Source organism: Sphaeramia orbicularis, chromosome 12 (assembly GCF_902148855.1).
Source record: "Sphaeramia orbicularis chromosome 12, fSphaOr1.1, whole genome shotgun sequence".
Taxonomy (NCBI): Eukaryota; Metazoa; Chordata; class Actinopteri; order Kurtiformes; family Apogonidae; genus Sphaeramia; species Sphaeramia orbicularis.
Window position 1 is genome coordinate 20,934,381 of NC_043968.1, and position 111,247 is coordinate 21,045,627.

The 111,247-nt window shown below is 38.5% G+C and overlaps 8 protein-coding genes and 4 non-coding genes across 17 annotated transcripts in view; 2 read left to right on the forward strand and 10 right to left on the reverse strand.

Moving 5' to 3' along the window:
• Window positions 1-14,763: 14,763 nt before the first annotated feature.
• Window positions 14,764-17,605, reverse strand: nkx6.1 (NK6 homeobox 1). Its single transcript, XM_030150103.1, has 3 exons — window positions 16,525-17,605; window positions 16,115-16,287; window positions 14,764-15,594 (listed from the first exon to the last, which is right to left on the reverse strand). The coding sequence occupies exons 1-3, from the start codon at window positions 17,078-17,080 to the stop codon at window positions 15,349-15,351; spliced, it is 975 nt and encodes a 324-aa protein (XP_030005963.1). The 5' UTR covers window positions 17,081-17,605; the 3' UTR covers window positions 14,764-15,348.
• A 2,848-nt stretch (window positions 17,606-20,453) lies between these two features.
• Window positions 20,454-24,039, reverse strand: rpl17 (ribosomal protein L17). Its single transcript, XM_030150720.1, has 7 exons — window positions 23,988-24,039; window positions 23,463-23,512; window positions 23,235-23,275; window positions 22,992-23,126; window positions 22,709-22,807; window positions 20,804-20,995; window positions 20,454-20,532 (listed from the first exon to the last, which is right to left on the reverse strand). Exons 2-7 carry the CDS (start codon window positions 23,500-23,502, stop codon window positions 20,485-20,487), a joined length of 555 nt encoding a protein of 184 aa, XP_030006580.1. The 5' UTR covers window positions 23,503-23,512; window positions 23,988-24,039; the 3' UTR covers window positions 20,454-20,484.
• LOC115430907 (small nucleolar RNA SNORD58) lies at window positions 20,600-20,668 on the reverse strand. The gene has a single exon (XR_003937032.1). It is a non-coding gene; the product is annotated as a small nucleolar RNA SNORD58 (small nucleolar RNA).
• LOC115430908 (small nucleolar RNA SNORD58) lies at window positions 22,095-22,161 on the reverse strand. The gene has a single exon (XR_003937033.1). It is a non-coding gene; the product is annotated as a small nucleolar RNA SNORD58 (small nucleolar RNA).
• LOC115430906 (small nucleolar RNA SNORD58) lies at window positions 22,889-22,956 on the reverse strand. The gene has a single exon (XR_003937031.1). It is a non-coding gene; the product is annotated as a small nucleolar RNA SNORD58 (small nucleolar RNA).
• On the reverse strand, window positions 23,344-23,411 carry LOC115430909 (small nucleolar RNA SNORD58). Its single transcript, XR_003937034.1, has one exon. It is a non-coding gene; the product is annotated as a small nucleolar RNA SNORD58 (small nucleolar RNA).
• Window positions 24,040-28,229: 4,190 nt separating the features above from the next.
• Window positions 28,230-52,299, reverse strand: mfhas1 (multifunctional ROCO family signaling regulator 1). The gene is made up of 3 exons (XM_030149113.1): window positions 48,889-52,299; window positions 29,799-30,107; window positions 28,230-29,401 (listed from the first exon to the last, which is right to left on the reverse strand). Exons 1-2 carry the CDS (start codon window positions 51,878-51,880, stop codon window positions 29,977-29,979), a joined length of 3,123 nt encoding a protein of 1,040 aa, XP_030004973.1. The 5' UTR covers window positions 51,881-52,299; the 3' UTR covers window positions 28,230-29,401; window positions 29,799-29,976.
• Window positions 52,300-58,397: 6,098 nt separating this feature from the next.
• ppp1r3b (protein phosphatase 1, regulatory subunit 3B) lies at window positions 58,398-60,596 on the reverse strand. Its single transcript, XM_030148521.1, has 2 exons — window positions 60,358-60,596; window positions 58,398-59,318 (listed from the first exon to the last, which is right to left on the reverse strand). Exon 2 carries the CDS (start codon window positions 59,306-59,308, stop codon window positions 58,430-58,432), a length of 879 nt encoding a protein of 292 aa, XP_030004381.1. The 5' UTR covers window positions 59,309-59,318; window positions 60,358-60,596; the 3' UTR covers window positions 58,398-58,429.
• Window positions 60,597-64,189: 3,593 nt separating this feature from the next.
• On the forward strand, window positions 64,190-73,280 carry lmbrd2b (LMBR1 domain containing 2b). Of its 2 annotated transcripts, none has more exons than XM_030149695.1 (18): window positions 64,190-64,354; window positions 65,174-65,381; window positions 65,472-65,581; window positions 65,927-66,025; window positions 66,143-66,310; window positions 66,396-66,606; window positions 66,695-66,769; window positions 66,867-66,980; window positions 67,644-67,827; window positions 68,005-68,186; window positions 68,896-69,029; window positions 69,126-69,231; window positions 69,332-69,429; window positions 69,533-69,636; window positions 69,724-69,770; window positions 70,596-70,710; window positions 70,809-70,935; window positions 71,046-73,280. In XM_030149695.1, exons 2-18 carry the CDS (start codon window positions 65,208-65,210, stop codon window positions 71,107-71,109), a joined length of 2,112 nt encoding a protein of 703 aa, XP_030005555.1. In that variant the 5' UTR covers window positions 64,190-64,354; window positions 65,174-65,207; the 3' UTR covers window positions 71,110-73,280. The 2 variants fall into 2 exon arrangements, with proteins under 2 accessions (XP_030005555.1, XP_030005556.1); XM_030149696.1 differs by having other exon boundaries at window positions 65,192-65,381.
• Window positions 73,281-75,241: 1,961 nt separating this feature from the next.
• Window positions 75,242-80,937, forward strand: capslb (calcyphosine-like b). 3 transcript variants are annotated; one of them, XM_030150248.1, is made up of 5 exons: window positions 75,242-75,334; window positions 77,256-77,419; window positions 78,799-78,976; window positions 79,098-79,307; window positions 79,542-79,643. In XM_030150248.1, the coding sequence occupies exons 2-5, from the start codon at window positions 77,283-77,285 to the stop codon at window positions 79,641-79,643; spliced, it is 627 nt and encodes a 208-aa protein (XP_030006108.1). In that variant the 5' UTR covers window positions 75,242-75,334; window positions 77,256-77,282. The 3 variants fall into 3 exon arrangements, with proteins under 3 accessions (XP_030006108.1, XP_030006110.1, XP_030006111.1); XM_030150250.1 differs by lacking the exon at window positions 75,242-75,334 and adding an exon at window positions 80,471-80,506 and having other exon boundaries at window positions 77,283-77,419; window positions 79,542-79,650; XM_030150251.1 differs by lacking the exons at window positions 75,242-75,334; window positions 79,542-79,643 and adding an exon at window positions 80,471-80,937 and having other exon boundaries at window positions 77,283-77,419.
• A 1,216-nt stretch (window positions 80,938-82,153) lies between these two features.
• On the reverse strand, window positions 82,154-87,958 carry il7r (interleukin 7 receptor). The gene is made up of 8 exons (XM_030148309.1): window positions 87,799-87,958; window positions 86,934-87,069; window positions 86,687-86,835; window positions 84,846-84,997; window positions 84,563-84,719; window positions 84,353-84,464; window positions 84,205-84,277; window positions 82,154-84,116 (listed from the first exon to the last, which is right to left on the reverse strand). The coding sequence occupies exons 1-8, from the start codon at window positions 87,878-87,880 to the stop codon at window positions 83,715-83,717; spliced, it is 1,263 nt and encodes a 420-aa protein (XP_030004169.1). The 5' UTR covers window positions 87,881-87,958; the 3' UTR covers window positions 82,154-83,714.
• A 6,018-nt stretch (window positions 87,959-93,976) lies between these two features.
• Window positions 93,977-111,247, reverse strand: part of myo5b (myosin VB) — a 47,790-nt gene continuing 30,519 nt past the window's right edge. Inside the window, exons 15-40 of one of the 3 annotated variants that reach the window (XM_030149275.1) lie at window positions 110,068-110,202; window positions 109,889-109,986; window positions 108,871-108,957; window positions 108,082-108,193; window positions 107,559-107,770; window positions 107,266-107,422; window positions 106,662-106,901; window positions 106,281-106,517; window positions 106,010-106,103; window positions 104,853-104,998; window positions 104,266-104,385; window positions 104,018-104,152; window positions 103,163-103,228; window positions 101,959-102,198; window positions 101,143-101,240; window positions 100,095-100,172; window positions 99,532-99,730; window positions 99,343-99,436; window positions 99,119-99,265; window positions 98,516-98,667; window positions 98,342-98,431; window positions 97,979-98,129; window positions 96,595-96,889; window positions 96,337-96,511; window positions 96,169-96,249; window positions 93,977-96,044 (exon numbers count right to left, since the gene is read on the reverse strand). In XM_030149275.1, coding sequence (XP_030005135.1) covers window positions 95,892-96,044; window positions 96,169-96,249; window positions 96,337-96,511; window positions 96,595-96,889; window positions 97,979-98,129; window positions 98,342-98,431; window positions 98,516-98,667; window positions 99,119-99,265; window positions 99,343-99,436; window positions 99,532-99,730; window positions 100,095-100,172; window positions 101,143-101,240; window positions 101,959-102,198; window positions 103,163-103,228; window positions 104,018-104,152; window positions 104,266-104,385; window positions 104,853-104,998; window positions 106,010-106,103; window positions 106,281-106,517; window positions 106,662-106,901; window positions 107,266-107,422; window positions 107,559-107,770; window positions 108,082-108,193; window positions 108,871-108,957; window positions 109,889-109,986; window positions 110,068-110,202 — 3,792 coding nt within the window. In that variant the 3' untranslated portion in view covers window positions 93,977-95,891. The remainder of the gene's footprint in view (window positions 96,045-96,168; window positions 96,250-96,336; window positions 96,512-96,594; window positions 96,890-97,978; window positions 98,130-98,341; window positions 98,432-98,515; window positions 98,668-99,118; window positions 99,266-99,342; window positions 99,437-99,531; window positions 99,731-100,094; window positions 100,173-101,142; window positions 101,241-101,958; window positions 102,199-103,162; window positions 103,229-104,017; window positions 104,153-104,265; window positions 104,386-104,852; window positions 104,999-106,009; window positions 106,104-106,280; window positions 106,518-106,661; window positions 106,902-107,265; window positions 107,423-107,558; window positions 107,771-108,081; window positions 108,194-108,870; window positions 108,958-109,888; window positions 109,987-110,067; window positions 110,203-111,247) is intronic. The other 2 variants (XM_030149276.1, XM_030149277.1) reach the window with 2 other exon arrangements.

Sequence of the window (111,247 nt, forward strand, 5' to 3'; positions counted from 1 at the left end):
CTGACTTTGTGACGACACTTCATCTGATGAGGTTGGTTTGAACAATATATGCACAAAATATTGTGTAAAATATTCAGTATTGGTTATTTTAGTCTCAAAAACAAATCTACCCCTAAGCCCTAAAAATGTTGCTGTCTAAATTTCTGCTGCACTTGTTCAACAAACACAAACTACTGGAGTCGAGGATCACAACACTGGACAATTTTGACCAAGGAATGTCGCTAGAGACATTTGAGACATAACCATCGACACTATTAAATGAGACATTAATGGCTGGCAGAAATTTTTCAACAAAACAATAAATTGCTGACAAATATCCATGGTGCAAAAATGGACCCTGAATATAAATAATTTTTTTAAAGGCTCAATGATTTCCTAAGACATTGATTTTAGCAGTCGTTTAGCACTGAGTAAATAGGGATGGTTGGAAACCGTTTTTAATCAACATTTTACATTTTAACAAGTATTTCTAGCAGCAGGATAGTGTTCAATTAAGTCAAAATAGTGTTATTTGTTTTATTGTCTGGTTTGGTGTTTTACTAGTGGCAATTATACAGAATGTTGATTATTTTATCATTTTACCACAGGTGTGCTTAAATGCAAAGTAGTGCTTATGAAAGGCAATTACAAACACGTTTGCACTTTAGGTTGCAGAATATTGTATTTTGGGGATTTTTAGGGATATAGGTTGTTGAAGTGGATGGGGTTTTTTACTATAAAATGTATTTTCACTGCTTCATTTTGGGTGAAATGCCCCTTTATTATAAAGTATTGCAATGGTTGTGATGAGCTGATGTACAACTTCAAGCAGAGGTCATGATTCTAAAAGTAACTTTAACAAATAACACTCAGTGAGAGGGAAACGTATTGATATTTAAATTGGATTGTTCCTCGCGTCCGTAGCAGCTTTCATTTGGATTTCTTCGGTGACCTTGTTGTCTCCACTGGAGCCTGGCACAGCCTGATCCGACCTGCCCAGCCTGTTGTTTGGTTTATTGACTGACCGCAGACACACTGCTGCACCTCCATTGGCTTAAATGGGTTTTCATTTTTTATTGGCCAGCCTGTGACAGCGCTGTTTTGTTGATGCTCTTTACACTTTAACAGCTTAGGGTATCAAAACGTGTTTTACTAGCTCTTGTAAAAATCAAACAAAATGAAATAAAATCAAAAGTAGACGTGGAACGGGCTGGGCTCAGCAAAAACAAGCAGAGGATTTGGTGTTTATATCGTACCTATTCATCCTGGGAACGGCATCACCTTTCTCTTCCCTCCCCATCAATGCAAATATGGCTGACAGTGTCTCCCTAAAATGGCTGGTGTTAACACTGTGAAAGGCTAGTAAAAGTATCCTGCTTCAGAGTCAGGTCAGTAGTCAGCAGCAGCGATAAGGCGGTGACCTCTGATGGACGAGGTTCCACAGACCAAGTGATTCAGCCAGGAAAATGACACAGCTGAGCGTCCTCCGCCTTCCCTCCTCTGCCTCTGCACTATTTCTACTATCTGACAGACACCCTGACAATAAATAACTCTATGAAAAATGAGGAGGGAGGGAGAGCACAATAACCTGCTGAACTTGAGAACCTCTTCTCATCGATTATGGAAATCCCTCCGCCGGTGACCCAGGGTATTATGAGTCTTAAGTATTGATTAAATACGCAGAGAAAATACTTTGGCAGTTAAATCAGACTTTCATTCGATTAGCTTCCTTTGCCATCGTCCAAAATCAACCGCTATTTAAATGGATTTCATTTTTGTGTATAAGCGGTGTTGTCTGGAAATTGAATTAACTCCGGTGCAATGTTAATGTGGGGTGACCTTGGGTGGGTTGCTGGCCTTTGACCCTCGACCCCAGAGAAGCGTCTGGTCATAAGGGAAGTAAGGGGAGGTATAGAGCTCATGCACTTAAAGCCGTCTCTTTTCTTGGTCCTCCCTGATTTGGCACAGACACATCAAATTATTTGGCGTTCAGATCAATAGATTCTCTTAGGTTGACTTCATAAGTAGGTCATAAGAAGCATTTTGGATATTAGCGCTTGGCGAAATGAGGCTGGCTGGAGTTCATGCTCCTGCCACTGCCTTAAAGAACAAATCTGCACTAAAACCAAGCTCACATGTTATCTGGACAGTTCCATCAATACATGTATATACCGACAACTTTTTTAAAGATGTGATGTTAATAGCTTTACTGCTGCCGACACTGCCCATCCCAGTGTTAGCAGGTCCTCTTAACAGCTTTAAGTAATTACACTGTTCTGCTACACAATGGATAGAAGAGTTTGGATGTTTCACACCTACATGTTTTCTACATTTTTTGACTTTTCTTTATTTCAATTATCATAGAGAGCAGGGAGGCATACAAAGAAGGGCAAATCTGAACAAGTGGTAAGGACGCAGCTTTGTGTGTGGTGCATGTGAGAACCAGAGTGGCCTTTGTATGTTTTATTAAATTTTAAGGCAGTAAACCAAACACAGAAACAAGGATTGAAAATATAGCCGGTCTTTAACCCAGTCCATCCTGGTTTCTGAAACTTTCAGTGTTTCATTTTTAGCAGAAAACTCCATTTAAAGTGTGTGATATTTTGTGAAATCTAGTGATGAAGGTGCAGATTGCAACAACCTCAATATTACCCTCCCCTACAGTTGCAGTAAAACAAACAAAAGCTTTAAATCAGAAGCCATGTTGGTTTTGTTCATTCTGAGATAATAACATTGCACCCAAACATTCGTTGACAATAATGCACCTAAATTCATAATCTTTTATAAAATGAAAAAAAATAAGAAGTGAAAGTGTGGTCTGACCATCAAGCAGATCTGTTAGTCGTGTAGATATAAATATCTTGGTCTAAGGAAACAAAAACACAGTGATTGTTATTTCCCTGTGATTCTGGGCTAATGAGAACAATGATGAACATTATTTTGAATTTCTGTTATTAGATCTTGGAAAATCTGGGCCTTTTAATACCAGAGAAAGGTTCCCTTCCCTGAAAAATCTCTCCACCCTTTCTAGAGTTAAAAGTTCTTAAAATATCAAGAGTCTGGTCTTGACCAGCTCTAACTGTAAAGTGTTATGAGATAACTTTTGGTATGATTTGGTGCTATATAAATAAAATTTGACCTGATTTGATTTTGGTTTGACTTAAAAAATCACTATAATAATAAATACTTCTTTGTTGTAATTTCTGTATTTTTCGTCACTATTATATACGTTAGGAGAAGTAAAATCAAGGTTATGTGCTGAAATTATCAAATAGCGTGACTGCACAGAAAAATATTTACCTTCTCCAATGAATGGCTCTTAAATTACAGTTCTTCCTTATTCCCACAGCATATGGTGTCCTGTTAAGATGTAATAACATTTCATATGAAGGGATGTTAAGCCGTACTTCATTTTTCATCTCTGTGCGTTATATTTAATGGTGTTACCCCCAAATGCTCCAACAGTCACAGTGAAAGGCTTGACGATGGTCACATGTGTCATACGGTCCCTGTAGTGAGTGAGGCCTCTCTGTAATGGAGTGACGGGCCCGAGCAGAGACACCCCCAGAAACACATTTGGGTAATGTGACGGGGCTCTCCCTGTTTATCATGTGATGCATTCAGTGGTAGGCCGCTGGCAGCCCAGAGCAAGCACATTGTGTGCATAATTCACCAGCTGCATTTGTCAAAACAGGGATCTGTATGGAGGCTAATGATCCACACGAAATTAATGACTCCATAAAATAGAAAAATCCACCGTCCACACAAGCATGGCAGGATCCTCTGACTTTGATAAACTGTTAAATGACAGATAATCAGGAGGGAGGGGGCTCATCAGTCCCTTCAAGGCGTATCCCCACTGCACCCCAACACTGCTGAAAGGTAAGGTACGACGTCTCAATGAACTCTGGGAGCATAATTATACTGAAGACCTATGCAGTAGTTCACAGATTTATGCACTACTTTTACAAGGGAGACACAAAACAAACTACTGGTACACTATTTTTGTTCAAAATAACAAAGGTTAAAGGTTATATTATTAAATTCAATGTACAAGAAAATATTCTCTATGTAGAAATATGCAGTAGTATAATAAAGCCCAGGTATAAAACATACAAAAAAATCCAAATAAACTTACCATGCCTTGTCCATATCATGATAAATAGTGAACCATTTGGTTTTACAGCTGCTATAATCAGTAAGCGTTTTCATTAGCAAAGGATTTCATTAACTACTACTTTTAATTACTACTGTCTGGAGATGATGTTGAAGTTAACAAATGACAACAAATGGGTTAATAGCTATGTGGTTCAACTGATTTGTTGGTCATCTAACAACTTTTAAAATGTCCGTTTCTTCCCTCTGTTCCCATCAAGATGACTTAAAGAACACAGCACCAAGTGATAGACAGGTCAGGGACACAAATGACTGAATATCTGAGAAAGAAAATAAGCACAATGGGCACCTAAAGAGTCAGATGTTTCACTCAAGGGTTTGTGGAGACTAAAACAGGGCTAAAAGTTTGGTAAATACTTCAATGGGTGCCCAGAAATACACGATATGGACAAAAGTATTGGGACATTGAATTCAGGTGTTTTACTGGTAAAATGTGGATGGGGAACAAAATGATAACACTGACATGAACATTTTTATCATCAATGGGAATGTGAAACCCTTCAACCTATAATGTGTCCCATTTTTGTCCATATAATTTATGTTTCTGCAGGTAAATAAAAAAAGATCAAAGTTTCAAAGTAGGCTGAAATTCTGAAACCTTCAAAACAAGTTATCGTCCATTTACTGTTATATTTATGTACGTTTTTTAATGATATTACAGGATTCTGTTTGATGTACATTTCTGGTCCTGGGGACAAGTTTTATTAATGTGGAAACATGTGATGTCCATAAAGAACCTTGAACCTTGAACATAAGTGATTATTTGATTTGATTATATGATTCAAATGAATTTTCTGGCATCCTAAGATCAGAAAAGGATGAAATAACCATCTCTGACCACAGGTGTCACACTGTACTGTCACTAACACATTAAAATAGGTCATAATTCCCAGTAGGTTTTACATTAAGAATAACCCAGTTCATATTATTAGATATTATTTCATTAACTGTTGAAAAAATAATACTTGTGCCGGTCACTGCTCATTAAATAGATGTATCTCAGGTTTAACTTATTTTGATTGACACATACATAACAATATATAACTGTAGCTGTGGTTTCTTTTGTTGATTAATTGTGTCTTGTAAGATCATCATGGGCTGGGAATATTTTTTGGATAACACAATAATAAATTAAATCAATCATATAACACAATTTTTCTAGTTGTTGCCGATTATTAATATACACTGATGTGTGCTATCAATATCCAATATTAAAATGACTTTGAGTGGCATCAAAACATATTTACATAATGTAGTGTATTCCTCATTTTACACCCTTGCATCAGTAGCTGCACATTACATAATATACAGTAGTTGTATTAGCATTAACAAGTACAGGAATAACACTCTCCCATCCATGTCTGCTGCACATTCAACTGCCCTCATTTCCACATCATTGGATGAATTCTTCTACATTGTTTTAATTTCATTAGGGCGTAATGCAGTTTATTACCTTTTTAGTGTCCTCTTAATTTATGACACTGAACCACTCTGCGATGGCAGTATTGCCAGCCATGGAGATGGTGAGTGAGTGGTAGTGGTGGAAGGTGTCTCACCAAAGGGCCCACACCCAAATGAATGTATAATCAGGCTTTGATTTCCATGGGCAGTGCAGGTCTACTTTAGACAGCCCGAGCACTATCTATTACTTCACTGCCATTTCCTAAGTGTTTGCACCCACAGTGACCCTGCCACTTTATCTGTTGGTTTTTATTTTCAGAGTGCATGCTGTCCATATGTTACCCTAATAGTTGCTATAATTCTTGTGCAGCAGGGCTCGTGTTTTATTAGTCCTGAGTAAAAAGAGTGTAGCGAAGAATGCATTTTAATAAAACCCCTTTAGCAACACACTAATGGGCTGACACTGAGGTATTTGCATAGAGATGAATTATGCCGGGCCGACTTGACGTGACTTTTAAAATATGATTGAGGAGGTTATTATTGCTGCACTATGATACGTGTTAACAGGTTATTTTAGCGTGGCTAGTGCTAATAAAATTCAGATGAAAAGACTCGGGTGATAAGGGCAGGTTTTTTTATTGCCAGAGTCTACTGAAGGTGCTCATTTTGTCATTACTTAGCCCTGCCTCGCCTTCGCCCTCATTCCTGAGCAGGAGAAATAACAGCGAGCACCTCACAGCATTCATCCTTGAGGAAGGCCACGGCAGACTTAAGCCTCCTAATTAATCACAATAGTTTGTCTTTATTGTGAGACAGTTTAAGCCAACACTTGGGTATTGTTCAGCTTGGTTTCCCTCATAACTGTTGTCATCACAGCTTCATACAGATTCAGAAGAACGATCACAAAGAAAGAAAAAAAGAAGTACATTTGTGTGACATGTAGTGGTGGAATAACACTGTCACCTCACAGCAAGAAGGTCCCGGGTTCAATTCCAGCTGACGGTGTGGAGGAAGCGGAGACAAACAGAAACAGTGTTTCTGTGTGGAGTTTGTCTTCCCCTATTCCAGTTTCCTCCAAGCATCCAAAGATATTCACTTAACCTTTTATCAGGCAAGTGACTATTTTTGGTAATTTCCACATTACAAAACAGTGACAGCAACAGTTACAGTGAGTCAACAATCTCAGGTCCAATGTGGTCTACAGGGTCTGTAAGGTCCACCTCTGCATGAACAGTGAATGTACCTGCTTTGTTAGGTACCATGAAGTAATGGTACTAATGTAAGTGATGTTCAAAGGGATAATGTGGATGTGGACAGGGGTCTGGATCAGCACTTATGTTGGTCTAGTGGTCTAAAAGTCACGTTCTAATGTTCTAAAATACATGTTCCTTTCACCTTAGATGTGCTTTTCTTATATTTGTTGTATTTATTTCTTTTATTTTTTCATTTATTTATTTTTTGCCACTTATGGGTAAGGAACCAAATATGGTAACTTCATTAACCTTGATTTTTCTACATAATATATATATATATATATATATATATATATATATATATATTTTTTTTTTTTTTTTTTTTTTTTTTTTTTTTTTTTTTTACATATTTCACAAAAGTAATAAAGTCTTGTTATGTCCTCCAATAGTACACTAAGGTTGAAAACTGGAATTTCAGAGTATTTGTATACGTGCCCTATAAAGGGTTAATAGATTAATTGGTAAATCTAAATTGCCCATAGGTGTGAATGTGAGAGTGGTTGGTTGTTTGTGTCTATGTCAGACCTGTGATGAACGGGTGACACATCCAGGGGGAACCTTTTGCCTGAAACGAGGATAGGCTCCAGCACCCTTGCACCCCCCTCAAGGATGAATCAGTTCAGAAGATGAATGAAGGGGGAAACTTGGTTTAAATTTTACCTCACGTATTAAAGTCTGTTTCTATGTCAAAACAAATACAAAACTGAGCGAAGACACCTGGACTGGATAGTTTTAATAAGTTACAGCCTTCTTCTAATAACAAATAAACAATGAACAACCAATTTACCTGAAGCACAAATGTCACTGGTCTACAGCCTCCAGAATAAAAGCAGTACAATTTTATCAAGTTTTACTCAATGATAAATAAAAATTAAGTAAAAAATGCTGGTTGGCTGTAGTTTCCGAAATACAGTCTTGGATTAAAATATGAAATTGTGAGAATTAATGAGAGAATGGGTTTTACAGAGAAGGAATGTTTGTCAGCTCAACTTCAAAACACTGTCTGATCATTACAATACATTCACTTTATAGGTTCTTTCTAGTGGAAGATTTATAAATCTATAGTATAAATTAATATAAACTAACATATTTGTATGAATGTAACACTTTATCATCTACAATGAAAACATCAGCTAACCGGCACTTTTGTCATTTGTCTTCCAAATCATCTTATTAAAGTATATAAGATTTAGAACATTTAATCTCTGATGCAGCTCCTTCAAAAAAAAAAAAAAAAAAAAACAGTGGTTGAAGACCAGTAAATTTGGTACTTACTGTTTTATATTTCTTTCCTTCAGTAAAATTGTTGATTGATATGTGAACAACTGTCATTGTGCCTTGCTGAACTTGTTCTTCCAATTGTTTTTGTTGAGGCATTACATAGAGAATATGTTAATCACAGGGTTCTGGGACTGCTTTCATTCATGGCGTTGGTTTCCAAACAGTTTTTTACTCACAAATTCTGCTGGTAAAGACTATTCTCTGTAACAGGAGAGAAAAAGAGTTGAGGTAAGGCCTCTCTGCTTCTGTTCTTCATCTTTCTGAATGTAGAGGACTGCTGTTGCTCACCACTGTCCTCTTGTTTAAATAAACACAAAAGAACCTGCAGAAGTCAAAATAAGACTCTATATTAAAAATAAACCATGTGAGGGCATGCAAAGGCCAAGTGTCGATGTTTATAGCTTAACCACAGTGAGGCTGTCTCCTCAGTATTCAATGAGAGAGCACACATGCACAGCTTAACTCTTTTCTTCTTAAGCTCCATCACTACATCAGTTGTTGTAAGTGAATAAGTAAATAAATAAGTAAATTATTTCTAGTATACTGTTTGTGTGATTTCTGTTCATGTTGTAGACGGTTCAGAGACATCTAGTGGTGAAGCTTCAGATTACAACCAAGTGAATGTACCCCGCCTCAGCCTCCCCTTTGGCAGTAACCACTTCAAATATGAAAAACACAGAAGCCAGTGTTTCATGTGTCCATTATAGGCTCTTCATTTAATGGGATAATAACTGTGGTTTACACTCAAAAGACTTAATAAGGTAAATGATGCATTACAATCCATTTTCCATGCATTAGAATACACCTGGAGCTGGATGCAGGCCACCAGTAGACTATCCATGAGACATGTATGGAGCCACTGTGATGTCACCCATTGGTTTATGAACTGCTGAAGCCAGGAGTTCGTGCTTTGGCCATCACCCATAAGGAAACACTATCTCACTCACATGGTAAAACAGGAACAAAACATTTCTGTAACAAAATCATTTAATAGTCTTGTTATTGTGTCGACTGTCAAAGCCCTATGTATCTGAAAATCTTATTAACAGAGCAATCATATCGAAAAGGACCATGCTGCAATTATGAGAGGGTCCAAATAAAGTGAATAAAACCAGAATGAAGTGAATCCTGGAAAAACATGATTGACTAAGTCCTTTTAGAGAGAAGTTCAGTGTAGGTCTGAGTGAGCCAGAGCTTTTGGGCTAATATCTATAGCATGGGTCGGCAACCTTTGCAATCTAAAGAGTCATTTTAGGACAGAAATAGAAAAACAAAACTGTCCAAAAGATACCCTTATAGCTTTCCTCAAAGTGGTAACTCTTTAAGAAGCTCTTTAGGATTAGTTTGTACAGAATATGTGGAGAATAAATCAAAGTTTCAGTGCATTTACAGAACCACAAAGAAATTACAGAACTAAAGACAACAGTGATATTTGTCATTATTTTCATTCAAAAATCAACTGGTATGTGGAGACGTCCTTTGCAATGAAGAATACAGACGAATACCTCCAGTTTCTTAAAATTAAAAAGTAATCTACTTTTACTACAAGCTACTATTAGGCTACTATTATTATTATTATTATTATTTTTGTATTAATTTGGAGTATAGTCTACATTTTTACAACTGTATAACATTAGAATCACTTTATTAATAGCAAAATGTGTTGTTGTTGTTTTTTTTAAAGTGTTATTCATTTCCTTATGGTTTTTGACATAGCCACACTGAGCCACTGGAAAAGGGCCTAAGAGCCATTTGTGGCCCCAGAGCCACAGGTTGCCTACCCCTAATCTATAGGGTCCGCCACAGATATTACCCTTCCTGATACTCCTGCATTAGCTTCACCTTCTTGTACTCATCAGAAAATGGAAAAAAGCTGAAGTCCATTCTGGTCTACTGTAGAAATATAACAGTACAATTCTTTGGAGGTGACCCACTCAATCTGAAGATGTACACAATACATTTAATAAAACTGAAATCACATTTTAAGGTGATTTGACACTAATAACAACATGTCCATGAAAAGCATATTCCATTTCTGCTGTTAAATCCTCCTGAATTCCTCTGAGTCTTAGAAACTGAAACTATAATTGTTGTTTGATAATAATCAATGTGCTTCATATCTGATCAGCTGTGTAGTGTAAATTGCACACAGTGATGGTAATAGTCTGGAACAAAAACATTTTCAGTCTAAGCAGCAGATATAATATTTTGTGATTTGTTTGTTAAATAGGGTCATCTGCATTTGGTTTAAATCCAGAATGGATCACAAATTCCAACACAAAATCAACCATTAACTTTGATAATGTGGAAAGTTGTCCTGGAAGTGCATTTATATTAGTAACCAATTATCTTAGAAAGCTTGTGCAAGGTGCTACATGCTGTATTTATAAACCAAGAAAAAGTGAAGTGATTAATACTGGTGTGACGTTTGTTTGGATGCCTGTGCTGTTTTTCTCGACGGTCACATGGAGTCAGGTTTCCCAGATCTGTAAAACACAGCTGACAAGTTCGAAGTCATTATGAGCCATAGAGAGATTTATGAAAATAAGACAAATAGAGACTTCAAAAAAGGCTGAAAATGGTGAAGCTGTGCTGTAAGCCCCATAAACAAAAATCCTCCATCTACACTCTGCACTACATGGGATTAGGTTTTGAATATGTAGCTATTGTGTTTGCTTTAACTCGCTGTCAAGCAAGGACACCTGTTCATAAGCCACTACAGGAGGAGCTGCTCTGACACAGGAGAGGTGAAACATCATTAAAGGAGATTATCTCAGAATAAATACTTGAATGAGGTTGCCACCCAGGCTCAGCCTTACACAGTGCTATGGGACCTGCTGATAACACGGCTCAAGATTATATCTCATCCATCAGATCCACTTTCATAAGTATGCACTCAAACACCAAGCCAGCAGGTGAGGTCTTCCTCTGGAGGAGCACCTGCTTTAAAATCCCATACACTGTGGGATTCAGTTAATGATTGGCATAAGTTGTCATTAACTTGCTCAAGCAGACAGAGCAATTAACATTGACTTTATTTCCATACCCTATGGGCCAGTGATTATTGCACTCAGTGAGCAGCGTAATGCCACAGGAATGAATTACATTCTCTTAGAAGTCTGTGCATTCAAAGCAGAGACTCACACAATGTTTCCACTCAACCATGAATATGTGGTAAAAGGGAAGAAACGATAGTGGCACCACAGCAGCATGTGAGGAGGAGGCTGCTGCTGTGTGGCCCGCTAGCTTTTCATAATGGGGGATCCCAAGGCGCTCCTTATCAGAAGACTCCAAGCGGGGTTAGAAAGAGATAAGGCCACAGGCAAATGTGAGCTACAATTCATTGCTGTGGGAGCTGCAGCCCCCGTGACACATGTCCTTGTGTGTAATCTCTTGTAGTACATGGTCAACTGAGAGCCTGTCAATGGGCTCTTTATAAAGATCGGCTAACGCTAACACATTAGTCACACCGGCAAACAGGCCAAGATTTAGTGGGGAGTCAACAGGTAGGGCTGGTGGGTGAAATGCTGCAGTCAGGTTCAATTGTTCCTCTGTCTTTATTTAACACAGCAGTCACTAGCAGACAGCTGAAACATACAACATACAGCCAAGAGCCACAAAAGAGGTGCTGTTAGACAGATAAAAGATGGCTGAAAAAGTAGAAACAGAGGTGTACAAACATAGGAGACTCCTATGGAAAACATCAACAACAGGTAGCATGAAATAACCCAGGAAATCTATTTATTCTGTCGATGAAATAATTCTGGGTTTGCTCAAAATTTGCTGATCTAAATAAAAGAAAAATTTGAAGAAATAAAAATGAAGTAAATACATGAGAATACAGAAGTATCTGAATATAAATCTACTTTTGGATCGACTGTATGATTGTTCTATACTGGTATGGAATAAGTAAAAGAAAATGCAAGGATTTAAATGTATTATTTGGTCTTTAGTGTTTGATATACAAATATAATACAGTCAATTAATTAATTAAATACTGGAGTAGTTTATTAAAGTAGCAGTTAAATTATTTTAATGATATTAGGTCTAATCTAAATAATGTGACAAAATATATAAGAAAAATGTTGGAAAGGTCAGGACATTTCTGAGTCTGAAATCCTTCAAATGTAACAATTGGAATATTTTTGATAATTTGTATATAATATTACTCCAAAGTTTTGGAAAAATCAAGAGCTCTGAATCAAATATGCTATTTTGGGACATTTTACCAAAACAACTTATTTGTCAGGATGATAACTGATAGAAGAAAAGTCCATGTTTGTGTTGAAGGGGGAAATACTCTGAGCAGATGTCCATCAAGTCCACCAGCATCACTGATCTCATGCACCAGCATCAGGCCAATTGATCCAGGCTGTGATGAACATATCAGTCTCCCACCTCCAAACCTCAGCAAGATATCACTTCTGTTCCCTGACTGCCCCTGTCCTCATCCGCCAGCTGCAGACAATAGATCAAGAAGGACGGTGCCAGAAATTTCCAGAAAGCAGTGGCTGGCTGGCAGGACAGCAGAATCGCTGGGTGTTGTGAGAACGCAGGCAATCTGGCTGGCAGAGCAAGTCAGTCAACAGATGCTGCAGTCGGTCCCTGAGGGCCAGAGCCCATGTTCACTACACCTGGAACACATAAAAGCAATGTTCACCCACACCTGGAGTCAACAGAAACCTTGTTATCTCCACCTGGAGCTCACACACACAGCGATGGCACTTTGGAACTGCAATATTTCCTTAAATGCACTGTAGAAAAAAAGATGCAATTGCTAGAAAAATTACAAATGAAGGTTAAAGTAGATACAAGATGTGTGTGGTGTTCATGTTTTCAGAGGAAGTGTGTTTAATTTATTGTTCAGTGGAGCCAGTCTGCTCAGGCTGATATTAAACAGACGAAGTATTAAAGAGAAAATAGAAATGTATCCGCAGCAGTTGGAATGACAAGCGCCATATTCACTGGACTGACCCCAGTGACAGAGGGAGATACACTTATCACTGCCAATAACACGGCCTCACCTCAGCAGCCCATTATACAGGCTGCAGTGGATGTGAACACAACATCATCCATTCTACAGGAATGGAGAGGCCACATTATTATTAGCAGCATGTTTACCATCTCATTCATGATGGTCAGCTGTGTGACACTGGCTCTCATGAAGCTCTGAGGGTTTTAACAATCCTCTAAGTGTATGAGCTTCATAAACACAGCTTCATCTGAGGGTGGACATGAAGCCACGGAGAAATTACATTTGGGACAGAAAATGACTGAAAATGTTTTTCTAATGGGCTATGAGACAAAAAAAAAAAAAAAAAAGAAACTCTTATCCGCAAATTGGTCTGGTATTAATTAAATTAAGCTTGAGGACTTAATTCTAAATTAAATGGCAATTAAATAAGCTAATTAAAAATAATTAATAATGTAAAATATACAAATTAAAATGAGAGATCAAGTTTTTTTCTTGGTTTGAAAAATTGTTTATAACCTTTAAATGAATTAATATGACTTAAGAAATAAAATTCAACGACTCAAGTTGTTAGTCTTATGAACAGATGATCGAAGATATTTTCTTTCTACTGATCTGAAAATTAGCCTTAATATTCTGCGCGGCTCCATGTCCATTTTCACGTCCGCCGTTAACACAGGTCATGAACCTGTTTTAGGGCCTTTTTTTGAGCGCAAAATTTTTTGGCACATATCTGTTAGTTGCGAACCCCCCCCCCCCACACACACACACACACACACACACACACACACACACACAGTGTAAGATTAGACACCTAACAGGCAGGAGCATGAGCACTTCCAACGTATTACATCTGGATCCACATGTAATAAATTAAATATGACAGAAGTGGCTGCAAATCGGTTCACTGCTTTTCAATTTAGAGAAGACGAGCAATGATGAAAGCGTGGAGCTTCAGGCGCTCAGACTGGAAAACCTGCAGCGAGTTAGTCCTGCACAAAACTGGCTTCTACACAAGGCTCGGCGGGATTCTCCTGGAAAATGTAGCAATTCTGGAATTTTACAATGTTTCATAATTTAATCACAGATAGCCTTAGTCTTAATCATGTATAAAAATGGTTTAATTTATTTTCTGATGTAATCACACTTATTTCAGAATAAAACGTGCAAAACGTGTAGCGCAAACGTAAAAACGCACCAATAATAATAATAATAATAATAATAATAATAATAATAATAATAATTCTGGCAAAAATAGGCTATTATTAAATATAAAGCAATTACATTTTCATTAGATTTAATCATCAAATTAGAGCCGATATAAATTGCAGGTTACAACCCTTATTAATAATAATAATTTAAAAAAAACAAACAAACAAACAAAAAAAACCATTTCTATAACTATGTATCAACACTCTTGAAGGATCCTAATTATCTGATCATATCCGAAGACAACAAGCAAGCATTTGAGTTTTTATTAAATAAAAGTGCATTACATTAACCTGCGATACACAACTGTGCAGGATTCAGTCACTGTTACCAACTTAAACCATATAAATAAAAGAAAAGTGTGAGCGGAAATATTTTGGATTCATTTCGGAGAAACAATCAAGTGTATTACAAATGCACAAATCTGTCACAACCAGTTTTGTATGTACAGGTGGTGCGTTCAATGTCTCCTTTGAATTTTTTTTCTCTCCATTTTTTTAGATTGGTGCATGAAGAGGCCTTCACTGACCCAATGAGAATGTGGTGATTTCTATAAGAAGGCGTTAAAAGAAATGCATAGGCCTTTTTTAACCACACAAACATTATGGCCCAGCGTTGAAGGTCACTGTGAAATGTGTTGTAAGTAATTACAAAACGAAAGAAAAAAAAAAAGAAAAAAAAAAAAAACAGCTCTGATGACTGTTGAACTGGAAGAGTCAGCAGTGCGGTCTGTACAAAACACTTTTTACACATAAATTATTCACAGCAGTATAATTTCTATTGGATACAACTCACGCTTCTATTTACAAGTAAGTACCATCTTCTCGGTGAAACGTCATTAAAATTGCAGAGTCCGTATTTTGGCCATAAAATTGTTTATCCTATTTCATCTCCTCCTAACTTTGTCAGGACAGGTGTCTTCTCCATCATCGTGCAAAAAAGTACAACTAACAGAAAAAAAAAGGTCAATTTGGAGGAAAAAGCGTAGAATGTGATCACAAAATGCGCACGACTCCGAGAGTTCGTTTATTTCATGTCCCATAAAAATAATAATAATTATTATAATAGAATAAAAAATTATGAGCTGTCATTTTCTGACGTGTGGATTAACAGAGAGGAGCTCGGTTTGTGTTTTTTCAGCAGCTGTGTGATTTTCTCGTCGTCTGAATTAGGGTCCAAAGGTCTGTTATAGTCATCGTCTTCTTCTTCATTGTCCGACGTCCCCTTCAGCCTCTCGGTTTCTGAGTCCTGTTTCTTTTTTGCGGTGGCCATCTCCGCTGCGTGCTTTTTCCTCCATTTAGTCCTCCTGTTCTGAAACCACACCTGAAAAACACATACAATACAAATGTTGATTTTTCATGCTGTGTCTTTAAGTCTCCTTCATCGTCTTTAAGTTAGACAGGCTTTAGTCAAAGAAAAAAAGTCATCGTTTTTATTTTATGCTTCAGAAATAAAGATTGAGCTTTTTAAAATATAAAAAAAATATTTTAGTCTTTTGTGTTTTAATAACAAAATGTGTTCTCTAAATTTCATGCTTTTAGTAGCCTAGAGCAAACTTCTAATGGTAGCTGTTCCATGATGATTTGCATAAAAATGGCATTTTATTTCAATTTGGACAAAATAAAACATGACAAAAACTACACCAATAATGCATGAAAATACTGCTTCACATAAGAAAAAAACAATGACAGCAAAACAGTGCGTAAAGCCAAAATGAAGCTTCATTTTGTTTTTTTGTTCAAGCAGTTAAAATAAAAATAACAATAATAATAATTATAATAAATGGTTGGAATTATTATTTTTTTCAGTGCAGATGAAATGATCATATTTGTATGATTCCTACCTTTACTTGGCTCTCTGTCATTCCCAAAGAGTAAGCCAGCCGTGCTCTCTCCGGCCCTGCCAGATATTTAGTCTGTTCAAAAGTCTTTTCCAGCGCAAAAATCTGTTGTCCAGAAAACGTGGGCCGTGTGTGTTTTCTTTTCCCATCTTTGTCCAGTAACACGGAATTCTGATCTGAAATATAAAAGAATAAACCCCATGAATAATGCACACTGGAATAGTCTATTTAAAGGCAATTTATTTGGAAATATTCCATTATTTCGGTAGTATTTTATTAATTTTTGTACTATAATTCTAATTATCTTATTTATTCCTACAGATGAATTAAAGTGGCTTTTATTTTATTTATTTTATTCATTGTTTTTTGGTTTTGTTTTGTTTTTTTGTTTGTTTTCCACACGTCACACTTACGGGGTGAACACGCAAATCTGGCGTCTCTCCAGTGCGGACTCTGCATGACTCCGGGCCAAAAGATCGGCGTCCTGCCCGGGAGATCCGCCAGGGGCTTCGGGTACCGGGCCACCGCCACCGCCGCCGCGCTGGGGCTGAAGTAAAGTCCGGGAGGCGGCGGCGGGCTGAGGCTGCTGAACCGGGGCAGTCCTGACAAGATCCCCGCCGAGGAAGAGGCGGCGGCCACGGCGACTGTGGCTCCCACGGAAGCCGCCGTGGGCCGGTTGAGGATGTCATTTATTCCGTGTGGGGTGGCGGAGGTGCACTGCTGAGGGGAACCGAGCCCCGAAGACAGTCCCGTGGAGGTTTTGATCCCCGGGGAGGACACGGCCATGCCCCCCGGGTTTGGAGAGGTGGTGGCCGGTGAGGTAGATGAGGTCGGGCCGGTGGAGGAGAGGGGGTAGGCCGGGTACAGGGGGGTCTTCATCTCGGTCATGCTGTGCAGAGCTGCCAGAGGAGGGGTGCTGAGGAGGAAGGCGCTCTGTCGGGACCCGTCCATCTGACCCACGGCTAACATAACCAACAGTCAATGTGCGGCGGGGACTGGTCTGAAGGGTCCGGCTGGTGTGCGCCTTGTGGAGCGGCGGTTCTGTGCGTCTTTGGAGGGTGGCCTTACGCACGGAACAGCGACAAATCCACTCTGCTCTCTGAGTCACATTAAATGTCCATCGCAGGCTGAATTTGTCAGAAAAATCCCACTTTGAGAACCAGCACAAAGCACCAAAAATAAGTGTGTTCCACCGCCGGAGTGTGGGTTCCCACGCAGGTTTCCCAGATTCAGCTCCACTTCACACAAGTCTGACTCAAACCGGACGATAAAAAGACACTTTCTCTGTTGTGTTCAAGGAGTTCTTTGAGATAATAAAACATTATCATCTGTTTCCAGTGTCTATTAGCCTACCTCAAAAGTCCAAACTTTGAGAGGGGAAAGCGGAGAGCAGAGGGTGTTTCTGTCCGGATTGGGTGACCTGGCAGTGACGTAAGCATCTGGATTTCGGAGGGCTTCCTCATTGGCTCCACATCACAGCTCTGATTTGCTGGATGCTCCACTATCAGACGACAAATAAGCGATAGCAATCTGTTTCAGATTAAATGGAGTTGTGTAGTAAAAGAAAGATCTGCATTTAAAAGTCAGCAGGGAAACATAATGTTGTTTTGATAATACGCAGATACATTTAGATAAAACTGAAACTTAGTTTCTTTTTTTTAATAGAGGTAAATATTTTCCTTTTCGACTCATTTTCATTTTTATTAAATACATTTTAATTTATATTTTATTCTCAAGCGTCTCGATTAATTTAGGCTCATTCATTAAAAAAGTGAAACCATGCTTTAGTCAGTGTCAGGATTAAACCTGATTTCTTTGCTCTGCATTTTGAGGACGCAGGTGTTGTGTTCTTAAAGCTGGTTTGGAGACAGGAAACACGCACTCAGTCCGCTATTCTGACAATTTAGGATATATACGACACTTATTAAAATTAATCTTCATTTAAAAAAAAAAAAGTTAACATATTTATTAATTTAATTGTGTTTTTAGCCCTATATAAAACGCATTAAAAGAGGCTTTTAATAAACCTGAAGTCACGGTGACTCATTAATAAAACAGAAAACATGGACGACTGCAGACAGTGTTGCCTTCACTGACTTTCTATTAATAACTAACATGAACAGGCCTGACCCGGTAAATGAAAAATTAACATTTTACTCTTTAATTGTAAATACTGTAACGACACAACACTCTAAAATGAGCTGGATGTTGGGCCTTTTAGTACTGACATGAAATAACACAACAAACCAACACCAAAAAGTGATGCTCTTTGAATAAGATTTTGACAGGTCGTGAATGCGTCACTAATTGATTTAGTTACATATAAACTGTGTGTGAACAACAGAAATAAATACAAGGGATTACACGGACAAAAATACAGTATGTAATAAAGGAACCTTTAGGTTACAGATTATTTTATATTATACACAGGATATAAGTAGTTCTAATTATGTGGAGATGATGTGGTCCAGGACAGGGTCCGCCGTCCTGGACCAACAGGGTGCACTGAGCTCTCAGGGTTTTGATAAAGTGGTGATGCCTTCAGATGTCTGTTAACACCTTAAAACATCCACATAGAAGTCACTGCAGGACACACAAACATAATGAGCCTTAAGGTCACGACAGAGAGTTTATATGTTATTTATTAAAGATTGGCAAAGTATTTTAATATTGACTGAATATCTCATAAATTAGACAAACTTTTCGCTGTTATTAAACTATTCTTCAAATGTTTAGAAATATTACATTACTTTAATTACATATTCTGATCAGTTATAAAATTACAAGTTCTTGTTTTTTGTTTTGTTTTTTTATTATAACTTGTCCGTTGTTTTGGGGTGCGTATTTGTTCCTCTGACAGGACCCTCCAAGGACCCACAATGCAACTGATCATTTCTATCAAGTGTCTAACGTTGGCTTCACCAGGAAAAAATAAAGATGAATGAGTTGAATCTTTAGAGCCATGTGTCAGCAGCCTGGTTTGTAGTATGGGTAGAGGTCTACATGTGCACCTGTACAGTCTAAACCAAACCCACAGGATCTGTTCAAGTCTGAGCCAGTGTCTGCTGTTCATCAAACACAGCGCACGGCCGCCCTCTGGTGACCAGATAGGAAACAGCAAGATGTTCACTCTGCAGATACTTACAGTTCAGACATCTGATTAACAACACATACTAACTTTCCTTTTTTATCCTATTTGTACATGTGAGCCTTTATTTTGTCACATGGCAGTGATATAACAGTTATGATGAAGTGTTAAATCCATATTCCTGGTAGGATTAGTTGGATACTAATTTTTTTCCATTATTCCCTAACCTGCAGACAGAAAATAAGGGCAATTTTTTTTTTTTTCAAATTCAGGTACATTTAATGTTTGGCTATAAAACACCCAGGAGTTCTTGGTGTAAATTATCTCCAACATTCATTAGATTCACTTTAACTTGAGGATGTTTTCCAACAGTTGTAAAACCTAAATGTACTTGTATCACCGTATTGTCGATTGCTCATCCGACAGCACTGCCTTGAAGGGACTACCAGTTGTCGTATTACTATTGTTACACATTTTCACTTCACTCAGAATAACACCTTTATAAGTACAAAGGATTAAATAAGCAGATACTTTTCTTCAGGAAAAACTAATACAATAACCTCCACAAAATGTAACATACTTACATCCCATACACTATACAGTGATTTACTGTAATAGTATGACTTTCTTCGTTACTATGAACAGTGTTGTACATAGTGTGTATTGTTTTATTTCTATCAAATCACATTTAACTGTTAGATTCAAAACCAGATCAAAGGTTTCGTCTGTTAGGTTTCTGCAGCACCCCAGTGTGTATAAGTTTTATTTTCAGGGAATAAATTAGTTTTGACAGTTCACAAAATTTTAAACTGGGCTGTTATCAATAGGCACAAATGCATTCTTAAGTACTGTAATAAATTTAAATAATACAGACAATTTGAGGTCACATAAGACAGCCGTGGCAGGTTATAAAAAGGTTCTTGTCTAAGTCTGACAGGAAAGTCCTGCCATTTATTGTGCATTTGATACAAAACCAGTTTTGTCTACAGTCAACAATCCCATTTAAAACATGCTGTCTCTGGTTTATCCTGTAGAAACCAGACTATTAGTTCATTTCCTGTCCATCACTTATATCATTTCTTGATAAGTGTTTGTGTATGACCATGTCACATGTAAGAAGTGCCTCTTAACCATGTTGTCATACCTGTGACCAGTACTTTCTCACATTAACACCTTTCTGCTGTGATCAAATCTCTTCTGAACACACTCAACACTGAACACGTCAACACTTAAAATAAAGACACAAAGCACTTCATTGATAAGAAGTTTGGAATTTTATTCTTATTTACTCCCGTGCCATGAGCTTCTGCTTCTTCAGCTTCTTCTGTGAAACCTGTGGAACAAACACTTGGTCATTAATACAGTCATTTACAGAATAGTAAGGTGATATTCAAGCCTAAGTTGCTCAGTATATTCATGGTTTGTTTTCATGGGTTATCCAAAGGTGTCCTAAGAAGTCATCATTGCAACTGTATGAACAAAAAGAAAATCATGCAGGACCACAACCAGCAATCTATGGATAACTTTATCAAACAGCTCCGGAAGTCATTCACAGATTGATGGCATCAGTGAGTCCAGACTAACATGAACAGACATCTCTGTACCTTTTTCTTCTGGGCCACCTCCTCTTCTGGTTTGGGGACGATCTGCTCCTTCTCCGTGAGGATCATCTCGATGTGGCAGGGGGAGCTCATGTAGGGGTTGATGCGACCATGGGCGCGGTAGGTGCGTCTCCTCATCTTGGGGGCCTTGTTGACCTGGATGTGCTCGATGACCAGAGAGTCCACATCCAGACCCTGTACAGGAGCAGACATCCAAGATGAGCCAAAAGCCTGTCATGATGCAAACTCAACTTTCCCACATCGGTCCTCAAGCTGTCGTTGGTGATAACCAGAATATTAACCAGAAAACCTCAAACTGAACTTCTGCACTTTTTGTAAAGTCGGCATTTGCATCTGGTCTAACTGTTCCTTTTTCATGACTGGAGCCAGTCACAGCAAACTGCACAGTTCACAGATAACTTAGCACTATCATTACTTCAGTTTGTGTATGATGAACATATTCAGCACGTCTGAAGTTGGTGAGTTTGACACTTAAGAGATACATTAATCAGCACCAGTAACAAACGCACACGCCCTCAGTAGTATTGTGATCCAACAGAGTTTGGGGTCACTTAGTTTGACATTTATTTTTAGATGTTAATTAGTTGCTTTGAGTCATGGGCCACAGTGAGAGATTTAAATACCCAAAACACTACTTTGACTTCGGTGTTCAGTTCAATTATCCCGTTTCTGAAGAGTCAAAAACTGTCTTCTCAAGTAGAGCTGGGACAAATTGGCCAAAAAAATGTGAATCCCTTTTTCCCCCAGCAGACAGTTTTAATCACATGTTCTGGCTGTAAGAACTGAAGGCAAAACATGATTTAAAATACGCTATTAATACTGTATGAGGGAACAAGAGCATTCACAATATATTACAGGCAAAAAGCTGCATTTAAAATGAGTTCAGCAAGAAAGGCCAATTCAGGTATTTTTCAGAAAGCAAAACCTTGATCACATCAATTCCATATACTGCCCGGTCTCCAGTCAATTAAATTTCCTCTCTGGGGATGATGTTGGCTGATTAACTATTGGCTCTGTCGCTATAACTAACAATTGTTACAAAACCCTTTTAAAAATACATCAGTCAATCCTCTAAGCTCATCCAATTGTACAGCATCATTCGAAACATGTTCTTCATAACCATCACAAAGCAGATAATTACCAAACTGCATCAAACACATGACAGTCATGCACAATCCAGAGTTAAATGACCAAAAACATCCATTCTATTTCTTAGTAAAGTCAACAGTAAAGTCTTTCAATGATGAAAATGTAATTCAGTTTATGGTGTCAGATTGCTCAGATTCATTTAGTTCTTTTCATGGTTCATACAAAGGTGTCCTAAATGGTCATCATTGCAATCTTTGTGAAGTACAAACACATCTGTGACAGTCAACATGAGACATTAGGACCAGATGAAGTATGTAAACACTAAATGTCTGTTTTGCGAAAGTACAAACTATTTATGTGTTTAATCAACAAGGCAATCGCTGTAACTTTAAAAGTCTGATGGCATGTTAACATCCATCTTAAAATGAGCCTGGTTTAGTAACTTGAAACCCTCTGCCATATTTTCTTATCCTGCTGAAATCTGCAAATTATAATGCAGGACCACTGAGGGTACAGACCAACAGTGACATGGTTGCAACAGGCAACATATTTATTACCTGTAACCACTCACAAATTTTCACAAGGACTTGTTTCCTTGTGGCACCAACATCGAGCTTCCTCGACCCTTATTTCCTTTACCTTTCTTCTTCTTCTAAACATAGTATTTAAGAGTTAAATGGGCACAAGATCCACCCTATATACACAATTAAACACTAATGGCAATTAAACTCCAACTCAACCGCAAACTGCTCGTACTAGTGAACCAGATGAATACAACCAGAGGGACCTTGAACATACCTTCAGCTCAGCATTGCTCTCAGCATTCTTGAGCATGTGGAGAAGGAACTCAGCACTCTTCTTTGGCCAACGTCCCTGTGTCCAGCCAAACTGTTTGGCCTGGAAATGACAACATCTATTAAAGACTGATCAAGGAAATTAGTAGCGTATTATAATCTTCAAATTAAATCATTCACAGATGCTGCTCAGACTTAAATGGTTAGTTTCATCTTTAATCCAAAGGTGTCCTAAGATAGTCATCACTGCAGCTTTAGTCAAACTGAATTCTCTGGTCAGAACTCACCTGAGCACATCTTCCAACACCACCGTTGTAGCGACGGAAAGGGACACACTGGTGCTTGACAATCACATCCCTTAGGTACTTGTTAGCTTTACGGATGTGCATGCCCTTGATGGCCTGGGCTGTCTCACGGGTGTTCTGAAGTGGGAAATAAGGATCACAACTCAAGTAGGAGTACACCAGGCATGGCCGCTCATAACGTCGACCTCAAATGTGTTTTAGTCATGGAGATATTCGTAATTTTACCTTGAAATGAACACGGAGGTTGGAGCCCCTCGACTTGCATGCTAGGGAGAATAACAGATATTTAACCACAGAGTAGATCTCTACATGTATTTAACGTTATGAAAATTTCGTGGCTCAGTAAATTTGCAGATTTTTTCATGTGAAATCCAAAGGTGTCCTAAGATGTCATCACAGCAACCACACAATGTGCTAAACTTTTCCCGACCAATACGAACGTGTTTTACTCACATTTAGTCGGGTTCTCGGGGTCAAGTGAGTAGCGGACCATTTTCAGATATCTGTAAGATGAGAAGAATGTATTAATCACTGTCGACAGTCACGGCTCCTCATGAGGAGTCTGCTTTGCTGCTAGCTTAATGTTAGCTTAACGCCATACTAGCCAAGGCTACCGCAGCCACTAAATACACAATACATTAACATTATTTGAAGATAAAATTAAACGCGTTCTACTGGTGACGTGTAGTAATATAGAACACAGGGTCTGCAGTTAATCGTGATTCATTAGTTTTTGCTCATTTTCATGTTTTGACGTAGCAAACATGGCTGAACGCTAATGTGATAGCTACTCAGCCGTCTTCACCACAAATACCGCAAAAAAGTCTAGTCTTATTGGCCCCATACGCCAACATATGACTCCATCTCAAGTTTTGTAAAGGAGTTGACGAAATACAACGGGTTTAGATGCAGGATGGAGAAGATTTAATACAGATTAAATGAGTATTCTGCTCTTCATATGTGAAAATGTCCTCCTACCTCTGAGGCCGCGGAAGGAAGAGGAAGTACCAGGGCCGGTGCTCCTCTTCTTCTGCTGTTGGTGAACTTTACCGCCCCCTGCCGGAGCGGAGGGGGATGGTCATTACAGGAGGCACTGCAGTGTGTGGCATTCAACAGCAGAGGGCAGTGTTTCACAGCCTGTTTATTTGTCATCTGGAAATCTGTTCATTTGTAAACTTTTAAAAAAAGTTAAAGTTTAACCCTTAAAGACTTAGAATTTGTTTTTTCCCCCCCATCTTAACCATTTATTATTTTACTGTGATCTATATTTTGTATTTTTAATTGAAAATCAGGTATTTTCCTACATTTATTGTACTCATCATGTATATGTTATTTAAAACACAGAGTTAATTCAATTGTTATAATGTCAACACAAGAAAACTGAAGAAAAAGTGACTTTTTCTGCAAAATATAGTGCACAGCACACACATGGATTTTTATTGCTGAATCAGAGTTTCCATGTTCACCAGTACAGAGCCTCTGAACGTCCAAATTAGTTCCTTCTGATGTTGCTAAAAAGTTTTTAAAAAGCATTTTAGCATAATTATTGAAATATATTGATAGAATTAGAGGTTGATAGGAGTAGAGGTTTGGTTTCTGGTAGCCGTTCAGGGTTAATTTGGCTGGTGAACAACTGACTATTACGATTCTTCTTTGCATGTGGATAATGTATTGTATATTGTATATAAATATCTAGGCCCATGCACATATATTTTGCTCCTCATGTTCCCTCATTGGACAGATAGCATACACTCACCTGGCATGAATCAGTTTTAATTGACAATAAATGTAATTAGCAGCTGATTTTTGATTATTTTTTGTGGTCCAAAGGATAATTGTTCCATTTGTGGTGGGAGTGACTGTTGTTAATTATATTATATCGACTCATGGAGAAGGTGGGAAAATGCATTGCCACAAAACTAAAAGTTTTCTGTGTAGGTTCTCATTTGCCCAGGTCATCATTCATCTTAGTAGTTCTTCTTGGTTCAACTGGACTAGAGCTAAACTAGTCCAGTTGAACCGAGAACTACCAAGAAACACAAACCTAAAAATAAGATCTGTTTTTATGAGATCATGAATGTTGACTTTTTAGAGATACATGGTTATCACAAGATAGTGAGGCTGGAAATATGATGATCCTACAGAATATTTTTTCTTTCTTTTTTATTGAGCTTATGAAAAAGGTGAATTTTCACACAGGGGATCAATAATAGGGTTCATCTGCATCTGCATCTGTATCTGTATGATGCATTGCTGTAGATTACACAAACCAACAGGATATAAAGTAGTTAAAATGAGCTCAGGCTTAAACATCTACAGCTAATGTTGCAGTAATATGAATCAAAAAATAATATCATGTAGTAAAACACTACATGATATTATTTTTGCTTTTCCCATATTGGACTTTTTCTGATATTGCATACATAATTTGACTTGTGGTGTTTTGATTGCAGAACTTTTATGGAAGTATTCAGGAGTTGCACTTTTACACAAGTGCAGGATGTAAATATTACATCCACCATTGCATTTTATCATCATATGTGTACACACACTGGCCACTTTATTGGGTAGACCTCACTGGCACCAGGTATACCTAAAAAAGTGGACGGAGAATGCATATTCCTCTGCTGTAGCCCAACTGCTTGATTGTTCAGTGTGTTGTGTGTTCAGAGATGTTCTCCTGCATATCTTGGGTGTAACAAGCGGTTGTTAGACTTACTGTTGCCTTTCTATCAGCTTCAACTACTCTAGTTATTCTTCTCTGACCTCCTGCATCAACAAGGTATTTTCACTCAGAGAACTATCGCTCACTAAATATTTTCTCTTTTTCAGAACATTTTCTGTTGTGTGTGAAAATCTCAGATCAGCCTGTCTGGAACCAACAACCATTTCACATTCAAAGTCATTTAACCCATAAAGACTCAGTGCTACTTTTGTGACAGTTCTTAAATATTTTTTTTCTGTGTTTTTGACTTTTCTTAAGTGATTTATCTGAATTTATTCTAATATTATGTTCAGTATTTTTGCATTCTTAAGTGAAAATCAGGTATTTTCCTGTGTTTCATTTACTGATTATGATTGAAGTCCATAAAAGCTCACATTAAAGTTAAGAGTTATATCAAAAACAAAAAACAAAAGGAAGACAATGTGACTTTTTCAGTAAAGCATACCAACAAGTGTCTCCACCCACTGTCATTTATCAAACTTCATGGGTTGTACTGGTGAATCAATGTTGTAGAAGATGACGACGGTGTTTCCACGTTCACTACGGAGCCTCTGAATGTCCTTATCGGTCATATCTGATGACCATGAAAAGATGACAAACTGCATTTTACACCAATTATTTACATGTATTGATAGGATTAGTGGATCAACAGGTATTAAACTTTTTATGTCAATAAATGATTTTGGTCGCCAGTGTATGTTTGGGTCTTTATGGGTTAAATCACCTTTCTTTTACATTCTGATGCTTGGTTTGGACTCCTGCAGATCATTTTGACCATGTCTACATAACTAAATGCTTTGCCTTGGTGCCATGTGATCACCCTATCAGATATTTGCATCGATGTGCAGTTGAACAGACAACACTAATAAAGTAACCAGTGAGGGATGGACTCTTCCAAGATTTTCAGTGCTTCTGTCCATTGAGTGTGAGGGTTCCTGAAGACTGTGATGTGTATGAGAATAAAGTAAATCATATGCCACAGTCTATTATTATTATTATTATTATTATTATGGACCGATGTGTTTAACAGTGCTCTGTACCACAGTTAAAACCTTAAACCAGGGAGTTCTAGTAATTCCTTCCTTACTTTACAAACTGTAGAGTCAATGTCAAGGAACACTGAAGCTGTTCTGGAGTCAAATCATATTCAGTCAAATCACATGATACCTTATTGTCTTTATTTGTCATCCATCTGCATACTCCATTATATAGAAACCTATTTATATTGTTGTTATTGAAACATACTGGTCATTTTTATGATCTAGGATGAGTTCTCCATAACATCATGTGTTTCTCCTTCATTCTCCCTTATTTATTGATATCATTTTTAACCCATAAAGATCTAAATAGCCACTGAAGACCAAAACTGACAACTGATCTAAACTGTTTAATACCTGTTGATCCACTAAACCAATCAGTACATGTAATAATTGGTGTAAATGCAGTTTTTCATCTTGTCATGGTCATCAGATATGACCCATTTGGGTGTTCAGAGGCTCTGTAATTACCATGGAAACACTGTCATCTTCTACAACATTGATTTACCAGTAAAACCCATGGAGTTGGATCAATGGCAGTAGATGGACACACTGGGTTTATGTTCAGTTAATGTTAGATTTTTACTGATAGAGTCACTTTTTCTGCAGTTTTCTTTGCTTTTGATATAATACCCTTTGAATTTATTCTGAGTTTTAATGAACATCTACATGATCAGTGAGTTAAAAACAGGAAAATACCTTAATTACACTAAAAATAACTCAAACTAAAGAGGATAATGTTACAATAAATTGCAATAAATCCCTTAAGAAAAGTTAAATATAGAGAAAAATTAATTTGTGAACTGCCACAAAAGTAGCACTGGGTCTTTATGGGTTAAATAAGCTGACCTTTCTCTGTATCATGAGTTTGCTTGTTGTTTCCACAGTTATGTATTAGATTATGTCGGTCACACACAAGATGTACTCATGATCAAAAATCTGAGTTGTACTGTGTTCCACAGAATCCATTTTCCTCACTCATTGCATTGACTTCACTGTGTCCTTTGGCCTCAGGAGCATCCTCACATGGGATGATGAATTCCTGTTTGTATTCACATTTTATCTGTGATGAGTGACTAATCATATGATCATCCCTTGAGTATGTAGATAAAAGTTGATGAAACTTCAACCTACTCTTCTGCAGATGTGATTAGTTTTCATTTTCATTTTCCATTATTGTTCGCAGTTTCCTTTTTCCCATACTAGGCTCCTGCGTCATTGTTTACTTATTATGTTGAAATTACACATCCTGAAGGCTATAAACCAACATTGTCTCCCAGTGAAACAAGTTCTCACAGTTTATTCTCTGAGTATAAACAATTTGATAAACTGTCAAATAATGTCCCCAAATACATGTCGTCTAACGGATACATGTACCATTAGATAACCTGTAACTTATGACTTCTACTTGAGAAATCTAAACATTTGTAATGATTGAATAAATAACAGACACAGCGGTGGTACTAAAGCCAGTAAATTGGTTTATTTGTATTTGGTATTTCATGTTGTACGGTGAGATGTTCCAACCAGCTACATATAAAACTGTCTGTGCACTCTCACATTGGCCAGGTGAGTCATGCACAGCATTGCACTGTAAATAATGTCAAAGCTAGAGTAGTGACATCCTGTGTCAACATACAAAAATAAAGATATTATTTACATGAGAAGGACACAACTCCCTCAGTATGTTTATGTAGTTCAGTATGTTCTCTACCAGTGGAAAAAAACAGACCACAGATATATCACCTGACACTCGAGGAAGTCCTTTCTCTTTCCATTTACACATACTCATCACATCCAATTTATTTATATTAAGTGACCATTTTTGGACAAATTCAAGACAACCCTTGAATACTTAACAGAGGATGAACTTACATCCTACACGTGGTTTAGGTCAGAGGAGTCCATGTAGATAAATATCTGTACAAATCCAACTGACCACACCTTGGCATAACAGGTATTCCACTGACTTTACATCGCCGTCACTGCACATCATTTCATGCTAAATAATCTGTACAGGGAGGAGTGGAGTGGTAGATTCTGTCAGGTTAGTGTTGATCCCACAATGGTGGATATGTAGACATAAATAACAGACACCATCTCATATTCCTCCCATAACAATCCATTTCATTTTGCCTGAAAAAGTAGGCAGACAGAGATATTTACACATTTAATAACCACCATCAGCATGTATCCATGCTGTCCTGCTCTCAGTGTCATGCTGCACAGAAAAAAAGAAAAATTGCATCAAAAGTGTAAAACATTAGAATATTGCAGTCCAGTAAAAATCTTCTCCCCTGATCAGAGTCCTTTGTGTGTCTCTGGAAGGCTTAGCAAAATTTGGCCTAACGTTTGCAAGTTCCTCTATTAAAATATCTTTTAGTGAACACTTCCTGTCAATGTCCAATATTAGATGGGCCAGACTGTGAGTGCATGTCAGCAGATATTTATGAAGAAGTGTTGAGAATCTTGCAAACCATAGGCCGAAAATAGACAAGGAGGACACATCACAGCCTCGCTGGACTTGGTGCTACTGTCTGGAAGTATACAGCTGATGTTTGTGCTAATCCAAGCTCCTTAAATACTGTTCACATCAATATGCTGAGACATCACAGGAAGGGCAGAACGGCCTGCAATAGAAAGAAACACTGAATTATTAGAGAAGAAAATGCATGAATGTGAACAACTGAGTCTATCTTTGGAAGACTTCAACTTCTTTGTCAGTGTTGTTTTTTTTTTCTATTTAGACACTCTCTACATATTTCCTACATATTGTATTAATTAGAGAAAGCGCTTTATGGTGTAAACTCATAATGGGACCATGCTGGTATAGTATGCTTCACTGACTAAGCAAGAAATCTATTGAGAACTTCATGTTCTGGTTGAAATTATTCATCCGTGGTAATGCAGCAGGGAAAAGAGGCAGACTCATGATGTTCAGCAGACATATGTGAGAGAATAATAATGACTGGAGATGTATAAATTATTAAATAATGTCTATGAAAAAAATGACTGCAGCACACGTACATATCCGACATCGATCCACTCCGCCACTTTCCACTGGAGGTCAAAATGATGCTGTATAAGGACAGGAAGCAGGCTACAGGTGTCACAGAGATGTGGGAGGCATAGATGAGTGGGTCCAACGTGGAGCTGGCCTGGGGGATGCAGTCAGAGGAACGAGGCCAGCGGTGGAGCCCCGGGGTCATTTCAGACCGGGGCTAACCACGGTGGGTGTCGGAGGGTACACGAGCGCTACGTTCACCCGCTCTGTGCCGTTCTTTGGACAGATGATCTCGGTGAGGCCCTCGGGTCGCGGCTGGCTGAGCAGCTCACCTGGAAGACGAGACAAAAAGGAACAGTTTGTCAAAATCCACACTAGAGGGTTTGTTATTTAACCACTAGATGGCAGTTGGACTGTGCTCTGACTTCAAACTGCAGATTACAGTTGACCCAGCAGGGGGCATGAGTTGATATATTTGGATTAAGATTTCAGCTTCTGCTCACTGTTGGTGCACAGAACAGTTGAGGGACGGTGTGAGTTATAACTAGTAACTCAGGCCTAGAACAGGAGCAGATTGTACTGTACCAGCCATGAGGTAAAAGGAGGACATGTATTATTTTCATTTGGCTCTGGATATGAGATTATGTTTGTGTCAAAACTCTTCTCGTATCATTAACTTTATTGGTATATGTGCCATTATCTCAGCAAATTTGTCCTCTCAACATCCCTAATCTGTGCAAACACTTGAAAAACATACTATCATGTCTATTTCTACAATAATGTATTAAATTACTAAATAATTTACTTAGTTATAATGTACTTAATAATGCATGAGTTCCCACCTGAGGCAAAATCATCATAATTTCAGTTTCAGAGAGGTTGTTGGTGTGCATTTATGTAGGTAATAGCAAAAATATATGGATTTACAAAACAAAGGGCATTTTAATTGGCTTTACAAATGAAATAATTTGCCGTTTTCTACAGAATATAACATTTCTGCGACCAACCGAGGCTGCGTATGTTCCAAGTGCACACATTAAGAATTTGTTCTGCCACAAAAAGGACATGCTGTGGAGTCAAAACAGTGCCTGGATGCCAAGTACTGTAGCGTGACAGGCGACTGTTTGTGTCAGTTCAGTTCATGATGGTATTTCTAGTTTCCTGTGTTGACTGTCTGCCTTTGTAACTTTTCTTACATCCCTAACAGGACACTGTTTTCAGTGTGGATATAAATGAATAAAATACAAGAGGATACGTGTAGCAGTACATGTAAATACAGTATGTGTGTGAGTACATCTCCACATTCAAGGACACTTCCTGTGTAAGTATACACAGACAGGCTAATCCGTCACATGCTTTTCCTCCTGCACAGGAAAACAAACGTGTAAGCAGGCAGCCATCTGCAGGACTAACAATGAATATCTTGTGTTCTAAAACACAAATGGCCTATTTTCTTTATTGGTGGACACTTCACATCAAATAATGAAGTCTAAAGCTGCATCTTAATGCCATGAACATGCACTCAGTGAACACAATAACCCACCATTCTTACTATGCTACTGATCAAGGCCTTTTTTTACATCAGGAAAAAACTAGATCAACTTCAGGAAGTTATTGCAGGTGCACTGAGGCTCAGGAAAAAGAGTGGACGCATAAATGGTCGTGTGCAGTTTTCTCATTTGTCCTGTCTTCACACAGGCTCATGGCAGGAAACACCAGGCCTAAAAATACTCATCACTGGCAGGGTTTCTAATAAGCTCTACTTAGATGTTTGCTTGTGGCCGGAAAGCTTGTTGTTGTGCAGACAGCTATAAATTCAGGCACACAAGGGGGTCCTGCAGCACTGCTTACAATGTGATTACTGCCCATCTGTCTGCACTACTGCCTCACCCCTGTCAGGAATAAAACTGGGCCTACTGCATCACTCCAACAACTCACACTAGTTTACGCGTTTCCTGGAGACCGTGGCTCTTAAACAATGCATGGAAATAACTGGATCATGTGTTCTCTGTGCATTTGTATTCAGCACAGTCACATGAAGACCATACTCACTAAAGACAAACCTTTTCATTATGTTACAGCGCTTGGATTATACACAATTTAATACCTCTTTTCAGGGCATCTAGAGCTCAATAATGCTCTAAGTCCAATGGCAGCAGAATCTGATCTGGATTTACCTCAGAGACAGATTGACCTGCTTTTGTTATCCATATCTTGACCTGTAAGAACAACATTATTCCAACTTAATTCTGCATCCCAGAAAACTCAGTTGGCAGGACATCATACTGTACAGTACAGATCCTCTCATTCTCAGTCATTAGCTACTTTGCACACATGTAACAATAACAGTGAATCAAATAATTAGACGCCAAATCAGGTGATGTAAGGTTTGAGCGACTGTAAAATTCTAACCCTCAAAGGTTACTTGTGCCAGCAGTCCATGGTGACCTGCCATATTATGTGCAGATCAGTGCACAATCTGTTATATCAGGCAAATCTCAGCTTAACAGAAATCTAATTTAGGCATAATGGAGTATAGTAATATGTCACTGAGAGAATAACCTGACCTGATATACACAAAGAAAATAATTTAACTATTACATGTCATTAAGGAAGTAGAAAATGGCAGCTAAGGTGACTACTACTCACAGAGAAAATATAGTCCGACTTCCACAGAGCATTACAGCATCCAAAGCTTTCTTTAAAATGCTAAAAAAGCAAAGATAAACCCTTTGTGATCTGTCTACCCAAAGCAAAGCTAATATTTAGCTGGTAAACATAAGCAGTTAAAGGGTTACAAGTTTTCTTAGAAGTTTATAGTGGAAAAAAAAACAGAGGGAGTGAAAATAAGGCACTATTTGGCCAAGTCACAATAACATGCAGCTAGAAAAAAATAGAAATTAAAGCACTTAACACTCATTCCACACATGTTGAACAATAATATCTTACATCTGAGTTTGTTCAAGGTGTCTAAATGGCAGTAAGATATGTCTGGGTATATACTCCCTGATTTGCTTCCTGCTGAACTAATAAGATTAGTACAGTATGATGTAGCTGATGGCATAAACCACATCACAGATTTAGCAGCAGCTGAGTGCCTGCTTTTGGTTCGACAGCATTAGCCATTATACACCTTGTGTTTAGCGGCACTTAAACTATTAGACGTATTGATTTTATTCTACTCTCTCGACCAGTGTGGAGCTGTTTGGCCGACTGGACTGAAGCCAGTTGAAGGCTACAGTGAGAGTGCAGTCGGATTAGCCATGTTTAAATCTTACTGAACACTGGCTTTTGCATCTGTCACTACTTTTATCAGTATGTTTTATCAGGAAATGAGGTGTTTCCCATTACTGGAAGTAGATGAGCAGTCATATAGTCACAGCATTAGGTCAAAGCTAATAGCTCCTCCCCTCGCACTGACTGAAAGGAGTCACACACTAACCCAGAAACTGAGGTGGTGGTGGTGGTGGTGTGGAGAATGGGTGTGTGAAGGGGGATGGGGGGGGGGGTGTCTGGTCCCTGACATCAAGACTGAGGAATGTGCAGATCTCATCCCACCCCCCCCACCCCCCCTCCTCAAACATCACCAGCAGGTAGAGGAATCATTTACATTCCTGTTCTGCTTGGCCTGTTTCCCTGTGAACTTTTCCATTTCAGTTCTCTCACTCACATTGCCCAGAATGCCTTTCACTCTGCCATAAAAGGAAAGCGCCACTTCTCTTTGAATAAAATAACTTTTCCTGTCTCCAGGAAACTCCCAGTGGGATGTTGGATGTTTGGAAAAACAGTGAAGGGAAGGAGCCTAGCTGAGCTGTCAAGGTCTGCTCCATTCAGAAGCTGTTTCCAAAGGCCTCGCTCATACGATTTCATTTCCTCTTCTGTTATAAGCCTCAAATCTGAGCAGTGTGGGCAGGAAGAACTTAAGGACTTTAAGGATTTGAGGCAAAAGGTAACAGGGCCAATAGGGAATTCTGTTTCAAAATAATGGTTTGAGGATGAGAACGCAGGGAAAAAATGTGAAAAGTCATAAGCACCCTTCCTATTATTTATTGTAATTTAAGAATTAAATACACTACTATTGAATTGTTTATCTTGCAAGAAGGAACTAGTCCTACTTGTTCTTGTGCCACATTTAGTATTCAAATATTTATCTTCAGGTTTGAACAGAAATAATTCCCCTTTGAAGAAGCTGCACATTAAACTTTAAAGCTGCGAAAAACAAGAGGAACAAAATCTGTTAACTGTCTCACAACTTTCTCTGCCCTCTGCCCTTATTACAGTGACAAAGCATTGAGTGTGCTCACCCCAGGCTCCGATCCCACAGAGATGCCAACTAGCCGCGTCTGCCAAGTCATTCTTACTCCATATTGATGAGGGTGGAGCTATAACAACAGCGGAGCCTGTCTCTCCTTTCACTGATGGCTTTCTGAGCCAAGAAGAGGATATGCTCATCATATGCACTGACACTGCCTGTCCGAGTCATAATGAGCTACACCACCAACCAGGTAAGGATGAGGACGGACAGAGAACAAAGAACTGTAAATGGATGGAAATCAGTTTATGTCACAGAGAAATGATTTCAGGGAAAACCGGTGTAATCCACCTCAGCTGTCCTGTGCTGTGGTGAGTGTCCCAGTGAAAGCTCCACCCAGACAACCGGCTGCTCCCTGCGCTCATGTGGGATCTGATTAATACTACACTCAACTGAATTACCAGAAACACACCAGAGAATCTTAGGGGAAAAACACAACTATAGTGTGAACAATTCTGGATAATTTTGAGAGGAGAAATGAGGAAATGACCCTTTATGTTTTTTCTCACATCCTCTTAACTTTAGTTTCAATTTTAATACTGGCTGAAATTATATGAATACAGTGCTTATTATTATCTGGCAATATAAGCATCCAACAGGCTCATGTGGCTTCAGATTTCACTCTTATTGATAGCAATAATGTGTTTATGCATCTTTTCGCCTCACTGGTGACATAAAACCAATCCTCATTGTTTGATTCATGGAAGGTGTTGGGTCAAAGAGTGAAAGGTTTAACACAGCTCAGTGCTTTTCCCCTTGAAAAGGACTAGAATTGGATGGAAATCTTCAAAACAGGACAATTTTTTTTTTAAATAAAGAGAGCCAAAAAGAAACTGTAGGCTTTGTTTGTTCACGCTGTTTGATTATAATTTAAGGAAGGACTAAAATCTATATTTCTGTAATATGTTTGTGTTTTCAGTAGGGGCTGAAGAACCTCTTAATTCATAATCTCCCACCTTTTCTAAACCCACACTAAACACTATGCCCAACATGAGATTTGAATCAAATACTATCAGCTAAAAAGACTATGCACATGGACAGCCAACTGGACTGAAGAAATAGTGTGAAACATCCACTCCCATTTGCCCAAGCTAATTAGATATTAGAGCTACAATTTTTGTGTAGTACTCCATCAGGATGACAGGCAGGACACAGCCTGGCACATCCACACCAACAGTCTGCCTGGGAACAAGGAAAGGACGCTCACATCTATACACAAGCTGCACAACCGGAGAGCCAAGCAGAGACTGTCTACCATTCCCACCGGACATGTCCAAATCAAATTTGCATACATAATCTCAAACCCTCTTTCACAAGCACACTGCGTACTGCGGATCGTAGCATCAAGGTCCTCTGCATTAATCTTGCTCAGAAACAAGCACAGTTAAATACTGAAATATCATCCAGTTTTTGTGTACTGAAGAATGCTGTTGCGTTTGAGAAGAATGTAATAGTGTTATCTTCAGATTATTACTAGTTAGTCTCACAAAGCCAGAACTACCTCTACAGTTAAGTGTTCCAATGCTGCAGATGGGTCTGGCACCATCCACTATTACTTGTTTAGCTTTAACTTGTCTTAGTCAATGCTGAGCACAGGATCCAGCATCAGTGACTTTGGAAAGAATGGCCAGGAGGGAAGTTGTTTTGGTGCAACATGTACATATGAGGAAGTGTGTTGTGGTATTAAAATGATCAAATCCTTTACAGAAGAAAAGGTACCATAAAAAAAAAAAAAACTTGGCATTTTCAGTGTGTTATTGCAGCTCAGAGGTTGGAGTTGTTGTAGATTGCTAGAGAGAGCAGACTACAACCACAAACCGAGTTCAACGACTAGTTAAACTGGGGTCATTTAGGGTCTCATCTGTCAACTGTCTTTACACCATCCACCAGATGTGAGTCCTCATTCTGTCTGACCTTTCAGAGACAGAAACCAGAGCTGTCCCATCACCCAGGTTGTCTACAAATAGTCTACTCAGCTCATGTTCCAGGTGCACAAGGGCCTCCTGGCTTGGGAAGCTCAATGAAACATTGCAAAACTGAACAAACTAAGTAATCCACTGAGTTTTAATGTACAGAAAACAAACATTCAGCAGGCAGATGCAGAGTAAGAAGCGGCGCCATGTTCAGTCTGGCAGGCAGTGAACAGTGTGAATGAATGAGAAGCAGAGGGCCCAAGATAGACTGAGACCATCAGTTCAGCAAGAGGATTAGCAGCACAGTGTGTTAAAGCAGCAAGGCTCAACCACCCCACGGGGGTCACACACACTATCGATTCTGAGGAGACGCACACTCTGTCAGCAGACTCCATTTCATGCCTTCTTTATCCTTTCTTTAAAACTTTGCACAGATTTAAGCTTGTGTTGCTGTGAGCATGTGCATACACTCACACCAACAAGCTCAGAAACCCTCTGGTGATCCAAAGTGCAGTGGCCATGATGGCACTGGGTGTTGATAAGATCTGCACACAGCTGAGCTGGGCTGGGTGTTGTGCACATTGCTCAGTGAAGTGTGGAAGCAGAGAGGACAGCCAAGCAGTCCTTGGGTTAACCACTGCTGCAGCAAATCTGATCCTTTACTCAGGATGGTATGTATAGTTAAAATTAGACTATATCACTAAAGCCAAGCTAGCAAGTCCTCTATGATTATTACAGCCCACAATAAACAAATACAACTGTTGTAATTTTGGTTCACTGATTGATGCTTTATCCCAATGGGTGCACAAAAATGTAATTGCAATGGATCAGTAAATCAGATGTCTTGCATGGAGAGTTGACTGATATCCATGACTAATGGCATTTAGTCCATATGGCAACAGAATGAATCTATTCATTGGAGGGGTTTGAGGGTTTTCTTTTCTGAAGCTTGAATGCGCTCCACAAATTCAACAATCTGCTGAAAATTTAGGCTTGATGGTCGAAATAGAAGTTAATTCAGTTCATATCGCAACAGATGGATTCATCCTCTGTGGACCATTAATTCTTACAGCATATTTTATTAGAAGAAGAATCGGAATCAAATCTAAGGGTCTGGAGGGATTTATTGGTCTTCATTTTCTTTTAAATAAGCCTTGATGCACTTCACTTTATTTTATTTCTTGGGCTCTGGCTTATTTTAATGTGGTCTTCACTTATTTATCATTATTTATTTATTGTCCCTTGTATTACATCATTATATCATGTTTTTTATGTTTTTATCACACATTAACAGGTTTTATATTGGCATTTTTAGGGATATCTGATGACTTTTATTTATTTTAGTCTGTTCTTTACTTATTTCTAGTCTGTTTTAATTATGATCAGCTGGCTGCTGGGAGTACCTGTCCATGTCTTTTCTCTGTGCAGTTTATGATCTGTCCCCTGTATGTGTCCTGTGGTTTTTTTGAGTATAATGTTTGAGATGCCCTCTCCAGATTGCAGAACAAATCCACCTACGGGCATTAAGCTAATAAAGTCCCCTTGAACCTTGTTATAGGTGAAAATTATAGGTGAAAATCTTCAATAAGAGTTAAACTTTGCTTTGGCTGTTTTGATGCTTTTGAGGCATTTTTAATTTGTATATATCCTTCTTACTTTATTTCTTTCTTTATTTCTATTGTATTTTATTTTATTTGTTGTTTATTTGTATTTTTATGTGTAGACATAACCTCTTGTCTCTAATTGGGCTCAAAGCATTATTTTTTATTTATTTATTCACTTATTTACATCTTCTTTTTGTCCAGCCATAATTAGGGCTTTGTGCTGATGACCTTCACTGACATTGTTAACATAATACTGTCTTGTTTAATCAGTGTTGTTAATTTTTGTTGTGTGCTTTTAATCAGAAATGAAATAAATTTAAAAAAAATCTTTAATAGCAACAAATAAGAAGAACTGTAATTTTCAAGATGGTTTGTCATGGATCAGTGTTGTAACAAACATTTTATCAATCAACTACACTTCACTAAACAATATTCTAAACCTTAGGCCACAGAAATGCAAGACTGCGGGTTTTACAACATTCATTCATGTTTAAAGGGTTAAACCAATTACACAAGTGCACCAACAATACAAATGTACACTGGAAGCTGTGTCCAGGAAAGGTCATATAGGTGTATTAAATCATTATTCTGAAACAAAGCATTTGACAGACAGATGAGCAAATGGACACTGCTAAACTTTGGCATTGCTGCACAACAGAAACACAATTCTAGCAAAGATTTTAAAGGGAACAAAGATTGAGTGATCCTAGGCAGCTGTGAAAGTAGATCTTAATTAGGACCTGGTGCTTTCTTAAGCGTCCGCTGTAGAAATCCCAAAGCAAATACAACTTTTACAAAGCAGCTGGCTAGAAAAGGAGAGTGTATAAACAACCTGCAGTCTGGGAGATCAATAGCTAGATAAATACCAGGATAAAGGAAATGGAGCACGAGCAGCCGGCAGGATGAGGCTCAGAGTCAAGCCCAGACTCGTCCATCCACAGACCCAGATGTTTTGACCAGTCTCCTAAAACATAGCAAATGAGACTAATCCCCTGTGATCCTCTGCTACACTGACAGAACCCCTGAACCTCAGGAATGTGTGACCTACTTCCACATCAGAGAAAATGGACCAAAAATAACTCACTCAGGTCATTGCACAGGCCTGCAAACACCTAGATGAGTCAGTGGAAACAGGTATTGGTGCACTTAAGATGGCTGCATATGTTCTACCGAGATAAATTTTTACAAGACAAATACAACACTGCATCGGAGAAAAAGAAGAGGAATTTGATTGTGTGAATGGAAGGGTTAGAGCGCAAGCAATATGTGTTTTCAAGGCCAGAGCTGATTTTTGTTGCTGATGGTCAACAGTCGGCAGATATTTGGGTTATTTGAAGGTATCCGTGTATTGTCAATAACTAGCCATCCATCCACCCATTATCTTAACTGCTTAGTCCTCGTGAGCATTGCTGGGATACCAGCGCCCATCCCGGCAACCAACTGGTGAAGGCGGGGTACACCAAGAATGTATTTCCAGTTCATCGCGGGACTGCATACTGTCATTTACTTCTTTTCCAAAAGCAGATTGTCAGATAGTTGAATAGTATCACAAATCCCTCAATACCAATCCAAAATCCAACACCAATCCTAAAGATTAATAGCTGTGGACACGATGTAGGTCCCCCTCTTTGTACTCAAAGCCACAAAAATGTGAATGTTACAAAGAAAAAGTATTCTTTCACACTTTTCCCAATGGAAGCCACAAAAGTTCCTAAAATAGAGCCAACCATCAAAAACTTTTAATTCAATTATTGAGAAAAGTCTGAACCACTCCTAACATCTGGACCTCTGCTTTTGCTGTAAATCTTTGGGATTCCCCCACTAAACTGATGGATAGTGTGCTGCTGCTGCTAATAGGCCACCACTCTTGGTGTTTGTGTGTCTATGTTCCAGCTGTTAACATCTGGTGGTTAATGAGATAAACTGCCCTTGTGCAACCAAGCAGAGTTGCTGATCTGTCAGACTCTCATAAGGTTTAAATTAGCATAACTGAAACATTCACACAACAGAAACCTGAAGGTGGGTTCACACAAGATAATTAGAGAAATATTACTGGGAAAACATTATCAGCGTTTATCTAAAACTGCTGACCACATCAATTCTGGTTTAAAGGTCAATACCCTGGGGTTTCTGCTCACATGAGACCACGGCAGTATTATGTAACAGTGGTGATGACTGATAATGTATGTATTGTACTTACCAGTCTTGTATCTGATTCACCACGCTGCAGCCTCTTCTTCTCGCCAGCATAACATGACACACAAACTCCCCAATAGCAGCTGTATGTTCAATCTTGCTGACAGCAGGAATACATCCTCACATTCAAGTCAGCTCATGTCAAAGGTGGAATATGAGTCTGTGTCATTTCAGTCGGAGAAACCAGATACATCCTGGATGGGTGTTTAAAAGTGCAATCCAGGACAACGACTTTCACAGCAGTTGCTCCAACAACCAACATTTAGCAGTTGCACTTCATCAGGGTTGGCATTTTTTTATTTGTTAAATATGGTTTTGGGAGGTGGTTAGACAGCTGTATGATGAACAAATAGAGGTGTCTGGGTAATTTTTTTTCTTTATTTTGGGCAATAAACCTAAATTGGCTTGCCTTGATGTTTTTTTTTTTTTTTGTGTGTGTGACACGGCCAACCACTACAATGTGATGCTCTGTTTTTCTACTGAAGAGAGCTCAAAATTGATTGCAACAGTTCCATCATTTGCACCTGTACGTCCCTGTATTTGGTGCCAGCAGGTTGATTTGACAGTGTGACAGAAGAGCTGCAGGTGCCTCCCTCACTGTAGATGACCTTGAATCACTCACTCACCCAAACCTGCAGAGCTGCTGGGCTGGTCTAGTGCAGGTCTTATTTATTCTCCAATCTGCTACGTCGACCAGCAACTGGACTTGGGGTATCTGATTTAATGATGGACTCATCTACAGAACAGCGCTTTAAAATAACAATGCTGTTCTCGAAGAAGAGTTTGTTTCAGTGACCTACTACTATATCAGTGTTTTTCAACCTTGGGGTCGGGACGCCACATGGGGTCACCTGGAATTCAAATGGGGTTCCCTGAAATTTCTAGTAATTGATAAAAATAAAAAAACTTACTAATAAAAAAATATATGGTGAGTTGACAGAGACAATCCCAATCCATAAAAGACACGACAAACTGTGAAGCTGAAACTGAAGCACTGTGGTACTGTTTATCTTTCAAATGTTCATTGTGGTCAGTTTCAGATGCTGCAGCTCTTTCATAATTCATAGTTTGAGTTACTGTTTGTTCAGTATTAATTGTCAGCCTTGTAAATCCAAGCTGGACTGACTGTACATATCCTGACCAAAGAAAAGAAAATTCTCACTTTGTGCAGTAATCTACACCTGGCTTTTCTGCCCCCATTAATAATAATATACATTATATGGACTAAATATCATCTAAAATTAATATGTATTTGCAACATAGTATAGCAAACTATTACATGATCAAAAACAAATGAATTTTAGCACAAAAAAAAAAGTCTCCGTTTTGAATGTCTGGGGTCACCAGGAATTTGTGATGTTTAAATGGGGTCATGAGCCAAAAAAGGTTGGGAACCACTGTACTATATGTTCAACTATGGTTTCTAAAATGTAGTGGAAATGCAAGGTAGAAACAACTCTTAATAGATTATTCCATCCATTTTCCAAACCACTTAGTCTTTGTGAAGGTCATGGGACTGCCACAGCCTGTCCCAGCTGCTAATTTTATTCCCTGTGTTTCTGATGTACATTGAAGAATGAGGTATTATGTAAGTGTAAATAATTTTGTTGACAAATAAATCACATTTAAGCAAAGAATCAATTCGTGTTACTGGCAAAACTTCTGGCTATAGCTGTATTGATGACGGTGGGAGGAAGATGGAATACCCGGAAAGAACCTACTTGCTGTGAAGTGAGAGTGCCAACCACTGCACCACCACCTATTCTTACAGATTCTTAAAGCTACAAATTACATGAAGCCATCATTAAAGACCCTAACTTGGAAACCAACAACTCCCATAATAGAAAAACCCTATCACAGCAACAATGTTTGAAATATTTAAACAATTTTTTAATAGCAGCATTTTGACGTTGACCACAAGTGGCACAGTGTACCCTGTGGACTGTCTCACACTACACCACAGTCCAATCCTGGAGGGAAACCAAAGAGAACCAATAAATGGATGTGTCCTTATTTTAGTCTCTTCAGACCAGCAGACAAGAGGGAGTCCTATTCTGAAATGCTCTGTGGATGATAATAACAGCTTGAGGAATCTGACTTATTTTCTGACAAATTGCTGGAGCCTCTGACATACGCTGGCTGTGGTAACCAGACATGCATTCGGCAGCCAAGCACCTCGCAGTGGTCTTGCAGTTGCTCCAATGCTACTATTTAGCTGTCAGGGCTCGGAGCTCGCAGAGTCACTTGACTTTAAATTACAATGCTGCTTTTCTGGCCATGGTGTCTGTTCCATACATAGAGGCAACATCAGTCAAAATGCCCTCGCTATTTTTAAGACAGTAACACAGAGAAACCTCAAAGAACAACTCTTTTTGTGTTTATTAAAAATAATCTAGATAAATGATGAGAATTAATTAAGATTACTGCCTTAATCTTAACACTGTGTCTTCATACCACAACTCAACCTCTGGTTTACCTCCTCAACTCTATCCTACTGCCTTTCGACATCCATCCAAAATCTTGTGTATTTTGCACATTTGTGGATCCTTGACACAAATATAATAAATATTAAATCTGAGTTATTAAAAGCATATGATGTAGCCTAATCAGTCAAAAGTGTTGTAGCTGGCTTCATTAGTTGTTTCCACTTCATGTCATGTAGTTCCACAAGTTTCCACCTGTGGTTTTGAGTAAATTTAGGTCACATCTACAACAGGGACAGATGAAAAAAACAAACACTCATCTGCAGTCTTCATTTGTATGAGGTGATACAACTTTTATGAGATGTGAGGGCGGTCTGTCCAAGCCACACAGCCCCATAACTAACACAAGATAATACCTGTGTAAAGACTGATGGCTAAACAAGATGCTTTTTGCACCTTTTATTACTCAGTTTGTCATGTGAAGACACCATGACCCTTGCTGAGCAGAACCATATGTGCAGACAAGTGTCAACACACCGTAGACAGTTGATGAGCTGGCATTCACAGGGATCACACACCTGCCTAGAAAAAACTCTGTACATCCTAACCCTGCCGCAACAGTCTGAATCACATGTCTGAGGTAATGCAACAGGCTTACCACAGGGTGATGTAACAGGATTGTTATCCTCTCTATGAGATTACTCTCCAGTACCATGAACACATTTCATATATCTAAATAAGGGAACAAGCTGTAACTTAAAACTATCCAAATATGTTTTTTTTTCTGCTCATTTCCTCACAACTTTATGGTTGTGGATTTGATATGACATCCGGGTTGACTGATGTTCTCTTCATACAGGCGTTATCTACATCAAATTCTCATTTCCAGATAAATTAACCTGTAGCCAATATCTGATCACAAACAAGAGCGGTGGAGACGGAACAACACGTTCTGCCGTAACCAGACAATAAGGCAGGCATGTTTTAACAGGCGGCACAGCGCTGACGAACACTGGAAAGCTAGATTACAGAGCGGCTTTTCATCAACTTTATACTATGTTGAAATGTCAATGCACATGAGTAAACACATTTCCACATATGAGAAGTCAAAAAGACAACTGAAACTCTTATGTCGTCTCTGTGTGAGTCAGCGAGACCAAATAGATCTGTTCAGGCAAATCACATATCCGGTTCCAGTTTCACATCAAACTGTCTTAACCAACAATACTCCAAATATCTGAAGTGAAGAATTGCCCTCAAACCAATCCTCCGGCTTGCCAATATCTCATAAAGTTCATCCCATAAATCAAAATGAAAAACAAGAATCTGTCTTGGCTTCAAATCAGTGCTTCCTTAGTTTTACCCCGTGAAAATGAGATCTGAATGATGACAATCACATAAAAGGTCTTCTGTTTAAGAACTGACGGGATTATCCCATTCTCTGACAATGCATCTGTTCAGGATCTAAATCAGCATCATCCAGTTCCTCTGGATTTGGTTTTCTGACAGAAATACTGCTACTTAGGAACTCTACTGCAGGAATTTAATATGGCATGCAGTTATTTTCCACATCAGTTTTTTCACCACAGCAGTGCAGAGTTGACTACCATAAGTGTATGTCTGACCATTCTGTTAAATGCTGAAATCTCATCACTCTTCAAGTTGTATAAAAATCTAAAGCACACATCTAATCCTTTCCCTAATGGTGCTGTTCAGAAGCTGTGTCATTTCCCAGTATTTCCACAGCAGAATGTTTTTTTACGGGCAAACCGTTCACAGCCAGACACAGCAGTTAAGACCAAGAGAGGTACTGTAATCAGCGTGTTAAAGCAGGAAAACTGCAATGGTATTTCCTTTGGCATCAGTAAATGTCTTTCCAAACTCTCACAGAAATACAGAATAACAGCATGTGTCCAATGTGTTAGCATTCAGAAAAGGAAAAAATATGTTTATTGAGTTAGATTTTTTTAACATTTTATTAACTTTTATGTGAATAAAACTATTTCACAGGCTGAAAGGAGTAAATATTAAGAGTGTTGATTAATTACATTTATACGCTTCAGGGTTGAGAAACCAGTATTCCAGCTATAACTCACATATGAAATCAAGCTTCTAACACAACTAAAACAACTTCGTTCTAAAAGCATATGTCTCTAATACTAAAATGAAAAAGTAATATCATTTTACATAAAGCTTCTACAAAATATAAAAGCCATCAATCACTTTTATATGGCAATTTGCATAATGGGTGATTACTTGATTTCTGTCCCTAGCCAGTAAATTCCTGGCTGTAGCCGACAGAGAAGGAAAAGTGTAAAACTGTCTTTCAGGAAACTGGGCCTCAAGAAGCTACATTCTCAGAGCATGTTCGAACTGATATCTGGCTCAGTTCAATGATCTGTCGACAAATAATAGCCATGCTACCACATAAAACCGCCCTGAAGCTAGAACAACCTCATGATAAGGAAAAAGCTGTCTAAATATTACACATGGGTGGAGGAAGCATGTATAACACTCGCTTAAAGGCCTGAGGGCAAGATAAGTGTACTCCTCTGTCAATGTCTGTCTGACTGACTCATGTATGTTGTCTATGTTCTAGAACGAGTTGATTAACAAATAAGCTCTTCTGCCTTTGCCTGCTTAGCTATTCATCTATTGAATCTTTACCTTGGCCTAATCCAAACCGATCTCCTAATTGGATAAAGACAAGGCTGGTTGAGCAGCAGGGAGTCAGACTAGGGAACAAGATCTGCATCAAGAGTGAAAGTGTGCTAACACCTCAGCTACTACAATGCGAAGGCCGCCACAGAGCTTTTGATGGTGGTTACTAGTTGTGAAAGGAATTTCACAGGTTGTCTAGATGATTTAACGCACGGACTAATATTTTCTGGCTGCAGCTCATCTCACTTCTCGATGTGAGCAATACTTCAGATGGACTTCACTTCACTGTAGAAGTGCAGGTGCTGGGCCAGCAGCCAGCCACCAGGCTTTGGTTTCTTACACATTTCTCCCTGGCACGTCACTGGCGACAGTCTGTACCTGCTCTACTAAAACCATCTTTGATTTATTTATCCCTTGTATAAAGTCATTATGTGTTCTATGTAAGGATGTGCCTATCAAGCTTATCTCACTAGCACACAATTCCTAAGGGTGGCCTACATTAACAGCAAAAAAGTAAACCACACTTTTTAAGAAATAAAAATACAAAGCAAATCCTGATCTCTGAAGCTCAAATGTGTAGTGCAATCTATGTATACCTATACTGAAAAAAATATTCTACACATAAATAATCGGGCTTCACAGATATACAACAATGATTTTTCTACCACAAGAATAATAACCGGATTTTACCTCAAAGAGGTACACTGATTCCAAACCTGAAATCAGAAGTTCTCCAGCATGTATTTGGATGGATTTTCAGATATGCACAATAAATGGCCATTAGCAGCATATCACATATGAATTTTAGATCGTTGCCTTTTCAATACCTGAAACAAAAACATGTTGCAGTCTAAAGTGAGAAAGCTGAAAACTGGAATTTTTTTTTGTAACCCAGACTGGACAGTTCATCAATCCATGGGAATCCCATAACCCCTATTATATATATGTTAATTATGTATTATTTGGAAATTTGTCACAAGGTGCATTGTGGACTCCACGTATCTGCTGTAACAAGAGGCCATGTTTGTTGCCGCTGTGGCCATAATGCGGCTGTGTAGAACTCCGCTTCCCATAATGCACGTCGTGACAAATTTCCCAAAATGCCCGAGTGACCTACCGGCTCTGTTTGTAAACAAATGGATTGTTTATGGTGGAGTACACTTCGAAATTGTTCACTGTGAGGGAAGAAATTCAGGTGCGTAATCATGGAAAAACGTATGGATTCGTGATAGTTAGGCTATGACTTGGGTTTTACATGATGAAAAATTGGTGACGAAAGTCATAGGCAGCTTTAATGATTAAAATAAAGTAACAGTCACTTATATATTAGTACTATTCTTCTGTCTGTGGAGTAGGGTAATAACAAACCCTCTACAGGTTCAGCAATTAACCTGAGAAGAAAAAAAAAGTAGAAAATATCATTGTTTAATAGTTATACAATGGGAGAATAAATTTACCAACTCTAAATCCAAACTCCACAGAAGAGTGTGTTCTTTAATCCAACTACAGAATGTTTAGTCTGCTCAGGACCATGGAGCCCCAGCTCTGCATCAGCAAGCTGGAGCCAAAAATATCATGTCCATAAAAGGCCAGAAGAAACACACTGTGCTTGTACATGAACTGCAAGATCTCTCTGGAAAGTACACACTCTTAAAGGAATATTGCAAAAAACATTCAGTACAATTCTATTCTTTTTATTACATGACTCTCTTCATGTTTTAAAGTTTGATTGATATCAGTCTTCAGTCATCTATGCATGCCATGTAACACCATAACACACCCTGCTACCTGTCTCCTCCCTCTTATTCACACAAAACATTATGTACAAGTAGTCCCCTCTCTTCTTTAGTACTTAGGTGAAGTTTGGCTGAAGTTAAGCTTCAATACTGAACAATGTCATGAAACTACCAAACAAAACATTTCAAGGACATTCCTAAATGGCTGCAAACAATGTGATAAAAAGCTGAACTGTTTTCTTTTTTTTTGGTCCATTGACACTGTTTTTTACAGCTCCCACAAGGCAAACTCCAAAGCATTTCCTGCTTTGGTTGACTGCCCAAGCAGAATGAGTACTTTGAATGGATTTTTTTTCTCTTATCTGGACAGTAGAAATGATTCAAGGCATAAAATAATCCATTAAACATAACCATGGTGGCCTGATAGAAAGCATGTAAATACAGCTTTGTCACATTAAATGTTCTATTCCACAAGTATTTTCACAGTCTTAAAAATCATGCATCTTTAAGTACAAAAAAAAACATTTCATGAGAAGTTACTTTATGGAGCTGCTTAACTCTGAAACCCTGACTTACTGACTACATGCTTGCAGGGCCCACTCAGTGTGTCTGAGCCCTAGTGTATTAGTGTAATCACTGGACCATGTTCTGGACCATAGTCAGGCGTCTGTGTCTGAGGCCTCAGCATGGCAGAATAAAAGCCCTCAGAAAACTGTGTGCCTCATGTCTAATGATTCAAAACAGCACTGCTGCATACATGAACTAATCCTCAAAGAACACCAAAGCCTTTCAGAGGCCTGGACAGGGGAAGGGAGATGCAGAGGGACAGTGAAGGCATATGGAGAATGAAAATAGGTAAGAAACTGAAATAAGTAGAACATTATATAAGGCTGAGAAGGGAAAAAAGATAGATATTTTGTGTTAAACACAGCAAGTTGACATACTTTGTAATTACGTCTGAGGCCACTGGGTCCTACTATGAATGACTGAACTGTCCTGGAAACTTTACTTATCCAGGATTTAAAGTGACTATAACAAAAAGTGTCATTCTTAGTTGAAAAACTATTATCATATATCACTTATAAGAAGTCCCAAGTAGGACTGTAGCTTATAATTTACTTGGAAGTGAATCAACATACAGTTTTGTTTGTTTAATTTTTGATTATTTATTAATCCAAAAGTCTAGCTTGACATCTTTAGGTATAAGCATAACCCAGGACAAGACACAATCAGAAAATTACTATTCTTCTTTGAAAAGTACTTTATTTTGTTAATGTCAATGAGTTAACAATAAATGTTGCCATGAAAATATAAAACAGGGCCATAAAATAGGAAGAACCATTATATTCCAGGACCACGCCTATAAAAAATATCTGATCTGTTTCTATGCCCTTGGCATTGTAGTATCAGTATCAATATGAAATCTGAGCACCACATTCAATATGACAGATAAAGTGTCATCACCTCAGACATGGTTATACATTTAGTATCACTAAGAATAAAAGGCCCTTCTTTTGACGAAAAGGTATAGATGCACACACAAGACTAACGTTTAAGCCCAATTAAATATAGCCTCTACTGTACAAGAATGAACAGCATGAAATCTGTGCATGGCTCACTAGTTTGCTTTGTCAAAGCACTTGCACAAACTAATGAGCCTGAAGTCAGCCTAGACCCATACAGAAATGTCCTGCAGCTGCTGAAAGTCTAACATTTCCACTCAAACTAGAAAAAGCAATGTTATCATATCATGAACTAATTCAATAAAGTCGGTCATTCTAATGCTAGTTGTGAGCTTTGATGAACTGCTTCACATCTCTGTAGTGGTACAGAGCAGGTTATTTATTATGTGTAGTCAGATTTACTCCCACTAGAGCCCTACAGACAAAAGCAGGTCAGGCTGCCATGACAACACTGTCCATCACTGAGTCACTTCTTGTTTCAGTTACTACCAGCACTGGGGAGCATCTCTTCCCCTGAGGTTGTGTTTGCCCCTTGTTGCCCCCCTCCTCTGTTTCCTAACCTAATGTCAGAGGCTGCAGTGCCATTGCCTTTGTTTGGCCTCCATCCCCCACTGTCTGTGGCTTCTGGCATAATAAGTCACACACTGCATCTTTTATGAGAATTTAGTCTTGTTTAAAATTCAAAGTGGGTTTAGTAAGTAGATAAAATAAATAAAACCAAGCAATGCTTCTCTGTTATAATAAAGTCTGTGGAGGAAGTGACACAAAAACACTGAGTTTCTGAAAGACATTAGAGAGTAATTACCTGGAAAGGCATGTGGGTTGGCTGACCCTCTTTTGAGGCACTTGGAGCACAGAATATGTACCGAGTAGTGAAGTCCAGGCCACTCTTGAAGCAGCATATTCAGCTCTTCAACAAGGGGTGTGATGGCTTGCCATGCAGTCCAGATATTTGGTAGGGAAGCGTGGCTGGCTATGGACAGGGTGTCTGTCTGCAGTTTTCCCTTCGAAGGCCGGTGGCTGATTACCACAGGGACTTTACCACGATAAGCAAAGATCTGATGCCTGCCATCTGACCTCTGAACTACATGGCTGTTAATCTGCACGCTGAATCGTGCAAACAGTCCAGGAGGGAAGAAAAAAGGGAAGCTGTACTGGATGTGCAGCTGCTCCAAAGAGAAGAACTGACACAGAGGCAGGGAGCTCCCACTAGCTGAGGCCTCTGCATGGGGTTCTTCGTTGCTGACGTAGCTGGGGAACTTGTACCACACTGTGGCTCCATTTAGAGGTTTGCTACGGGGTTTGTTGATACAGTAGCAGATTCCCATTTTCTCCAGAAGCTCCATGATGAGATGAAGGTCTTGTTGGGTTTGGATGAGCGGCCTCAGGAGTAGACGTATGACATTGGAGGGCAAAAGGCCGTGTTGAAGAAAGCCCTCCACGTGATGCTGCAGATGTGTGACCCTGAGGTTCTCTCCCTTCTCGTCCTCTATAACCAGACTCACCCTCCCCTTGTCCCCCCTTTCTCCCTCAGACAAAAGTCTGTCCAAAAGTGTTGTTTCATCCCTCTGGAAGAAGACGTTGAGAATTGCAATGAATCGTGGAAGATTGTGAAAAACATACTCCTTAAGGGTGAGACTGTCCTCAAAGTAGAGCAGTTTTCCACTCTCATGTAGGTAGGATAAAGCGCTCTGCAAGCGGTCCTCTGTGAGACCAGCCTGGAGGCCCAAACGGGCGGAGTCCCACCAAGAGAGCCACAGGTTTTTGGGCTTAAAGTGCAACTCCTCCAGCATCTGCCAGGATTTGGGCAGCACGCGATGGAGGTTGGGAAAGATCTCCCTGTGATCAGCAACAGACATGAGCTTCTCCCTCAGCCTCTGGATGTTCCTCTGTGTCTCAGTACAACTGACACACAGAACTGGAGACAATATTTGCAGCCTGTGGTTTAGCATGTACTGCAGCTGGGCTTTCTTACGTCTCAAGTTTCTGTCAGAGACGCCATAGAAAAGGATGTGAGGACTGAAGGAGCGAACATTGTAGCCCTGCTCCAGGGCCTGGTCCACCTGCTGAGTGAGGCTCCTCAGGCACTGAATGTCTCTCTTTTCCTGCAGGCCAATCTGCCTATGGATGTCCAGACTTTTCTCCTCCACCTCCATGTCTGCACACAGGTCTGCGTGCGTGCCCACCAAGCACACGACAGCATGGGGAACTTTGGCACTGAGGAGGTGAAGAAAATACCCAACATGGGCATAAAAGTTCTTCGGTGTGTATGTCTTCAGGTTCACAACCAGAATGTACAGAGCACCGGGTGACAGAAAAAAGGGTTTGATGAGGTCATAGTTTTGCTTCCCTGACAAATCATACACTAAAAATGTAAGACTATGATCAGCGTCTGCTACCCAGTTAGTGACTTCAATTCCTTTGTTTCCCTGGGTATCTTTAGTATCCTGCTGTTTGTTTACTACACTCTGTCTCAGGAGTGTTTTCCCAGCATTTTTCATTCCCATCAAGACAAGCTTCAGTCTTGGCTTCACAGCAAGCTGGGAATGTGCAAGTTCCTTTTGATAGGCAGCGATGTAGGGTATCCCCTTCATACACACCTCATAGGGAGGCTGAATGAGAGGGTTATCCTTGACCTTCCAAATGTTCACCTGGGACAGCTTTCCAAAATTATCTGGAAGTATGGCTATTTGGTTACCCTGTATAACGAGCTCCTCCAATTTCTCCAGCTCCACAATAGAATCTGGCAGATATGTAATGTTGTTATTGTCCAGCCAAAGGTTTGCCAAGTTCACCAGCTGTCCAATTTCCGCAGGTATACAAGTCAGTTTATTCCTGCTCAGGTAGATTTCTTCTAATCCTGTGATGTTTAAAATAACTTGTGGAAAGTGCTCAAAATCATTGGAGGACAGGTTCAACATTTTCAGCTTTTGCAGGTTACCAAAAGAGGGAGGCAGCGTGTGGAGGTTGTTTCCGTCCAACATTAGGCTCTCAAGATTGTGCAGGTGACAGAAAGTGTCAGGTAATGTGGAAATATGAAGACTACTAAGCCAAAAGATTTTAATGGACTGCAGCTTCATTATGTCTGCTGGTAATACCTCAAACTTGTTCCCGGAGCAGTCTAGTTCCTCCAAGTCACTGAGCGCCAGGATTTCAGTGGGAAATTGGTTCAGCTTGTTGTGATCTGCATCCAGTGTGCGCAGCTTGGTGAGGTTGGAGAAAGACTTGGGCAAATCTCGCAAATCATTAAAGCTGATGTCAAGTTCCTCCAAAAACTTCAGGGTTCCAATTTGTGATGGCAAATGTTGGATTTTGTTATGACTGATGCATAGCTTTTTCAGTCCTTTCAGCTGACCCACATCCTCAGACAGGCCTCTCAGGCAGTTGTGGCTCATGTCGAGCTCCGCTAGTTGGCCAAGCTCAAAAACAACACCAGGGACAGCTGTGAACTTGTTCCTCCGGAGGATAAGAATTCGCAGGTTATTGAGGGTGGATCCCAGCCCCTCTGGCAGCTCCTGGAGGGAATTGTTGCCGAGATTGAGCACCTCTATCTCATCTATATCATCGGGCAGTATTATCTTCTGGTTGTTTTTGGAGCAGAGGGTAAGCTGGCGCAGGTTGCTCCGCAGCTTCCTCGATCGGAGGGCAGCATCCCTCCACAACCTGGCCGTTTTGAGGTTGTTCTCCTTGTCCTCCATGGCGTTGCAGCCAGACCCCTCCTCCTTGTTTTCATTGAGAGTTTTCATGGATGCTGTGCGGGCAGCATGCTGATCCGAGTCCTGCGTAAAGAAGCGCATACGGCCACAACCAGCCCTTCGTCAGCGGGGAGAGAAAAGCCAGTGTATGCCGGGAAATAACCACGCATTTTAATCGTAATAAGACTGGACCTGGCCGCGGCGGCGCTCCACTCATCCTCTTCTCCTGCGCCACTCACCACACAATGAAAACAAACCGACCGCGATTACAGCGACTCTAATCCCGGACGAGTGGCCCGGAGCCGTGGGTGCACTCTCCGCTTCGAGGGTGTCCTCATCGCCGCAGGATCCGCTCCTCCGAAGCCCTCTGACCGGGTGTAGGTCTGTGCGTTTTTGTCGTTCAGAGCTGCAGCCTTCCGTGCGTGTTCGTGGCCGTGGGGAGTGGAAATGAAGCGGCAGCGACGCCCGTCCACACTGCGTCAGATTTGTGAACCCACCTTCCTTTCTTCCTCCTTCCTGCTGATCCGAGAGGAGGGGAAGAGGGAAAGTGAGAGTCCGCACATGGTCACATCGATCCAGTTCAGGGGAAATAACAGGATGAGTGGAAAATACAGAGTTATGGCTGAGAGTGACAGGTTCCTATAAGTCAGATAATAATAACTACTGATTAACATAAGACTTTAAAGCATATATATTGAGTGTGATTACAAATATCACATAGCCTATCATATTCCAGGAAATGGTTCTAACAGTCGTAAACATCTACATTTGAAAGGAAATACCCAACTGCCTAAAATAAAGCCATTTAAATTGCTTTATAGGCATTTCCTCTGCAGTTTATTCCTTCATAGAGCACAGTGTTTATGAAGTAAGCCAGAGGAAGGACTCTGTCTCCATCTAAAGGACATGATGTGTAAATGAGAGGCAAAAACTGACAATCTATCCATGCAAGTCACCATGGAAACCTTTACTTATACCAGTGGTTCCCAACCTTTTTTGGCTCGTGACCCCATTTTAACATCATAAATTCCTGGTGACCCCAGACATTTTTTTTGCTAAAATTATTATTATTATTTTTTTAAATCATATAATAGTTTGCTATACTATGTTGCAAATAAACGTTAATTTCAAATGACATTTAGTCTATTTAATGTATATTATTAAGGCAGAAAAGCCAGGTGTAGATTGCTGCACAAAGTGAGAATTTTATTTTCCTTGGTCAGGATATGTACAGTCAGTCCAGCTTGGATTTACAAGGCTGACAATTAATACTGAACAAACAAGAACTCAAACTATGAATTATGAAAGAGCTGCGCATCTGAAACTGACCACAATGAACATTTGAAAGATAAACAGTTTCAGACTCAGAGTTTGTCATGTCTTTTGTGTATTGTGACTGTCTCACTCAACTCACCATATATTTTTTATTAACAATTTATTATTATTATTATTATTATTTTTATTATTTATTTATTTATTTATTTATTTTATTTTATTTTATTTTATTTTTTTTTTAATCAATTACAAGAAATTTCAGGCGACCCCATTTGAATTCCAGGCAACCCCACATGGGGTCCCGACCCCAAGGTTGAAAAACACTGACTTATACAGTGCTTCTAAAATCCTAACAGTGTTTTACAAGTGAAAGAGAACAAAACACAAACAAAAAACAGCACATCACAAAGTAGACACTGCAAACACAAAACATATGTACTGAACAGACACAAAAAGAATGGAACGAATGAATATACTTTTATTTTAAGGCTGAAAGTAAAATCCAAGCATCTTAATATTGTTTGTTTATTTCAAATATCAACATTTAAATCCAAATACATTGAGGAAAAAATATATATATATATAAAAAAGAAAAAACATATTCAAAAAGGAGCGGGATGAAGTTCAACTCATATACTCCCACCCCCTTGCCCTAACTTTTTTTTTTATTGATCATAAATTCCCTTATCAGCTCCACAAAGTGACAAACAAATCTTATACATATCAAGATAAATTTTAACCAAGCCTGCACAAAACACAAAAATGTTATACATATCAAAAATAAATTCTGTCCATTTCATGACAATATCATACGTCAAAAATAAACTAAAAAATATGTCAAGTGTCTTTGCAGGGAGTGACTTTTTCTTCGTTGAACAGAAATTTGCCAGTTTTGACCTAAAAGATTGGAGCGTTTTGTTATCAAAGGAACACAGGTTCAATTCCCCAGACCAAGCAGAAAAATTGTTGGCTGATGTGCCATTGAGCAAGACAGTTAATCTCCCATAGTGAGTGGTGTGTTTCCTCATGTTCAACTAGTGGTGGGTTAAATTGCACAACTTCATGTAAAATATAGGGATTTTTAAATTGTGATTCATTACTGTATAGTCCTGAGATCCAGCGCTGTTGTATTGTTGTTCCCTGTAGGTGACAACAGCCTCACAGCATTAACATAAACAACTAATAAAAAAAATGTACTGCACAGAAAAAAAAACATGTCAAGACAATACAGAGGGATACGGTCTGTTGGTTATCCCAGGTTTCACACAGGATGACTTTGTAAATGCATTTTTTTCCCCTCCAGGTTACTGTTTAACAAACCCATTTTCTAAACATATCCCCTCCTAAAAATAAGTCCTGTATTGTATAGAAAGCAAGATACAGAGAAAAAATACTTGAAGTCAAATATATTTAAAGATACACTTGAAAGAAACAAAGGCAAGGGTTTTATTTGGTTTGGTTTTGTTGCTAACTATAAAACACTTTGAAATTAAATATTCCTTTTGTCTATCAGGTGCATTGTTATTGCCTAAGGGGAGACAAAGTCCATTTTTTTATTGAAATACTACAGGGCAGAGTCAATGTACCATTCCAAAAGTACACTTTATGTCGTATGATCCCACGTTTGGCATTCTAATTGGCGCAAATTAACACTGCCATTAGTTCAATGACATCAGGCACGTGTAAGAATAAATACATAACATGCTGAATGAAGGTACTAGCAGTTTTGGAAATGACCAATCCCTGTGGAATGTGGTCAAGATCGGAGGAGTCTTAAATCCACCACAAATAATCTGACTGCTTTGGTGTTTCCAAAAACATTTTTTGATGCTGGCTTTACCTCCAGAGTGTAAGAGGGTGAGTCTATTATATAACTGAACCCATAGTACCAGAAAAACCAACAAAAACACAGGACAGAGGGTAGAGGCAAGTGAACGACATATATCTAGGTTAACATGATAACGATTACAGCATTTACGAGGTCATTCTGTCTGTGCATATGTGTACAGAAAATGGGTGAACTGAAGAGTATTTGCTTTGTATTTCACATTAAATAGAAACAAAGTCACTGCAAGTCACATATGTTGTTGTCCAACAGTTTAGATTGTAACAGGGCTCAATAGATACATATTAAATTGGACAGGCACAAATCCGTTGCATAACCCAGGCAATACAGAAAGAAACAACTGAATAAACTCAAACTATCTCCTACAGAAAAGAGCACTGTGTGCACCGGTAGCCTCTGTGGAAAAGAAAACTGCTTACAATTCTATTCTGCTTTTCCACAGATAGTAAGTATTGCACAAACCTCCAAGTTGAGCACTGTTTATTGACATCTACTTTCAGCACTTGATGTCATCAAGACAAAGATGGTCATAGACTGGGGGTGTTGATTACACTGGAGACAGTGTAGGTGACTCAATTCCTCTTACTGACACGGCAAAAAAGACAAGATGAAGAATAATGATACTACAGGAATGGGAAGAGTTCACCCTGAGAATCCAAAAGCCTCATATTATTTTCAGATAAACTTTGAAGAGAACCAGAACAGTGTGTTTTTCTTCCTCATTACGTGAAAGACTGCCAAAATCTACAAATTTATTTATAGAGTTTTCATTGAGCACCGTCAGTTTGACATTTTTTCAACTCATCTGGTGAAATATTTAATCATCTACCAGAAAAGTCAGACATTCTGGAGTTCTGCCAAATCAAACCTCTCTGCTCTGTTTCCTGTATAAATGTCACTATCATTGGATGGAGCAAACCCACTACTCATCATCAGGATCAGCAGAATTAAGCATTTTCCATTCTTCGCTGTATAAAAACATGGCTGACCTTGACCCTTTAAGTATGGAACAACTGTGGTAATCAAGACAAAGTACTTTTCTGTATTTGTTAATATAAGGTCAAATCAAATGTATATTATGATATGTAGTTTCATAGGACAGCATTCTTTGTTACTAGGGATACAACAATACCTGATACTGGTGTCAAATAACTGACAACTGTCTGATCCCAGGGTTTTACAGGGCTCTACAAATTGAATTTAAGACTTTTTAAGACTACTTAGAATATATTTTAATGCCTATTTCACAACCATACTGGCCAAAATGTGTGACTCCTAGAATTTAGGAAACTGTATTTGTTTACTCCTGTGCCTTGATTCCCACTGTTCCAAGTCATTTCTCACTGCAAAAGTGACAATATAAATTGTGGAGTTGGAACAGGGGGAACTGAGTCGACTAACGTTACTTTCTTTGCATCTTGGACATTTCCCAGACACATTTAAATAATACAGCAAAAAGGTTTATGGCATCATAATTTAAGACCTACTATGTCAAATTTAATGCCTTTAAAGATTTTTTAAGGTATTAAATGCAGATTTGTAAATTCCAGACTTAAGACTTTTTAAGACCCTGCAGGAACCCTGTGATATACAGGCCAATCTATTCAGTTCAATTCTATTATTCTGCATCACACTGCCAGTTTAAAGGATTACAATCTGCACACAGAAAACAGTATCAGATTATGAACCCTGATGACCAATAATTACTACAGATGAACATAGACGAATATACACAACTTAAATAAGTGTAATAAATAGCCTTCCTCTTAGCCAGGGGCCTAAACTTTACTTTGCTACACAAACTCCAGTTTTTACCCTTGGCCCTCACCGCAGGGTATTTGTCATCAGTTTGTCGTCTGTCTGTCTGTCGTATGTGCAAAAACTTTAGTGTATACCAGTAGTTCTCAGCCAGAGCGGGCTGCAGATAGTCAATAAGGAAACCCTGGCATGGACTGAAGGCTGAGGGTTTTGAAGTGCGGGCACGTTATGTTTAAAGAAGTTGCTGGTTCATGATTGTAATTTTAAAAAACAATCCGTAGATTTGTGTATTGCATATTGTGTGTTAAAATTTGTTTCACAAAGTTACAGAGAAATATTTGACCTGAAACATGGTGCTGCTTTACACATCAAAAAATTACCACCGTCTGTTCCACAGTGCGGCAGGTTTTTACCTCCGCCAAGGAGGTTATGTTTTTGCCGGTGTTGGTTCATCTGTCTGTCCGTGTGCAAGACAACTCAAAAAGTTATGGACGGATTTGGATGAAAATTTCAGGAAATGTTGATACTGGCACAAGGAACATATGATTAAATTTTGGTGGTGATGGGGGGGCACTGATCTGCCTTGGCGGTGGTCTGCGCTCTCCGAGTGCTTTTCTAGTTTAGACATTAAATGCTGGTATTGGATCAGTACTCAGTATGTCAATACCTGAAGTCTGGAAATCTGTATCCGGCCAGAAAAACTAGAATCAGTGCATCCCTATTCATACACTGTTGAATATGATACAGAATCTGCTTTTACCATAAATTAACACAATAAGGGGAAACAAGTGCAAATACTGGAATGTTAAATTACTTTATTTATCAGCATTTTACATTACTTTTAAGCCAAGACATTCCACTCATAATAGCAATTTATCGTGTTTATAAATTTATAGATATATTTCACTTCCCAGCAAAAATATTCAGCTTTAAACACCATGACAGCAAACACTTGCAAAATGTGGATATGAAAAGAACATTCAAATTGGTTAAAAACACATTACACACTACAAAACATGACCTGAGGCAACTTTCCATTTTCTCATCCTAAGTGCAAACAGACTTAGAATTAAAATACAGTGTAAGTGGTTTTAAGATCATGCCGTGAAACACTACTGAAAGGTGAGGTAACACTTTATTAATATGAACAATGACATGCTACACCTACTCCGTCATGATTCAGCTAAATAGAACATAACCCCACTGTTAGTTATCACTTAAAATCTCAAAGTGGAAGAGATACAAAATTTCATAATCCACTATCTAAAATTTTTTTTTTTCCCCACAAATTGTATATTGTGACTGGCCCCAATTCGTGAAAAGTGGAATGTTTTGTCAAGAAACTTGCATCGTGAAAGAAGATTTAAAAAAAAAAAAAAAAAAAAAAAAAGTTAGGTTTCCTGGTTGCAATTGTGTTATATAACCAAAAGGTGTGGCCGATGTTCAACTTTAGGAGCAAAAGGCTTACCCTGTGCATTACAGAAAATGGTGAGTGCATCCTCCTGGATTTCTAAACACCATAATAAGTACATATAAAGTCTACATGAAGGCAAAGCAGCATCTTGTGTATGCAGTCTCAACTGCTTTCTACAGAGAAATGTATGTTTATGTGCAATTGAACAATGGAATGTTAAGATGAAGGTGGCCTTCACTAACAAAGCCTTTATCTGAGGACAAAACATGAAAAATAGATTGTGGTTAAAGAATGCAGAAATTAAAAAAAAAAAAAAAAAAAAAAAAAAGGGAGAAACTCCCCTTAAGTTGCAGACTGTTCAGTAGTAGGGGCCGATATTTTCATATCCTGCGTAACTTGGCCAGTCAGGGAAAATCCCATGGGAGCATGTGGGGCTCCCATACCGATCAAAATGAATTCCGAGGTCAAAGGAGTCTCTCTGTTGGCTGCAGGTGTCCAGATTCCTCTTCTTCATTGAAGACCAGATGACCTTATAATTCTTCCCATCATTGCTGTCCCAGTATTCACAACCACCTACTTGATAGCAGATGGCAAACTCGATGTGTTCATGCGGCCTCAGGTCTTCAGGCAGAGAGACCTCAAAGGAGAACGTGTCACTGTATGAACTCGGATACGTGTCCTTAATATACATGCATTCTACATCTGTGTGGCTTTTCCAGGTGTCAAAGGTCACTCGCAGTTTCACAGCCTTTTCAAAGGACACATTTTTTACCTTGACTGTTCCTGCCATTGCCTTTTCTTTCAACATGCAGTGCTCCAGGCACACGTAGTTTTTCTCCAAGGATTGGCGAAAGCGCAGGTAATCTGAGGACGGCTGGGTAAAATCCAGCACCAATTTGTCCTTCTCTGATACCACACTGATGGCACACTTCAACATCTTTTGTATACTTAGAGGAATATCAATCGGATCATTAAATTCAGAGAAAACCTTCACCTTAGTTAAGGAAAGGCCTTTGTGATCTGCGAAGGTCACCTGCTTTTTGGCCTTTTTACTGTTCTTACTGGAAGGTTTTTCATCTTTGTGGTCAATCTGCTCAACACATTTTGACTGTTCAAACCTTAGGCAAGAGTTCTGTGGCTGGAAATGTTTCGGACTTGTCCTGTAGCCAAACTCCTCTTGGGACAGGTAGAGGGGTAATGCCATGTCAATCGGCATGGTGGACTTTGGAGGAAACATGCAGAGCAAACTAAAAGAGAAAGGTGAAATATAATTATCATGGAGGCAGTATACATGAGTAAAACAGTCATCACTTGAACTGTCTGCATCCCACCAAGTTGCTTTTCACAGAGAATTGTGGCCCTCTACAACAAAGCATTACTATTATTTTAAGAGCAAATAACCTAGTAATTGGATGTACAACTTGTAAATGAAGCAGAATTATCACAAGGTGCCACCCTTTACCCCCCACCCCCCCAAAAAAATAAATAAATAAAATAAATAATTTAAAAGGCCAAAACTCCAAAGTCTAAGTGCTAGCATATATAGGAAGAGAAAACATTAAGAAAATGAAATGGCAAATAAACACTTCCGTAGTTTAATGATCAGATATTTGAAGGTTTGGTGCGAAAACATTTGATTTCTAATGTTGTTCTAAGTTATTTCTATTGAACCACAGTCCTAGAATATTTTGGCATTGGGCATCTTTACAAATTTGGGGAAAATGCTCATATGCATGATTGTTTGCTACTACCTGAATACTAAGTAAAATCTAAATTTTTTCGCGTCTTTGTAAAAATCGTTTCCCCCACTTTTATTATCGCGTTATTTTCATTGTCCTTCGATTAAAAATTGCGGAAGTTTCTCCATTGAGTTGTACGTGAACGCAACATCATTAAAACCCAGGAGGTACACACCCACCCGCACAATGACCGTCCACGCTATTCCCCACGCTGAAGGACATTGTCTGCCGTGTGTCCCTTAATTTGACACTTTTATACCTGTCCATTCAACTTCCGCGACATGGTAGAGTGATTAGCAGGTAATGCTAGCTGGACTCCTGTAATGTGATGATTACTAGTGTGTGATACAGGGCCTATTAGACACTAAATGCGGAAATGTGAAATATCAAACCAAATAAAGTTAAACACAACCTCACAGAAATACAACTACCAGTCAGTTTTATCCCAAGCAGACTATGATTTGGAGAACAGAACTTCCCCTACATAAGATTTTCATATTAACATGGAACAAAAGGCGAAATATTATAGTCAAAGTGTGGGACTTGCCTCGAATAGTTCCCGTGAATCACCGGATGTTTAACCGCTTATTGTCGGAGCAGCAAAGTCTATCTCGATGTCATTTTAATAACGAGACTCGGAACACTGGGTTTTGTGTAAACGAGTCACAAATTGAACCGATGCGGAGCCGACCCCCGACTGCTGAACAGTCTCCTCTGTGGATTCATTAGTGACACAGTTCTGTCGAGCCACTTCAAACCCCACGAAGGGTTCACGTGAACACCTGTATGCAGCCAATCAGAGCGAGGCTAGGAGAAGCGTTCCATGGGCCGCGTGAACCCGGAATGTCAGCAAACAAAGAGTAGGGGGGTGGGGATGGGAATGGGAATGGGAATAGCTTCAGATGTGGGTCTGAACTGGCAGTCATTGAAGATGAAACCATACTCTGTGATCAGTAAAGTCAAACCAAGGTCACAGAGAACAAATAAATAAAATAAAAAATAAATAAATGCAAAAAGATTTAATAAATTCTGGTTGGTTCTGAAACCAGTGATTTATTTTGTATTTTACTGTTCATTTTTGCTGTTCCATACTGGCATGAAAAAAAAAAGTTCTGACAATACATTCTGGATGGACTTTCTGTACACATCTGAGGCTTTCATGTAAATTTGATTCAATCAATCAATCAATCAATCAAATTTTATTTGTATTGCGCCAAATCAAAACAAAAGTTATCTCATGGAATTTTACATATAGAGCTGGTCGAAATCGTACATATTAAGAACACTAAATACATTTTTAAGGCATCAGAGGTGGGGGATAAAAGGTGAGAATTTTGGCATTATTTATGTGAAGCCAAAATCCCAAACATTCAGGCAATGCCAAAAAAGTGAAAAAAAAAAACAAAAACAAACGGCTGCAACACAATGCTCATCACTTTGGCATTGCAAGTGATGAGCACAAACCCTGATAAGTAACATCAGATGACCTATCAGGACTCTAAAGTCTCATCAATGATGGAATAAAAAGCAGATTTGGGTGTTGGTTTATGACCAGTAAATGTGTGCTGCCTGTGAAAAGTATTGTGTGTCAGAAAATACAGAAAATGTATAGCTATTTATTATTCTATCCTCTGCATTTTTCTGTGAAAAGCAGGTATTTTCACACATCTATATTACTGACTATATACATGTTTATCCCAGAGTAAATTCAAAAGTTATCATATCAAAACAGAGTTAATTGAAGCAAAAGTGACTGCTTTATATCAATATATCATTAAATGAACATAAAAGCAAGTATCTACAGTCACTGTCACTTTTTAACAAGGGTTTTATAAATGAGTCAACGTTGCAGAAGATGACAGCATTTTATGTTCTTTATGGAGCCTCTGTACATCCAAATGGGTCATATCTGATGACAAACTGAGAAACTGCATTTCAACTCTACACATAAATAGGGTTAGTGATTTTAAAGTTATTAAACATTTTATATCATTATATGCTTAAGTTTGGCAGTGGCTGCTTAGATCTTTGAGGGTTAGTTCACATTTGTTTTTTATATGTCATCATTTTCTTTAATACTTGACGGCTTCTAACAACCCTAAGGAGTATGCATATTTCTCACCTGAAAGAACGAGTGACAAACTGCTGCACAATCCATGCAAAATGACTAATCATTTATATCAGTGCTTTTCAAGTTTTACCAAGGAAATAAATATCTACGTATAGATCGTGCAACAACAATTTGCAACATTGCATTATGTAACCACTATCTTTACCACAACGGCTTTATAACGCCGCAATTGCAGTTCAAAGTTGTGAAACAGAACAGTGGGTTTCAGTGTGAAATCAATATTTATTTAGCATTGCATCCACTGAATGATGAAGTCCAAAAGGAGAAGGACCAGGTTTATGTGCGGTCTCTGATAAGGACTGTCCCTGACTGCACTACCCTATGTGGACATGTGACCTGAAAATAGACCCAAAGCCAAGCCAGTTTGTGTTATATGTGGCAGTGGTGTGAGTGAAACATTAATAACAGGTCGATCTGTTGTGCACATTTTGTCATTTTTGTGGCGCAATGCTCTTATTTGTACATTTGGAAATAGCTAATAATCCCCAGTGGTGTGATGGTTAAAAAAGCAGATTGATCAGTTATATTAAGTGTTCATATACTAAACATTCTGTTTGTTCTTGTTTAATGTAACCTGTAGATTATGAATCACTACAAAGATTTTAACATATGAAGTGGAATTAAATTTATTGAATGTCACCAAAAGAAGCATTCACATCATACAGCCCATTTGTCAAATATAATGTCACTAAACAGAAAGGAAGAAAAATCTACGTGTGTGAATAATCTTAATATAGTTTTCAGTCCACACGTCCCATGGCTTAAGTGCATTCTTTAATGGTAGGTGCACTGATGTGCCACCATCTGTGTGGAGTTAGCTTGTCGGGAAAATGGACACTGAAATCTTCTGAAATGCAATGTCTTTTTTTTTTTTCTCCTAAGGCCTAATAATGAAATAAGCTTAAGCCTTAAACCATGAAAAGTAGTAGTAAAAGTTATATTTGAATAAAGCATTAAAACATTATGAACAATAGCCCTCTGCAGAGTGTTGAATTATACAAAGTTCATTCAGTACAACACTGCACAATGTCTGAATCTTATCATATGTTTTGTGCAATTTGACTATTAGCCTTACTATGAGTATCAAAATATTTAGTAAAGTGAAATGTAAACATGTAGCAGAAGTAAAAGTTCCACACATAATATATCTACTGATATTCTTTTTTATGTTTAAAGCCAGGGCATAGATTTACTTATGAATAATTTGGAGAACTTCTTTATATTATCTTATCTTTCAGATAGTGAAGATTGTTATATGACTCTCTGCACAGATCTATAGTTACAACAACTATTTTCCTCTGACTGCTCTTCAGCTCACATAATGTAGGCCAGCTGTAGCTTTGTCCATGATAACACATTTCGTGCTTCATCTCATGCCTCCACCAGACAGAGAGGAGACACCTATTTTTTCACCTCCCAGACTATCAGTAATAGGTTAACACAAACAAATCTAAACCATATCATTTTAAAATCAAGCCTACAACCGAGTGTCACCATCCTTTTTCACTGTGTAAAATAATGTCAGCTGATGTTAGTTAGCCATGTTAACTAGTGTGAACTGTAAGAGTACCCTTTCTTCTGTCATGTGTAGAAGTCAAGAGTAAACAAGTGGAGTGAAATATCATACTGGGATGAGTTTCAATCTATACACCCCATGAAAATGTCACCATTTATGAATTATTTGTAGCTTGCTAATGGTGACACAGCAGCAAGCTTGAGCGAAGCAAGCTGGCAAGGAATCAGACAGAGCATCTTCAGGGTTCCAGGTGAGCTCCTATAGTTTATGAATTAGAGAAGCACTAGCACAAAGTAGCTCTTCAAATGATAATACTGTATTTAGGCCTACAGCTTATTAATCAATTCATAATTGTTTTACACATAGGAAACCAGGAAATTCAGTACAAATTATATGGAATAAGTTAAGCGAGAAGTAACTGGACCTTCAGTGCTTCAGGTGATGTACTGTATACTATTGTAGATTATTTGCGTTACTAAAGTACATGTAATGAAAACAAATTCTTACCCTAGTTTGTTATTATACCAGATACAATAATATTCTTACATTTATAAAGACAAGATGTTGGGGGGGGGGGGGGGGGGGGGGGGGGTTGAGGCCAGATCTAACCGTGTGTTGGAGATTTTTTGTTAAATGCAGGCAGCTGTGAGCCTGTTTACAGTCTCCTCCAAGAGAGGGTGATCGCTGTACTGCGCATGTGCAGAGACACGTTTGCTTTGCTGTGACGTTGTGGTCTGCTCCTCTGACTTCCTCCTGGTGGAAAACCAGGATGTGACTGCTGCTGTTAGCTAGCCCACCAGGACACTGATGCCTTCATGTTGAAAATCAGGAAATATAGGTACACATCTCTGTGAAAATTATAAAGAACGTCTTTCTTCGCCTGAAAACTTTAGAGAGGTAAGTTTAAACGTCATTATCGCTGTTACTTTGCTGAACATCCACAGCTAACTCCAACCTAGCTAACTGCTAGCTGGCGTTATCTGATTGTTTAACGTTGACTGGGCGTAGAGGGACTAGCTTAGCTCATCTATTTGTCAGCTGAACCAGGAAAATATTACAACATTTGGCAGACTGACACGTTGTTAATATGTTACTGAACTGGTTTATTGTTCAATACACACTGCGCAGGCTGTGTTGACTGCCAGCTGCCAGCTCGTAGTGTTTTCCATGGTCATATTTGACACGTAAAGCCAAGCTGCCTGCAGTTAGTGTCATTATTTAGATATATTACAATAAAGAAATACCGCAAGGAACGATTAAATAATTATGAGATGTGACTTGCAATACATAGTTTTTAATGCTGGACTCTCCCTTCTATTATTCTTTCATCTTTTTGACTGCGCCTCTCTGTCACTGGTTTGCTTTTGAAAATGATGTTTCTTAAAGACATTGTCATTACAGATTATCCATTTACATCAATTTACTGCCTGCACAGCGCTATGCACCCATCCCCCTTTACTCCAAAGATATGATACAAAAGACCCATTCATGTTCACAGGTCAGCTTGCTATTGTTGTGGAGTCCTATCTCATTAGTAATTGTATGGGAGCACAAAAAAATGCCATGAAAATTTCGCATAGCATATACAAAGAAATGAACAGTGCAATTATCAATGTGTTACTCTTACCACCATTACATCAGTCACCAGCATGCGCATTTGTTCACATAAATATATTAAACAAATAAAACTTAAAATGTAAGTAATTTGTCTTCCAGGTTACTGTGGGTCTGCAGAGAGGAACACAGCGGGATGAGTGGGGCAGCACTAGGCATTGAGATAGTGGTAGTGTTTTTCCTGGCACTGTTCCTGCTGCACCGCTATGGGGACTTCCGAAAGCAGCAGCGCATGGTATTATTTGGCACACTGCTGGCTTGGTACCTGTGTTTCCTTATCGTCTTCATCTTGCCCCTGGATGTCAGCACGGTCAGTACTGAACAGAGACAGTATAGGTCTTTCTTATATATGTACGTAGTGCATAGACCTTAACATTATATGTTAATTCTCTTTTTACAGACCATCTACAAACAGTGCATAATAGATCATGAAGAGCATGCATCTGGTCCCACTGCCAACCCTTTACCATTCAATCACACACAAAATGCTTCTGTCACACCCACTAAAAGGTTTGCATGTTATTATCTTATGTCAGTGTCTTATGACAGGGGTTGAACTAATTCAGTAATGGTAGAGATAATTCACATAGAAATATATTTTTCTGTAGTTTCATTGCATTTTTCAGCTTGTTTTCAGCCATTTGACATGTATATGAACAGTTATTTGTGACTGTATTATGGCCATATTACCTAAACAAAAGCTGAGTGACTATGTACGCTTTAGACTGAACTAAACTGGAACCTTTTGCTCTAAATCAACATTGGCCTTTCTCTAGTGTTAGTTTTTTTATGTTATTTTTGATGAGATTGCTCATAATAACAGTGTAACACTTTAATGCCTCCCCACTGTGACAGTGTATTAAAGCCATGCTATAAGCCATGGAGCTACATTCCTGATGGGATTATGCCTGTGTTCTGGAGAGTGGTTTACTGGACATCCCAGTGTCTGACATGGTCGGTGTGATTTTGTGCTATAAATCCTTGTATCCTTATAATCCTATAAATGAAACTTTGTGTCATTTTTACTTCATGACATTTTTTCCTAAATATTTTAATGGCTTGTGTTGTCAGGCTGCTGCTGCCATTTATGCAGTCCTATGCCCGCTCTGGAGGCTTTTCTATCACTGGAAAAATTAAAACAGCACTGATAGAGAATGCCATTTATTATGGAACCTATTTACTCATCTTTGGCTCTTTGCTCATATATGTGGCTGTTCACCCAGAGTGGCATCTTTCCTGGTGAGTACTAAAAAAAGAAACAAGTCACAGTGAACAAATGTAATCAAAATCTGACTACCAAAACAACCTACCTCTCCTGACTCAGGTATGAGCTTCAGACCATTGGGATTACAGCAGCCAACACTTGGGGCCTCTTCCTCCTGGTGCTGTTGCTCGGTTATGGATTGGTGGAAATCCCTCGGTCATACTGGAATGCGTCACGCCATGGACACTTGCTTATAAAAACATACTTCAAGGCTTCCAAACTGATGACGGAAAAAGCTGATGCAGAAGAGAACTTAGAGGATGTCATGGAGGTGGGTTAGGCAGTGAAAGTAAACAGTAGATCTTTGCACAGTTTTTATTGTGACGTAAATCTGAGTCAGTATGTCTGTTTTGCTATAGGAGGTGAGGAAGGTCAGTGAATCCATCAAGTATAACCATCCACTGAGGAAATACATTGATACAATTCTCAGAAAAGTAAGTGTTCCAGGGACTTAAAACGGCACTAAGCTTCAACTTTCATCAATGTTTTAAATAAAATTTACAGTAATAACAATATAACTTTCCTCTGTAGTGCCCAGTAGACTACCAAGAGAAGATGGGCAGGAACATGGATGACTATGAGGACTTTGATGACAAACAAAACACATATCCCAGTGAGAAGAGTCTGGTGAAACTCCATAAACAGGTGAGAGAGATGATAAATTCAGTGATCCTAATGAAGATTGTTTCTCTTTCCTATGTGGAAAGTGCTAGCCTATTTATGTGGATGCAGGATCAGAAAACACAATGAGCACACTGTTGGGCTGATGTTGAATACATTTACATTTCAATACACATTTGTCAATTAAAGTATGTTATTACTTACACAAGATGAAATATTTAATCATATATTAACACAAATTCATTCTTTTACTGTAACAGAATTGTGATTCCACAAGTGTCATGATAGTGTTACTCAGCATGTGAAAACAGCTTCTTCTGTAAATCTGTAAGACATTTAAAAAGATTGAAAAGAGAGCTCTGATGAAATCAAGTGTTATCTTAAGATAAACAGGACAGAGGGCCTGTAATACTTTTGACAGGCATGGAAAGACATGGAGTTTGGAGTTTGTGAGCATGTTCCTAACAGGAAAAAATATAGTAAAAGACTGACTGAATGACTGACTTGAATTAGTCAACAGTTAAATTGCTTAGGGACTGAAAGTCTGGATATTTCAGACTTTCCAGCGTTTCAATAAATTTGTTCTCTTTAAATCTGTAGTTGTAAGGCCACATAAGGATTCCTGTCTCAAAATCATCCAGTTGTTTGTTGCATTTGGTATATTTATGCATACGATTTTCCATCCAGGTGATCTATGCAGTGCAGAGACATAACAGGACACGGGTGCAGTGGCAGATCCTGTTGCAGCAAGCCATCCATTTGGAGGATGTTGCCAAGAATGAGACCAGTTCGACCCACCAGTTTGTCCATAGCTTCCCCTCCTCGGAGCCCGCTGGCTGGTTCAGTAGATATATCTATACACCAACTGTAGGTGGGTTGAAATACAGGGGTCCCAGTCACTGCAGGCATTCATTCATACATTATGCATTAATCTAAAATTAATATAAATTATTATTAGTGTTAATAGTAGAATATTATTGTTATTCATTAATAATACAGTCCACAGAATTTCCTGTTCTAATTCATCTATGTGTGTGTGGTTGTACAGAGTGGTACTGGGAGTGTCTCCTGAAGCGCTGGTTTTATCGGCTGCTGTCTGTGGTCCTTACTCTGTTCAGTGTGGCTGTGGTTTGGTCCGAGTGCACCTTCTTCAGCATCCGACCTGTCCTCTCACTGTTTGCTGTTTTCATCCAGCTTGCTGAAAGAGACTACAACTACTTGTACATTGAGGTGAGACAAAAAACATGCACTGAAAATAACTTGGTGTCAGCAGGAATGGATTACTTTATTTACTGTATTGAGTCATGGGTCCTTGTCAGGTCTGATTGAAAAGTTAAACCAGTTCATTCAATCTAGGTTTCATCAACAGCTTAAAAGTGTGCCCTCATTTTCTTTCCATCACGTCCAGTATCTAAATGGACTTAAGCCACAAATCAACATCAAGTTAAAAAGTAACAGTGGAATTATTGCACTTCTGTTAATTATAACATGAATAGTTACACTGTTAGATTTTTTTAATGCCTCATAGTGAATCAGTTACATCTGCTGTATGTGCAGATTCTGATAGAACCAAGTAAATACAGTAATAACCTGTACTTTTAAATATAATTAAAATAGATATTAGACGGAGTTTTTCTATATTTTCCTGTTTTGTATTGTATTGAAGTTTTGTATGTATCACATTTGTAAAGTTTTTTGTTAATATTAAATAGTGAAAGCTGTAATTTATTCCCATGTTTTAGTTCTAAAAGGATATTTAAGACCTAACACTTTCAGTTGTTTTTTTTAGTTTAACAGCCTCTTGCTGGGAATATTCAATATACATTTTTCAGAACACTGTCAGGGAATATTATATTGCTGTGGTCAGTGAGAATCACAGCTACATGACATGTTTATCTAACTGTGTTCTCTACTTTATTTGATCACCTTTGTCTACCAGATGGCGTGCTTCATTACAATCTTCTTCCTGTGCACCTGTGTTTACTCCACCGTGTTCCGCATTCGGGTTTTTAATTACTATTACCTGGCCTCACATCACCAGACTGATGCTTACAGCCTCCAATTTAGCGGCATGTAAGTAACAGTATGTTAAAACATTGTCTGTGACATGCACATTAAAACCCTAAAACAGGGTGTATGTTTTTTTTAACCTGACTTTTGAATTTGCAGGTTGTTCTGTCGTTTAACGCCTCCTCTGTGTCTTAACTTCCTCGGTTTGATCCACATGGACTCTGCAATTTCCCACCAGCAGAAGGAACAGACTGCATACACCTCTGTAAATAATCTCAATTAAAGTAAAAAACATAAGGTTCTAGTTCAGCTGTTAAACACAAAATCTCCATCTGACTTGAGGTTTTGGTTTGGTTTCTCTACAGATCATGGGATCCATGCGTGTTCTCTCTTTTATTGCTAATGGCTTCTATATCTACTACCCCATGTTGATAGTAATCCTCTGTTTTGCTACCTACTTCAGGTGAGATAAGGTCACAGTCTTTACCTCGCTTACAAACATGCTGGATGTTCTATAGATGTGTCATGTTCCATAAATTTGACGATGACTGTAACTCTGTCCTCAGTCTGGGGACCCGCTGTCTAAACCTTCTTGGCTTCCAGCAGTTCATGGGCGACAATGAAATGACATCAGACCTAATTGACGAGGGCAAAGAGCTGATTCGACGAGGTGATATTTAAAAAAAGGTCATAGTTCCAGTTTTACAGAGGAGATAAACACGTCTGTCCTGCTTAACAATGCCTTTTTTTTTTACAGAGAAAAGAAAGAGACAAAGGATTGAAGATGGTGAGAACAGACGAAGAGTGAGTGACCTTTTTTCCACACGTAAAGCACATAATCATGTCTATAGTAATCACTGAAAGATCAGAGACAGCTCAACAATCAATGTTACACTATTCTCCCACAAATCTGGTAGATTAAAATGAATGTTAGTTACTCATTCAAAGCTGCTTTACCCAGAAGAATAAAGACCCATGACAAAGAATGTACTAAATAAAGAAAAAACTGGAATACATTTTAAAAATATTTCTTGTTCTTGTATTCAGATACAACAGGTATGTGGAATAAAACAAACATAGATACGCTATGCAAGCCTCTGGATTGAAATTACTGAATAGAATTAATTTATTTTTCCTCTATACACACATTATATATCTGTATGCAGATTTTGTAACGCTGAATCGTCACTAATAACATGTATAGTCTAGTGCTGTGCTACAGTGGCAGTGTTTGGGACCAAAGTGTAAGTGGGTTAACAGCAGTTGTGAAACCCAATCATCCGTCCCTGACAAGCACCTCTGCACTGTACAAATAAGCTACTGCATGATATAAAAGGATAAAAGGGTGGTGATAAACTTCTGAGGTCAGTTAAAAAGTACTAGAATTTAACATATTGATAACTTTAATGGGTGAATTGAGTTAGTTTTTCAGTTTTTTTTTCATATATTAGTCTTCTGAGGAAGATTGGATGCATAAAATAATAAAAGGATGAAAAAAAAAAGTATTTTAACATCTTCTAAAATCTCTTGTTCTAACTTCCCAAGAGGAGGAAAGGAGCTATCTTATTCTCTTAAATATTGGTTGAAGAATACCAGCCACATCTTCCTAAACTCCTCTCTGTGTTGCAGGAGTGGAAGGAACGCTATGGAAACCCGAGGGAAGACTATGCTGCGAGGAACAGAAGCAGCCATGAAATGAAGGAAACCAACTACTCAGACACCGTGAACCCCAGCACTAACAGGCGTAGGTTGAACACCAGTATTTTTATTGTGTGCGTGGTACTCGCAGTGCACTACAACACTGCTGACAGTAGTCCGCTGACTGTGTTTGTTTTTTCACAGAAGCTAAGTATTCTCGGACTGGGAATCGAGCAGAGAGAGACTGCATTGAACTGCTTCAGGATGCAGAGCCTTTAGACTTCAACGCTGATTCTCTGACTGATGATCCTCTTGACACAGACTCTGGAAGGCAAGATTTCTTCTTTGTGCTCTCATAATGAACTGTAACCATACATGTGCCACTGTATGTACTGTACCGACATGTGCTCTTTGTGTGTCTTGGTTTGTTTTTGCTCACAGGCATTCAGGAGGAAGATATCTGTCCATGTCTTCGTCTCGCAGCCGGATATTTGATGACGTCTAAGAAGAAGAGAGCCATAAACTGGAACGCACATGTACATATGACTGTCCACACATCCGCCTTGCTGGGAGTGACTGCTACAGATGCTCAAATAACCAGTGTGAATGTACCATGTGATCTCATCTCACATTACATATGTTGTACGGCTGTTTTCTCTCAGGATGTACGATCATTTAAAAGAAACAACAGCTCACATCATGAAGTTACAGGTAAATGAAGGCACTTTGAAGTAATATTAATGCTAGTAATGTTACAGAAATCTTAATATATGAATGCAGCACTGGCATATGTTGGTCATGTATAACAATTCCAGATCCTCCTCTTAAACTTATTGCCCCTTGTGTTACAACTGCATGATCAAAATTGGCAGAATCTATTTGTTAAGGCTTTGACTGAGCATGAACATGAATGTCTGCTAAGTATGAAATCTGCAGCTGGTGCATGTGTGAACACTGCATCAGGTCTAATGAAGGTCCTTGGAAGTATGTTTTATTTATATTTTTTATTATGTGTCAGTAAATATCATGTTGTGGATTTATTTAACTGTACATCAGAAACAGTGAAGAACAAGAATGAACATTGTTTCAGCCGCAGACCTGCTGATCTTTTCCTTACCTATTTTGAGAGTTTCAGTTAAGAGCAGACCTATATGTATAATGCAGACAGTGTGGGAAGACCCATTTATTCTGAAAATGATTGCTTTCTATTTATTTCAACATCATGGGGTAGGAAAGCATATGAGCATTGGGGTTTTGCACTTTCTCAAGCTCAGTGCATTTATGTTTTTTGTTAACTGACCAAGTTAGTGTGTGGTGTTTAAAGGGTAAATGTGCCATTTTTCTAAAGAAAAACTGCCATTTATCTGTCACCTTGAAGTGAAAATGACACGCATGTCTTTTTCCATCCATGGTTTCAGTTGAATCATAAATACACAGTTTACAAAGATTAGAAAAAGTGACCTTTAAAGGACCATACCAGTGTTTTGTGTGTTGTAGCCCAGTCATTACTACCTTTTTAATAAGCATAGCCACTCAGTTGTTTTCTGAAACTGTTTGCATTTAACTTTTTTTTCCTCCATTTGTTCAAGTTAAATGATTGTCGATCAGTTCTTGTGCTTGTGCTGTAACTGTAGGACTGAAACCAGGAAAGTTTTGGCATAAAGACTAAAAGGGAGAACAAAGATTGAACCAAAGTTTAGTCAAAGTTCAACAATAATCAAGTCTCTACATCTGATGAGACTGTAAAGGAGAAACACAAAACATATAAGGAGTTTATATTATTGAGTTTTCTTTATGTTGATACAGGTTTTTCCACTTCTTTCCAGTCTTGATTGATGGTTTCTAATAATATAAGTAAAGTAGATGTCATTTTCAGATTGATCACACGTACAAAGTATGAAAGTAACGTATGTCTACCTTTATGACAGTGTCTAAAATGTTAAAAGTAAATGGTTTCAACATGTTCTAACACAGGTACAGTCCTTTAAATAAGTTAAGCATTTAGCTGGCAGGTACAGCTGAGCGTCAGGTCAGTCTGGGAGCTTCTTGTATACTTCTGTAGGTTGAAGGTGAGGTTTTACCGCTGTCAGAAACAAAAGCCTCATAATAGAAGTACAGTAAATGTCATGGATACCTGCAGCAAGCCACACATCCCCATTGAACGCTACTAGTGAGTGACACTCCTGTGTATATATGTATGATATATTTTTTTGTATTTTATGCGCGAATTAATATAAAGAAAACGTCATATGTGACTTCCTATTTATGGTATTTCACACAACTTGAATTCTACTGTATCTTTCCTTCTGTCTGAGATAGTGACTTTTCCTCCAAATACACACATCTTTAAATCAGCTCAATATACCTTTCACTAGTGACTGTATGAGTGTGTGTGTGTGTGTGTGTGTGTGTGTGTGTGTGTGTGTTTGACTGAGACTGTCTGATCATACCGGTGATTCTGGTGATGTATTTTAATTCTGTTAATATGAATATATGAATATTTATTGTCTGTTTTGATCTCAGCACATTTTTCTGATCCTGGAAATGAAGAGTAACTCTAATCTGTCACTTCCTCAGCTCTGTGATTTAGCGTATTATTAAGTCAAAAGACTATGTATGGTTAACTCTGCTGACAGTGTTGTGTCATTCAATAAAAGGTATTGAAAGTGTTATGTATGCTGCTGTTTTGTGTGTCATCATGAACATTCCGTGGTGTTTTTTATGTTAAATAGTCTAAATTATACTTGTCTCTGATTGGTGTAGCACCCAGATTACCAAGATATCTCATTAGTGATTTATAGTAAAGTATATTATTTATATTAAGGATATTATTTTATAGTATTCAAAAGCCTGACCAGGGACAAAGACTGCAAATTAGCTGAAGCTAGACATCTTATATGCATCATATTTTCCCTTTGGTGGCAGTGCTGTATGTATCGTCCCTGTTAAATGAACATTAAATAAATCAATTCAATTAATTTAAAATCTAGTTTGAAAGTATCACTATAAACTTCTTAGAAAGCTACTACCACTCACCAATTTCTATTAGGGTTTGCTTCTTCCAATAACATAGAAGTGTACAACTTCTTTGACAGTTTTGATAGATAAATTATTATAAAATACAAAATGTACCGGAGGCATCTTTGTACTTTGTACTGATTACTAAACCTGTGGTGGATCTATAATGGAATTATATAGACATGTTGAGAAGGCCATGTACTGAGCTGTGGGCCAAGAAACAGTGCTTAAACAAAACAGTTTGTGTGCTTCACGTTGACATAATATTACCAGGACCTGGACATGCCCTACATCAATTGAACAAACACAGATCTTCACCCAGTCTGAACATAAGCAAACATCAATGTTTTGGGGTTATCATATCTGAAGCAGACGTGTTGATTTAAAAAGATCGGATTAGTGAATGTTACCTTTGGTCCTCATGTGCTTATACTGACAGTAACACAGACAGTGTTCATATTCAATACCAGCCAGTATTAGTCATCTGTGTACTTTGCAGGTTACTTGATTGTCTCTGTTTGAATAAAAGTTGATCTATAATTTTCACCCATGCTATGTATATCACAAACTATTCTGGATGTAAATTGTCACCACACTGCTATGTATATAACATATTTATACTGGAAACTAATAGCACTGCATTGCACATATTTCTGCCCACTGACATTTAAATTATAGTTATGTTTATACTTCATATTTCTATCCAAACTGTATATTGACAACAATTATTTCCTTTCTATTTAGATCTGTATCTTGTTAATCTTTTTTTTTTTTTTTTTTTTTTTTTTTTTGCAAGGTGCTTTACAGAGATGTAAATAAAATCTTGTTGCACTGTCCTACTTATGTTTTGCAATAACAATAAACCTGATTCTATTCTATTCTATTCTATTCTATTCTATTCTATTCTATTCTATTCTATTCTATTCTATTCTACTTAAAACTCTGAACAGTTTTTAATGCTTAAGGTTTGTGTGCTGTACCAAAAAAAGAAAATATACCAGCGCTACCAGGGACAACCTCCACATTAAAATAACTGAAATTTGTTTTCAGCCTTTGGTGTTCATTTGGACATGTCATTGGCTACTTTGTTTTTTAGCATTCCCCCAGAGGAATTTTGTAAAAGTGACGCACATCTGTTTAGAGTACTGCTTGCTGCAGGCAAAAAAGACATCACCAAATATTGACAAAAAAGGATCCTCCTTCAGTCTCCCTGGTAATCACATCCACCTAATGGAAATGATGATCAACAGTCTCTGCCTTCAACAACACAAGGGTGTAAAATATTGGGAAAAATGGCACTTTTTCATTCAATCTGTGGACAGTAAACAATATGTAAATGACTGAATGTACCTGTGACCATTTCTCTGTTTGTTTGTTTTGTACCCTATTTTCTACAACAAATAAAAAGTCAAGTTAAAAAAATTTAAATATAAGGTCTTTCTTATAATCTGTAACACACACATGTGCCTGGCCTTTGTCTAATAAAAAGGCATTCCACGGACCATTATTAGTTTGGTTTATAGCTGGTTACTGAACATATGTAGTTCACCACTATCACCGCTAGAGGTCAGTAAACCTCCAGGATTCCACTGTGAAGACATCAGATCTCCATGGCAACCGCAGTGGTTTGGGGAAGGGCTCGGTGACACTTAACGCCAGTTGGGGAGTCTTTGTTGTTTTTACCTGAAGATAAACACATTTAACTCCTAAAGGTAGGCTGACATCGGACTAACTCAATCTCCAGGTCATTTGTATTAATTTGTGAAAGAAAGCTTCTATTTTATTCCCTAGTTCTGTTTTTCCAAGTCCCTCCTCGTCAGCTCTTCCTGGTTCCACGTCCTTTAACAGCTAATGATCTCACTAACTCACTAACCTGTTCTACAAACTCAGTTTGGTTTGTCAAGGAAAAGACATGCTGTCATGTGTGGTCATACACCATTACATATGCTACCTAATATGAAGCCTTTATTATTTAACAGTGTTAACATGAGACAATAACATTTACAAAGTGCAGAAACTCACCTGTAGACAACCTGCCGGTGTTTCATGAACAGGTTATCGGTTAGATTTAATGTGATATTTGTGTTTTATTTCTAAATGTTTTAATTTATTTAGCCTAACACACTAAGTATATTACATCAAACATCTATACTACCCAGTGGTGCTTTTCCAAAGCTTTTCCAAAATGGGTCGTCCATTCTTTTTCACTGGATCACCAACAGACATGAGTAACATAGGCTACATGTGATTAATAAGGTCATATGTAAATGAATTTTCCTAATTCGTGTGTTGAAATGTAGGTTTCTTTAGTATACTATTTACCTGTAAGCAGTAAATGTGACATACCTGTACGTCACTGACATTTTCACTTCCATGGGAACGCTTTGACTACGTTACATGTATCTGACACTATATAGTTGCTTGGGATTTTTTTTTACATTATATGCTTATATGGCTTCATGTGGTACTATAAGTGATCTAAAATTGACTGTCCATTAATTACAACATTGTCGGGTATTCACATGTATCCATCAGTGAAAACTGTTGTGGTCTTCATTATTCTTCAGTGATATTGATCATTTTACTGAAGTAAAGAATCTTTGTGCTTTTTCCACCTCTATACAACAAAACAAAGAGAATAATACAACTGTGAGACCTGATCTGTTCCTCTCAGATGGAGTAAGCAGTGTTCTGAAGGTGGAAACTGCAGTTAAAAATGTAGATATAATGGCAGTTTATACTGAAGTTTTCTAGGGATCAGCCCAGAGGGAAAAGGGGCACCGTAAGAGGAAGAAAAGTAATGACGATTCTAAGGGCCCATGACTGACAGGGGCCCTGGAAAATAGAACATTAATACATTTATGAAATGAAAATTATTAATCACTGTAAAAGAATGTTTTCTTCACAAGGTGCTAATAATTTTTAAGTTTTTTTTTTTTTTTTTTTGCATTAGTTTTGTTTTGGGGGGAAAAAAAAAACTGCTGTTACTGTAACTACTTCACTTTTTGGGTGGACCCTTCAACTGCTGATGTTCTGTCCTGTTCACTGACCAATCTGTTTTAATTGTGGAATGTGTGTCTAATGTCCTGTCCTTTTGCTGCGGCCCATGTCTACAATCTGAAGTATCCCCCCTGGGAATAAATAAAGTGTTCTGAATCTGAATAACAAAATCCAAAATCAGCTTATGCCCCTCACCTCCCCCCTCCTTATTTCAAGATACAGTTTGGTCCAGGTGCCAGCGCTCATAACCGATGCCAGTATATTTACTCTCATCCAAAAGTAAAACTATATTTGATTCGTATTTGTATATCAATGGAAAAAAATTCTTGTGAACTCACAATGTGCCATTTGTACATCTACTTTTTTTGTGCCAGTATTTGGCTGCTACAGAGACTGTATGCACAGTGCAACATCCTGATGGATTATTACTTTCAGATATTTCATATCTGTGTTAAATGATATCAAATTATGTTTAAAATCCTCACCCTATCAGATTAATATTAACCTCAACTGGTTTTTGTACTTTTGTATTCCAACAGTATACATTCTGTCTTGTTTTTAACATTCAAGAACAGAAGAGGCTTTCCCAAAACCAAAAACTTACCTCACATATATTATTTTTTTTACTTTTAGTGCTTTGTATTCCAGCTGCACCTCATCATGGCGGGGACATCGAGGCATGACCGAGAGATGGCAATGAACGCTAAGAAGCAGCTGTCAGTGTGCTCCAACCCTGTGGAGAGGCTGAGACTGCAGTGTCTGGCCAGAGGCTCCTCAGGCATCAAGGGCCTCAGCAGGTGAACCCACACTTATGCATCTGTTTCTGTTCAGTAGATGTGCATTTCACCTCCATAAATTTATCTGTCTGTGAATGTTCCTGATGAACATGAGAAAGGCGTTTTCCATCTACATACAATATTGAGGGCTGCACTTATGGAAAGCCCAGTACATCTGAAAGTGAAGGAGGTGTTAGTATCAGATTAGTCACTGTGAGGGTTTTATGTGCATGATGTGTCACACCAAAAGTCTTAATCTATTTGGGTAAAAGATCAGAGTAATATATTTACACCCATAATATCTAATGACATTTTGTTTCAAGATTTCATGCCTGAGGAATTTATTAAAGTTACAGAATAAAATTGGAAAAAGAAACGTGAAACTTCATGGCTAGATGTTGAGGAAACTTTTCTAAAAATCCCAATTTGAACAGAGTTAATGTGTTTTATGCTGTATATGTGTTTTGTGTGTACATTCTAGCTCCTGGTCCTTCGTGAATAACACTTAACCTGTGTCAGTTACATGCTGTGGTTGGTGTTTTCCTGTTACATGATGCTCCACTGAAGCTTCACTGTGAGAGTATATCGCGGCTTTACCTGTCAAACTACAGGATATAATGATATATATGAGTTTACATTTTGTCACCTATTTCTGTGTTGTTGCTGATTTTATGGGGTTGTTTGTTAATGCGCTGGTCACACCCTGCAATATTTGTCTGTATACATATTGAATTCTATGTACATGTTGGATCAACATATAAAGAACACAATACAGAACAATTTTGTCATGAAGTGAAAACCCTGAGCTTAATATTTGGACTCAATAACACTATTAGAGGAAGTGTATTAAAAAGTATTACCTTTCATCCATTCTTTCAACCTTCATTTAACCTCATAACATATTGAATTAAGATCTCATCTGCAAAATATCTAAGAGGAGAGTAGGAAGCAATAGTGATAAAAACTATGGATTCAATTACACTCAGACACCTGGGTGAACAGTGACGGTAAAACAATTCAAGGCAATTTAATAAAACCATATAAAATACATAACAAGTGAATCAACTTAAGCAAGAGCAACTAGAAATAAAACATGGCAAAATTAAAGCTGCTATCATATAGGAATGATGCCCAATCAATCCAAACATATTGAAACACTCTGGACACAGTGGTAGTCCAGCCAACAGACTGACCAGAGCTATCAGTACTGGGATCACAGTTCAACCATTACGCCAAAGAACACAAGAATACATTTAATAAGGGATTAAAATAATAGCAACAGAAACACAAATAACATAAACATAAAATTCTGCTACCTATTCTGAGTCTCTTTGAGATGGTCATGTGTCCTTGAAATCTATTCCTTATGTGATTAATTTTTATTTACCTGTGTTTATCAGAACTTTCAAGATAATGGATGATAACAACAACCGCAGCCTGGACTTTAAGGAGTTCATGAAAGGGTTAAATGACTACGGGGTCCTGATGGAGAAAGAGGAGGCCATGGAGTGTTTTCAACAGTTTGACCGAGACAGGAACGGGACGATTGACTTTGATGAATTCCTCATCACTCTAAGGGTACATACACAGATTAAGTACTGGAAGCCACACTTTCATAATGTTCTTATGTTTAAATATATATTATTTAATAATACTATAATGTCTAAACATGAGGTCATTTGTTTTCTTCAATTTCCAGCCGCCGATGTCTAAGGCCAGAAAAGAAGTGGTCATGCAAGCGTTTCGTAAGCTTGATAAGTCAGGTGATGGTGTGATCACCATTGAGGATCTAAGGGGTGTTTATAATGCCAAATACCACCCTAAGTACCAGAACGGCGAATGGACTGAGGATCAAGTGTTCCGGAAATTCCTTGACAGCTTCGATTCACCTTATGACAAAGATGGGAAGGTAATTTTATGATTCTATTTTTTCCTCTCTGAATTGAAGAGCATCACCTCAGGGCTTTTTGTTAGATGCAGTGACTGTAAAAACACAGAGGTGTGAGTTTCACATTGATCTACAACTTGTGCATGTGCAAGGGAAAAAAAATACATGTTGATTTTTATGAAAATACTACGGGAGTTCTAGATGTTGTAATTATTGATATAACTGTGTATTTGTTGCTGGTATTATTCTCTGAAGGTAACCCAGGAGGAATTTATGAATTATTATGCTGGTGTGAGTGCGTCCATCGATACAGATGTCTACTTTATTGTGATGATGAGAAATGCCTGGAAAATCTGACTTCATGGTAACCGATTTCAGCACACTAGTCGTAGGAAGGCAGCATATTATTTCCACTTTAGGGGGTTTCTAGTTTAGAAAAGTGTGTCGTTTTCCAAAGGAAGTCTTTAGCTTTATTAATCTAACATGGTTTCCGTGTATGTTGTATGGTTTTGTTTTTAAAATTATACAAAAGCACAAACAAAAATCACAGATATTTGGTCACTTAAAACCATACAAGATACTGATCCCTGTAGTAAATACTTAGATAGATGGTGTTTCCTACTGATAGCAGGTAGATGTCAAATTTCCTTTTCAAGGGTCTTTTTCTATCTAATAAATGTATTTTTAAATTAAAGAAGCTGATGGACGATTTCACTAAACTTTTCTATATTCATAATGATGATTCATGATTCTATGATGCTTCTGGTTTCCAGTTTCAGTAGCTGTTTTCATCCAAATGATATAACAAATTAAATTTATTGCATAGTTTTTAACTAGTAAAAAACAAAGGAATGAAATAATGCATCATATAAGCTAAATTATGAAGAGCATCTTCCTTGAGATGCTTTTCTCCCCTATGAAACTGGTGGTGGACGTAGACCTTCCTGACTTCACTGTATTGAACTTCTGTTGTTTGAATCTGTCATGTCTCATTTGGATGAAAGCCAGTTACTCTGAGGTGTCACAGAGAGGTTAACTATCCTCCAAATTGTCCACTGGTGCATTGAACTGTCTCCCTTTTTCCTCTCTGTAGTAAAATTCTTTCATCTCTTAAGTCTTTTTTTTTTCTGCTGTGACCTGCAGCTGTTGCTGAATTTCACTGTTGTTGCTCTTCTAATTGGCAGGTCACAAAAGAAGAGTTCATCAACTATTACTGTGGCGTGAGTGCCTCTGTGGACAATGACGTCTACTTCATTCTCATGATGAAAAATGCCTGGAAGCTCTGACTTTTACTAAATCATGAACACAAAACTGTCATCCATTTTCCTGATGACACACCTTGTGGCCTTACATTGATCAGGATGTGTTGGTTTTCACCATTATGTACTCTTTGGGTAAGATCTGACATTGCTACCAGCTGTAATTCATTGTTTTTAGATAGGGAAATCAAGTTTCCAAGAACATAGCAATGATAAGTACCAGACTTACAAACTCCTTTAGTACTTATTGAATACATGCAGACTGTGTTTAAGTGTTGAATTGTAATAAATATTAGCTCAAACAGAGGTTTATATGTGATGTGGAAGAACACAAAGAAACAGTATGTTTTCATATCATTTTTTTATTATACATTGATATACTACACCCAAGAACTGTTTAATTACAAAAAAGTAAATATTCCTTTCAAATAAATAATTATACATTTCAGAAAATAAAGTTATTGACTTTCTTTCTCAGAGAGGATGCAAAGATTAATACCACCCTCATGTTTGTCTCTTTGGTGCTAGAACCTGGAAATATTTACTTTCGAATGAAATAGAAACTAAAAGCATGGATAACAGTCTGTCTTATCCAGTAACATGTCATTTCTGACAAGAAATCATTTTAGGCAGTGTTAAGCATGATTTTTTTTTTTTTAATTTTTTTAGCAGAAATCAAAGGTTTAATGAATTTATGAAAAGTCACAAAGTTTAAAGGTCATTTTGAATTTAATTTAAAGTGAAAATATACTAAACAGAAAATATTTTCCTCTGTGAACAGTCAATGGTTTGTTTCACTTTTTAGCTTGTTGCTCCGCACTTACTAAGGATTTTGTAAACATTTGTGTCTTACGAACAATAATCAACAATTTACAATTTAAATGAAATTTACAATTTAATTAAAGGTCAACAAACTTTAAAGGGTGCTACACTAATGTGAAAATTTTACTTAGATGAAGGATCAGTGATTTGGTATGTTTCTAAGCATATTACTCAAAGTTAATAGCTTTATTTGTGTATTTACAGCCAAAGAAATGTCTATTTTATTGGTCATGAGATTTAAGGTTATTGGAAGTTTGGGAATTTAAATGCTCATGTAATTATTTGATGTGATTTTTAATTTTATACATAGAAAACTAGGCTTTTCACATGGGTCTCACATTCATGCACATCTGATCAGCTTACTAACTACTGACTCACTACACTTAAACCATGAATGGAAAAGAGGCTGAGGTTGTAAACAAAGTGAAGAGCGTATCTTACTATGTGTGTCCACTTGTTCATAAATTGTTTGCCAATTTCAATGCTCAGCACCTGGCTAATAAGGGCATAAGGTTTGTTAATTTTAGCTTGTGTTTAACTACAAACCTCAGCACCATGTTTGCTTTAAATGATGAATTTAAATCACTAGCATATTCAGGCTAGTGTTTTATTTCTTCAGTTTAGTTTGGTGTGAGTGATGATTTGTTAACAGAAAGGTGATTTGTTTCGGCATTTTATTAAAGATTATCATTTGATAAAGGAACTAAAGAAGGAATATTTCATAAGTTGAATATGTTTACGCATTTGGCAGACGCTTTTTTCCAAAGCATACAGTTCATAGGTTCCTTTAGAGGCTACTAAACCATAATTTGAGTTCAATGAAAGCAAAGAAACACTGTGAGGCAATAGTTTAATGAAGTTTTTAAAAAAGATGAATACATAGTCATGTTGTTTTTGTCTTCTCTATAGTTCTTTCGGTGTGTCCACACGGTGTCTTCAGAATATGTCCAAGGTTAAAAAAGGTTCATGGATGACAAAATTTCATCAGTTTGAGAGTTAGACCATCATTCAGCCAGGGATGCAACACAAACTCTTTCTTTGAGACTGATTAGAAAACATACAGGTACAAACATTACCACATAGTATACACTGTATATTTAGTACAGATTCATCTAAAGTGAAATGTTACAATCAGGATCAGGTTTTTCTTCTTCATTGTGACAAAATATAACATCTGTTGACATCCCCTGGATTTATTATAGATTTTGCAAAAAGAAGACATGAGGTGTAGGTTGTGTGAGACTCGTGGTGAAGCAGCATTATGTTTGTCATCTCCTTGACTCTCACGAGACCACAAACAGAAACAGGTATGAGGTGTCAGGCGTAAGTCACCTTCAGACGACAGCTGAGTCTGATCAGTACTTAGCACTCAGTTTTTGTCAGAGAGCCACTACATGTATGCCATGACATAGATATGTGAATAATATAACAGTTTACAGTAGGTGCAGACGTTTTACTGTAAGGAGCAGCGTTCTTTTCCAGGGCCCATGTTGATGTTTTTGTATGTTTCAGCTCACTGATGAGTCGTAGTAACTAGTAGTCCATTAACAGAAGATAAATAAAACATTGAAAAAATGAGCAGAGAAACAACATACATCCATGTAGGCTTCAAGCAGTCACGGAATGGTTCGATTAAAATGTAGAGAATGGCTGTGACTTTAATAATCAGAGTATCTCAGTGCAATATAAGCTTTTACGGATCACTAACATCTTTTTTTTGTATATAGTGCAATGTAAAGGAATGTGCCTTGTTGAAAGGAGGGGGAATTTCAGCCCTTGGCTTTCAAACTGTTTGGTTGCTACATGTTTAGTAATTGTTGGTCTTAGATTGGTATTTTCTGACCAATGAGTAGGTGAAATAAGTTGATAGCTGAAGATCCTAATAATGGAGAAATAAGTCAACAAAGCAATACTGCAACTTAAGCATCTGTGGACGGTTTTCACCTCATCTTCTACATTCTTATTGAACTGTTGAGGATCTGTTTTATGTTTGTAAAGTAGTGCTCTGCAATGACAGGCTGCTGTTAAGTGTGAAAATTGAGCTGCTAAATTATTTCCATTTAATAGAGGTGGAAGTAGATGTGTCAATAATTGGCACATAAAACAGATGGAGGGTCTTCTATAACATCTGTTGTCTACTATTATAATTTGTAATAACTTGCACAACCACTGGTATGATATTTATGATTCATCCATCACCACTACAGCAGATGATGGTATGTGGAGGCATCATAAAAGACATTAGAAAAACATATGATGAAAAGCAAAACAAAATGCACAAAAATGTTACTGTCCATTAACTCTGGGCCCATTGTCAGTCTATCATTGTTATCTTTCTTCTGTCGACCTACTTAATCTGATAGAAGCTGGACATGGTGACGTATGCTTCATCTGGCTGAGCCACTCCAAACACCTCAGGCTCATGTTCTTGGTTAATGTGTTCAGGCGGGAGTGTATTTGATGCTTCTCTGAGCTGGATAGTGTCCACAGGGGATGGACTGGTACTGTGAAGGCTCTCCTCCCCCTCAGAGGAGTTCCTGCTCAACAGCTCCAACTCCTCGGTGCTGACGCTGATGTTACTTCTGGAGCAGTCAGAACTTTGGGTGGAGCATGGGTTGGTCACCTGCACATCATCAGCTGCAGGAAGAATGACAGGCTGCGTTTCCTCAGAGGGCTGTTCCTCGGTTTGACCCTTTGGGTAGATTTTAAGGGCACTGAACACCTCAGGACTGATAGTCAGTAAAAGGCCCTGTGAAATCCGAAAGACTGTTTCATTACTGTGGACTTGTATATTGAATATTTTTTATCAGATTTGCTTATAAAAAAAAAATACCAACCTTATTTGGCTTGCATATCTGCACAAGCGTGTGTTTAGGATGTGGAATACTTGGCCACATGTAAGTAAATATTCTGTGAAGAACAAAAAGATTTAGATGAAGAGCATGCAATCGATTAATATTATTAGAAAAGCAAAGACTTACTTACTTATTTTTCCACAATATGGTAACACTCAAGGTCACCACCACCAAAGAGACAAGAGCCACACAGATTTTTTTAATTTCCAACTCTTCAGTATGTCCTTCTCTCACTGTATTGTCTTTTCCAGATATGGGCAAAAATGAGCAAAGACAAGGTGAATATTGTCCTCATTTGCAGAACTGGAAACATAAAACTAAATGTGTGAGTTGTTCTTACCAGGAGGAGTAAAGACACTGTAAGTCTCACTCCACTCACTCCAGGTGCCCTGCAGATACATCGTTGGTATTGCTCTCACTTTGACGTGATATTGTTTGTTTTTCTGGAGATGCTGCATGGGAATGTTCAGAGTATCTGCTGATGTAAAGTTTGGAGTCTGGAAAATGACAGAAAAACTAATGTTAAAAGAGGACACTTTTTGTAGAAAAACAAAAAGATTCAAAGTAATAGGACTTTTACATTGGACCAGAAATTTAAGTAAATCTGTGTGAAATAGGTGTACCATGTTTCTGCCTGCACCCCAGATCTGAAGCTGGAAGAGCTGATTTTCTAGGTTAAGGTAATCCTGTTGGTATGGTATCTGGATATGAACGACAGCTGAGTTGGACTTGTTGTTGAACGTAACATTCTGCACCCAAGGACTCTTTGGTTTAACTGCAGGGGACAAAACAAAAAGAACGAAGACTAAATCCAATGTACCTACACATAGTCATGGTACAGCTTAGTGTCATGAAAATGGCAAAAAAAATTCTTTCAGATTTCTGAGCACGGGAAACCATGCTGTGTTTGTTAACAGTACAGAGATATAAATATTTGTGCATACTTTTGATCATTATCAGACTCTTCACAACAAAAGTAAGTGGTTAGATCTTTCTGACTCCATAGAGTCTAATGCTAGTGCTTCTCAAAATGCACATCGCACTTTCAATAAACCCTTTGTGTGAGCATGATTAAACACTTCTAAAGTGAGAACAAAATCTGTTGGTCTGATTTTAAAGTGCGAGACACTGGTGATAAGTACATTAGCACTTCAACCAACATGCTCCTCAAATTTCAAATGTCCATGTTGCCCTGTCAACACTGAAAAATGACAGAAGGCCAACGCTGGTGTAAAAAAAGTGAGAAAGTCGGCCATGAGTCCAAAACATGAGCTGAAAGGTTTTGCTAAAGCTCCACATACCTGCGTGGAAGTGAAAACTCAGGGTTCACCCTTTATCATAATATATTACAGTTTTGTATTATAAAATTATGACATGTGCAGCTTTAAGATATTTTACACTCAATTATACACTAGGCACTTGTGTATATACTTGTAATACAGACATAGAGTTAAAAAGAATATTTCTTGAATTGTTTACCAAGAAAGGAAAGTATGAAAACCTGAAAAATGTAAAACTGACTGAAACTGTGTGAGATAGATTTAGGATCTAAAAGTACTCTTGCAGAATTAAAACCACTGGCCAGATCTAATACTGCCGTAGCCTTCACTTTTTATTCACCCTTAAAGACTTAGAATTATCTGTGTGGCAACTTCCATATTAATTTCCCTGATTGATTATTATATTATATTCTGCATTTTGCAATTTTCAGGGATAATCATTCATTTTCCTATATTTAATTTACTGACTACGTAGATGATCAGCCAGAGTAAATCAAAGTTTATTATATCAAAACAGACAAAACTGAAGAAAAAGTGACTTCTTCTTCTTCTTAGCAAAATATGTCATTAACTGAAAGTAAACACAAGCTTCTAAAGTCACTGTCATTCATTAACTACATGGGCTTTACCGGTGAATCAATGTTGCAGAAGATGATGGTGTTTTCATGTTCACTATGGAGTCTTTGAATGTCCAAACGGGTCATATCTGATGACAATGAAAAGCTGAGAAACTGCATTTGACCTGAATTATATAAATGTATTGTTATGGGTTTAATGGTTCAAAAGCTATTAAATGCTTTACATCTGTAACTGTTGGTCGCCGGTGGCTGATTAGATCTTTAAGGGTTAAGTGCACTTTATAGCTAATGTAAACTCATGCAACCATTATGAGTTCAAAAGCTTTATTCTCTGAAGGTTTAGACAAACTTGGGAATTTCAAGCTTTGAAATTAAAGACTGACATTTTCAAAGTTGTTTAAAGGCCTCTTGTACATTTGACGCACAAAGTATTTTCTCTCCTTTGACAACTAGATATAGTTTAGGTTTTACTTGCGCCTGAAAACATCAAACAACTTGTAACAAAATGTGACTTCACACAGTCATCTAAACTCCCTGAATATAAGGGAGATAACAACACTGCTCTGAATACAGTGTGGTTTTATTCCCTCCACAAAAAGGGTTTACCTATTTTCTTGGGGTCGATGACTCTTTCAATCTTGCCTCCTTTCTTTAAGTGAACAGTCAGGTGGATAGTACCTGCAGGAAGCAGATCTCTGGAGCCGACCGTTTCCCCGAACTCTTCCACACATTTTGTCTGTTGTGAGTTGCAGCAGCTGTAAAAAGAAGCACTGTAGTTAAAATATATGTGAAATTCATTTACATTAAAGAAACGCACTGAATGAAAAGGTTTTAAAAGGTTAAAATGCTTTACCATGCAGTCATTTTCTCTATGACATCACTTTCCTCATCTTCATCATCATCGATGTGGTACCTGCTGTTGACAAGCTTGCAGGTTAAGTTACTTCCTTTGCCAATACTTATATGTGACGTGCAGCTGACTCTGGGCTCTGGGGGAATCACAAAGTAAAGACAACCAGGTTATGATCACTCTTGACTAAAATCTGTCATCAAAGAGGAAATCTAGCAATTACTGCACATCTGTAATCAGACAGAATCTCCACATCTACATCACCCCCTCACTGCCTGTTGAATTCATTTGAACTCCTCCTATTTATAACAGAGCTGTAAATGTGAAAACAAACCGGATGAAATTATCTGAGGGTTTTTGTTTTGTTTTTTTTCGCACAGCTGATAAAGCTTCTCCAAAGCCACAAAAAAACACTAAAAAGCTGTTTTCAGAGTCGGGATGGAGTTGATGGATCAGGATCTATATTTGTCACGATCCAAGCTGTCAATACCTTCAATGATTATTTTTTTTGTAATGTCTCAAACAAATTTCTCCCAAAAACACAATTTCTGCCAAAAACATGTCAAAAAATATCAAATCATTTAAAAAATTTTTTAGTGGGTCTTGGAAAGTAAACATTTTTGATGATGTGGGGCAGAATCTTTGACCTGATGACCATGTTACAGTCATAAAATACAGCAAAATCAAGTCTACTGGGCAGTATGAGCAAGATTTATCTAAATCTAAAATACAAACATGAATATTTACATATACTTATAAACTTATATAAAATAAAAATCTAAGCTGATTTCATATTAAATTTTAGTGCCTGAATTACATTTTAACCAGGAATAAACAACTGCTGTCTTCTTAAATCAAAGGGTCTCACCCATGTCCACATCTCCATCTCCACTCTGAGCTTGTATTAGAAGTGGCAGCAGCAGCATGGTCTTCCACCAGTCCAGTAGCATCTCCTCAATGTGTTTAATTCCCTACAGCTGCAGAGAAAAACCCACCTGTTCCTCACCAGACTCATAACTCTGTAGGTTTCACCAGCTGAGCGCTTTTCTTGTCAGTACAGGAGAGAGGAAGGAGGTGTGGTGAAAGCACAGGCTGCAGAGGAAGGAGGGGTGTTGGGTTTTTTTAGTGTAGTGCTCTTTGCTTACAGGATGTTCTATAAATCAGAAAACATCTTTGTTTGGCAGACAGTGAGCACTGAAGCAGATTCTGTGTAATAAGTAGAAAACTGTGCCATGCATGGGCAGCAAATGAAATTAGTTTGAGTAAAACTCAGAGTACACAGGAGACTGAACAGTTACACTATTATTCAAGATATTCAAACATGTAAAAGATAAGATATCATTTATGAGATAACAAGTATACTCTGATTGAAATTAAATTACTTATTTCCAAAAAACATAGACACAACAATGTTTCACAAAATCAGCTCTCAGTTTAGTTACAGAACATTTTTTCAAGTTCCACTGAGGGCCACAGCTCTGTTTGTGACATAAAACACTTCACTGACATTAGGGACTCAAGTGTGGCCAAGACTGTGCATTACTTGAAAGTTTTTGCCAAAGCAAGGTCCTGACCCTATAAAAAAAAATAAAAAATAAGTGTGGATAAAATTACTTTCTTGGGTTTGGTTTCATTAGTCACAGAACTGCTAAACTGGTTAATTTTGTTGAGGTTGAACTGAAATGTCCCATATGCATAAAGTGACTCCTACACCCCACAGTGAGTTCAGCTCAGTGGGGCAGATACTACTAGGCATTTGTTGAAAGACCACACATCTGGTGTACAACAAGTATTAGTGTCAGAATCATCAGCCAATCAAATTTTGATGTTAAATAACAGGATGTCCTCTGGGCCCAGTAACGTGCCCTTTGCAACCCCCAACCTCTGTCATGGAATTCCTACATATGAATGTGAACTTAAGCACAAAGAAAATTACATCTGTTCTCACTGCTACAGCAGATCTTATTGCTGATCTATTGAAAAGGGCTTTTGGAGACAAAAGAGACATGACTGAGAAACAAAGTGATTGACTGTATTGTTTTTGGGATGACAATTATTTCTCGGGGGACACGATGAATCCAGAGATTTGCTGAATAGAGGCAACTATGTAGAGCTTTTAACGTTGACTTGAGGCATCATCGGTGATGATCTCTCAGGAAATAAAGGTAAGTTGAGCAGTATACCTATACCTTATTGTATATACTACTGAACAACACGGGTGAATACTTGAAGAGATTGGGATGGTTGAGGAAAACTGCAGGTGAGTGGGTGAGACAGTTCAAGATGACTTAGAGAAAGATGGTGTCAGAAGGGTGGAAATGAGAGGACTCACATCCACAGTGCTGAAGGGAAAAAAAGAATTTATTAACATAAATGATAAAGAAAACATGGAACATGGAATAAACAGAAACCTGGGTCAGAGTCCTGAGTTGGCATAATATCTGGGTTATGGCATGGGTGGAGGAGATGCAATGGACCAGCGTCGCACGGCTGCAGCACCAAGCCTTAAATAGGCTAACTGATGATGAGCTGCAGCCGTGCGACGCTCAGCAGGTGGTTCTGATCCTGGAATAATGAGGAGAGGGAGGAACCGGCGGTCAACACCGGCGCAAATCGTAACAGATGGACTGAAAATGGAGAGACATGGTACAAGAAATCAGAGTTTGCCTGTTCTGTGGTACTCCAGTTTCCCCTGCCATTGAAACCAAGTACATGCAGGTTAATTCTCCTGCCAGTGCCCCTGACCATAATACTGATGAAGATCTGGAGTTGGTCCTTGAGCATTTTCATCGGCAGCCCACTGCTCCTATTGAGTGCCATGTGATAACTGCTATGTGCTAATGCTAATGCTGGGTATTGGGTGTGTATTAGGATGAGTAAAATGCAGAGACTTTATTTCATCTAAAGGAGATTTTGGACCAACATATTAGACAAAACACTCGACAACATCATCAAAACACCAAAATGAGGGAACATCATTTTAGGGAATGTCCCCCCACCCCCACCCCCACCCCCTCCAGTAGAGTTCACAGACAGTACATCAAAGTACAGTATCAATGTCAAGGAGCACTGAGGCTGCTTCAGTGGCCTAACACCTTTATGAAACAGTTAATGTTCTGTGTTTTCCCTTAACGTGTCGACTGCCTGTGTTGTGGTCACATTGTTTTTGCTCCCCCACAAATCGAAAACATCAGGTGCCTCCAAATTTACAGTGCAAGTTTTCCGCTAAACCACCCCTAAAGTCATTATTAAAAGCCAGCTATATACTCTGTCACCCATAAAGTTGTAAAACTTTAGTTTTCAGACACATTCTTCTGTCTATTCATTTATACACATCAGGAATTACCTTTGACCAGGTACAATGGTTTCATATTGAGTCCCAGTTACACTTTAGCTATCAAGAATAAATCATATTGTCACAAGAGTGTATTTTAGATGTGGCGACTGTTTGTAGAACAGTTACAACATTAAACCTCAAGAAGATGCATGTGTTTGCATCAGGCTCAGAAAATATATTATTGCTCCTTTAAAAGACCCATATTATTTTCAGTTCAAATGTTGTGTAACAGATAACAGTAAGTAAAGTAACAGGAATTTTTATCCATTTGAAAATGGAACCGAGGTAAACACATTGCACTAATTTTTTATAATATAAAGAAGCTGTGCTATCTGTAATTTCTTAAGACATACTGTATGTAACTACTACAAGGACAAAGACACATTTATGAAGATTAATAAATCTGTAAAGCGTCTCCTTTGTTGCACTGATGTCAAACCTGCAGCACAAACCGTCTGTCATGACCTTGTATACCTTGCAGCTTAACGCAAGCCTTCCTCTCTAAAACAGCAACCATGAAGCATAAAATCTAACCAGTAACCTACAAACCACTTCCCGTACACTAAATGATCTGGTTTGTTTTCAAATGAGGCCAGTATGTGCATGTCTGTGTTAGTTTACTACAAGCACAACATCCCCGTCATAACATCATATGACCATTTGTGTGTCACCTGTTTTGCCTGGCATTAAATCATACCAGAAATGTGTACCAAAAATGAAACAAGCGGCATAGTACACAGACATGGGATTTAGTAGGTCACAGATATGTATAATGACAGTTTCCAGCAGGTTTTAGTTTCATTTCTGTATTTTTTCGGTATTCTCTGGCTGGTTTCTGCATTCAGTGGTATTTCCTCTAGAATTGTTGGGAAACATTTAAGACTGTTTCGTTTTCTTGCAGATTCCGGCCGTTCCTCTTCTATGTAATTCTTGCACATTGTATATTACAATTTCACCCTAGCAGGCCTCAGCAAAGTAGCAGTGCTTCTTTTAATTCAACTATATACTTTGTGTTTTAAAGCAGTGCATGCTGGGAACATTGTTGTGCAATACTTAAAACATTCTGCTCATTTTCAAAACTAACTTTGCTTTGGACAATGTTACGTAGAAACACAAGTTCAGAGGCGCCCGTGGGTGGGAATGAGGCTCAGTGGGTATGAGGTTCTGTGGGGTGTGGGGGGTTGAGCTCTCGAATGTGTGTGTGGGTGGCAACTGTGGTTAACAGGCAGTGTTTTGAGCACTGAGGAGAAAACATGGAGAACATTATGGAAGGAAACAAGGAGGATGCTGAGTTTCTTTTGCAGGCTGCTGACAAACAACACAAAATAAGCCCGGCTGCTGAGAGGGAAGTGGGATGACAAAGAAAAGATCCATTTGTACATCTACGTCTCTGGATGGCACACAGTTCATTCTGCAACATCTCTCAGGAGAAGAAACACACACCCCCGCCCTCGCCAAACCACACGACTGAGGTTCCTATCTCCGCTCACATCGCAAAACATCTTCAGCTGTGGTTCAAATTTGTTTGGTCGCCTCCCTCTGTGGCGGTGATGGGAATAAAATATGCCACCTGTTTACAGTCTCTGCTACAGTCTGGATACTGTTGTGACAGAGATGTCTGGAGAAGAGCAGAGGCCACAGTGTCACCTACAATGCTTAATGCTTGTTAGTAAAAATGCTGTGAATTTGTTCCTTTGCAGGATCTGAAATGGCCTGTGAGGCAATCTAAACTTGGTTCTATGTCTCCACTGTCTCAGGATGTCCTTCCTATACATACATACATACTACCTATGAAAGTGGTATATCTATTTATGTCACCTATCTTTACACCTACACTCATACCATGAAACCGCAGAGCAAAATCTCATGGTGATGAAATTTAGTGAAGCCACACCAAAATGAGCATGTCTTTGAACCCAGGGCTATAACAGCCACATGAATGTCTTTTCTATACACCCATTCTAAAAGACTCCTTCCTGCTTCTCCTCAGTTGCTGTTTTTGTGTTTTTTTCACCTCAACATTGTACTCCACATCATCAAAAAAATGTGTCTTGACAGACATGGCTTCAGCATGTGTCTGACAACAGTGTCTACTATGCAGATGCAAGTGAATTTCTGTAGAAAGGTGTTGCAAGTTTTGCAAACAGAGTTAGGGTTCGACTTGTTCAGAAATTACTTGTCACCACATCCTCTTCCTTGAGTCAGAATTTATGTTCATCCTTTAAAAACACAAGCTGCTCCAGCCCAAGCTAAGGTGACTCTTGAGTTCATGAATATACAGTAAAATATTTCATGAGTCAATGACATTTTGCTTGAAAGTGACCAAAATGTGTCACAACGTGACAGTGGTTTCATTTTATATTTGGGTAATGCAATCCTCATCTGCAAATGCTATGAAACATGGCAGTAAATTACATTGTAAGGGGAAATGAAAGTACCTTCTTTGTAATGGCAAATACTGACATAAATGTTACCAAAACATTAAAATTAAAAGAACAAAAACTCAGCCAAAAGCTCAAAGCTGCTATTCTAAAGCACTAGAACATACTGTGTGTGTTTGTGGCAGGAGTATCTGGAAGTGTCCTCTGATGCTGTCTGCCACCTGAGCGGCTGGCAAACCACGGACGGCCTCAGAAACGGCTGCTTTACTTAGACACAACTGGCACAACCGACACAAAGAACAGCTATGGGAATCTTCCCCCTGTTGTCTTCACACAAACTTTTCTGGCCCATTTCGTGGTTCTTCTGGGCCAAAAGATCTGACTGAGGCAGCCTACAGGAAAAAATTCAAATACGTACATTGACTTAGAGTCTTCTGCTGAAAAGGATTATTTAAATAATCACTTCTATGTCAGCATTTTACATCTGCAGCTGGTTAAGGAGAACTTTTTTAACCACATTTTGCCATGTACTTTATTATTTTAATGGTTCAACCTCTTCCAAATGCATAACCATAAATCTAAGAGGTTGAGTGATGAGTAACAGGGAGAAGATGGTAAAGTTGCAAATATGTCTATAATTCAGCCTTCTTTTTCTTTTCTTTTCTTGTGGAAATTAGTGAATAAATAAATGGACTTCGATCAGAAACAAAAGTATGCGGGAGGTTTTCAGTGTCACAAGCCAACAACACTGGGTACCATGGATTTACTTTTGAACAAAGTGCAAATGTTTCGACATAAATAGTGTGAGTAGTTAATATACCTCAGATATATATATTATGGAATAAAAAGTACCATATCTGCCTCTGAAATATAATGAAGTAGAAATGTAAAGTTACACAAATTATAGAGAGTGAATAGTCATTGCAAACATACATTCTTTCCATCACTGCTGTATACTTCTACTGCAGTAGGAAAACATATTTTTATTTATCATATGACTCTATGGGTCTCTTTGCAGATTTAAGATTTTAATTTGGATGCTTTAATGTTAATGCACCAGTAATGTAAGAACATAAATACTATCATACATACTTAACATAATATAGTGCTTTAATTTTTTTTTTTTTTTCTTCAGTTAAAATTTTGTTAGAATAATGTACCCAACTTCAGCACGAGTTGATAATATGCATTCTTAAGGTAGTGTTTGCATATTAAACAAACCCAGTAATGTTGACGTCATCTGCCAGGAAACACTTTCTATCTATGAAAATTTACCATCAACTTGAGTCATGTCCTTATCAACATAATCAACAGACTTCAAACAACTATTTGCAGGCAGAGGTGATTATCTGCTCTTCCTATTTATTTGTCTTCAAAAAACAGTTGTAAAGGCAACTGATATATTACATTGTGCATGAAAACAAAAGCAAATCATTTCAGTGACGATCATGATGAAGATGGGAAGACTGCAGATGTGTATGAGATCAAACTATGAATTAATTACCATAAAAAACATTTGTATTTCTGAGTCATTGTTACTTCCTGTTCAAAATATATTCTCTGAAATACAGTCATAACTTTGTACTTCATTTAGTGACATTTATGTACATTTACATTGTTTCCAACACCATCAACAAACCTGGCTGTTTCAATCTCAAGAACTTCATTGTAAAATAGGCATTGTAAGAACTGTTACAAAACCAGAGATGACGAGATGATAGTACATGAAACTACTAAGAAGTTGAGGGATTCTGAATTTATAACTATGTATGATATATATGAAGTAGCCATGTGTGTAATCAAAGTGTTTAATGATCCAGTGATAGCTTTTTTCCACACAACATTCATATACGTCTTCAGATACACAGCATTCAGTAGTACTTCACTCACACAATATAGATGTGTTCACTCTGAATGGCACAGATATGCTCTAAATCTAGTGTGTTTATTTGTAATGATATCTACAAGTGCAAGACGTTATTCTCAGACCTAATGCTACTATCAGCAACAGTCTCTGAGTAATGTAATCTGATTGTAGAAAACTGTGCTTGTAGCTGACAGCAGGGGGCAGCAGAGTGGCCCTACCTGAATATCAGATTTGTCTTTTGACTATTTAGCAATTAGTGTCATCAGGAGGTTGTAAAGATCAGAAAAGGAAAAATGCTCCAAATGAGCCAAAGAATAGAAAATGTCCCAGTGAAAGGATTTTCCACATGCATATTCACACAGTCAAATCATGAGATAAAATGACAGTGTAATGTGTATTATTGTACACATCCAGGTGATTGGCATTTTAAACAGAGGAGATGATCACTGTGGACAGACAAGGCAGGACAAAAGGACACAGAAGAAAAGCAGCAAAAGTAGTTTGTTTTTTTTTAACTTTTGATTCCTTACTTTATCTGTACAAGGTTGGCAGAATTGAGTATAATCTTGACTCAGTATTATGGATCCACAAACAGAGGATAGCAGCAGCAACACAACACACTTAACTGTCTGTCTTTTAACTCACGACTTACAGCACCTCCAGAGTTTGTCTCCCTTCAAACACCTCTTCGACTTTCCTGAAATTTCACACTTTGCATCTTTTTTAAGATCAGCAGCTGCTACACACTTTCATTTTCCTTCTTTGAACTTTCATTGGTCAGACCTGCATTAAACTTCCATTGTTCTGTCCAAACTTTACTTAATGAGGCCAGGCCTGAACACACAGGTTCACCTGGACCATCAGGGTCTGGTTTGCATCATGGACTGCAGAGGAACCACATAATGGAATATATCAGCTCTGATGCAGAAGAGGAAAATCTGTGGGTACGGTGAAGGGGTACACTGAGGACAGAGAAGTCCTCAAGGCATGAGACACAGTGGGATGTAATCTGCTCCGCATTGCAGAGCTGCTCTGCTGGTCTCTGCTTTTGGAGAAATTTGAGGCACGTGGAAAATTAGCTTATGAGTGATCATCGATTCAGTTCTGTATAGAAAATCTCTGATGTCCTTTGATAAACCTGACTTATTCACACCCATCTGTGATTCCTGCGTGGTCAAATTAACCCAAAACAAAGAGAAAATGTGCCTGACTGGGTTAACGAAAAGCCTCTCTCACTCATAAAGACATCAGTGAGGCTTCAGATTGTCAGAGAAAGCCAAGACCATAAAAACCATTTTCAGTAAGTTTGTCTCTCTCCATCCTCGGACCTCTTTAGGGCTGTTGTTACGTGTAGCAAGTTCATGCAGAGGTTTGTGTCAGACTCTGCTGAGGAAGTCCAGACTGAGGGAGGCAGGAATGTGCAGCGTCTCCAGGCTGAGAGCAGAGGGAGTGTATGGGAAGAGGACAGGGAACGTTTGCTTGGTGTCCACCAAAAGCTGTGGGGGATCATTTCTGTCCTGGAGACGATTCTAGACACACATATTGGTAGAAGTTAAATGGCTGTAATGGAGCTTTCTACTTTCAATCAGCAACTGAAATATAAAGCACTGCTTCACTTTAGACAATTAAGTTCACTGAATAGTTTTCTGTTACCTGAATGTTACGAATGAAAGACACAGTGACTCTTTCCTCAAATTCATTCAGCGGTGTGTAAAGGTTGAGGATTTTAACAATCTGCAGTGTCAAAGAAAAAACATTATCAATATAAGCTCATTTTCTATGCAGGTAATATATTCATTTCTTTATGTGTGTAGTGCAAACCTGCTGCGTGGTGAGGGCAGTGCAGAGGGAGCAGATAGCCTCGGCATCCTGGGAGGTTTTCTTCTTGACCTGCAGCAGCTGAGCAGCCTGGATGATGGGCTCCAGAGTGGCTGCAGCTTTACTGTGGTACAGGTTATTTCCTCTGAGCCACTCCTCCATCTGACTTGTATTGTACCTAAACACATATAATCATAGTTAACTCATTTGTCAGCTTAGAAGCTATAGCTGTACTTGGTTGAGTGTTCCTGGTCAGTATACCTGAGCTGCATGCCGGTGCTCCAGGAGCAGACGTCCTTGCGGAGCAGCAGGTTGTTGAGGGTGATAGCGTTGATGCAGTGAAAGAGCTGCCGGACGACTTGGCCGATGATCTCAGGGTCGAGGCCGTGGTCACACATGATGCCGTGAAACTGTCCGACCTGCCTGATGAGGGCCTGCAGGGTGTAGCTGCTGGGGCCAGAGCCGTCGTTGTCCATGCTGGAGGAGCGGTTCCTGTAGCCCATGGGCTTCACCCCGGCCAGGCTCGGGATGCTTTCACTCTCTAGCATGGCTGACACTGAGTAAAGATAAGACGGAGTCACTCAGACATAAACATTCAAAATTAATCTGAATTACATTGCATTTTAAAGAGAAACTGTTTAGTTTTACACCTTTGCATGATTTATGGTTAAGGACATCAGTATTAGCACTGGGCACCAGGTCCAAAAATCTGCATCATGGTATTATCTTATGATTCTAGCAGTTTTACAGTACATCACTTTCAAGTCCAGGGTTTTAATTAATGCGCTAAATCAGTCATTCTTGATGCTATATAGGATTGTGTAGGTGGACTCTTGCTGTGCTCATAATGTACCAAAGGGTGAACTGTTGTCAATTAACTGTTTTGTTATAAAGACACAGGGTTACACAGTTAATAGTAGTGAAAACCTAAAGTAAAAAAAAAAAAGAATTTTTATCCTAGTGGTTAAGGGACAAAATTACAGTAACCAATAGATCAACTGTATTTGATTTCTATTTTTCCAAACAAGCCAATAATATAAGTGTAAAATCATCAAGAAATGTTAATGTAATGTTGTACACGATGGTACATGTGTTTCTTCTAAATACATGCTTCTACAGTGTCAGAAACATACAATATATACTGTCATGCATTAGATATTTAGAAACTAAAAATCCTATAACTTGGTAAATTTGTAACTCTGATGTATTCAAGTTGAAGTTGGTGCAATCTGACCTTTCCAAGGTAAAACCGCAAAAATGAAACATGAAATGAAACGTACAGTACATGTCGACGAGGATGTTTTGCACCTTGAAGAACACAATGTTCTGTCGGGTTCACAGATGTGAGCAGCTTGTGGCTGAGATTTGCGGTCTATTTGACCAATGAGCTTCAGATTAATTCATATCTGTGATGTATTTATTGACAACAGCTGGACAGTTTCTATGGTAACCCTTGGAGACAGACGCTCAGAGGACAAATTCCTGAATGAAATGAATCATTGTTTGATCATAACACCTGCCTCCTCAGCAGTGACGTGGCAACCACAGATGACATGAGGGAAAAGTCCCACAGCACACAGATTACAAGAAAATAACTGAAAACCAGTTTATCTGTAAAGAACTGTGTCTGCTATCAGAAACCTACCGATCATGGGCTGTATGATGCCTTCTGCCACCTTAATGAGCTGCTGGTAGATCTGGATGGAGAGGTCACTCAGTACCTGCCTGTACTCTGCCAGGTCAAAGTTTTTCAGGCAGTGTTCATTCTGTTTGGGAGTGTTCTGAGTCATGAACACCTGAACACAAAATAAAACCAAGGAAAAAAATAAGATAAACTGACGACATCAAAGAAGTTGTCAAGATGCAATTGATTAATTTTGGGGTCTGTACAAAAATCATATCTTAAGACATATGCATGATGTTCTGGGTTAACAGAGAGGCCTCCAGTTCTGACTAGACCAGAGCAGCAAATATAGAGAGGTTTAAAACATCATTTTCCAAGTCTCACCTCATCTCCACTATACTGTTTCAGACAGTGAAGGAGGCGACTTGTGTTGGCCAGCCAGAAGGATGTCATCTCAAAGTCATCGTTGTTTTTCTGTGCAAAAATTTAAATATATTTAACTGGACTTAGAGACAGCATAGTGCAATGAAAGGTTTCCAAAAACAGATCTTTACTCACCTTAAGGACCTTCTTGATGGCGTTAATTGTGGAGGTGAGGAGAGCCTCCACCTTCTGATCATCATTGATGTAGTCTGCATGGCGAATGCACATGAAGAGAATGTATGCTGGAAGGCACGGGACTGTAGCTGACACCGTGCTGGGCCTGATGTCTGAAAAAACAGCATGTTTACAATGCATTTAAAGAGTCTGATGGGATTCTTCGGGTCCAGTGTGAACATAGTAACTACACCAATGTACTTGTCAAGTAAGTACTTTGAGTCTGATCATGGACATACTCTGGAGTGGTTCATTTGTGACTAAAAGAGAATCTGACCCAAATACCAGGTAGAGTGTGCAGTTTGAACTCCATGTTTCCTGTAGCCAGATGCACTTTGTGTAGCTGGTGAACATTTACGTCACTGTAATATTCTCTATAAAAGAACAATGGACCTCTTTCCTTGACTTTCCTTAACATCTGAGCGATAAGTGGAGTGAACATATTCATTCTGAAGTGGCTTGTGGCAAAAAAATATGCTTGTGTAGTTAAAAGCACTTGGTCATCACAAACATACCTGAAGAAGATTAATATACTGAAATATAGTTGCAGAGATAACGTCTTACCAGTAATCAGAGTTTTGACTAACAGGGCCTCGTCCTCTTTGCAGTACTCCAGCATCCCCTCAAATTCTTTCTCTTTCCGCTGCACTGTGACTTGACGGCTGAGTTCAGGTTTAGCCTTGCTGACCTGAGCTGTGGTGGCCTGCAGAGCTGTGGAGAGGCAGAGACAGGGGTCATCACTGATCACAGCTGTAGTTGACCGGCTTATTTGATCTTCTGCATATTACCTTCAAGCTCCTGGACCTTCTTCATGTAGATCCTCAGCTGCTTCTTCAACTTCCTCTCATTCTTTTCCAGTTTCTCTACCAGTTCTTTCAGATCCTATAGCAAGAAAATTACAAAAACACAATGAAATCTGTGTGCTCAAATTGTGTGTTTTCTTGCTGGTTTTCCCTGTGGAGCAGTTTGTATCTCACCAGGTTGTCATTAGTGAGGCGTGTGATCTCCTGCTGGATGCTGTACTCCACCTGGGCCTCTGGCGACAGGGACATGGTGTAGTTCAGTATTTCCTGCTTCTTCTCAATGTCACCTTTCAGCAATTCGATCTGGGTGTGAAGTGCTTCAAGTTCATCCTTGTGTTGTCTGGACTGAGACTGAAGTTGGGCCTCTAACAGCCTGAGAGGAGAAGGATTAAGTTATTCAAAGCATATCAACCACAGGCAAATCCAAAATATTCTTATTTCAAGGATAATTTATTTAAATGTCGATTAAAGGGGGTTTCACCACATTCAGGCATTTAACTGCAAACTGCTCATGCACAGTGAGCTAAAACGGCATTCAAATATGAAAGCACCAAGTGCCATAATATGATGGCGCAACAACAGCGCAAAGGTCATGGTCCTGTGCTAAAGTTCAAAGAAAAGATCATTGTAAATGTGCCAAAACTTTTAGTCATAAGCAGAACACAGAAAACGCAGAAATATTAAAGAAAGTGCTAGAAAAGGAGCTGCAGAACACTTCAAATCTATCACACAGAGACCTGGCCACTTGTTTTAGCCCCTGGTAAGCCAAACCCAGCTCTCCATCTTCATTCAAATAACCCCAGTCCTGTGTTTTACTGGTGTCCAGCAGGAAGAGGATGCACAGAAGCAGAAAAAGAGGAGAAAAGAGCATATTTGAAGTATGTGATGAAATTTGCAGAGAACAGAGCAGAAGCAGATAGTAGATGAAATATTTAGTATTCCAAAACAAACAGAAAAAAATACCAAAATAATATTAAAACATTGAAAAAGGTTTTGCTTTGGAGAATTACATTGTGTTTTATATGAGAATCTTTCAGAAGCAATAGCAGAGAATAAAAACAATTATATGACAGTGTCAGCACAAAGAAGATAAAGATCAATAGTCAGTGAACATTAATCCAAGTATATCATCCAGTCATGACAGTTTTAATTTCTACTTGACTTGTGTTTTAATTTGCATGTTTGTATGTGCGTTTCCATGGTTCAAGTCTCCAAACACAAGGCATTTCCTTTTTGTGTTTATTTTCTGTTTACATCATGTTTCTTTGCATTCTTTGTTTTACTCATTATCAAGATGAGTCAGGTTCAGGCCTGGAGTTGTGCAGCTGAGAAACTGTTCACAAACATGACCACAGGAACAGGGACTGGAACACACTGTGGTGCACCATCTTCTACAGGAAAATTTAATTCACTTTCATTTTCTTCTTATTGTTCTTTCAGTGGGTGTTAAAGAATACAGTTTCCATTGTCATTATTGTACTACAGTGTACTACTTAACCCAGCTTTTATATAAATTGTTCACTGCTGAGTTATACAGGAGACAGATAATCACTGCCTTGTTGATGTTACACTCTGTCTCCACTGTGCAATGGAGTGGGGGACATCTCACCTGAATCTGCTACAATTTGGACTTTGGACAAATTTCTCCAACAATCTCCACTCTCATTAAGCTGCTTTAATATATTTATGTTATGAATGTGTATGTGTGTGTGCATGTGTGAGTATGAGACGAGCATAAAAAAAAGTTCTCTTTAAATGTTTAATAACAACAAATAAAATGCTTACTTTTTGGACTCGCACAGTCCATGATATGCTTTGACTGCCTCTTCTTTGTCGATCGGCTCTTTACTGTTGTTCAGTTCAGGCATATTATTACTTTCCTGCTGAAAATGAGAAAATAGAACATTACCTTCTTTTGATATAAATACAAACTCTGAGTTTGTTAGAATTGGTTTTAGTTTATAGTAATGTCATGTAAATTACTAAATCAGAATGGATTTATGAGCCACTCTCAAGAGTTAATATGTATTACACAGAAATCTAATAAAATGGATATTGTTCTCCTGTTGCTTCTTTCAAAGCTATTCCTCATTTTTTAAAAGGTGACTCATACATTAAAGTGTCATCATTCTTCTCTACATCTGAGTAACTGAATTTTAATTAGTGATGAAGCAGCAACGAGTCAGCCTATTCTTAATAAAGCTTTAAAGAAGAAAGCTCAGTGAAATGAGAAAAATAGTTTCTCATGACTCAGCAAACAAAGGGCGAAGCTTTTCCTATCAAAATTAACAATGACAACACTGAAAGTGAATTTTCACATTCTTCTTCAAAGATCCCCTTCTCAGGTCTCTGTGTGTCTTCTAAGCCGTCTTGTCCTTGATGCCGATACAATGTAAACACACCTGGCTGGGTCTGATAAATATGACCACATATTAACCATCATATCGGACACATCAGTGGGTGCTTATCCTGCTCTTGCAGTACTCATTACCTGCCATGTTTGGATTTATACTACGACATAAAAACATAAAGGAGTACATGATATGTTTGTGCATAATTCTTATTATCTATGTGCAATATAACTGAGCATAGAGTACGTACTATATGGCCATTCTTCTCTTGTTGCTGGGCCGTGCTGACTATCTGAGTCCTGAGAATCAGCACTTCCTCCTTACGTGCATCCAGCTCCTCATTGGCCGACTTCAGCTGACTGAGCAGGAGGTTGTAACTGTCCTGGAGCTCATTCGATGAGCTGTTTTGGGACGCGCGCTCAGCTATGGTCTTCCTCAGCTCGTTTAAGTCATTCTTAAGTTTCTTGTTCTCTGTCTCCAGCTCTTGTCTCTGCAGGGAAACAGAAAACACCAAACATTCATGTACAGCAATGTCCAACTGCCAAAGCACCAGAGGGTTATGGGAAAGGGCTCGAAGGCAAAAGGACAAAAACAAAAATCAGAGCTATTTGTAATAACTTCACTGTTCATAGACTGATCTACATCTTAAGACTGCACATATTCCATTTTATTTTGCCTTTCTTTCAACTTGGCAGGCTTTGCAAACAACTTTAATATTCAATTCAGTGTAGTTTGATTAAATATGTATTTTTGCTCTCATGTGGGCATAAATGCTGCTTATGACTTGCTGTGTATGCCCTCAATATCAAGTGCAATTAAACATACTTTAAAAACTGAAAAGTAGTTTGAGCTAAAATAGAATACATGTTAAAGATGCATGGGTTGACTGAAGCTACAGTACATTTAATTACTGTTGATAGGTCTATTTGGACTGGATGGCACGTGGTGAAGGACAGAGCTGTGAGTGTTTACAGATTACATCCACAGATAAACCTGACCCGTCACTGCTTTTAAGTTCATCACGTAAACAGAGGCAACTTTGTAAATGACATTTCCACAGTCAGTTTCAGGAAAAATGTTCTTTGGCTACACAACTATCTCCAGGACTAAAAGTAAATGTGTAATTAAATTTACAAATAATGTTCCCTGAAAGAAAATCATGATGAGTTTATCATGAAAACTCATCCAAAGAAATCCACAATCCTTCATAGCTTCACATTTTGCCCTGCCTGTTATCCTCAATGATGCTTCTTGAGAAGAAGCAAAAAGCTTTAAAGAGGATCAGAAGTTGAATGTATTGTTTATGTGGCCTCCTAGTGGTAACATAAAAACTATTTTGGCTGTGACTCAGAGCAAGTGAAAGGAAGAAAATTACAAATAATGAAATTCCCCTTTAACTTGATGATGAGAAGATGGTGTTTATGAGCGTGAGAGGAAGAAAAGCTGTTTAGTACCTTGAGGTTATTGTAAGTCAGATCTGCAGTCTCCTGCTCAGAGGTAGGACTTCTTGGTTCAGTGCTCTTAAGGGTAGAAAAGAACACAGCAGAACAGTCTTTTAACAGTGGTCACTACATCAGTTCTGTCCAAATGTACTTCAGGGACTTTATTTAGGTGGAACATCTGTTATAATACATCTATTGCAGGCATGTCAAATTCATTTTAGTTAAAGGGACACATACAGTCCAATAGGATCTCAAGTGGGCCGGACCAGTAAAATAATAACATAATAACATACAAGTAATGCCATCTCCAAACTTTTCTCTTTGTTATACAGTGAAAAAAGAAACATTACATGAAGAAAAAATGTGAACATGAACAGCCATGAGTGCAATTTTAACATTATGCCTCAGCTTATCATTTACACATGTGTATTAAAATTTACAGATCACAGTGGATCTACACAGGCACAAAACATTTAGTAACAGGCAAAATATTGTTAAAATTGCACTTATTTTTCAACTTTACTTCTTCAACTTATTTCAGGTTGTACACAGTTGTTCATGTTATTCCCTTTTTTGTGAAACAGTAGTTTGTAAATGTAAATATTTTCATGGAATTTTACTTTTGTTACACTAAAACAAAGAGGAAAAAATTGGAGTGGTCATTATTTATAGGTTATGTTATTATTTTACTGGTCTCACCCACTGGAGATCAAATTGGACTGTAACTAAAATGATTTTGATAATTTTTGCATTTCATAAATTTATCCAATGGGCCGATTTGGACCCTTTGGTGGGCCAGTTTTGGCCTGTGGGCCGTATGTTTGACACCCCTAATCTATTGCTAAATATTCATTTTAAAACTGTCACCTTGTGTTTGACAAGCTCCTCCATCTTGTCAACATTCATCTGGAGTCTCTTCCTCTCCTGCTCCAGCTCTCTGACTCGTTTTTGCAGCTTCATGAACAGGCTGATGTCCATTGCAGCCTTTTCCACTCCCATCTCCTGCAGAGAAGAGGAGACTGAGGTGAGGCCACAGCAATTTTACTGCACCTTGTACATTTTAGCTGAACTGTGAGTTTCAGTCTGTGTTCTTTCATTTATCAGCACAGGGTTACCTCCACCAGCTGAATAGAGTCTTCAGTATCTCCAACCTCTGAGGTGGAGACAGAGGGATAGTTAGAGTCAGACTCCAGGCTGCTCTGATTGGATGGATTCCTCCTGTGGCCCGGGTGGAACTGAAAGAATAAACGAGGTGAAGAATTACTTTGTAAGTGCTTAATACACTCTCTGTAACTGTGTGACATATCAGTAGCCCTTTGCAGACGTAAAAAAGTGGTTTTATTTGGGAACCTCAGTGGCTTTAACAGATTCTTAAGAAAGCCCATAAATTCAATGAAGTAACAGCAAAGCAGCTGGAAGTGGAAGATAAATGAGACTGAGTCAGAAAGAGAATAATTCAACTACAAATAATTAATTTGTGAAGAGGGAAAAAGTGTTTCTCCTGCAAAATAAAAAAGTGAGAGAAACTTTACTGTGTTTCACTACACAAAACACTTAGTTAAAGAGGAATATGCAGAGAGGCAGTAGTTTTTGGAGACATTCATTCAGTCAACAATTCAATTAAGGTAAACACATAGATAGCCAAAATTCATTGCTTGGAGCTACTAAATAAGTTGTCTAATAGCTAGAGTGAAAATAAAACCTTGGTCAGGGAGACCTCCTCCTTCAGGTTTTCATATCTCTGCTCTAGTCTGGAAAACTCTTTGAGGAGATTCTGGTAGCGCTGTCTCTCGTCATCCAACTCAGACTGCAAAGATGCTTCTTTCTGAGACACGCTGCTTTCCTCATCTGAACAAAAATAAATAAATTACAGAAATTAGAAATGTGCATCACTGACTGTGTTTTATATGGACTTTAATATTCCACGAATAACCAGAAAAACAGCCCAGTATGAATAAAAACACCTCATATTTCTACCTCAGTCAGAACAGATTGTAAGGAGATTTCGATCAGAATAAGGATGGTGTAAACATTTGACAAGAAAATTTTAAAATATTAGCAAAGTAATCACTTGATCCAGTTCTTTCTCTCTTGCTGCACAGACTTGACCCATGTGGGGGAGGCAAGCATCCAGTGGCAGCAAAACAACAACAAAACTTTTTTTAATGTTGGACACTCAAAAATATTTAAGGTTTGTTGAACATTCAATGAATGAAAGGCTCTTAGAAATGGAAAAAAGGAACTGCTCTTCCCAGAATATGTTGCTGAGGCACCTTAGTTGTGTGGAAAGCTGGAGAAAAACTACTTCTATTTCTGACAGAACAGGTGAAATTACATTGTACAATGCTTTGATCATCTGTCTTATCAGATTCAACTCTTAAGTTGGATTCTCTGATCAGAAGGATTTCCATTGGGCCAGGGGAATATTACCCAAGTAGGCGCCACTGAGCAGCAGTAACGTTTCCAAACAGCCAAAAACACTTTACCTGTGTTCTTGGCTGACAGTCTAATGAGGAATTTGGCTCACTTGACTAAAACTATGGAAAAAAAAAGAGTAGTACACATTACACCACTTGTCCATGCAGGTGAAGCATTCAATGGTCTGACTTCATTCGTTTCCCATGTTTCCAGACAATAGTTGTTTTCATAGGCCCTGGCTAAAAAAAGATTCACATTTCAGCTACGAAACCTGATGCTTTTTGTACCTACTGTGTCCCGTTCAGACAGAAAGCCTCTTGTACAGGGGAACAAACCATCCTTCCCTCAAGGCAGAGGGATAAATGTGAACTTTAAACTGGCAAGGCAGTAAGCGTGACACTAGGTTGTGTTACCATTTTAAGGAAATAGTTTGGCGCTCACCTTCAGTGCTCTTGGAGTGCTGCAGAATCCTTTGGTTCATCTCTTCCTTTTCACTTTTAAGCAAAGAATTTTCCCTCTCCAGCTCCTCCACCCTCTAAACAGAAAAATATAGATAAAGATGCAGAATTATACATTTTTGTCTAAATTTGGATGTGTAACACATTTTAATACTTGCTTGTATATGTTATTCCAAGCCTCAAAAGTGGCTTGAAATTAATTATTCTGACAAAAACAGTGCTACTAAATAGGACTGACATTGTTATTCTCTCACCTGCGTCAAACCTAGTTTCTCGCTGTTGTGCTCCTCCTCCAATCTCTTCCTCTGAGCATACGCCTCCCGCAGCTCCGCCCTCAGCCTCTCCAGCTCATCCTGAAGGGAGGTTATCTGATTGCCATCACCTTGTTGACTCCGGACATGCTCCAGCTCCTTCTGCAGCTTGTTCACCTCTGTACCCAGAGTAGTATTCGCCAACAACAGCTGCTCAGTCTGTGACTTGTACTCCTTGGTCTGAAATGAGATGGACAGAGAACAGCAGATTTGAATAAAACAACTGTGAAAATATGTTTGTGGTAGAATCTTTATTAATATTTGATTGATTGAATTCCTACCAGAATGTGTTGCACCATACGTTAACTGTATGTGGCTCTTTACCTGCTCATCCATCTTCCTCTGAAGCTGCACGATCTTATTTTCCATTCCAGTGTTGAGCTTCTTCAGATGTTCAGCAGACCTTGCTTCGATCTTGAGTTGTTTAAGTTGTCGTTTTGCTCGCATCCGTCTGAATGCGCACTGGATAATGATGGCAGCATCTCGTGCTCTTCTGAATTTCTTCCTCTGCAGCCAGCCGCGGACGGTCTTCTGAATAATCATAGCCTTGTGGTGCAGCAAGAACTGAAAAGGAGTGGTGAAACAAGGAACCATTTATCATACAAATGTGAAAGGAGACACTGTCAAAATCCTTTTACAAAATCTGACAAAGGGTAACTAAAAAAAAGATATTCAGCATGTCTGCCTGATCCCATTCCAAGTTAAATTGAAAACGCATTGTCACCAATTCACAAGCCATGTCAACACCATGAACAGGCCTGTACGCTGATTTGCTGCATACAGATCTAATCAGTTTGTGTGACTGATTAAATGAACTGTAACTGGGACAGGACAGAAGTATGGGAAAACATCTAAAAAACAGGACACAGAGGAACAGACAGAGCAGCTATAATGACAAGTGAAAGGATCTGGAAGAGGTTTTAAGTACCTCCCAGTAAATCCTGCGTGTGTACATCCCTCTGGTGTAGGCCTGGATGGTGATAACAGCCTGCCTCACTCTCAGATACGCCCGTCGATCTCTCACCATACGATACTGTTTCTGACAGATGATGGCAGCACGAGTGAGGCGCAGGTACTCAGCGTATCTGAAAAAACAAAGGGGAAAAAATGTTAGTGGAAGAACCAGAAGTAATAGAAAAAGAGGAAGGAAAAGAGTGGAAGGCATTGACAAAAGAGGAAGAGAAGTGATGACAATGGTGGTCTGGGTTCATAATTTCTCACCGGCGGGCCAGGTATCCTCGTCCATATCTCTGAATAGTGATAGCAGACTTTCTAATCTTGCGGTATCGAACTCTCTGCAACCACCCTCGCACTGTCTTCTGGATCTTAATGCATGCCGCACGGAACTTGTCGGCCCTCAGCTTCTCCAAATAGGCTACTTGACCGGCTCTGAAGAAGATCTTGGTCTTACCAAACTGGAACATGTCAGGTTCCTGGCAAACATAAAAAAAAGAAGTTAATCTTCAATCATACAAAGATTATATCAACAACACAACAAAAGACTGTATATAAACTTGCTCTCCACCACCTGCTGGAACCAAAGTTAGAGATTTTAGTGGCAAATTCATCTGAGAAAGACCCAGATATTTCTGTCAGGAGTTACTGTGTCAAATTCTGGTCTGCTCCTATAAAACATGTGACCAAAAAAGCATAAAACTATTTAATGAATCTATTAAGACTATACTTTTGCTTTTGTTTTCCTGATGAGAACAGGATGAGAACCTTAATGAGACTATGCTCCCACCTTAATCAGCGTCTCCAGCAGATTCTTACACACCAGCTTCTTGTCTGCTACAGTCATGTCTGATTTTTTCATCAGGACTCGGTATCTGTTAAAGAAATCCGGGTACGTCCATCTAGAAATACAAGACAGTATGTATTAATGAACTCATATACGACAGACTTTCATTTTTTGTGTTGTTTTTGTATGATGATTAAAGTTAGCAACATTAGTACAGAATGAATAATTTCATACATGTAGTTTTTCAAGCATAAACGCATTTTATTCCACATTATTCCACGTAATTTAAACATCTACATACAGCAGGTATGTACATGTATGTGTGTGACTGAAGCTCTTCTTTCCATGCTGTGTTTTCATATGTCCCATGTCAATTTTATTAAAGTTTTTGAGAAGTAGTGATTATCTGTCCTCAAATACATAATCAAGCACATATCTCAATAGAACAGTAAATATTAATCATAAGAGCGAGGGAAAAGCTGCTAATGACAAAACAATAAGACAGACAGAGATGAAGGACTTCACTTCAGGTTTGGGCCTGTAGCAACAATATAGCTGAGCTGCATGCAGAATCTCATAACAACCAGATAAGCTTAATCATATTTGTGGTATGACGTGGATTTGCATAATGCAAACAGTGAAAGGAGGTTAGCTCTGAGACACATCTTTGCTGTCTAAATTTATCAAGAAGACAAAACTTTAAACAAAAGCAATATTTCTCAGTAGACTTTTCACAGAAACACCACAGAAAACAGAGTTATGAGAAGGGAAGACAGATGGAAATGGATTCACCTTGAAGGATATCCAGCTGCACTGATGCGGATCGTCTCCAGAACCCCACATGCCCTGAGCTGCTGCACTGCTCGCCTCGAGTCAAACCTACAGCAACAACAAACCAAAAGAGTCTCAAAAATGCATTTAACACCAGTGCCAGCAAGAGAAGTCTTCAACCTATGACCTACCTAATCTTTTTCTTTGGCATCACACCTAATACAACGTCCACGATGTGTGGATGCCTATGTTTATAGTTGACTAAGAGCTTCTCCTAACTGCCAGCCAAGTATCACAACAACATGTGACTGAGACCAGTCATTTAATTTGTCAGGCCTGAGGCAGCTCTTGTACAAAAGTGCGTCAAGAGGTGAAACACAGCAAAGAATACAACCACAAATCTCTCCCAGTCTTGTTTTTCTGAAGGAAACAATACATAATGTGTAAAATACTACCCTGCACTTCTCATACTCTGTGTGAACATTCATAGAAAAAACTACATGTTGGAATTTGACAAGAAATTTTTAGCTGCTTTTGTCAATCACGTACTTCTTTACTCTCATCTTAAAGTAAAAGTCTAGCATATCAATCAAAAAAGTTACAAAAGGTTGAAACTATTGTATGATAATAAGTAATGAAACAAGTATGCAGATTAATTAATTGTATAGATGTAACAGAATTACCTACTTATTTTCTCAATTGATACAGAAAATGATTTCTAGTATACTTAAATGTTTTGTGTAGCTGGTCTGAGAAAACATATATTCAGTGTGGAATAATATAAATATATAACAAATGTAACAAATATAAACAAGAGTCTAAACCAGACATTAATGCAGTAAAAGGCCAGTCCACATGGCTGGTTTACAGTTACTGTATCTTTACAACTTTTCGGTATGGTATTTGTGAAGAGACAGTAATGCTTAAAATTAACACATCTTATCACACAAGCTTTTAAAAACATTTATTAGAGATATATTTTTCTAAGCCGTCAAACATGAAAGTCTGGTGAGGAAAGACATTAAAGTATTTGACTCACGAGAATGCTTCCTTATAATCATTAGGCTTGATGCAGCGGACATAATGAGGTGTCGTGGCATTCAGCGTCTCCATGAGAAGGTGAAGTGAGTTGCGGAACTAAATCAACAGAGACAGACATAAGTACAACAGTGTAGACAAAAGCAGAGACGGTGACTGAGGGTGGGTCTGAGTGCTGACCTGGTGGCCTACGGTCTTCCTGTGCTCTTTGTTGGGAGCTTTTGGAACGGACTTGGCTGAACGGACGTTGACTCTGGAGGATTTTTGGGCCGGTCCGTCCTCTTTCTCATGGAACAGATCTGCCACAAGCTGAAACTGAGAGGAGGTTAACCTATGTTACTTCAATTTGTGTGAATATTGATTCACCAGTACCAAATATCAGTATTTTTACTAAAACATATGGCATACATGAACATGAAAGTAGCAGGCATTGGGTTTGTGTAAAAGGCATGAGGTTAAGACTCAACTTTTTAGTACATCATTTCAATTCAGTTATCAAATAGGCTAGTGGGAACCTGACAACACAATGTACTAAAAAAATACACAATTACTGTTTTTAAGGGTATTTTTTCTTCTTCAGTTAAACAAACACCGTGATAGATGGAGTAGGTAGAATTTTTCCACACATGCAGCTCTATCTCGTATATTTGGTTTATTTCTTTGGGGTATTAAATGGCAGCTCTACCCTGCTTCACACTGTCCAGAACAAACCTATCCCTCCACTAGATAATGCCCATTGACCAGGTTCACAGAATCATTTTGAGGCTCAATGCCCTCCTCAAGGGCATGTAAAACGTCTACTAAGAATAAGACACAAAGATCAGCCAACACAGAGAAAGGCTTGTCCTAGTTCTTCCCATTAACGTCTTCTCTGTGTTTTGGAGGTACACTAAGTAAGGAGGTGGTACTGATAAGACAACATTAGAAACCCTGAGGGGAAAGGAAATCTTGCATTTTGCTGTTGACCATGTAGCATGTAAAGGGATTGTGCATAGAGCATCACTTCAGCATCAGTTGCAATGGTTACAGGAGGTGTAAGTGCCAGTGCTAATCATATCAAGAAACAGAGGTCACCTCAGTGGTAATTTGAAACTTCATTACCCCTCCAGATTGGGAAGTGAAGATGTGAATAGTGGCTCTGAGCATCACGGAACCAAAGCTTTTTAATTACTTCCACCAAGATAAATGCATACATGAGCAGGGATTTATCACAGCTTGCCCTTCTGCTAAATTCCCAATTCCAGAGATCCCCTGTACACTGACTATAAAGAAAAATGACTGAATATCTACAGAGGAAACCACAAGTCAACCCTTTGTGCTGAAAGTGCTGCATATCTGGACAAAAAAAAAAAAAAAGACC

Coding starts and splice junctions, on each gene's coding strand:
- nkx6.1 (XM_030150103.1), bottom strand. CDS start 17,080: ATGTTAGCCGTGGGTCAGATGGACGGGTCCCGACAGAGCGCCTTCCTC. Junction 16,288..16,524: donor CAGATTTGCGTGTTCACCCC/GTAAGTGTGACG, acceptor TTTATATTTCAG/ATCAGAATTCCGTGTTACTG. Junction 15,595..16,114: donor TGACAGAGAGCCAAGTAAAG/GTAGGAATCATA, acceptor TGTGTTTTTCAG/GTGTGGTTTCAGAACAGGAG.
- rpl17 (XM_030150720.1), bottom strand. CDS start 23,502: ATGGTCCGCTACTCACTTGACCCCGAGAACCCGACTAAAT. Junction 22,808..22,991: donor GTGTTGGAAGATGTGCTCAG/GTGAGTTCTGAC, acceptor TGTCATTTCCAG/GCCAAACAGTTTGGCTGGAC. Junction 20,996..22,708: donor AGAGCAATGCTGAGCTGAAG/GTATGTTCAAGG, acceptor GCTCCTGTACAG/GGTCTGGATGTGGACTCTCT.
- mfhas1 (XM_030149113.1), bottom strand. CDS start 51,880: ATGCGCTTCTTTACGCAGGACTCGGATCAGCATGCTGCCCGCACAGCA. Junction 30,108..48,888: donor CAACCCACATGCCTTTCCAG/GTAATTACTCTC, acceptor CTCGTCTTCCAG/GTGAGCTGCTCAGCCAGCCG.
- ppp1r3b (XM_030148521.1), bottom strand. CDS start 59,308: ATGTTTCCTCCAAAGTCCACCATGCCGATTGACATGGCATTACCCCTC.
- lmbrd2b (XM_030149695.1), top strand. CDS start 65,208: ATGAGTGGGGCAGCACTAGGCATTGAGATAGTGGTAGTGTTTTTCCTG. Junction 66,311..66,395: donor CCAGAGTGGCATCTTTCCTG/GTGAGTACTAAA, acceptor CTCCTGACTCAG/GTATGAGCTTCAGACCATTG. Junction 68,187..68,895: donor ACAACTACTTGTACATTGAG/GTGAGACAAAAA, acceptor TTTGTCTACCAG/ATGGCGTGCTTCATTACAAT.
- capslb (XM_030150248.1), top strand. CDS start 77,283: ATGGCGGGGACATCGAGGCATGACCGAGAGATGGCAATGAACGCTAAG. Junction 78,977..79,097: donor AATTCCTCATCACTCTAAGG/GTACATACACAG, acceptor TTCAATTTCCAG/CCGCCGATGTCTAAGGCCAG. Junction 79,308..79,541: donor CTTATGACAAAGATGGGAAG/GTAATTTTATGA, acceptor TATTCTCTGAAG/GTAACCCAGGAGGAATTTAT.
- il7r (XM_030148309.1), bottom strand. CDS start 87,880: ATGCTACTGGACTGGTGGAAGACCATGCTGCTGCTGCCACTTCTAATA. Junction 87,070..87,798: donor AGATGGAGATGTGGACATGG/GTGAGACCCTTT, acceptor TGATTCCCCCAG/AGCCCAGAGTCAGCTGCACG. Junction 84,278..84,352: donor ACCATATTGTGGAAAAATAA/GTAAGTAAGTCT, acceptor TGTTCTTCACAG/AATATTTACTTACATGTGGC.